Source organism: Botryllus schlosseri, chromosome 2 (assembly GCF_051294905.1).
Source record: "Botryllus schlosseri isolate E-star chromosome 2, Bs_hap1, whole genome shotgun sequence".
In the NCBI taxonomy this organism is placed as follows: domain Eukaryota; kingdom Metazoa; phylum Chordata; class Ascidiacea; order Stolidobranchia; family Styelidae; genus Botryllus; species Botryllus schlosseri.
The window spans coordinates 11,636,671-11,780,849 of record NC_137237.1 but is presented as its reverse complement, the minus strand read 5'-3'; the positions used below and the strand labels follow the sequence as shown (position 1 = coordinate 11,780,849).

Sequence of the window (144,179 nt, the reverse complement as noted above, 5' to 3'; positions counted from 1 at the left end):
TGTGACTATTATATTCTCTATGTAACCTGCCTATAAGGGTTTCGCATTGGCGTTACCGCTTCTGTGAATAACTCGTTTTTGATCAATTAGTCAAAAACTCTGATCTCAATATGCAATTTATTGCGTTCTCGTAATTGGGTGTCAATGTCAGCGACTTGTTCCCAATGCTGACTAGAAACTAGGCAGTATGGTGTTTATATAGAGTGACCTATGAATATTCTCGACATTTGCTGTCTTCAGGGAATATATAATTGAAGTATTTCTTAGTAAAAATCTCAACGTTTTTCAGACATGTGCACGCATTTTTCAATCCACTCGAAATTGCTTCGCGGGCCGGTTGAAATCATCTGGCGGGCCGTATGTTTGACATCCCTGCTATACATGATTTGGCTGTGCAAAGTGTTAATGACAAAAAATTAGGTGATAGTAACACGCATATAAATTTCGAAGCAATGTCAGGGCCAAGTAGGCAACGGTGGTAATATTACGATACAAAATAAAACGTAGCCTACATCGTCATACAGCAACTGTGCTACCAAATTCCCAATAATGGGCCCTGAATAGTCAACGGATCTCTTAGCTATGTTACGATTGGGTGGGGTAGGTTACACACTATCCTCTGACGATGATCTTGTATTATGAGAGTGAACATCTTTAACAAATATGAAAAAGTTATAAGCTGAGTTATTTGAGTTTTTCGTTGATAATTCTAGGATTATCCTTGATTGGGGGATAATCCGAGAATTATCAACGAAAAACTCGAATTACTCCGCTTCTACTAGTTGGAATTGAGACAAATTTGTTTTGCATCGTCTTTGAAGACAACTCCACAATTTCATGGGGTTGAAATTTTGTTTTTGATTTTTCCTAACAAATTAAAAATTTTAATTTGTTCTGCGACGGCTTATACTTGTTAGAATTGAACCAAATTTGGTATGCAGCGTTTTTCATGGTAACCTGACAATTTAATCAGTGAATGGCAGGAGTCCGAAAAAAAGATATTTTCGAACATGTTAAAACATGTTTTAAACAGTGTTTTATACAAATGCCTTTTTGAAAAAACAAAATTGTTGTTTTTTCAAACGTTGTATAATGTATAATTATGCCACAATTGTGTAGATAGTTTCGATGAACATGTAATATTAGGATTACCATATTTTGATCTTAAAAAGAGGACACTTTTCATAAATTCTGAAAGCTCCAGCACCGTACAAGAAAACTAGTATTTTTGAAAAATTTTCAAACAATAGTATACTGCTTTGATTAAAAAAAAAGGTAAACACTTTGACTCGATTTTTTACGATAGTGTGTGGTATTCACTAAAAATTAGGCCGACATTTAGAATCGGCTCCCGATTTACCCGATTTTTACGAAACAGTGACGTTCGCTGCGTCATTGTCACATTTTTCATGCCATTTTAATCATTTTCTGAGAAAAAGAGGACATATTCCCAAAAATGAGGATATTCAGGCGTCCTCCGAGGACACTTTCAATTTATTGAAAAAAGAGGACAAATCCTCTTATAAGAGAACGTATCGTAACCCTATCTAGTATGAACCAATGGACGATTTGCACCCAATATAGTGGACGTATATACGATATGGAGTGATGGCTGCACCCTCGAAATCGTCGTTGGTTCGACAGTTATAGCAAGTTTTATATATATATATATTATTGGTACGGAATGGATGTTCTTATGATGATGACCGCCGACCGTAAAAATGCTACTTAACGACGTAGTCCAGGTTAGAGATGTTTTTTGGTCTGTTTATGACAGTGGTAGGAAGTCCTTCTCGTCGAAGGAGTCATATTTACTAGGGATGGTGTGAACGTGAGGTTGACGTTCGCGTTCTGTGTGCGAACCTCAGAAATTTAGAGGTTCACGTTCACAAACGAACCTTGGTATAGGTTCTGCAGTGTGAACCTTTTTCATATACTACAATTTTTCACGTCATTATAAAATCTTCCGTTGAAATTAATTGCATTTCATCCGCGGGCAACAACGCTGGCAGCATAAAAAATCAACACTAGCCAAGCATGCCCCTTGACAATCTCAAAAATTTTACTTGTTTTGTTACAAAAGTTTGCTCGATTTATCCAGTCTTCCGTTTGTGAATATTTAGTGACTCTCTGCTGTGAGCTTAACCCGCAATCACACAATATCAAGTGCGAAATACGCTACACGTATGCAGGCCTGGGCAAAGTGCGGCCCGCGGGCCAAATGCGGCCCGCGAAGCTATTCTGTGCGCCCCGCGAACGGTTGCTTCGAATTCAGAACATAAATTTGCTTTTTGAATGACCAAAACCATAGGATGTATCAAATGAACAGGAAATTCGTTTACTTTGAAGCCTGTTCAGTGTTCATTCATATGCCACGATTACGCTGCCTACGTACCTGGCATGCGTATTCCAGATTCGAAATAAAGGCAATGTTGCAAAGTATGAGTAGTAATTGAAGTCAAGAAATCACTCTTTCCATATAGTTTAGTTCAAACCTACTTTGTTGCCATTGTCACAATACGCGTTATACGGTATGTGTTTTAATTTGTTACGTGATATGTTTACAAATCATTAATTCGTAAAACAAGTTAATCAGTGCTCGCGATTACTATGACTCATCATATCTATCACCCATAAAAGATTAACGGGCCTACCAAAAAAGAAAGCCGAAAACTGAAATTCAAAGACGGTTTAGGTTTAGAATTTAGAGCACTAAATATTCGCTTACTGGAGTCAGGGGTAAACCATTCCTTTCAGTTTCTGCCGAGCATGTCGCCGAGATTAAGAATTTTAATTGAAATCGGTCTTATGATAAAAACACGAAACACTCGGTCAAGAAAGGTGAATTTCAGAAAAAAACTGCAAGCTTCGCTCAACATAAAGGCTATTTAAGCTGCACACTGCTCGGAAGGCAGCGACCAAGAAAATAAGCTTTGTACTATTGCATATACATTTCAGTGCAGTGGTTCTCGAACTGGGAGACGTGAATGCATCAGAAGGGTGGCGCGAAGCCGCAGTTCAATAAAAAAAATTCGCGCCCGGCGCGATATACCAGAGCTTATGGCTGTTGCTCTGTGTATTGTCAGACTTCTATATTTCATAATTAGCTCATCAACAGCCATAATCTCCAATGCCATCAAACTATCCGTTGGGATTGCTAGCATTCTTATTGCAGTTTATAATATTTTGTGATATCATGATAAGGGGGCGCAAAATTGTTCACTATCATAAAGGGAGACGTGCCTAAAAAGTTTGAGAACCACTGCTTTAGATTATTTATGGAAGAACGTGGATAGGGGTTTAAAGAGAGCTAAAATGCATCATGTTTAACATTGTTTCGAATCATGACAGCAAATATATATTTTTTAAACCGTCACTTTCTCATTCCCTAATATCAACACATTTTAAGAGCAACATTTATTAACAATGTAATTTAGAAATAAAATTAAAATACGCTGGAGAATATAGCTAACATTTTCTATCCGGCCCGCCGGCGCATTTATTTTTCTCATTTGGCCCGCGGAGGAAAATAATTGCCCACCCCTGACGTATAGGTATAGTCAGCGAATAGCGCGTATTCAACCAATCAATGAAATTGATATTGTTGTCGAATGTAAAAAAATCTAGCAGGCGTACGGGGTCCACCTTGATTAAATATGTCTATTGTATCATAAAAACTAAAATCCGTGCGATTGGGGTGTTGGCTACTGCTATTTAACTTGTTTATGAGGTACTACCGGAAGCAAGGATAGAAATACTTTTACACTCTGCTCAATATCCAGGTATAGCAATGCTGGGACGCGGAATATATTGTCCGGTCAGGCCTATAGACCGTTAAGGCGTAAGCTTATATTCCCTTGCAAGTCCTCGTCGAAATTGTTGGCATAGTGATTGAAGATATTGATTTTACGTGATTATTATATCATTTGATTGTCCCAGTTGATACATTTGGCTACGTTGAAAAAGTCAGTGTGTACTTTAGCATTGTGGCACAATGTTGACCGAGTCGTCACTAGCTGTCGTGTCTGTACATTAATATATCACTTCACTGAAATGTAGGGTTGGTATCAGCAATATGACGTCACGTGACGTCATGAGGTTCTCGTTCGCGTTCACACAGAACCTTCAAAAAAGGTTCGCGTTCACCAGAGGTGGTCAAAATAGTCAAGAAAGCTACTCAAGTAAAAGTAGAAGTAGCGACGAAAAAATCTACTCAAGTACGAGTAGAAGTACTTCTTCCATAAGCCACCTAAAACTACTTGAAGTAGAAGTAGAATTGACTAACTTTAAATCGACTCAAGTAAGTAAGTAGTTGTGAATACGTTCGTACATCGTTCGCATGGATTGTCAAAACGTGCAAATTGAGCTATACAAAAGATGCGGAGCTTGATTCATGTTGATGCATACCAGGACGTCTTCAATTTTCGATAGCATAGGCTAAGCATTCGTCAGCATCATGGGATGAAAATGATAGTATTGATAAGGAAATGCGATACTAGTACTATGTTTAATCGAACAGCACGTTTTGGAAAATATCATGGTATCGCGCACTCCCCCATATTATAAGGCCCGTAGTTTAGTCGAAAAGCAATACGGAGAAGTTGTATTGGATACAGTGTAAACACTTTGCGCGATTAGTAAAAAATATGATGGAGTGTAAAAATGCCATATTATATAGCTTTATTTCCGGAAATTAACTACACTTGCTTTTATACTTCAACATGTATGTTATCGAGACAAAAGACTTGATATTAATTAGAACTCAGAGTATATGATACTGGCAATTGAAAGTGAAATATAAATACTACTTCTAAAAGCGGAAAATGTATTTCATGTCTTTAGTCCAGAAAGTGGTATGCTAAGCTCTAAAGCTAAAAAAAAGTTCGAATCCACTTTTCCAGATTAGGAAACGCCATGGACTGCTAGATTACGATTTGATAAGTAAATGCTAGATTGCGAAACACCAGTTTCAAACGTGATGATGAGCCATATATACTGTGAGGAAATATTTAATATGGGCGAAGGGCGACAATGCGGAGTGGACGGAACAACGCCAACCCGCTACTTAAATGATATTCACCGATACTTTCGTAAAATCATGCTGGCTACTCCGTATTCACTGAACGCGAAGCGCGACGAAAATTCTGGGCTTTCGTCAACTTTTATGAAAATTAAATGTTGATGTTGATACTCCGTTAAAACAGCCCAAAAACTCCTTGGGCTATCTTCATAAATGGAGGATTAATCTACTTCTACTTGACAAACTGAAAATAGCGAAAAGTAAGTAAGTAGATCACAAAATATTACGAAGTACAAGTAGAAGTAGCGAAAACCAGATCTACTTGAGTAAGTACCAGAAGTAGAGGAAAACTACTTGAGTACTTCGAAAAAGTAGAAGTACTTCGTTACTGACCACCTCTGGCGTTCACACGAACCTGAACCTTTCAGAGGTTCACATCATCCCTAATATTTACCCAATATTTTCAATGGTGAATGCCCATCCACTGAGACGTCACAATTGAAGATTAGTGACGTTATGACTAGAAAAACAAACAAAAACCAATAAAAAACATGTTTTAAACAAGGGCCATGTTTTAAAGATGTTTGCTTTAAATGGATTTTTGTTTTAAAGACAACCCTAGTTCTACCCATGCGTTAAAACGAACGAAGTACTGTTCATTGCGTTAAAACCTAGCAATAGGAATTTAGGAATTGCGAACGTATTAGGAATGTAGGAATTGCGAGCCTGTGTCCGATCAAGCGGGAGAATTGTCCAAATTAATGGGAGTTTTTTAAATGCAATTTTTGCTCTTTTTTTCGTTCTCAAACATTTTTACCGAAGACAGCGGTTGTTCGGGTTATCCGGTGTCCGAATTACGCGGAATCGACTGTATTTATTTTCTATTTTTTGTCGTCTTTAATAGATTTCAACGATAATAGATTTTACAACGCTTATACTCACTGTCCGCATAGAATAAATTTGGACTACAACTTTCCTCTATTTATAACATATTTCAATTTTAAACAATCGATAAACGGAGCTCAAGGCTGTGAGTGTTGAAGGTTGAGGCTCGCCATCCGATTCACATTAGCGATATCTTTAAAGAGCCTAAATCGAAAGTATTCAACTCTAGAATAATTATTCAGTATGAATATCGGCCTGGTGTAAAATGACCAATGAAAATGTTTGTTGCAACAACAACAATGTTAAACTGACTCTCAAATAAAGTAGAATAGTTTTACATCACAATTTGTTTCAGATTATATGCCAACAGCAAAATTAAACATCATATAGTCTCCTAACTGGTCTTACGTCATTAAATTTAGATTTGAAATGTTCATTTTAAATATTAATCGTGATGGTAAATCACCAATGATTTCTCAGCACGGTGAAAGGCGTAGACACTCACGGTGTCAGCTCTAAAGAATCACTGAATAAGACGTTTCCCCAATAAATCCACATTAATTTATCCGATATATATGCCCACCATGACGGGAAAAGGTGTTTTTTCTATAAAAAACTGTTGAAGTTGAAGTAAAAAAAATGCAAGCAGTGACGTCTGGAATCACCTAAGTAAGCACAGTGCAAGTGTAGGAATCCAACCTAAGATCTCCCATATCTTCAACTTGGAACAGCATATGTATCGTTGACAGAGTAAAGATCACACTGATGTTTTTCGACAGTCTTGGTTAATATTTGATCAGCCTGTAACTCCTATAGTCGGGAATGAATCATATTCTTTAGTTGCAATGAAAGAGGTAAGTATATCGTATTTTTTCTGTCTATGATTTTGAAAGTTATTGTATTTAAATGTTGCAGTCTTTTGCAATATCTTGTAAGATTAACTGAAGGTTTGCCAGAATACTGATCAATCCAGAGCAAATGTGTAACTATGCGTAATATCACTATTTAGGTAATTGCTACGTCCCAATCTTATACGCGTGTGTGGAGTCTTGCTTGTCTAGAAAAATAGGCAGTCGTCCAATTCTAAGTATAAGCTCAGGTAAACCCATTCGTGACCGAATCATCACAAGTAATTTGACAGAAACAAAAACCCTGAATAATCCGTGATTAGCTAGCTAGCTTGATTAATATCGCCTGGTACACATATGCGCGTGAAGGTGCCAAAAAGTCCGACATATTGACAGCAAAATCATATTTTCGCGTGATTTATGGTGACAGGAAGACTTTGCGGTTTCGTTTTGAACGCAAACGACGATCGTTCGACGCCTTACAATGCAGGGGAAACGTCGGGACTCTTCCTGTCGAAGGTGTCAACAGGTGAACATACTTTCATGGCGATCTGGTGTAGCAAGGGGCGCTTCCGAAAATTGGATTGAATGGCTCATGCGAACAATGTTGATCGCTGATTAATCGCGCGGTCGACACCGAATGGTAACACGCCGCTTATTCGGTGTTTGGTACGATTCAGCTCCGTCGTATTGAGTAATTTGTAACAAGCGTCAACTAACTGGTCGTCGCGTTTGATGCCGATATCGTTTGACACGAAATTGTGACACATGATTATTCCAGATCGGTAATGAATCGTAGCTCTTGAAGTAGTCGAAATTCTCAATGGCATTCACGTCAATAATCTCGTGACCTTAGCTCCAACTCACGGCAACGGTAATCGGCGAAGTTTTCATTGTAATTATGTAGTGAAAACTTCGATGTGCGTAAAGTACAGCCCTACAGTGGTTGACTACCGATAGACTGTTGGTTTACGTGTAAGTTTTAATGTACGTTTTACAACCGTATTTCGACACTGCTATTGCGTCTAGTTTCACAGTCAGACGCTCTCAATTCTGCTTCGTTTTGTGGCGATTATTTCATTTCATGATGCCGGGTGTGTACGCATATGCGCAATACACGCGCCACGCGGGTTGCCACAAAAAGATGAAGTTAAAACGCCGTGATGGCCGCTGTTAAAACATGACGTCACCTCGTTAGCGAGGTCTGTAAAGGTAGCAAAGCGAATTGCATTGTTGCGATAATTGATATTGGGAAGTCACGATGCAAGCTCGATCCGGTTCTCTGTGTGGTAGGCAATGTCAAAACAATAAACTTAGGCTACTAGTCATACATTTGTAGTTCGAGCATGACACCATGCAGTCGATCACTCGATAATTAGCTAAACTGGTTGTTTTCGTTCTTTTGATATCAGGACCGGAAAATTCCAATCCTGACGTGCAAATAGGATGTTTTGAACAGTCGGAAAGTTAGGTATGTACAAGTACCTAACAAGTATCAATAGGATAAAATAAGAAACCTCAGAAAGTTGAAAATAGGATAGGGTGCATTACATACCCACCTATACATGATATACAATTATAAACGTATGAACGATATTCGTTCGATTTAAATCATACAAGAGGGTTGGTTAAGGTGGGCGCTGGGCACTGTGAGCAGTTAATAGAACAGAGATATATTACTAGTATATTACTTTACTACTTGTTTACGACAACGTAAGCTGTAAGTTCCGGTCACTGCGTTTGCAATCAAATTATTTGTGACATAGCAATGGGGGCTTGGTAAAGCGCACAATCATTGAGTGATTGGTTGCTCTCACAGGTCACACCAGCCTGTCGTTAACAATCCGAACTTATACAAGACACAGCGATTTAGTCGACATCGATTACTTGATGACTTGAAATTGACTCGCAAATTTTGCGTCGAGTCACAAGTCAATCCGCATTTCTGAAACGTCGAGTCAAGTCTAATCATACGAAAAAGGTGACGCGAGTCATCCCAACACTGGATTTGACTCGGTGTCTCAAACACGTGCATTGACTCGTGACTCGAAGCAAACTTTTCGAGTCATCAGGTAATTGGTGTCAGCTAAGTCCCAGTGTACCTTCCAGTGTTGGGATGACTCGAGTCATGACTTGACTCGAGTCAGACTCGAGTCAACTTTTTAGTATGACTTGACTTGACTCGAGTCACTTTGTTAAAATGACTTGACTTGACTTGACTCGGCGTATCAGGAATGTGGATTGACTCGTGACTCGAGGCAGAATTCACGAGTCAATTTCAAGTCATCAAGCAACCGATGTCTATAAAAATCACTGTATCTTGCAATAGGATTGTTCGCGAAACGCTGGTGTAACCCATGAGAGCGACCAATAATTCAATGACCGTGCGTTTTACTGGGCCCCCATTGTTCTGTCACATATAAATTGACCGCTTACGAAGTGATCGAAGCTTACAGCTTACGCTGTCGTAAACTAGTATAGTAATGTAATTTATTAGAAAATTGTCATTACTGTTTTCTGTACCTGAACCAAACCTTTTGTTTTATTGAAATTGAATTAGAATATAGTTTTTATAGTCCTCGACCATTGACGCAGGCTCGAATTGAATCATCAATTTGTAAATGGGTAATGTATTGCATCATATCATTTCTCTATTCTCTATTTTGTCTGGTAACTATAAACTGAGGCTATGCAATTACTTAATAACGCAGTTTAGCATTTGTACATACATGTAAGCGATACAGCGCCTTCTTACGTGTATACTTACCTTCATATTCGTTCATCGATTCAGAATCAATGACCGGTCAATCTGTATTTCAGAGAGCTAGCAAAATGAAATGGCGTAGGTATGCCTCATACTTCGAAAAGGCAACTTGACATGAAATTTGACTCGACTCGTGACTTGACTTGACTCGACTCGACTTGACTCGAGTCACCTCCAAAAATCGAGTGACTTGACTTGACTCGAGTCACCTTCGAAAATCGATTGACTTGACTTGACTCGAGTCAAAATGTGCAATGACTCGAAATGACTCGTGACTCGAAGGTAGTGACTTGATCCCAACACTGGTACCTTCTCGACACGCTGATATTACATGCATGTCTGAGCATTGAGCAACCATAGTCATTCATCGATTCCGCAAACAAATTGACCTAAACGTAGTACGTTGTCGTTGTGTTGTCGTATACTAGTGGTATTCGATCTATAGCAGTGCCTTTCTGCTCTGTGCTAATCTTAACGACACTCATACATAATTTAAATCGGATTGATATATTAGCTTATACCTTTATATATATTACTCGTCAAAAATTGGTACAGGCTTAAATTGTATCGTATGGATGTGTCGGTGAATTGTGCGTTTATGTGAACCACACGACGCCCCGGTGAAGGTGTAACTAACTCGATAGTCGTTGCTCGAGTCATAATTATTGGTAAATCAATCTTTACTTCAATTATCTTGTAAAATGCAATGGCTTGAAGCATGCCTCGCACTTCGAAAATTCAACACGACTTTGCGACTTGACTCGTGACTCGATTGGACTAGAGTCCAAAAATCAAGTGACTTGACTTGACTCGATTCAAAATGTGCAATGACTCGATTTGACTTCTGACTCGACGGTAGTGACATGATCCCAACGCTAGCATGAATATAAGTTTGCTATCCGAGTACAAATGCTACTTGTGAGAGAGTATAGGTACGCCAAAACATTTATTTGCCCATGTAGAAGCTTGCAAAATGAATTTTCGGGAAATAGTGGAATGTAGGGTATATAAACGTTGCTGTATAGTTACAAAGAATAGTTATTGTTCCAGTGTACATCTCATTATACAGCATTGTAACGCTCTGTCGACTGAACTATATGAATCACATGAATTCCAGCGATATTTTAGGTCTTGACAGCATTTCTTGCATAATTATAGAAATGCCGACGAGGAGTTTATTTTCGAACGACCCGTATGCGATCATGAACTCTGAACAGTGCAAAGTGCGGTCAGAAGTAGGTCACGCGTTTCTCGTAGAGGTGAAACATGAGATGGGAAGCGGCCGGCGAGGCCATACGGAAACAGATTGAATCTGCGCGTCTTATAACTAAATCGTTCACGGAATATGTATACTCCTATTGTATCATATCTATCATCGTCTCACATTTCAGGACGACGCTAATTATCTAATCCAGGGGTGGCCAACCTTTTCGGCCAAAGGGCCACATGAGATTTATGAACCATTGCGCGGGCCACCTGGATATTGATGACATTTTATTAGTCATACGACAAAAGCGAACCGGATTAGGTAATGGTGGAAACAAGACTTTTCTTACTACGCATCAAAATCGATGACAATATATCGCATAGCAAGTAGGGTTGCATTTAAAACAAACGGTGTTTTAAAACAAATTTGTGTGTTTTTAAGTTGTAAAATTATGCCATAATTGTGTAAATACTTTCTAAAAAACATGTTGTATGAGCCTACGGAAAATTACCACCCGATTTAGCCGACGTATATCGATATGGGGTGGTTGGAACCATCAAAATAGTCGGATCAACAGTTATAGTGCAGATATTTCGTCAAAAGAGCTGTATTTACCCTATATTTTCAATTGTCAATGTCAATCCATTATGAGGTCACAATTGAATATTCATGACGTCATGACTCAAAACCAAAACCAAAAAAAAAACAATAAAAAACGAGGGCCTCGTTCTAAACATGTTTGTTTTAAATTGATTTTTGTTTCAAATGCATCCCTAATAGCAAGCATATATTCCGGGCTGCCTCTGTATATCGCTGGGCTGATTTGGCAGGGACAGGATTATTGGCGCTAGGACAAATCAATATCGAAGGTTTCGACGAAGATGCGTCTATTCATTTTGTGTCAAGGTATCATCGCTGACGATCTTTCTACGAGTGCACACGCAAAGTCGCATGTTGAACGACACGATCTTTCATAATTGCGAATGTAGTTAGACTCAACTCTGGAGAGGGTACCAATTAGAGCCCGACCGATATTGGAATTTTGAACCGATACCGATAAAACCGGCATCCAGTACCTTCACCGATAATCCGATATATTCAGCAGATATTCAAAAGATATAGAATCTAGCTCAAGGCGCATATGTAACATCTCAGAGTATTTATTTAAACAACTTTACAGTTATTGCTATACTTGAACATGAAATGAATGATCTGGGGGCTATAAAAATATATAAATAGCACCGGTCTAGCAGTTGCAGATTACAGTTCACGAAGCATAATTTCTCGGCCCTTTCTCCAAGAAGCGAACTTCTGTGATCTTCATAAATGATGTACTAAACACAGTGAGCAGTCCTTCACTGGATACCATAGTTAGTGGCACAGCAAGAATTGGAAATCTTCCTATATTTCGGTTCCACCACTCCGCTGCAGGGGATCTTTCCTACAATGGTTCCGCCAAATATTCATATTCTTCTGGCAGTGCACCTGGAGCCTTCAGCACATTATTAACAAATAGCTGAAGAGAATGTGCAAAACAACTTAAATTGTTCATGTCTACTACTGCTCCACCCATCCCCTTGGGCCTTGACCATGACCAGAATTTCAACAATCAATTGATCAATATTTTACGTTTTTTTGTCAGAATTGGCCCATGTCATCAGGGGATCAAAATTTTCGTATGAATTGTAGGCTCTACTTCACTTTTGCTTGATTTTCTTGCACTCTATGCTCGAACATTCCCTATCATGGTGCCCCCTCAAGCCTCAATCAGTTGACTTCATATAATACTGGTATTTTTCGCTTCACCGAGCCTTGGGTTGTAAGCTTCTTATACAGTCACCACCACCACTATCTACCAGTGTTGGGATCAAGTCACTACCTTCGAGTCACGAGTCATTTCGAGTCATTGCACATTTTGACTCTAGTGAAGTCAAGTCAATTGATTTTCTAAGGTGACTCGAGTCAAGTCAAGTCACTCGATTTTTGGAGGTGACTCGAGTCAAGTCGAGTCAAGTCAAGTCAAGTCAAGTCACGAGTCGAGTCAAAATTCAAGTCAAGTTGCCTTTTCGAAGTATGAGGCATGATTACGTCATTGCATTTTGTCAGCTGCCTGAAATACAGATTGAGTGGTCATTGATTTTGAATCGAAGAACGAATATAGAGGTACGCAAGAAGGTGCTGTATCGCTCACATATGCGTATAACTGCTAAACTTCGTAAGTAAGTAAACTTCGTAAGGTTAGATGATAATATAAAAAGAAAAAGAAAAGAGTATCAACCTACTTCGTGTCACTGTTCAGTGTTCATCCCCAGTTTCTGATTGTGCTGACTATAGATAAAATGGTCAGCAACTTCGACCAAGCCTCATCATCACTGCCCAATTACCCAAGTGATGGCCACTTTTCACCACCACGGCGGTGGATGCCTCGGTTTGATTCTTGACAGTGGCACTATACTGGAGCGTAGGAGGTTTATCGGAGACCGTCATTCCGCACTTCAATGTGCTCACAGTGTCCTTACAAAAATGACCTGACTGTGAATGCAGACCGAGGATATCTCCGTATAAGGGGTGTTCAGGTTTACTCATACTCAATACTCAATACTCAATACTCATCCATCATCGAATGTGAAGGAAATAGTTTCAACCCTCACCTGCCACAGCTGACCCATGCCTTCGCGACCTGAAACACTGGAGATTGGAAATCATTGTAAAAACATATATAGGTATATGGTTAAAAGAGATTATTGGAGGTATATAACTTTAATATACAATGGAAAAATATATATTCATATTGAAATAAATCCATTGTTTTTGGTGAACTCTCGTCAGGGCTAATCATTAGCAGCTATATAGAATATGAAAGTGCATTGAACATACAAAAAATATGACCAAATATGAAAGATAAAAATGGAACAGTGTAACATCGGGAATTAAGCTTAGAGGGATGTCATATTGTACATATAGTACATTGAACGTTCTCTCATTCGAAATTTCATGCTGGTGACGTCATATTTTGTGATACGATTGTTGATATACAATGTTCTTTCCAATTCTCTACTAGTTGCTGACGATTACCCCTGACGAGTGTCAGCCGAAAATATTCGGGTTCATTTCAATATGAATATACTATTTAATTGTATATTGAAGTTCTGTACCTCCAAGAAGCTCTTCAGATGTCATATTGAAAAACCGTATTTGGTCATTTCGACATCCTCCTATCTGTTCATTACATCGTAGGCTATGTGAATTGTGTGTCTTGAGCGGAAAAAAATAATAGAGCCGCCGATTATACGCCATACTCTGAATTTGTTCACAACATTATCTTGCGGCACACTTGGGTAGTCCAATCGCCACCCAGGGTGCCGCGGCACCCTGGTCGAGACCACCAGTATGGATAGTAGAGTGTGACAGTAGGTAATAACCATGACTCTAAAATGAGTTCAGGTCATGAACTGCATGCTTCCGTAGCAGAAGATAAAAGCAAAGAAGCACAAAACTGAGATGTCCGCGCTCGGATACAAAAGGAAATGCTCTTCTGTGAAGCGAGCAAAAAAGGGCCAGAAAACCTGAACAATTATATGCATCATTCAAAATTATTAAGCCAACATCTGTTGAGGCGAACGTGCATTTTCGGCTCGCGAATATTTTGCCAGCAAAATCAGAAACCATCTAAACGACGATACTCGCGATGCTCTCGTGTCAGTATTACAATCAATAAATGTGATTTGTGTTGCCTGCATGTGTGTATATTTTTCTGCTTTGTTAATCCAAAAGTCCCGGGATTTCAAATCTGATCGCGAACAAATTGTGACAATTGTGATGCAATTGTTGCCACAAACAAATTATGCGACCGCTGTCTGAAATAAACATCTATATTAAAACATTGAGGTATAGCATCTACCATAGCTGGTTTTGACGCTTTATGGGTTGTAGCTAGAATTGCTAAAAGATCGAATACACATTTTTTGTTACAGAAATGTCGGAAGTTTCCCCTCACTGTCCCACTAAAATTCCAATTTACGATCGCATGCATTTTGTATTGAACTTCTATTTTAATCCTATCCGCTTGCGCCGCGCAGCACACTTGCCAATTCCGTGGCGTCCGTTCATTTTTTTTCCATTTATAGGCATTTTAGGAGCAAATCAGTTTCTGTACGCCTCGTTCTAAAATTATCCTGGCGTCTATATTGTGAAGATTGGTCTCGGATGACGCACAATACGTCGTGCCATACATTTTGGCGTGGCACAGCACAAAAACCGAAATCGTACAGAAATTGCATGGTCATGGTGATCTAGTGAAGCAAAATACGTGCCGGATGAATAGCATGCATATTTATGCTCGCCTTGAACTGAAGCGTGGTTCACATCCTGTACATCTGACCCGGTGCACTTTCCTATAGGACTGTTTTTGTTTATAAACTAATCTATCATTAATTAATTACCACTTACATGCTGCGTGATAGCATAATGGATGTAAAAAGTATATTCCAGGTCATGTAGTGTGTCATTTGCGTTTAACCGATCTGACCTAAGCAACCAGCAATGCGAGAATCTGATTGAAAGTAGGCGAGGTCAATACAATATTTGGAAATAGATAATGGCGAAGGAATCGGGGAATTTCGGACTATCCAGTAATGTGACACAAATTTTATCTGGAAGTCACTATAAATAGATGAAAAAAATCGGGTCTTGCGTTCATATGATTGATATACCACACGTATATATGGGTTATATGGTTGCTCCATAGCAATTATTTTGTGTCTCAAGACATTCGATCTTAGCATGCGATAACGGCCTGTTGGCATCGCGACTCGAAATACAAATATGAATACAGAAAATAGCATGATCCTGGAAAATCATGGAGGTATCAAAGAGTATATATAGGTAGGGACCGGGCACAGTGATTCGAGTACTCCAACTACGAATTGAGTAATAATTGTCGAGCCGATTAGTAAAAAACAATTTTTTCGGGTACTGAATTTATACGCCCTATCCCAACTAACAGTTATATTATAATCAAATAGATTCATATAGTTTTTATAGTTTTTCACATCGCGGAATCCGTGAAACCTCGATTATTCGTATCACGTCATTCAAAACATGTATTAAAAAACCACGCACATCTGTGTAAATCAGTGGTCGACAACCGGCAGTCCTCGCAGCGGTTCCGGTCCACGAGTATATACTACTGCATGGTCCTCGAAAAGTTCGTATGCTGTAGCATAGTGGTCAAGATCACTGATAAAAATTAACAGAAAATCAATATAATCTCTCTAATTGACACATATGTGTTATTGGCATACTGTGCACCAGTTACTGACCTTATAATGCGTCTATGAGGCTCCATCAATTTTCCAAGTTGAGCAATCGTGTTTTACGAATACCGGCCCCTGAAAAAAAAAAAACATTTTTAACCCGATCTGCAGAGCGAAAATGGTTTCCGACCCCTTGTAAATTACATTTCTGTGAAGTCACATATTTTCTTTGTGGTCACATATTTGAATTTTCTACATCATCCATACTTTTATGATGTCACGACGGGTAATATCCGAGAATCCGACTGGACTCGAAGCTTAGTAGGGGAGATGTGGTACCGATGGATCAAAAATTGGAAAATGATCGCTGGCCCCAAAATGTTCAGCCGAAAACAGCAGATCTTTTGCTGGCTCAGCACTTTGATACAAGCTCTACCTATCGCGCACATATACATGAATATCCGTCTTTTCAAAAAATATTTATGGACGTTCAAAATTTGTTGCTCGAACGTGTCATCGGTCCCCACCCGGTGGGTCCAATGGCACACGACCCGGGACCTATGACACATATACCCTAAAAAACTCAGATGTGACAACTTTTCTTGCTCAGTATTATAATCTAAGCTACAGCAAGCCAAAGAAAAATGTTTGATCGCAACCGTCAAAACCTAGAATAAATATTAACTCAAATGTTGTCATAAAATCACGTTTCGATTTAGGCTCGGATTTATTAATTTTAGTGTACATACATATTGCCCGAAAATCGACAGTGTGACTTACAAATACCTCGTTATAGCGATAAAACATCATATGCAAATATGACATAAAGATCTTCTGTACGTAGGCATGTTTCATTTGTTTCATGATTAGTATGCTTGATTATTTTGCTTGATTTGGCTATTGTATCATCGGTCCCTACCCTACGAATTTTATACATGAATCGAAAAAAATTCCACTCAAGGAAAGTACTGAAAAAAATAGTAGGTGCCAATATATAGCCTGATACAAGCCCTACACTTCACAATAAAAATTATTGCTGGTTTGTTCGCGTTGAAAATTACAAAGAAAAATGTATATGTCGATCTAAATTTACTTTACACCCCCCAAAACAAAAAACATCTGTGAGAGACCCCATAGCTCGTGCAAGTCGAATTTTTTTGTATGTGAGGAAAGATTTTGCCAGCATGCAATTGTAGACAAGTTCACGGAGTGTAATCATGGAATTATCATAGAGAATTTTCAAAGTATTTTCGGTCCCAGTGATCCATCGGTACCACATCTCCCCTACTTGATTCGGAATCGAATCAACCAGATACTCAATTTTGCCCATCCATAATTGTAGGTCTCATATATTTTATAATAGTTTGTTGACGAAATTCCCGGAAAAGTATTTGCGATACGGGTTGTGCAATCGAAAGAAGTTGATTCAAGAAATAGTGCGACAAAAAACCGCATTAATTTTAAACCCAGCAAATAGGGCGACATAAGACTACATATAGGCATTGTAGTAATTTTGAATCTCGAAGCACACGTGTCATATTGTTTGGAAACGATTCGGAAAATTATAAATGTCTGTATGGTGAATCCCTGTTATTGAACGCGAAGCGATATTTATTCATATTTAGTTATCATTTATTTTATAACTTCGCAGTCTCAACCCCAATATAGTTTATCACGCGATTCCTAGAGGTCGCGTGATCCACGTATTTCCAAATTCAACGTATAATATATGAATCAAACTACGACGCATCACTCTCCGTAATGCACTGTTTTTGCACGTGAATTCGGCAATCGCACGAGGTATAGACTATAGTCACTATACAATATACATCTCTCCGCAGGCCCTGCATCGTCCCATCCAGTATCTCGACATTGATCAGGCTGTGAAATAATAGTCGGAGATTCTTAATATTTTCTCTTGATGGGGTCGGAGTCACAGAAATTTAGTAATACACATTGGAGTCGGGGTTGGGTGTTGAGAAAACATATACTAGCTGTAGCTGGAGCCGGAGTCACGCAGTTTGGTGATGATGCTCCGACTATATGGCCTTTTACACCAAGTCTAAAGAGTCTGTAAATTCGTGCGTGTTCGAACTTGTGTTGTGTGTTTAAAGTTTCCAGAGTATAGGAGTAAGAGTCGGAGTGCGGGTATGGTGAAAATGTCGGTGGTGAACTAAGCCGACTCTGCAGCCTTGTTACAACACATCGGACGAGTCCCGCGTTTAGTAATCACGATTTTGTGGAAAACACGCCTATGATGAGTTACGCCCATCTCTAGAAGATTCCACCGCGCACGGCAACGCACAACGCGGCGCGCGCGGGGAAGTTTTTTCCGTGATTGCGTACGCCGTCACGTGAGACTTCCCGGATCGATGGAAATTTTCATACAGCCCGCCTCTCGCGCCGCGATGCCAGCAATTGCGGCTTACGATATCAGCTACGATTTTCGAGAAATAATCTCGGTCGCGTGCGACGCCGTGAAGCGATACCGATACCGGGCCCGCTATATGGAAAACGAAATGGAAGGATCGTGACACGGCGCTTCGCGTAACTTCGTGCCTCGAAGGAACGCCCGTTAAGATACGTTTGCGGCGATAGTAAAAATAGTTTCAATACGTCATAACGCTGGCACGCATCAATCATCTTCAATAGGTTCCTGAACGATTTCTCCGTGTGCCTGCTGTGCACTGTGTGCAGTATGCACTGACGTCGTAATGAGTGCACATCTTCTGGATTTTAGTGATCTCGCGTTCACACATCGTGGCACGACACTCGTGATAATTATCACTACGACAAATTAAGCTAATAAAACAAATACAGGCGCTTAGCTCTCGGGCGCTTAGCAGTAAAAGAGAAACGTCGAACTTGATCATTATCGCGTGGATTTTGGCATCGTTCTTGTTTGGCATGTGAAATTTGAACAAGGAAACAAACAAACAAACAAACAAAAGTCTAATGACTAAGGGAAGTGTTTGAATTCGCTAAAAGACAACTTCAAATCGTAAATACATCAAATAATGCGTCCTCAGTCCAATGGCCAGATAGCGTAGGGATATACGCTTCTCGGACGAGTTCGAGTCATACGGGGTTCGAGTGTGACCTGGGACGAATCCAGATTCTCCTCGCTTTGCGATCCGTGTAAAATCTTGGAAGGAAATTGGCCCGTGCTAATACAGTAGTCAGCAGTTCGAGATTCACAATGAGGAATAGCGGACCGGTGTTAAATTACCAATCTGGTCTACAAGCGACGAAAACGAAAAACAGCAACAACTGGCAGTTCCCTACACTACAAAGTTTTGGAATGATACCCAGAAGATTTTTTGATATTGGATAATAAATGAAGAAAAATACGGCAAAATACAATTAAAGAAATATTGATTTAACAATAATAAATTAATGGAATTCAAGAGACGACTGAAAGTCCACGTGGTTCAATTTCATTGCAGCGACGTCGTTTTATGGCAGAGCACATAATTTTTTCTCAATGGCATTTTTGGCATGTGGTTTCAGTTATAAACAATAATATATGTAATTTTTAATGGCGCACATCACGATACAGATCTATGTACATTTGTAGACCCGCTCATGCATGAATTGTAGTCCCACAGATGAGAAATGGGCATTAATTTGGATTCATGCGTATAATTATACGATTCTGCATAAATGGATTCAAATGCGGTTGGAAAATGTGACATCCGCTCATGATTTGCCCGAATTACCCTACGACTGAATTTTGCAGTCGATTTTATTCTTACAATTCGAACCGAATGCTTCCATCGAGATTTCGATAAACGATAATTTATAGAATACTTGATAAACCGGCAGTCCTATCGCAGAGCAAAGTATGCAAGACGAGTCAAATTGGTAAATTTAAGCGTCCAAACCCAACTGCTTGGAAGATAGATGAGTGACTAACTTTCTGCCGCAGATGCATTAAGTCATCACAAAGGAATGTTACTTTTATGTTCGCAAGAATATAGTTTCCCGAAAACGAAGTATAAATTTGACGTAGTTCCCGTGTCACAGAATAATCTTTACATCTTCAAACGAGAGATCAGCACAGATCAACGTATAGACATATCAAAAGGGCCCCTATAAGATATACCTTGGTAGATTCAGGTGTTGTTATAAGGACTAACTCCCCTCTAAAGTCACATGGCTGCTGTTAACTGATTATCGACATGCTTACTGCCCCTAATGAATCCCATGTCTCGGTCAGAATATAATGACTATAGTAAAATCCGTATATTTAAACTGATTTGGTTGCTTGTTGTTTTATCGAGAAGTTATTTTCGAGTTAATCACCGTCATCCACCTGACTTTCCATGTCTCTAAGTCTAAATCAAAAGAATTAATGATAAATTGTATATCTAAGGACAAAAGTACGTCCGAAAATTAAAGCTTTGTCTTCCTATCCGTTTCGTCTTCTTATGGGATTAGGGTTGCATTTAAAACAAATGGTTGTTCAAAATACTTTGTGCAAAACATGTTTTAAACAGTGTTTTAAACACAGGTATTTGAAAAAATTGTGTTTTCAAGCTGTAAAATCATGCCATAATTGTGTATATACTTTCAAAAACATGTTCTATGAGCCTACAGACAATTACCAGCCGATATAGCCGACGTATACGATATGGGAGGGTTGGAAACCTCAAAATAGTCGGTTAAACAGGTAAAGTACGTAGATATTTTGTCAAAGGAGCTATAATTACCATACATTTTCAATCATCAATATCAATCCACTATGACGCAATAATTGAATATTTGTGACGCCATGGCCTAAATAAAACTATATAAAATAATAAAAAACATGCTTTAAACAAGGGCCTTGTTTTAACCATGTTTGTTTTGAATTTGATATTTGTTTTAAATGCAACCCTATAAATGGGATCTCTATCTATTCAATCCACACGTAGCTTCCACCAATTAAACACACGGTTGAAGTTTGCAACCTACTAGTCCCAGTCTCGTACAGTTAGAACCAAAGTTTTTTTTCATTGAGCCATTCACGACTATATCAATGAAGAGCAGACTGCATTACTAGAAAGGGAAATTATCCTCGATAAAAATATGTCACAGGTGATTAATTTATCAATATGTGTTCGCGTGGAATTTGCATATGTTACGTATAGAGATATTTCTAAAGCGATATACATGCGGTAAAAAAGATGGTGTCTATGTCATGGTCGAAAGCAATGTAGATATTGACCAGGGCCCATAATTCTATTAGGAGATCTAGCTCGCGGTAGCTTCTAAGGATACTTGAGTATAGTTCATCCAATTATTTGACGAAGTCAGTAAGCTAAGTAATTGCAATGATAGCTCACATAAGGAATGATTGAATAGTCATTTATCCAAGGTACCATCACCAGTAATCTCCCGCTTCGGCGATATCGAAAGTATCCCTGGACAGCGTCCAGTACTCCGTTTACGTAAACGCTGCAGTGCTGTGAAGTCGGGAAAGTTACACTGATCGCACTTCTGTGAAATCAAACGCATCCCGAATAACCTGCGCGTGATAGAAATTGATGAAAGCGTGTTGCGTTTTGGAACCGTCGTTATTGAATTACAATCAATGCATTCCCGCCGTAAATTGATAATATCATGTAGCATCGCAAACCAGAGGAAATCTACAGATATCAATAATTGCGATCAAATTTAATTAGACAGATGCGCTTTGTTTTTAGGAACACAAAATCTGCGCGTATCAAGATTTTGACTTGGTCGTAATGGTCTCTAGCGCGGGTGGCATCTTCCTGACAGGCTGGCTATTAGCAGCAGCCTTCGCCAACATTGCGGTGGAAATTATGATCGCAGCGCCGAAATATTCTCCTAATGACACTTCCTCCTGATGATGGAAGAGTGCATTTTATTGAAATACTGCATCCCATTATCGGTACGCGAGGTTTTTTAGACCTAGCGTTATCGCCAGCCAGGTGTGTACTTGTTCACGTGAGGCTTATACCCTAATGCGCCTTAGTTTGCGAAGCATCCAATTATGGATGATAATTGATATGATGAATGGAAGGTTGCTTCTTACCTGTTCATGCGGAAAGGCACCGCGTCCTGCAAATTCAGCAATTCGGCTTCATTGGCAGTATCGAGTATCGGCGGGAATTATTGCATCGCGAACTTGGATTGGAGGCATTAGTGATTGGTATGTTACATGCTTTGAAGTTTGAGCATGACTTAACGTGATGACGTACACTAATAACAAGAGATAGCCCAAAAATTTCGCAGCAGAAAATTTGGAGCATCGCGTACGTCATTGCCGCCACACAAACCATTCCTCCATACATTGCTTTGGACTGCAACTTTTATTATATGTATTATGATCGGATGCGGTTACTGTATTTAGTCCGTGATTGATTGTTTGGATGTATAACTGGGGATGGGGTTAAGATCGATAAACAAGAAAGCAAGATCGACAATTATTTACATATTGTTCAGATACGTCGAGATATAACATTGAATTTTCGTTATTTTAGGTACGACGATATCACATGAGAATTTTTGCCCTGCATGTCCCATCAGTTTCGCCAGTACACAGGCAAATTCTGTCCTTCATAACTGGAAAAAGACTTCTAATTTTCATCTGACAGCAATAATTTCCTAATGATTGGTATGTGTGTGACGAATTTCTAAGGATTCGGAAAAAGTCTTACCACCAATACTATTCCCAATTTCAACTCAATGCAGTGTATTCCTAATCTAATGGATTGGTACTAAAATCATCTCCCAATGCTAGCTATATTGTTTATGCATTATCGTGAATTATTAACCACGGCTGTATAACCGATAAATATTTCATTTTATCCGACTGCTTAAGTGTTCTGGACACGTTCACCATGCCGAATCATACACCGAGCAGAACGCCCAACAATATATTCCTTTTGTTCCTCCAGGTATTAGGAATGATCATTTACGGCGCATATGCATGGGCTCCGCGGCATATAGAGGCATTCCAGGGAATGAGGTTGCAGACGACCTCGCATACGCTCGACTGCTGCTTTCGCATTTGATAACCTAGGAACAGTTGATATTACTTGTACTGATGTTAAGAACGATGTAAACAAATGCATTCGAAGTGTATGGCAAAACGAATAACGAGAAGTGACTGTATACTGTTCACCAAACGCTACAAACGACGCTTCCATCAATGCACATTTCACATATCTGAATGAGGTGATAATATTTCGTCTGTGGTCCTGGATGAAAGGGTAGTTATTTAGAATTGGCTGCTTCGATACGGTTCGTTCGATCTATGCCACGTACCCGAGATCAGTCACTCATCGCAAGCCGAAAACACGGTAGTCATGGATCGTTTTTGATTGATTTATATTCGAACTCGAACGTACAATTTACAATATATAAACTATACTGGTGGGGCCAGAACTTTCATCACGTCTCGTTAGGTTCGTTCTCTATAGCCAGCAATGCGATAATTTAACTCATTCATGGTCAATTTAAGTGTAATACTTGGACGTAGTGCACCAGACCGATAAGGTGATAAGCACCACATTGTTTCGTTTTCAACAGTTAATAATAATAATAATATCACAGTAATATCCAAACTATTGCTCGAAAGAGCTATTTTCTCAGCCTTTCCTTTTTCGCATATCGTGTCTGACGATATATTAAATTCCTATTTTCGAATACCTTCGGCAGCGCAAGTTTTCGATATAACTTACATGGACGTTATATATTCATTTTCCCACATTCGCACATTCCGTGAAGACACAGCATAAGATAGCAGGCTGCATGGATGGCTTTGATTTATTTAATTCTATCGGATTCGACTGCTTTGCCCAAATATCCGCATACAAATAGTCGGCAGTTGTTATTTTTCTGGAGATGAAGATTCGAAATCACTCACGTAGAATTATACGCAACCTTGTCAGACGCAGAAATTAGAAATTTTACTAGATTCGCTTGGAAACGACCACAATTTGAGTATGCCACACGTAACGAATCTAATAACTCGTTTGCTGCAGTTCAAGGGAGCACAAACTTCCTTGCGAAAGGAACCCGGAATATTTGCAATATAACCGCGTGTGGCAGCTTACCGGACCATGAGCTGGATCCAACGATGACGGTAAATACAAGTGAAAGTAAACGGATAAATACTACCTGAATCCGGGCCTATCAGATTGCTCCCGAACCTGTCGACAAGTCCAGTGATCGAAGAGTTTCTTTTGTCCGATTCGCAGTCGCTTATTATAAGAAGCATGGAGGTACTTAAACAGAACCGATAGGTTAAGTAAACATGCGCTTTAGATAACTAAATTGTCCTCGGAGGTCATTCCCAAGAGCGAGACTGGAGATAAATCAGTGATCGTTCAGTTGAAATATTTTAATATTCATCGGGACTTCGAACTTATGCTGAATGAGCTCAAGCACAAGATAGCACCACCGTCAATTCCGTTATGATGCTGGAAACTTGATAATTAATATATCATGTTTACGAACGCGGGGAGTCGCGTGGAGATGCGTTCTTCAAATCAATCCGCACCAAAATTCGGTGATCTTGATGTAAAGCGTCGGATATCCGTCGTTTTGAAAAATATTCAGGTGCGCAAGTAAACGCGGCCCATAGCAAACGTGACAACTCCATCTTGGCGCCCACAATGGCAGTAGTGTTTGAGTAGGCTTACATGACAACGGGACCAACCCCCTTACAAAAGACATTATATGCTACTCGAAATATATCAGAAGGCAAACTCTTGAAACGTAGTAGTTTTTGAATTACCGTCACAGCTCAACGCACAAGCATGATGGATGACTTGTTCGAAGCGTGAACCCACACACTTTATCCCACCCTTGACTCTGCAAGGACTCGAGGGCTTGCTCTAACGCGTATATACCGTACGATTGTTTCGCTTTCATTAAGAGAATAATTTGTTGTAAGGCTTGCTTGTTTCTTGCTTGAAGATGGAACATGTAACGCGTGTGCAACTGTCACGGTGGCACTAAATTAGTGGAAATAGTTTTGACAGATCTGCTGATGCTGCACCATAACTTTCTTCGTTGCTTATTGTCTTTCCGCCACGCAATGAGAAGAACTGCATAATAGACTAAGTGCTGTTTTGTTTCAATTTACCCAATAAGTCACTGTTAGGTTAAATGCGCTATCTCGGGTTCTGTCGTTGTTGGATCGGTGAACACGCCTCCAAGTGTAATGATGATAAATGTACCGAAGCAAGGGACTGATAGTTTTGAAATGCAAGGAAGCTAGATCTCTCGTTTGGATTTTTGGACAAATCATACATCTAACTGGGGTAGCAGAGTTAGAGCGGTCGCAAAACAGAGTAAAGACACGCAGGCTACTTGCTATGGACAAAAACGAACAGTTAGCATGTTATTTTTCCTATTACACCATGTACTGTTCATCTGTGAAAACGTATGTCAGCGAAAGCCGGAATAAACTTTCAGGAAACATCGTGACAGCAAACTTGACATTCAGCGATCCGCCATTTTGATATTGAACCTGGTGATCACGCCATTCAAATCGCGTAATGTTTAATTTGACAAGCGGCATGTCGAAGTGATTAAATTTACTAGTGCTTGCTTTCCCGCAGGTAAATGCTCAGTACAACTTGTTTCAAGTCATATTTCAGCTTATGAAGCCTAAAGAGTGCGACAAACGCATATGCGTTACATATGATGGATCACCCGCTGCGTATTCCGTCATAATACTTGCGTTTTAAATGAGAAGAGTTTGTCAAAATGCAGCTAATCGATTTATTGGTTTAATTAGATATTTCATATCAGTAGTGAGGGTATGCTTCGCGATTAGCTGCAGGCCTATTCAATGTGTAGGAATCTACATTGTATATCTGATAGAGTTATAGCAGCTGGTTTCGCTGCCGCATTTGAAATTCAATAATAAGTGTACGTCATGCACAGTACATGTATGATGCAGTGTGTAAGATACCGGTGGATTTCATAGGATAAATATTCATCAAATTGAGGCATTACTCGGATACCAGGGCACACAGGTTTTTGTTGATAAAGGACCATGAGCAATAAGCATAAATACACAGCTCTCAGAACTTGAAAACTGGCAGAGAACTTTTGGAATGCCGCACAATTTCTAATGTGCCTTTCAGTGATGGGTTTAAATGCTGTTTTGCAAGCTGAAACTTTGTAAATTTCAAAAACCATGTTTCATATTGTACGCCGATATTGAGAATAACGCCGCATGGTGTGATTAATTTGAAATTTGTACGCCCCAAGCTCATAAATCAGTGAGGCTACAGTTACTTTTCGGAAATGGAATGAAATGATTTGCAATTTCTAAGGAAGCTTACAAGGCGAGCTAAATTTGTGAAGTTGAAAAACGAGTTTCCTTGACAGGTGTTAGTAAAGAAACAGGTAGCGTAATATCGCATTCAGCATTTTCCGTACATAAAGTCGGGCGAAATCCGAGCGGGGAAATGTGGCAGCCGGTATATGAATTGATTGCGAAGATAATATCTTAATGCTTACATACTTTTTTGCAACACAGGTATGCATTTAGCTGTCACAAACAGGTACTAACTTGACAGATTTAGCAATATTTCAAATTCATTTAAATAGACGTGTACACTGTAGACTCATATGCTCAATGGCCTTTGCGGCATATATGCTTCGGTCTGTTCGCATTAATCGGAATCGGAAACCGCAAATCATGAATGCTTGGTACAAGCCCTAATTGCGGTTGGCCATATCATTGTTAACATTGTAACCTGTTTCTTCCACGGGTTTCGAATTGACTTCTGCAATATTAATCAAGCGCCCTGATTACGTGCATGCAGTACGCAACATGTTTGCGGGCGCATGCCTTTTTTCCTTTTTTTATAATTACGATCATACTAAACAGGCAGCGGTGTAGCATCACTAATCAAACATTCGATATTCGCCAACAGGGCAAGTTTCTATTTCGAAGATCTCTTTCTGAAAATTCATCGATCTATAGTTTAGTTTAGTAGATTGTAACGATCGTATCGACATACGGAAGGTATAATGTTGATCATTAAAATATAATGTATTTGTAGGATTGATCATCGAGTATTACAGCCGTTATTTTTAAGCGTGAAATCTACCTGTACGAAATAATCGCTGCCTCGCACTGTACGAGATTATGAATATCTGCTAAATATGCATTGGGATGTAAGGCTTCGTCAGAATTTGTTATGAATAGGCTTGGTGATAAATTAGCGAAGAAAGAACAAATCCCGTTAACAAGACATCACAGCGTTTTGCGTAGTGATTATCTACATCAGCTCTGTCATGTTGGTAATCAATAAGCAGGACCATTCATTACAGCTGACGTTTAGATGAAAATCGTGATGCGCCAGAGCAGAATTGCTATCTCTTAACTTCAAACCGACGGATCTCGTTACTTAGTGTGGCCTATTAGCTTGGCTAACAAAATCCACGATAAAATCTCAGGACAGTGATGAAGCTTGTAGATTTACTCGAATTAACTTGAAATGTTGTCCGTTTTAGCAAATACTTTCGTCTGACAGTCAACGTGTCGATAGTGATTACTGAGTAGTCGGTAATGGCAGCTCTGCACGAAGATGTAGCCGTGACAAGTCTACCTCAGCCGTTCGGCGTTGAGATGAACGTGGCGACCGCAGTGAGCGCCGATTCCTGTCCCAACGTCGCAGAGACCCTAACACCCTTGCGTGCTCAAAACCAGAATTCGAGCAACAGTAATTACCTTCAAGGCATGCAAAACATGATGCGGTCTCACCAGGAAGACCTGTCCGGCCTCGAGAACCTGAACACCTCCGCCATGCCAGGGCCGACCGGCGATTTCTTTCAAACGGGGGACAGCGAGTTCAACGGTGTCAACGACCGACTGGTGAAAAGCGAACTTCGCAACGGCGGGACGAATATATACGGAAAGAATGGAATGGACGGCATGGTGTCAATCGGTGACCACGAAGGCAAACTCGGAAAGTGCATGAAATCGAAAGGCGAGTCACCGCCGACTGTGTACCCGTGGATGAAGCGAATACACGCAAGTCACGGTAAGTCGAAATGTACGACACGGCTTTAATTGACTTCAATACGCTCTATGTGTCACTCAATCATTTTCTGTAAACTTTCATTTCATTTCGATTAAATGCCAATTTGTTTACAAGCATCAACTCCACAGTTGTAGACATCCGGTTGATTATTTAATAAGTCGCGTTTAGAGTGAAACGCAGCTGTATATGTATCAAATTCGATGGAATCACGATTTAAATGCAACGGGCAATAGACCTGCGTTTCAGGGAGCACACGTACCTTGAAAACGTCGGAGTGTAAACTACTTCGAAATTATCATTGACCATGTATGTTGACCATGTCGTATGTTATACAATGCTGATGATATAACACGAAGTTACTTGACTTAGCCAACCAATATACATGAATGTTCGTTGCGTAAACTTCCAATCCATCCTAACATGTAATGCCATGTCTTATATTAAACAATTATTGTACGCTGTGTTACCGTCCCTGTCGTATGGCAATGAATCATGCCTAGACGCGAGAGTAAAATGATACTATTCGCTCTATTAAGTTGGGATGCGGACATGCAACCAAGCAGAGTGGTTACTTCATTTCCTAAGTTGGGTAGGGTGCGAGGGTACGTTCGATTTTAACGTTTTTTCGAGTCTTTTGCCTCAGCACGCCATGTTTCAACCCATAGGCATACCCACGGCGTTAGCGAGACTCCGTTAATATGGTAGCCCGCGCGTATGGTCTTCTGCGTTGTATTCGAATCTAATTCAAGTTCGTCGCATTAGCGACACGTATCAGCCCCGTGGCTCTTCCCGTATTTTAACTGTGTGACTGATGTATATGACCTTGTATTTTGCTTCTTCGTCTGCGGCAGAAATACCATCCTGCTCAACAACGCAAAATAACGCCGAAATAAATTTTTGCCCAATAACGCTAAATATTCATTGCAATTGATGGCAAGGTTCTAAATATATCTAAATGTGTGTTCACTGACGTACTGTCCAGCGACATCTACCATGCAAATTAGGACTGTACGGTGTACCGAAAAATCATAAACGCTTGTCACGCAAGACGTATATACAGTATACACGCACGCCAAGACTATCTCACTTTACGAGCGCTAATAATGCGCAAGTCATCACGCAATAAGCTTCCACTTTCCTTACATTTTCTGCCGACAAACCCGCTGTGCAATAGGAAACAGACAATCAATCACGGCGAGCTTCATCCAACACGATAAGATACAATGATTCGAATGGTGTGCAAGTCGGTTATAGCGTTTCTTCTGGTGTTACTCGACAAACGACCGGAATCGACATGGCGTTGAATCCTAACTGCCACTGTGGTGTGACCCCGATAAAAGAAGTGCATCATCCAGTTGACCGTTTTCCGACGCCAAATTGATACCGCATGCTTATTGATGAACAGAAAAGTAATCTACAACAAACGATGTCGTGCACTTTTTCAAGATTATCGCGACAAACATTTTGATGCAATATACGATAGTTTTGTCGTGTCGCTAAGTTCGCGTACAAGGTCGCACACCGCGATTAATATTGTCTCATGGATATATTCCATCAATCACGCTGCTATGCGAGTAGGTGGCATGCGCATGAAGGATGTCAATTCGGGGTTAAGCACAAATCCCCGATACAACTACGCCGCCGTGGATATTCGTAGCAAGAATTAGTTATGAATTTGAACACCGACTATATATCCCGCTGCGATAGAACATCCGATGAAGGTTTATCATTAAAGTATTACAGTGCATTCCTAATCCTTCCACTATGTGCCACTATTTCGATCAATAACGGGTGGATATCAGCTTACGGACAAAAGTATAAGCTGGCTGTCCAAGAGGGTCCCGAACTAAAGCATGATTAATGATGATGTAGAAACCACCAAGTAGGCCATACATTAAGCGGGTAAATGCCAGATCAACGAAAGTTCAAATTTTTAGATAGCCTACCTTCGTTAAAATTTTCAAGTAGATTGGGTGCTGCCATTTGAGCCTATAAGGAACAGCGTGCTGTGATAAAGGTCTCACTCATTGTATGCAATAGAAAGTTAATTGATTCCAGCGTATTTAGTTACATACTGACTACAAGTAACTAAGATTTGTTTATTGTCTCAATTAATCTGTGATTTGAGGCGTGGCACAAAAGGGCACCTTTGTCTACCATATGCAGAGTGCCGGTTACTCCAGATATTGGCAAACAACGTCCGAATTAGCATGTCACTCTGGCCCTACACATACTCTGTGTCATATAAAAATAGTAATGGCACACCTGGCAACATTGTAATGAGACTAATACTAATTTTCACATGTCATGTGATGTGTATCGCATGCCAATTCGCATTTCTTGATATCAGATTTGGATATGATCGGCTGTTCAATAATTATAATAATATATGCCATAGCTACTTTCTTTTGTGCGATGAATAACTAACATGATTACACGTTGGTGTCTTCAAAGTCAAAGGAGATTTACAGAATCGAACATAGCCTATAGCCTACCCATGATCAGCAATAGCACTCAATACGCATTGACTCCTAGACTCATTTTGCCCATGCCCATTGTCCAAGAACAGTAATGTTCGCGCATATAGTGATGCTTGCAAATCCGCGTCCAAAACTTCCATGGTATAGGCTGCCGGGAGCCAATGGTCTGACGCGGAGCGGAAAAGAAGCCGACAAACATCCGATTTCGTTCTTTACTTGGAATAGGAAAGGCTGTGTCAGCGTGCGTTTATCGATGAGGATGAGGATAAGTGTTAGAGTCATGTGCGAAGATGATGCGCTCTAATCAACATCCATTCCAAGCAACTATAAGCAATTTCTATCGCATGCTACTACACTTGAATAATAATCTAATTTCGCATTGCCGATGTGTAGTTCATACATTTTGTACTGCGGTCGTAATCAAAACATATGCCTTATTATGATTGCCTGCGCTCATGCCCTGGTTGTACGTTGTTGCTGTCCGCGTAGCAGGGAGGAGAACAGGGCCAAAACTCTGTGACCAGTGCTAATTGGTGTTATGACATTTATTATATCTATAAGAAATTAATTAGTTATGCAATATATATAGCCTCAAATGGATGTCGTGAAACAATATACAAACCAGCATGTAAAAATACATATTTTGAAAACGGCGTAATGCAATAGTGTCAGCGTAGAATAAGTTGTTAGCGGTTTTGCGCTGAACTCAAAATATTTACAAAATTGTCTAGCGTATAGTATATATGGAGATGGAGAGTCTTTGAAACTGCACTTCTCCTCCGAAGCTCTGAATATTGTTCAATGTCCATGCTAAAGACGCGAGTTAAACCAAATCCCAACCCCTAAGTATTTGATGAAAATGCCAGACAATACTTTCATGATCGGAGACGAAAAAACCGCAAATGCGAACAGCGCAAGCGCATCAGTTCTGAGAATCGCGTTTGATGCCGGGACTTTAATGGTCTGTGGAATATTAAACTTTGACATCGCGATGCTTTTTGTATCCGCAAAGAACCGGCTGCCAGGGTTCTGCGCGCAGATATTAGAGATCGGACTAACAATGTGAAGAGACTGCAAAGGGATCTGCTTAGGATACATAGAACGGAAATTGTAATTAGACCTTTTCAATCAACTCAAAGTTTCCTAACACGCGCTATCATCGGGTCATATACGCACTGGAATAGCTATATCGATCTTGCATGCGTACGACGCCCAGCCCTCAGCAGTGCATGTAATGGTTATTCCTTTTCGATGCAGTATTCAACAGCGGAGCGGAACAAGGGAAACGACCGCGAACAGCCTATACCCGCCATCAAGTCCTGGAACTCGAAAAAGAATTTCATTTCAATCGCTACTTGACAAGACGACGGAGAATTGAAATCGCGCATTCATTATGCCTGACCGAACGACAGGTAACGCCGCTTTAGTGTCTTATCATGATCGCATAAAACAATGGGCGGTTAAAAACTTGCTGATTGAATTACGAAACTGCATCATGGGTACTTCCTCATTCTAATTTGACTCGTATATACCGAAATTGTCGCAGTATGGGCTTGGACGGTATGGGACTATACCCCTAGAGGCCAACGCCACACCTATCTGTGGGCCATTGGCCTATACCATTCGGCATGTAAACTAAAAATATCAAGATATGAATGTGATATAATTCTTCTATTGCGCTAATAGTGAAATATTGGATACATTTTATGCATATATCGACGTACTCATCATTTTCCTGGATTTGGCTATGTATATATAATATTAGTTTTCATATCATTTTTGACAACGACCCAAAATATGCTGCTTTTCGGTATACTAAAAACATTGGCATGTAGCTTAATGTTTTGTTAGAAAACCTACGGGAATCCTTGATTCGTCTTAGTTTTAAATTGGGCTCATAGTATTTTAAATTATTGCGACTTACTATACAAAAAATATCTTCAACTCGTTTTCAAATCATGCAGCATCGGTACGATGTAGAACGCACATATGGCACAAAGACATGTATATTTGCATAGGTCATGTTTGAAGAGTGTCCAGCCTTGAATGCGATATTTTTGAGAAATGCTTAGTATTGTGACAAATGAAAAGGGTCATATCGGTGAAAACGTAACGAGTGTTGAAAATTTCACTTTGTCAAAATGGCGAACGAAACGCCAAGCAAGATGTGACGCAAATTAACTCAGTCGTATCTATCTTGACTTTACAGCGTCCGTAAAAGGTCACGTAGACGGCGTCTATTCCATATAGGCTACAGACCGCCTTAAAGACCACGCAAGAGATGAACTGTGACGTTTTATGCACTGAAAATTGATAAAGTGCGATGTTATAGATTTGCTGTAGTGTCATCATCGGCTTTGCATTGTTCGCCTTTCTGCTCTCTACAGATCACAGAGTGTACTTCGGTACAATCACGAGATCGCACCAATTAACTCAGACTGTTTTAACGTTTCAGGTCAAAATTTGGTTTCAAAATCGACGAATGAAATGGAAAAAAGACAATAAACTCCCAAATACAAAATCTCGGGTATTACAAGGAAGCGGGATGAGCGGCTCGTTTGACCAAAACATATCTCCCACGCTATCATCACCGAGCAACGACGGCATCCCGATGCATTCCCGGTCTCCAATGAACAGCATGATGCACGGGAACAGCCACTCGCCGGAACACAGAACGATAAACGGCTACGAATCGCGCGGTCCGGCGTCGAGGCCGCTGCCGGAAAACTATTTCGGTGGTTACGATGTCACAGCCGCGTCGCAGCACCAACCGCAGAGACGTACGTTCGTGAACTCTGCCGTGGAGAGAATGCTAAATGGATCGCCCGGATTTTTCTATCAGCGCCAATCGGACTTCGGATCCGGCAAACCAGACGGTGGCGCTGTTGGTCCGTTTCCAGGAAAATTCGACCCGTTGGGTAAGATTCAGAGCGTTCGCAACCGTGAGACTTTACTTAACCGATGTGATTTGGACCAGGTAGATTCCCAGAGCCCGACTTCTATGCTGCACCGAAGTCTGATGAGTTTTACGAGCCCACCGACGGCAACGGTAGGCTGGCCGGATCAGCTTACGTCACCGGGCTTTCAGCTTCGGCAGCCGGCGCTTCCGCCGGCGTACATGGGTCAAGGAGTGCCTATCAACACCCTCCCGTACCATCTATCGACATACCAATAAAGGAAACCTCGTATGACATTCTGCAGTTCGTTTCCACGCCATCGTCCGTGCATCACCACCGCCCGAACTTTGCGTCGTCGTTTTCCTGTCCGGATGGCGCTGTCGACAGCGGCTATGGCAAACTTCGAGATAAAGGTGTTGATAGTGTATGGTTCAAGCGGCCTACTAGTTTTCCGTCGCTTACCGGAAAATCGCGAGACGGTCGGAGTCCCAGGAAAACACCGTCGGAATTGATTTATTCGCGGTATTCCTCGAGCTTCCGACTGAGCGACGAAACTGACACGGCGGGCTGGGGAAGAAGCATCGGCAGTTACGCAAACTCTAGCGTAAGCCTGGCGTCTTTTCCCAGTCGACATCGCGAGGGAGTGGGCGCGAGCGGTAATTTGAGATACCAGGCGAACATTTGGGTCACGAACAAAGCGCTAGATACCTCGACAAATAGCTTTTACGCGTAGGATCGTGTCCTCTGATATGCAGCCATTTCTATTTCAGCCATTTATATCACACACCGCTGACAAATATATATGATGCAACGCTATGCAAGAGTCTTTTGTCCTGAATATAGTGTAGGCGGCTTCATTGCATTGCTTAACCACGCGACTCCATCCTCTGCGACCTTTATTTTGCTATTATATACAGCTATAAATTACGATGAGACGGCACATTTTTATTTAGTTCAATCTACGGAATGCATAGCTTTCGTTATACGTAACAACACTCGTTATATATGATGTGGTAACATGGAGGTGAATGTTTATCGGATGGATTGCCAATAAAGATTGACATTGGAATATGCGGTTGCGTCCATTTTCAGCCCTTTCTGTGAAGTCTGTTCTTGATTTGCATTCACGCACCAATATAATGAACGGAGAGGTGGCAGGGTAAAAGTATGTAGCCAGTGATGTTACTAGAATGTATATTAGAGCGGGCTTATTTATTACAGAAATCATAGGTATAAACATATCGGCCTGACGTGAACTGTCTTGAAAAGGAATTACAGTGGAAGTAGCGGTGAAAGATTCTGCTTTCGTGGAAGTAGCCAATGCTACCGCCGGCCAGAACATACCTGACGTAGAAAGTGAGTGACGATTTCAAAAAAGTAATAAAGTAGCCTAAGCAGCTTTGGAAAGTGCAGATAAATGAATAGCGTAACAGATATATTTTGTTGAAAGTCGCGACTGCTGTCAGCATTTTCAAATGGAGTACCATACGGCTGATGGAGAATGAAATATTAAAACTAGCCTCTAATGTCCCAAATAGGGCTGTGTTTAAAACATGTTTTTTAAATATTTTTCCAAGCCATGACGTCACGCATATTAAATTGTGACGTCGTAGTGGATTGATATTTACAATTGAAAATATAGGGTAAATATAGTTCCTTTGACGAAATAGGCTTCCAATCCCTGTCATATACGGACCAAAATATCTTTAACCAGGACTGCATCGTCTTGCAGCATTATTACGGTCGGCGGTCGTCATCATCAGAACATTCATTCCGTACCAATGATCTATATCTACGTACTGTAGCTGTTAAAGCGACTATTTCAAGGGTTCCAACCATCCCATTTCGTATATGTCGGCTATATTGGGCGGTAATCGTCGTCCGTAGGCTCATGCAACGTGGTTTTTGCAAGTTTTTACACAATTATACAACAACAACAACAAAAAAAACAATTTTTTTAAACAATCATTTGTTTTAAATGCAACCCTAGTCGCAAAGGGTTGAAGTTTGCTGACTCTTCTCTGTGGTCGTAATATAGATTACTTGATTGCTTTGACAATTTCATTCACGAAAATGTTGCAATTTACCCGAAATCTTGACCAAACCGATAGTCATCAATATGGATCTTTAGAAGAATACGGATAGACTTCTGCTCTTCAAGGAAGTATCTGTTTTTTTTCTTCTCATTTTTAAATGGAATTTCCAACGTCTCGGTCACTATTTTACAGCACACTAATGAAGTATGTGACGTACTACGATCGGCAATTTCGCGCAGCGTATTGGTATAGATTTGGATTCTAGATTTTGGAAGACTGACGATTTCGATTTCGTATGTGTCTTAAAGACGACAGATCAGTACTATTCGTTTCGTAATAGACATGCCAAAGACTCAAGACTCCGTCGTGCAATGATTCTGACTGGTCTTCAATAACTAACAACAAATAATCGCAACAATCGTAACTGGCATCTCCAATGTCCATATGTCGGCCCGCATCAGCATGTGGGTTTAGGAATGACTGTACTTGTACGTACACTGTACGTACGTACAAGTGTGAATGTTAATTTGGCACACGCAGTCAAAGGTGTAGTTTCGTCAAGCTTCAACGAATCGCAAGTCACACCGAAAACCCAATATGGCTGATTAGACCGCTTCCATAAAGACAGAAATTTTCCTATTATTACGTCACACATGCTGCATTATTGCACATAAACACGAAGGATCGGCTAAGTGAAAACACCTTACGCAAATCACTTCTCGGAATATAGCAGAGTAGGGCTAATTTGGACAATAACAAAGCGAAAGTATCATCGCCCTATAAATAAACCACTTGAACGGTTTGGAATCATACTCGCCACGACGCAGTCTCCTATGACGTGGACGACGGAAGTGAATTTTTGATTTTATTATAACAATCGTGCTGGCGCGTGTTTATAAAATATTTTCACTGTGCAATACGTTCACAGCTTATGCATCACCGAACCCTTCTGCAGGCCCGATTATTTGTAGGCTCATGCGTAATGTAATTTGACCCTTCGTTTTTGCATTGAGCTCTAAAGGTCTGTCTTATTCAAACAAGTAACATCTACAGGCAATAACATTCCAGTAAAATCCCATTCAAAGCGCTGTCACTTATCTCAAAGCGTGGCTGTAGTCATTACCCCATGCATAATTGTTATTCGAGACTGGTCACAGTGGTCAATGGTCTCAAAGGCCAGGTCAGTGGTCATCCTTTTAAAAAGTATAAAATTATAATAATGCTATTATCATATTGTTAGAAAATTGAGGGTATTGCTTCTATCCCTCTTGTTCACGGATAGAGTCCTTAAATTTCTGTTATTAGGTCATGATGCTGTCGCAACCTGGCCTTCATTTGGTGATGACGATTTTTGTTGACATGTCAAAACAGTCAAACTTTTGTCAAAATTGTAGCGTATGATAAAAAAATCGTCAAAACTGTTTACAAAGTAAAAAAAAAAAATTGCAACAAGCATTTCGTTTGCATCGAAGATGTTTGCAGTGTCTGTGAACTTATCATTTCACATTTTACATCTTGTAGCCTACTTTATAGGTATATCGTTGTAGTTGTATCGAAACAATTAGGTTGAACTGGTGTTATGCTCAACGTACCGCAATATCCTAACTGAAGCAAGACTGCTTGGGCATTGGTTCTTATATCAAGAAGCGCATGGTGAAAAATTGTGATGTAGGCAACATTGTCAGAATGAAGCAACACGGCGTGTCACCAGCAGTGTACACGCATTCGCACAACTTCAGTGTTGCCAGTCAACAACTATGCTGCTGTTAAACGTTCTATCTCCATTCTTGGTAAGTTACTTAGTAAGGACAGACACTTTCTACCCGAGAATGTAGGATATTATCTTTCACTGTACTACAACAAATTTTATCTATTTCTACCATAATGCGTGATGTAACTACTGGAATTCTTCATAGGTCCAGGTTTCATGAAAATGAAGTTTTTTTTATATAAAAATTGGTCAATTTTTAAGTCATTTTTTAGGCCGAACTACTTCGTAAGGACATACAGTTCCAACCAGATATGAAGATAAGTAGTAAAATTGTAACATTATGCATGCCTAATTTACATACATGAGGGCAAGATTTTGTCAAAATCAAGTTTTGGGGTCAAAATCTTCAGGTTTTTAGGTAAAAAAATCGCCCTGGTATTGACCTTTTACATATCTTGATGGTGAATTCGATCCTAATTACAATCCTGTTCGCAGTTGACACTTCTATATATCTATCACCCGGTTAACAGACCGAGGTCATGCACTTGTGTCATGGCGATATTTCGAACAAATCTCACCTGAAAAATCTGAAAATCGAACACTCAGTCATTCCACGAAGTTAGCCCTGCTAGCAAATATGTATCTTGTAACGTAATAGTCCCAACGTAATACCATCACACGATCGTTCCATTATATGAGCTAACAGAAACTGTTATTCGCCTAAAACACAAGTCAATTACGATTCACATCAGGGGTTTGTTTCTTTCAGCCAAGATTGACCTCGTGGAGAATAAATATATCTTTTGTATGATCCGCAACAATCCCATGAGAAGAATGGGATGTTTCCATTTCGGCCCCATATCACCGCATTAACAACGGTCTATCAAGACTGAAGAGACGAAGGCAGTATCTTCGTGGGTTGCTGCGAAAGTAATATTCTTCGCGAGTTTGTGATTTGTTGAGACGAATAATTTCCCTCACTGCCCGTGGTTTGATGTTAGCGTCACGGGCACAATGTAAAGTAGATACATTCAGACAGCAGTCCAGTCAGGATATTATTGCTAATTCGGCAGCTAACCCAACGGCCCACAAAGCATATTACAAAACATTCTATGCTTAGTTTGGCGAACCTAGCCGATTTTATTTGCGAAATTGCGTGCATTGAACTACAATCTTTGGAACAAACGGGCGTGGTGAAATTTAAAAGGAAACGTTACGAAATCAGATAGGCACATTTGTTTTCATGCAATTGGTTCATCAGTGCCTCGTTTGGGGCTCTATGACAATAGTTTCATGTGTCAGGTCGAAACTGCAGCATGTCGAAATCATCAAGCGCATGCATAGCATCGGACGGTCTCTATTATCATTTTATGAATCGTTACATTTCGGTTCTGCCGCGCAGATTGTCTTCCAAAATTGGACCACAGAAAAAAACATGTTTAAAAGCCCTTGCTCTGTGCACTATATATAGGTCGAAGTCTATCATAGCCTCGGTCTCATGTCATGGTTAAGTTCATTATCAACGCGAATCTTCGACATAAGAACAACACACATGTAAATTTACGTGGTATAGTCGGAATTGGGTCTTCACATTAATAAACATTTCATCATATAAACTTAATATTTTTGTAGGATTCTCCAGGCATTTTCGAATGTAAGAGCGAAAAAGTGACCTGACCACCGTTGTGTTGAATTCAAAGATAGAGACAACCAATAGACGTGACATCTAAGAGCACGAAAATGCTGAATGTAATGATCTGATGTCCTACCGGCACACTATCGCCAGTTTATGTTGCGCCGAAATACTGCAATATTTTTTGTCAGTAATCCCAAGACATGAGACACAGACATTGATTAGCCGAAAATATTCGGGTTCATTTCAACTATTCAATTGTGTGTTGAAGTTCTGTACCTCGAAGAGCTCTAAAAATTGATTAATAGCGTCACCCAGTGGAAGTGATGGGAAACTCATCGATTCCTAATTCTATTCGATTTATTAATGCCAATTTCATCATTTCAATACACCACAAGACTATACGATACAATGAAAAGATAGGAAAGGGTCGACACGACTTGAAATCAGACACCCACCTGGCCTAGGCGACCTAAAAAGGAGGCATGCACACTGAATGAAAAGTAAAAGAAGATATAGTATAAAACAGTGGTTCCCATACTTTTCAAAAAAAACACACACGCAATGTTCCCCCTGTAATTTCCAAAAATGACTCACTGTCCCTTAAAAATCAGCACAATAGCACTTTGATTTTAATGATATCAATGTGACGGGTGTAGATTAATTATTTGCGACCAGCTCGACTCTGTTTGGTTGAGGTTTTGACAACTCAACTCAAATATCGTGAATTAGCCTTCATTCAACTGCTTCAAATTCACATTCTATCCATTAAACGCTCGATCAAGCTATCCACTCTTTCCTTTATTCGAGTAAATTTGTCTCTGCCAATTTATACATCTGATGCAAAAACGATGCCACGCGAGTAACGAACGAGCCGAAACAGCTGATGTCGAACACAACAACTTATTTATTAGTTTTCATCCGCTTAGTAAGCGGCAAAATCGCGAGTTTTGTTACGAAAAATCAGATCATTTTTTTTTTAGATTTTTAGTTGTCAATATTATCGCATTGCATGAATTTTTAATCCTCTCTATACCCACGTGATCAGAGCTACCAGTAAAACTATTATATCTTCGAAAATTGACTCAAAGATCTTAAAATGCGTTAGATTCAAGGGGCCCATTGGTAATCGCTACTTTGCGGAGCCGCATGTTGGCCAAACCTTCATCTATCTTGGTGTGTCAATATTCCGATGATGTACCCGCAGGTTGCACAATTCTTGACTAAAGAATCCCGATGACCCCAAGCGATACGCTCATAATTGCGAACACAGTTACTTATTTTCATGGAATTTCGCGTATTGTGTTCTCGACTGGGTAGCCTATACCCAGTCACAAAATCTCATGTTGAATAACTCTAAATATACTCTAATTTGTGCTGATTAACGATGTAATTTTGGGCTCCTTCGAGCGTCGAGTTTGCAAATTAAGTTGCCACAAAATTCTTATCTCCCACAATTATTTTTCAGGATCGTGTCAATTTTTGGAAGGTGCTTCGCGGTATTTAATAATTGTCTAACGGATCCCAGTTTGAGAACCACTGGTACAAAGGACAGTCGGCAAAAGGGGTGGCATGTGTCGGAAGGCAAGATCGATATGCCAGGTCGTGGTTCGGTAAACTTGATGACTGAATAGTATTGATTCAGTAGAAATGCTTCGTATTTCGACTTGAATGTGGACATGCTCGACGGCTGTCGGATAGCCAGCGAGATGCTGTTCCGCACTGCAGGTCCGACGTATTTGATAGAGTGATAATCTTTTACGTCGGTCATATGGCAGTTGGACGACGTGGACGCGCGTGGCAGCACCCGGCAGATGATGTCATATTGTAACTTTGATTGGAATAATCATTGGAAGGACCCAGAGTGGCATGTAGTCTCTATGACTGTAGAACAGACCACATGTATGTGATAATGTTTTTTGCTACTGAGCGTGACTGTTCCTGGTCATGTTCGAGTCTGGTAAAACCCCCAGATTTCGCATTTTACGAGTTGGAAATAGGTTGACCAGCAATGTTAACGGTAAGGTTTTCATAGTAGTTTTTTGAGCAATGATTGAGATTTCGCGACGTTCATTTGTGATGTCCAATACTACAAATCTTATTGTCTTGTTCTCTGTTTTTCAGTGTGCAGCTTTGCGATGTACCCTTGTTGAGCGAAGCTTGCGGTTCGCATGAAATTCTTCCTCCGTTCACTGAGTGTCTGTCTTCGTGTTTTTGTCGGACCGACTTACATCATGCGCCACACAGCTACCTTCTCGTCACGAACTAAAAGGACGGGTTTACCCTAGACTCCAGTAAACAAATATTTATTGCTCCAGACCTTTACATTTCAGATTTGGGATTTCTTTAATTTTTTAGCATACTCGTTCATTCTTAACGGCTGATGCTCATAGTAATCACGTGCACTGATTGCAGGGTTGCATTTAAAACAAATGGTTGTCTAAAACGCTTTGTTCAAAACATGATTTAAACAGTGTTTTAAACAAAGGCATTTAAAACAAAATTGTGCTTTTTTAAGTTGTAAAATCATGGCATAATTGTGTAAATACTTTCTAAAAAATCATGTTGTATGAGCTTACGGACAACTACCACCCGATATAGCAGATATTTGCGATATGGAATGGTTGAGACCCTCAAAATAGTCGTCAAAGAAGTTATATTTACCCTATATACTTTCAATAGTCAATTTCGATCCACCATGACGTCACACTTGAATATTCGTGACGTCATGGCATAAAATCAAACAAAAATAACAAACCAGAAAAACATGTTTTAAACAAGGTCCTTGTTTTAAACAAGTTTGTTTTAAATTGATTTTTGTTTTAAATGTAACCCTAACATGATTGACTTGTTTTACGAATGAAAGATTTGGAAATGTATCATGCAACAATTTGAAGCACCGACCGTGTAATTCGTAATGTGACAATGGCAACAAAGAATTCTTGAAATAACTATATGGAAAGAGTGACTTCTTGTAACTTTTAATACGGAGTGCTTTGCCACATTGACTTTATTTCGAGTCTAAATTTCCCATGCGAGGTACGATATAGGCTGCGCGATGGCGGCATACTAATGAACAGGCTTCAAAGTACACGAATTTCCCCCTCAGTTTATACAGCCTATGGTTTTAGTCCATGCAGCAACATTCTAAAGTAGGTTTTATGTTTTGAATTTCAAACAACTCATCGCGGATCGCATTTGGATCATTGCAATTACCATGTAGCGGTGTGCTGCGATATGACAAATCGAGGTTTACAGCCTTCCACGGTGTAAAATAATATCGAATCGGAACCCTAATTATCGTCGAAAAATTAACTCTTAGTCGCAAGATGCGTTTGATTTCAGAACTCGGAAAATCAGCGTTCACTCACTATGATCGACATGAATCATAAAACGTAGTACTCGAATCATTTTGCCCACAGTGACTGTACCCACGAGTTCTGTGCTCGGATATTACTATACATGCCCTCATGATGTCGCCAACACACACGTCTTTTGCTAGTTACGATCGTCCATTCACCGATTCCAGTAGTTCTCACTTCTCAGACTTTTCAGAGCGCAACCCAAGTTGAAGTTCTATTAACATATCTCGCGACCCAAGTATCACACATCCAAATAAATGCATTTCTAGTGATAATATGCGATGTTTTTGTGGGTATGCATGATATTGAGATGAGGCAGACAACCAATTGTACTAGTCGGTTCTATAAAGTATGATTCATTACAAAAAATCATTGATTTAGTGACATTGATACCACTGAAATCTCTTATTTATAGTATTTTCACAACACACGACTGTATTGTATTATTCGCTACGCGTAATCAATAGTGTCCAACCTTTTTGCAGTCACGAACTCCCTGCACCAACTTTCCAAGCTGACGGACGCTTGCCTGAATTATTGAAAGTAGGGATTAACATTATAAAACCAAGAACCGCCCAACAATGTGTGATCTGACAATGCGAAATGTTCATATGATTTAGATCAGGGCTTATATATATTTTCTGCGACGCCATTTGGCAATCCATTTGCACAGTGCTTTAACAACTGTTTAACATTTAGTCTATCCAGTGGCAACTTTATCCGCGCAAGATAAGGGGTTCCAGACAGATCACAAAAATCCTACCATAACAACAAAACGACTTGTGTAATATAGGATTGTCCGACTTGTCCGTCCAACCTTTCTGCGCGTGTCACTTATTGGCCACTATACCCAACACGGTGGTCTTCTCAGAAAAAAATTTGGTTGAAAAATAAATTCAGAAAATATGCCATAAATTAAACGATAGCGGCCCATATTTTCAGTACCATTAGGCTGTTAATTCAATCATTTTATTATTTCAAAACATCAGGATACTATATTTATTACGGGGAGCTGTCCGTACGATTCGAAAAAGTATATTAATCAACCGTTTACCCCGAGCGCGCATGGCAACATTGGTAACACCTGCGACTTTTCTCAGGATGTAAGAAAGTAGGCCTATGTACCAGCTGATACTGAGCACAATCTAATCCTTTATTATTTAATGAAATGAGTTTCAATAGGTCCTCAAATTCTACCTAGAGGCTCAAAAACTGTAACGTTAGAGAAGGCGCGATGTAGCTAGGTAGCGCGGAAGTTGGCGCAGTTGGTTAAGAAAAACAAACAGAGATAGACTCGATGAAGTATGAACACAGGGAATAGAATAGAAAAAGCGAGGAAGCGCCAAAATAAATGCAGACGGAGCGTTAACATCGAACAATGTTATACCGGGCCCGGGGGCCCTAATCTTGTGAGATGAAACCGTGTATGGATAAAACTACCAGTCAAGTATGAACTATGTGCGCTTCCCAAAAGACAATACATATCATCCTTTTTCTTCAGACTAAACTCTTGACAGTGGACAGGGGGATTGTTTTGGTCCTGTTTTAAATTTGTACAGCAATCTGATAAGTTAGGCCATTCATATATGTAAGTGACTTATGACTATTGACTTGTGACTTGTGATACGAAATGCTAACCGTATGGCGCACCAAACCGATGAGGTGATAAGCGCCACATTGTCTCATTTATAGAATTAATAATAATGGCGATGCAAAATAACATTGTACCGATAGTCATTGGCGCTATACAGGAGTCGTAAGCAAAAAACTCATGAGACATATCCAACAAATTCCTGGTGACGTTCGATTCGACATGATCCAAAAGATGACGCTATTGGGTACTGTGCATATTCCTCGGAAGGCCTCGAATACACCACTGGACTAAAATTACACTTGTGAATCGCAGCATAATTTCTGTAATTTAGATTCTTTATTTTTAATCATCTCTACCTCTGCTCTGTAACCATTGCCAATTTTTCATCTACTGCAATTTTGTAATCAGACCTCTTCATGTATTGCGTAGAAATAACAATTTAAATGTATTACGGATATTTTGAAAATTTACTCCAAACTCGCCCTTTTCCTTTGGGTGCAGGTTGCTCCCCGGATTATGCGTGTATTTACCAGTTTTACTGTGAATAAAGAATATGATAATATTAATAATAAATTTGGACAGAAAGACCGAAGCTATATATATTGTTTGTAAACAATTTGGGTCTGAGATGGTGATATTTCTGCAATATTTCAATATTTTGACGATCCGTGCCTAATCCACGGAGTCTCAAGCCTCAGTATCAGTCTCAAGTTCCGGCAGGTGTGCTCCGTAAGATCATACATAGCCAAGAACCCTCAACCCTGTGTACACCAAAAATCTAACCAGAACGTGAATCTGTTACGTCCAACTGGTTACCATTGACAGCTTCTTCAGCGCTACCACTCGTAGAGAAGTCATAAAGGCCATTGCTGCGGCAACGAGCAGTGATTAGCAAATTATCAAAATATTTCAATAAATAATGAGTTTATGATTACAGTACGGAGTTTTCAAATCTGGACTTGTGTTAAATTTTAATGATGTGGTCTGTATTATTGAATTGAAACACGAATGTATTTGTATTCAAAGTATGTGCATAGTTAACATGTCATATTTAATTTCAAAATAACATTATAGTTCCTGCAAGGACCAATCTGCAATTTTGCTAGTTCGGCATGGAGGACCAACGTTATGGAGATAGCTAAAAGTAGGGTTACACTTAAACAAAAATCAATTCAAAACAAGCATGTTTATAACAGGGCCCTTCTTTAAAACATGTTTTTTATTTACTTTTTTTTTTTTTTTTAGCTTAGACGTCACAGTGGATTGCCATTGACAATTGAAAATACAGGGTAAATATGGCACCTTCGACGAAAAGGGCTTCCGCCACATTAACAGACCAAAATATCTTTAACCAGGACTACATCGTTATGCAGCATTTTTACGGTCAGCGGTCATCATCATCATCAGAACAGCTATTCCGTACCAGATCTATATATCTACATGCTATAACTGTCGAACCGACGACGATCTCGAGGGTTCCAATCACTCTATATCGTATACTTCCACTATATTGGGCGAAAATCGTCCGTAGGCTCATACTAAATGGTTTTCGAAATTATTTACACAATTATAGCATAATTATACAACGTTTGAAAAAAAGACTCAATTTTGTTTTTTGTAAAAGGCATTTGTTTCAAACATTGCCTAAAACATGTTTTGAACAAAGTGTTTTAAAACACCTTTTGTTTAAATGCACCCCAAGCTGAAAGGTAAATAATACCATGTATCGGACGGTTCTGAACTCTGTCGCCCACGAGGTTTAGAACTTTCTTTTCACATCAGCGAGACCATACCCGTGCCGCGTTTCTCCACGATTAATCACGTCCAAATCATAATTTACAATATTCAGCTCGTGTTTATCCCCAATTCCCACAAGTGACACTGCGCAACAAAACCCTGCCACTCGACACTTGCACATCCGATGGGAATAAACTAAGATATATACAAAGAATGATATTTCATCGGTAGTCTCATCATTTTGCCGCTTCCGAATGCATAGACAGGTTCAAACGTGCATATATATAGCGTGGACTTGCACATGCGGCTATGTCTAACTATATACACAGATGTGGAGACATGTGTGTACGTCGCGATGCAGTTTGAGATAGCTTCGGAGGAATTGTTTAGTAAATATTGCGTTTTTATTCATATATTTTACAGTTCTGATAGCGCTATCGAAAACATAAAATAAACAGTGTTTGTGCGGGGTGTGTTTTATTATGAAAAACTAGTCACAAAATATTGAGTATAAGGAAAAGAAGCATAATATTTTGCAACGGCACGACGGAAACAAAATGGCCGACGCGACTCAGCACCATTGGAAAACACAGCGCAGCAAAGTCTCGAAATCTGATGATCATGAAAGGCTTAAACATCTCGGATCAGCTCGGAAATAATCGACGAGGTTGACGAGGTAACATTTAAATTCGGCATTATTCATAGTGAGTGGAATACACATTGACAGTAGTAGCAATAACAACGCACAACTTGTCACTGAGTATCGATTGCGTTGTTCATATCCTATTTACAGCAGATGTTACGAAACTTATTCTTAATATCACGTATTCCCCGGGCGAAAATCCAACAAGCAGGATAATAAACATACTGAAGGCGAAATCGCAATCGTATAACTGTTGAAAATTGGTCGGCGGTTATTTGCATCCGGCAATACCTTGCGAAGACGTACACGAATTTCTGCAATATTGATATCAATGTACACAGTTGACTATACAATGTATAAATATTGAACGATAGTCTAAACATGTTTCACAATCGTATTTGTCGCAAGAATTAGTTTCTAGATTTAAGGTTATGCGTAACTACCAATAGCACGAATATAAATAAATAACGGTGCTATGGTATTTCACCGTTAGTTAATTCATATGTCTCTCTCGGTAGCAGGGGAAAATCAGTCTTGCAATAAACCAAACGCTGTGTCTGATCTCTTGAACATAACTTTTAATACCAAAAATTAACATAAATTCATGAAGAACTCCCTAAAATTTGATTGAGAATTACTTAGGAACTATACATAAGATATTCTACTCATAGAAATAAATCTAAAACAGTACAACCAGTACATTTGCCGGCTTTTTATCAACTCGTAAGAATCCATTCCAAATATAATCTTAATAAATTTCAAATATCGTTCAATCATTGACGAGCTATCGCTTTGCTCACAAGGTGCGAAAAATATGGAAACTTGTTCAGTTCTTGACGCAACTACTTTCCAATGACTGTACAGTGTACACCGAGACGACGACGATTATGCATTATGTGGTCAAATTTACGCATTGTATACAGTATACATGCACTTTTGAATTACCTCTATAGCGCTCAAGTCGTCTAGCTCTGTAACATGCGCGTATTCAGCTTTTCTGTTCCAATTAAACTGTAACCAAGCTATGTATAAGGCGGTACGTTTTCCTCCGAATTTCTTAATCGATATCTTCATCCACTTGTGAATCGTATCGCTTTCGTCAGCCTGCATGCTGTCGACACATGTTTTGATTGGAGTATTGGCTTTTACCAATTATATGGTACATTTTTACCGGCATGTATACTTTCCTTTTGATTTGTCTTCAAGTGCAGAAATGACAGGTAACGATATACAACTTAATGGTAATCTCACGAACAAAGCTTAGGTAAATTTTTTTCGAAAACAGGTCCTATTGCAGATGACCGAATCCACTTGCATGTATAGTTGTATACTTTTACACCTCTTCGAAACTACATTCCAATAGACTACCATATTGGGAGAAAATACAGGTCGATCAAATCGATCGGGCCTGCATGCTGGCCATGGGTCGTTTTAATCTCTTACTAAGTTTCTCACGTGTCAGCGGCGATACATCAAAAATTGACCTCGCGCGGTGCGGTTAAGGGATTAGATAATTGGAAAGTGTAATCTTCTTGCGGCTTCAGAGGGTGATAAGGTAGAGGTTACAGATTTCGACAATCCGGCAATTTAACGCTGACTTGTCTCGCGATCCAGGACCGGTTAAACAAATCCCCGCAAGCTGAAAAGGATAACGTTGTTGTAATTCATCATCGGAACAAACTATCGCTTGGAATGGTGGTTCAGATCACCACATCAATAGAAACACAGATCATAGTACGCCTACGACATGTGAGATAGTATACGGGTCAATAATTTATGTACTGGCCTTCTGGCCAAACTATGTAACCACAAAGTATGAAAACTATTATATCAAAGTCAATGTGCTGTGCGTGCCAATTTCGATTAAAAAAACCTGCACCGGGGCCTACGATAACTTAAGTTATCGTAGGCCCCGCCTCCACCTTGATGCATCGGTCGATGTTGACACATGTGTGATGATTCGTGTGTCTTGATCATTTCAAGCTAATATCAAATGCATTTCATATTGTAGTTTCTCCAATTTTGTGACCGTTTTCGGATTATAAAAATTCGAATTTGTGACTTCAAATCAAAAGTATTCTTTTATTTAAAGACAATCCTGGGTCGCAGGTCATTCTATAAAAATACACATTTACAGTAATAGAAACAAATATCAGGAATTTCCAAATCATACAGTTATTCTCTATTAACAATTTATTACATTATTAAAACGTTCGTACTGTATGTTCATTTGAAATGTATACACATTTATACACCATAAAATGATAAGTTCCGTGATTGATTTGCACTGCTATGTAAATCTGGATAGGGCAGGGCCACTCAGGCGCGGTCTGTGTGAGGGAGGAAAAGAACGCCGCCAGTCCCTTCTAACATAGGGTTACCATACGTCCTCTTTTAAGAGGATTTGTCCTCTTTTTTGAGTCTTTTGAAAGTGTCCTCGGAGGACGCCAAAATGTCCTCTTTTTGAGATTTTGTCCTCTTTTTTGAGAATTTTGGTCAAATGTACGTGGAAATTGGACTGAGATATAGAAAATCAGCGGCCAAGTAACAACAATCCGACGGTTTTTTTGATACTTGAACCAGGAAAATGACCTTTTTTAGTCATTCACCGAAAAATATCCTAGAAAGTCGGTAATTTGGGACTTGAGCCGGAAAGTTGACCTTTTTTTCAGGATTTTACCACAGAATTGTAAGTCTCGAAATTTTGAAAAAGTGTCCTGTTTTCAGATTCCCAACATATGGTAACCCTATGCTAACACCGTTGATATAAAATCTATACTCGTATTGCCAAAATAAGGGGTCATGAGCAGTGATTCTAAAGAGAGGCTCAGAGCAACGTTCCCTGTGGCTTTCACGAAAACTTACAAATCATTGCTGATTTACCGTCAAGAAATCTATTGACATAAGTTGTGAAATATGTCGTTTGTAGTACATTTATGAGACGTAAATGGACTGTTGGCAGGTTATCCATAATTGATTGTCGAGCATCAATATCTTACTTCATTCGAAAATCAAGCATTTGTAATTAACTTTAGATTTTACCGCGACTTTATCGATTTACCGGTCACCAGCGTTGGAACTCCTGTAATGCTTTGGCAATAGATCTTTGTAATTTTCTCAATTCAACTGTCCTTGAATGGACAGTTAACAAAGAAACGACTCGACCACACTAATTTAGCGCTAACTGCCCTTTTGTTGTAAACAATTCAATTATAATCGTCTGGCTGACTTACCTACGAACCTCACAGCTAGGGTTGCATTTAAAACAAATGATTGTTTAAAACACATTTTTTAACATGTTTTAAACACTGTTTTAAACAAAGGCCTTTTAAAAATAATTGTTTTTTTTTCAAGTTGTATAATTACGGCATAATTGTGTAAATACTTTTCAATACCCATGTTGTATGAGCCTACGGACGATTACCACCCGATATAGCCGACGTATATGATATGGGATGGTTGGAACCCTCAAAATAGTCGGTTCAACAGCTATAGTACGTAGATATTTCGTCAAAGGAGCTATATTCGTTATTCACCCTATATTTTCAATTGTCAAGGTCAATCCATAATGACGTCATAGTTGAATATCCATGACGTCGTGGCTTAAAGAAACAGAAAAAAAAACAATAAAAAATATGTTTTAAACAAGGGCCTTGTAAATTGATTTTTGTTTTAAATGCAGCCCTACTCACAGCCTTATGCTCGACATTAATGGAATTTTTTTTAAAGTTAATGAGATGAGGAATGTATCCATTGGTGGGATTCAAATTTTCCCAACCGATTCTATCACAAAAGTCATACTTCTTCAGTCTATTCTGTTACAAAAAGTCATTGACAGTATAGCCAGTATTGCTAACCGGTTCGCTAGTCTCATATAACTCCGCGTGATTGTTCTATAGAACCGCTTGCGAACAGGCTAAATCAGACCACTGCATGAATCGAAGAAGATGAGCAGGATATGCAAGCAGCATCTACAGACTGTGACGATAAGCGGTGTGGATCTTTTGTCATTCAGAATAAAACAACGCTCATTCTGCAGAATGCGACTTGTATGATCAAGCTAACATTTACGCAGGTATCCAAATTACATCAATTTGATCAGTAGGGTACTTTTCGCTGGTGTGTGTGTAGTAAACAAAGCGAAGCTTCATATCTGACAGAACACCCATCCTTTGACCCGAAGTTATTTGTTGCTCTGGCGAAACACCATCCACACGTCCTGAGGATGATGAACGATGCCCAGGTAAGTCGGCAACCATTTATAAAGATTGTAAAGCTCGTAGAAATTGCGCTTTGCCTATACTCGATGATAAACTATGGATACATATTGAGATTTCCGTAGTATAAGAAATGACATGGGGCTTTGCTTACACGTGCACAACAAAAAACAAGGACTTTTTAATGAGACGGTAGGAAAAAAGAATTATCCAAGCTAGAAATAAATTGATACCTTGTATAGAACAAAGGTATTCTAAATTGAAATGAGCTTCCCCGAGAAGCGTTCTCATGTAGACTATACCGTCTGTCTATACAAGTTGTTGGTGGCGTTTAGCACAGGGCGCGGTTTTCCAATACATATAGGCTTATTGGTGATGTTTTGAGGACCTATACAGTCTGCGAATAATAATGAAAGGTCTTAGAGTCAGAGTTCATGTAGACATTTAATCTTCATTGGCGAATATGATTTGATCGATGCGTAATCATGAAGATTAACTGGTGATGGAATGACCCAGGTTCAAGTACTTGTACGGTAGCATTAACTCATGCACAAATGGGACAGCTGCGCCGTCGCAATGAGGCAGCGATAAATGATTCTCGCGTCACTATACCGCACACAAGCACATTATTTGCATCGCCAATAGACATGTGTTAGTAGATCTTCGATAACAAAGCTTCATCTGAAACAAAATGGAGAATCTATAGGATCGAACGAAATTTACAGGTGTCTCTCTAACTAAGCCATATTTCTCTAATGACCTCGTGTAGAGAACTGAGTGAACGCTCATTCAAGGTATATATAAGTGAAATGTCTCTATGTGCATATACAGCAAGTCACAGCAAATCACCGAGAAATATCATACCTATTTTCGAGTTTTGACATCTTACCAGCATGCATTAGTCACGATTTACATGTCAACCTGATGATGTACTGCAGTTTGGCCGATACTGCTGTTTAACGAAAACTATATTACCGCAGGTAATTATTTCTCATAATTTGTTTTGGTCAGCACCTGATAAAACTGTTTGGCTAAACAGTACAACGTAAAATCCTATAACTGTACACTGCACGTTTATTGTCGCCTTTCGTGCGACGCTACGTGCATGTGGCGATCAAGCAGACAAAAGCCTGTATCGGGGCCTACGGTACTTGGTAAGTATTGTAGGCCCGCCTGTATGGTTTGAAAAATGTGAAAGGAATCATATATACCAATGTATTAGATTAACTCGGATGATTGACACGCGCTGTGGCGTTTAGAATCGCACCTGAAAACTATATACTCATTATTATATGTCAAAGGGCACATGCATTTAGTTATGGCTTGCGCTTACTTCATTCTGAGCTATGTGCTAACAATAAATTTTCCGCACAACTTAAATCCTGAAATGAGGCTGCGTTTTCGATTTATATAGTTTCACGAAAACGCTTATATTTGGAGAATACACGTCACGATGAACAGCTCCTCCCCCATCATAACTAAGTCAACAACCAGTCGAAATCTTGAATATCTATTCCGAATGATGTTGGAGTAGGCCAACATATATTCAAATGCTTCTTCGAAAGTTTTGTCCGTATGAATTGAAAAGTTATTACGTAGAAAACGCATGACTCCACCATGGAAGCTTGATTCATATCGTCTATTACAGTGGCTTTCAACCTTTTTGACCTCGCGGACCGGTAAAACTTCAAAACCTATTTTGCGGAACAGTGAACCTTCACAAATCAAAATTGACCCTCAATTCAATTAAAATGTATAAATGCAACTCAAATGTAACATTGAAAACTGCCTCTTTGATATTATCTATTTGTATGTGCCATGTGGTTCTGTTGAAGTTTCTGCAAGGCGATCTTTCCGAAGTCCTGTTACAGATAACTAGCTTGATTGTGATTGTGCGGTATGGTTTGGAAGATATGCTGCTTTGCCGTTTGCTATAGCCTCTTGTATACTGCCAAGTATCGCTTATGCTATTGAACAGTTTCGTACAACCATCGTGACGTATATATAGCTATAGCTATCTATTATGACACGATGCAGAAAAATCTGTTCCAAATCTCTAAATTAATTTATAATTCCATATCTTATTTCTCTAATTATCGGAAAAGCGTCAAACTTCTTGCATTTGGAATAGAGATATAAAATAATAATATATTTGCGGACCGGCGGCTGAGAACCACTGTTCTATTACCATGTTGCTCCTGTCGACATGTAGCCTACATGTTATGCTGTGACATGTACGATGTCAAAAACAGACCATACGGCGGTAACTGAGACGGCATGAAAAAACTGTCCACCGTACTATATTAACTATTATGCATAGCTGTCTCCAGTCTCCAGTCTCCAGTGTGGAAGGGGGTTACTATAGAGGTGACGATGATTGTGGTAAATATTGAATATTCCAGGTGAAATTAAGAACAGTTTTAACCAGTTAGCCGATATACCACAATTTCTGAATTCATACAAGTGCTTCAATGTACTGAATTCAATACGAAAAAATCCAACAAGACAAATGCTGGCAAAACGTGGCGTGACCCGACTATACCATACAGGACTGGGAATGATAGCTATGACAACGTGCCAACATTCGCCGGTATCGACACTTTGCGATACTTGGAATCCGATATCCGCCAAAGGGATTTGCTGCCGAAGTGTTGCTGGTCCTAATCCACTTAATCCCCAGCGTACTGGCTGGGAGTTCACTCAGGGGACAGGGAGTCTGACTAATGCCGAACCTATGAGAACTCTTTTACAGATGTCTTTTGTTTGATGAATGGTGCATTGTAATAAACATGTAAGCAACAACAAAGTGATTCGAACCAAGGAATTTCGGTTGATATCGATATGGGGCTAGTGAAGATATTCTTATGTGAAGTCACGTTGCGATGCTGTACATTGTACGGTACGTGCAAGGTTTGCTTTGTACTAAAGGCAACGGGCTTTTCGCTCGGATCAATAGCTATGAAATTGTGTTCATCATGTTTTAGTTTGTAAAGTGCCGGTGGTAGGCTACTATATGTTATTTACTTCCGTATAGTGGTATACTTCGATATTTGTTCACTGTATTCACCCCAGTTCTGATACTGACGGCTACACGCGATTGGTTGCATTCATAAGCTATCACAAATAAGTTAGAGCGTCTAGTTTGAGAAAAGCGTATAAAATGAAAACAACAGCCATTTTCTATTTGGCATCCATCATATGTGGAGGAGCAGTCTGTGTATGATTGATGGACCATCAACGTTAGGTAAACACACGAAATGTAACCGACATGATGTGAATAAACAATGGTGGCGTTCGACATCGTGAGATAGAACAGCTAACACAATAGCGAAATCGAGATAACAGAAAAATTGGCCTCTGCGCGACGGCGACAACCAACCATTCGAAAATTCAACTGCACGAACATAAAACCCGTACACCTCATAAACTTGAATTTGGTGACCACTGTCGATTTCATCAATCGCAAATGCATATACGAAACATGGTTATTTTAAGCGCAGATTAAATTTGTTGTTGTTAATAAGTTGTGGACGCGTATCTCGGTTGAGATTGTCTGTTCACTTCACCTTTGCGGGAGCTCTGGAAACGATGTGATTTTAAAAATATGCGCTGCTGTTGTGACAAAAGTTTGACATTTTCACATCATATTAAACTGGTGACAGAGAGGCAAATGTGTCATCAGATATATCGACCTTCATTAGATAGTTGGAGGTCATGTGTATTGTGTAGCGGCTTCGTTGGAGTTGGGAAATAATGGGAGTATGGTACTCCTGGCTATATAGACGCATGGCATTCAGTATAATTTGTAGACAAATGCGAATGCGATGCAACTTTGCGTCGGCATGGTAGTCGTGTTGACGATGGATTTACTGGCCGTGGGATAAACTATAGTCACGTCTGGAACGGGTTGGATGGCAAATGCAAATCTCAAAACTTAAAGCATGAATGATCATTTCAATGTTCGAAATGGGGGTGAAAAGTCAAAAAGTTATTTAAATACCTTGAAGATCATATACATCACGTTTTCAGTAGAGTGTGGTCTAGACATGGATTCTACCGATTGATAAGCAAGCCCTTTTTGCTAGCATATTATCAAATTGACCACAGAGGCTGGCAATCACCAACCATTCAACTGAATATCAACTATTTGTGCGTTTTGAACTTGCAGTGAGGATTCTAATTCAACTATAGAATTTTCCCGAACAACGCGCAAATATATCGTTATTCTAAAACTATCGTCCATTATATTGCTATGAAAATCCCATCTGCAATATTACATAAAGCCCGATATGGATTCAGACACCTGCGATGCACTGATAATAATTCAACTGCGCAGAGCCCAAGCTAATTTCCCCCAGACTATTGAAGAAATTGGTGCGTGGTTGTAATGATATTGTAATGTCAAGGCCATCATGGCAGAGCATAGGGTTGCATTTAAAACAAACGGTGTTTTAAAACACTTTTGTTTTAAACAGTGTTTTAAACAAAGGCTTTAAAAAAAACTTGATTTTTTTTGAGTTGTAAAATTATGCCATAATTGTGTAAATACTTTCCGAAAAACATGTTATATGATCCTACGGACAATTACCACAGGGTATAGCCGATTTATATCGATATGGGATGGTTGGAACCCTCAAAATAGCCGGTTCAACATCAAGAGTACAGATATTTCGTCAAAGGAGCTTTATGTACCCTATAGTTTCAATTGTCAATGTCAATCCACTATGACGTCACAATTGAACATGTTTTAAATTAGGGCCTTGTTTTAAATATGTTTGTTTCAAATTGATTTTTGTTTTAAATGCAACCCTATGGCAGCAAATAAGGCCATTACAAAGATGTCTGCGACACCGCTGGTAACGGAGTTATAACTACATCGAAACATAAATGCGCATGGAATCAAGTAAACAAATGATTGGTATTGTTGGCGTGGTCAGTGCAGCAGAAACAGAAGAAGAAAGACCAAAAAAGAGTCACGAGTCATTTTATATTTCTCATAAGTCGAGTCATTCGAAGTCATTCAAACAATGTGAGTCGAGTCGTGATTGCCTACATTGCATTGCGTTGCAAACATTGCTTGCAAGTCTGTTTCTAATCCATCCATTCAACACTCATGTTATAAATACATTGACATTAATTCATATAATTGCAATTCTATTTACTTCCGTCGGCCATTGTAGAGGAGAACAAAGTTCATGAAATCTCAAAGGGGCGAGTGCTAAGGAGGCTAAAAAGCATTTGTCTGATTGAAGAAGATAAAAACCGGGGCCATATAATTTACAACAAAACAAGTCATATCCTGGTAACTCTCTGACAGCATGTTTTTATAAACATACCCAAATAATACGTCGAAACATTGCATGCGTTGGTATATATAATGGAAATGGTGCGTACAACTGCGAATGGCTTTTTACACCATGCCATCTCACTTTGACCAGTTCTATTCTATACTACCTGTGCGTTAATAATTAGTTAATCATAATTAAATACCCCAACGTACTGAATGAAACGAGTACGATGCCGACAAATCAAAATACCGACCAATCAAAATAATATATTGTGTATTCGCGAGAGCATATGATGTCGAACATCAATTTCGTATGGAACAAATATATACCGTAACGGCTTTATTTACATCACAAATACGGTGCATTGATAAGCCGGCCATTTTTCCACATAAAACAAGAGCCGAAAATAGCGAATCAAAGGAATGGCTATTTTTCAGCCAAGCACTCACATTGCATATCGTTGTGCATAGAAAACAAATTACCATTTGCCGCTTTTCCAGTCTATTGGAACCGTGGAGAACTTTTGGCGTTGCGTTCAATGCTCGAAAAGAAAGGACGTGTTCTTTTAACTTGACCTCGACGATCTTCGCATTGGCCAAGATCGAATTCAATCGCACAAAAGCGAGGCGAGGATAAGTTTTACGGTGAGTAAGCCTTGTATTTAGTTCCTTGATAAGTTCTTTTACTTTGCACTGCCTTTGTAACGTGATATACTTGATGGTATCGGGTGAAGACATGCGTGAACATAATCGATGACCACGAGGTGACGGCAGGGGCAGTTAGGTTGTATCTACGAATGAATTTTGTACATCGCGAAGTAATTCAGACATGGTAGAAAAGTCAGTAGAATATCAGAAGACTATACAGAAGTCTGTCAACCAGATTGGCCAATACTTTACATTCACGCAGCAACGAACAAGCATATTTACATGTGTTCTATATGCTTCATATATACGTTATCTTATGTTATAAAGCGGATTGTTGTTTCTGGTTGGGTTTGTTGGCTGTATACAGGGATTAGTTTTATACGCCATAACCGTAACATTTATCCTGATCCAAGATACATGTGTACGTGCGATTTTGTGGCGAAAACTGATCAATTACCTGTACTCATGCTAGATCCGATATTGTTAGAATCCCAATATGACGGACTCCAAATACAAAATGGCGACACCTGATGCGTTTGGTTGGCATGGTGGTAGAACAAACGTTGGGGCCGAACAGCAGTGGTCAATCATCACCGATATGTATTGGCCTACTGTCAATTGGACTTTCCTACGTCAGTACACGAAATATATAGAAACTCACCGAAAGCCTTCTTCTCAAAATCGGCACCAAGCATTCACGTCGGATCACCCCTCGTGTACAGATAACCAGCAGTGTCTTGTGATGACTATCTTTGGTCTATGCACAATATAGATCACTCAGTGCAGATGAAATTCGAGACGCTTCTCAAAACACGCCTTGCGCGCTTGAGGTTGAGTCTTGTGGTGGCTGTTGTGGAAATTAATAATCTCAACGTAAACACGAGAAGGCCGGGCTTCGCGCGGCCGCTGAAACGGGCCGCTCTTCTTGTTCAACGATCCTTGACGGTGAAAAGGCGACGCGTTTCCGCCAAACGCACCCGCTCCAACCCGTCCCCCTCGCTTCATCCCGATCCATCACACTTTTGAGGTTTCCGCGAGATTCCAGCACTGACGTGTTGCGATTGTTAAATCGGACGCGACCGATTCAAGGGCTATACATTATACCACATTGGCCGAGATTGGTTCTTCGCTGTACGAATGGAATGGCACCCGATGCTAGATAGAGTTACTTTATGTGATATTACGAATAGAAGCAAACCTGATTAACGGGGATATGACAAATGCTCTCGCATTCCGCAATTGAATAGCAACAATCAACTTTACTGAGAACTTTATAATCCAAACGGGTATCTGTCACATGCTATGCCAATTCAACCCTTTTTATACAGAAAGATATTAGGGAATCGAGATTCCAAGTCTACGCGGTCTACACCCAACGCTACACAATTTGTCGCATACTAGTTTGAGGCAAATAATATTAACGTGTATTGCATATTTACGTGTGGATTGCCACAACAATCAGTGATCCTGCAATACTTACAATCAGATTATATTACTAATTATGACTAATTATTATGCACAGATACGTTTTCAGTACACAACGGTAGCTGCTGTGTCTAGATCAGGGGTGGGCAAACTACGGCCCGCGGGCCGCATGCGGCCCGCAACACCTTTCTGTGCGGCCCGCGAGAGTCTAAAGACACTTCTTAAAAATATTGATAAAATACGTACTAAAAATCGAATTATTGCCGGGACTTGATTAAAATTTTTCTTAGTATATGTCACCATATGATAATTCTAACCATGGCTCTCAAACTGGGGTCGCGACCCCTTGGGGTCGTTAAATCATCTGAAGGGGGGCGCGAAGCTGAGCTCAACTGAAATTTTTTTCTCGCTTCGCGCGATTCACATCCGATCCATAACTATTGCTCTGTATTTCGTCTGAATTTCATATCCACACTCGTAGCCTTCCATGCCAACAAACTATCCGTTAGGTTTGCTAGGTTTGCTAGCATCCTGGTTGCGTTTTGTGATATGACGATATGGGGTCGCGAAATCTTTCACCATCATAAGGAAGCGGGGCGTGTCTTAAAAAATTTGAGAACCACTGTTCTGAGGTAAATACTTCCTATATTACTTTTTTGTTATGTTTCACTTTCTGGCGCGACAGCCCGATCTCAAGGCCCTCGCAGTTTGAAATGTTTCAATAGCTAAACATCACAGAAATCCTAAACGACATAATTCGGATCACGAGTATACGATATCAGATTGGCCACTGCCATTTTAATTATTACAGTGAGGTACTTATAAAAACGATTCGTGCATGTCTTAGGTAGATTCGTTCTCTATATGAGTAAAATTAGGGTATTTATATTTCATCTACACATATAGAAGCGTGTTTGAAGCTAACATGGTTATGATGCTGTCAGCATTGTATGTTTTGGAACCGAACCAAAAGTGGAATTAGTAAATTTATGAACAGAGCGCAGCTCACAGATTTAAATTTCAATCCTGTTCTAGGAATCGACAGTCCTACATTCATCTCTATAGTTTTCACAAATTGGTTGTGGAGGTCGACCAGTCTATGAAATCTCCCCACAGTTTCTGACGCGTGTACGCTATCACCACGGCAATTTTTGGCTTGTTTTAAATAAGCATATATATTAGCTACATGTCCAATTCCGATATTGTGCTTTGGTTTATAATCCCAATTTTATATAGTGCGGCCCGCGAATGGATTAAGATGTTGAATGCGGCCCGCGAGCTCAAAAGTTTGCCCACCCCTGGTCTAGATAGTATACGCTGATATACGCTACCATTCATTTGACAAGACCTCGACTACACCATAAGTGACCCTGCATCTGCATTTGCACTGCGTGATTCTATCACCAATAGATTGGAATATATTTTATTGCAATAATTCACCTCTGTACATATATAGTCGTATTCCTAACAGGGTCAACGCTTTATGACCGCTTCCAATGCAAAATAATCCCTTTCTATATAACGAACAACATCGGCATAATCTAATCCTTCTCGGCTTCTCCTAACGTCACAGCCGAAATAAGTCAATGTTTTGAATCGCCGTTATGCGAGCAAGGTGATACAGCGAATTTTGCGATCACCCATTAAGAAATTGCCCGTATCGTTATTTATTCGGCAGAATAATGCGGATTTAATGTTGATAAATGATTTAAGCGCCTCTGAGACCACATTTGTTCACATAGCTGCTAAGTGAGTACGCGTATTCTTGTTTTACACTGGAGATCAACTAAGTGTTCTGACCATTAGCCACATCCATCGGTGCCGTTCATGTATCGTGGACGACAAATGGTCCTACTACATCACACTTCACCGCAACTTTTCGCCTATTAATATCCAAGCCATATCGCTTTCCTGTATATTTGCCTGTTTGTTCTGCCTCACTACGGTAGACGTCGACTACGGCTATAGGATATTGAAGGATGTAAAATGGGATATGGACGAATGTTCTTTAGAAATTCGAGTTAGCATTGTTAAGCGAGTCGGACAAGTTGCAGTAACATCAGCTTAATGTATCGTAAAGCGTTGTTAAGGACCATTTACAGCAGGGGTGGGCAAACTTTTGGGCTCGCGGGCCGCATTCAACATCTAAATCTATTCGCGGGCCGCACTATCCTAAATTGAGATTATTAGGCAAAGGCAATATTGTTATTTAATCATATAATAGTGGTTCCTAAACTTTGTTAGACAAGCCCTCCTTTATGATAGTGAAAAACGAGAGAATTGTGATACCGTATATGAAATATGGACATTGGACAATAGACAGAGCAAGAACTATGAACTGGAGGTAAATCGCGCGAAGCGCGAAAAATTTCTCAGTTTACTGCGGCATTCAGGACATGGACCGAGCATTCAACATCTAAATCCATTCGCCTGCCGCACTATATAAAATTGGGATTATAAACCAAAACGCAATGTTGGTATTTGATTATATAGTGAGGATGTGCAAGCAAGTTATATATATTTTTATTTAAAACCAACCAACCATTGATTTGAGAATATGGTACACGCATCAGAAACTCTGGCGAGATTTCATAAGGTGCTGGTCAACCTCAATATAACCTATTTTTTTTAAACTAGGGATGAAAAGTCGTTAATCTCGATTCTTAGAACAGGATGGAGATTTGAATCTGTGTGCAGTGATCTGCTTGTAGATTTACTGATTCTACTTTTGGTTCAACTCCAGGACAATCAATGCTGACAGCGTCATAACCATGTTAGCTTCAAATATGATGCATAGAGATTTTATAGATATAAATACTTCTGCACATATAGAGAACGAATCTACCTACGACACGCGCGAATCGGTTTTTACAAGTAGGCTACAGCACGAAAAGTAATACACTTGCTGGAGTAACCAATGTAAAATTACACTCGTGATGTCATAGTCATTCCCATTTTGACTTTTTTAATGTCTAGCAATTGAAACCTTTTAAAATGCATGGACCTTTAGGTCGGGCTATCGCACCAGCAATGAAATAAGAATATACTAGTAAGGATATAACTTATAATTATCCTGGTGAAATATAATGAGAAACTGTCCCTCCGAGTCCCCCCAGAAATTAGATCTTTACTGCGCATTTTTTCAATATTTTAAATATCATTCATGAGCCTTTCGCGGGCCGCGCAAAATGGTGTCGCGGGCCGCATGCGGCCCGCGGGCCGTAGTTTGCCCACCCCTGATTTACAGCATGACTTGATGCATCTTATTAGGCTACTACATATTTTAAGGACTGAGTGAAGTGTGTCCTCTTAGCGGTCTTGAGAGCAAACCTTCATGAACTTCCTAATTACTTTAATTAATGCGTGATGCTCGTTTGCTGTTGAGGTAGCCAATTACCGTTCCGTATGAAAGGTGGAGGAATGCACAGCAAGGGATAGCGATTTGTAAGTGAGTTAACTAGCCGATGCAGATTACAAACAAGCAATTACCCTCAAGCGCATGTGGAAGTTTGTAGATTTCTTTGTACCTCGAAATATCCTGAATGGAGCGTGGAGTAATCAGGGTGATGACTAGTCTGCGGTTTGTTGCTATAAGTTCCACTTGTCCTTTTAGTGACCTATGCCGAATTTGTCCGTGTGTTTGTTTGGCCAGTCCCAGCCGTGCCGACAAAGCATTGTATGTATAGCGCTACCCGTACTTGTAATGTGCTTATACCTCGTCGAAGGGTGTTGGAGCGTGCACTTTTCGAGATGCAGACGCTTTCAAGAGCCTCGCTGTAAGCGCGAACTATTTTAATCTCCAATAATCGGATCCAACGCCTAGTCTAGACTAATCTGCGAGCGTATATAGTTAATTTTACCAAACGAACACAATATAAAAAGTGATTTGACCTCTCGCTCAGTGGCTTTGACTAATATCGTCTAGGTAAAACTAATACGTCATCTGATACAGCGTATGGTATTTTACATTACGAGCTTTGGGGAATGAAATTACGCGACATGCTGATCACATCTAATCCGTTTGTTATCGACGTTTCCGTTAGAACCATTACAGACCGCGCTGCAAGCGAACTAATTGAAATTCCCCATGCAAAACACTCACCGCTAAACGTCCGAATTTCACACATCATAATCATATCTTCTTGATCTACTTGTGACTCATAACTTAAAAGTAGCAAAGCGCCGCGACCGACGGCGGTTTAGATCGCAGACGCGGGAGGTTTAAATTCTCATTCCTAGTTCTATCGCGTTTCCGACGACGGGTGATTTTACAATTTTAGCCCTCCGTCGGCACATGTCGACACTCTTCAATCGCGGTCTATGGATGTCACCGAGAAATAAAATGCCCGCATTTCATAACGAAATATATTGAAGACGACGTGAACGACAATCTAGGGTAGTCTTATGTGAAGTGTAAGCGTATAAGTTCATCTCATTTTGATTATACGCTTAACCGACAGGCATATCGTCCAGCAGGGATATATAGAGCTATATATAATATCTTCTATGTCAATGGTTCTCAACCTGTTTGAGGTTGCGGGCCGATAAAATTTCAAAACAAATTTTGTGGACCAGTGAAAATATAAATTAACCCAAAATGCAATGCGACATGGCTGCTTGTTAGCCTCTGTCATGCTACCTAATGTCGTTAAATTTCACGGTTTATTTAATTTAACGAATTTTGTTCTTGCATTTTGGAAATTAGACATGAAATTGTCGTATTCTTGATCGATCACTAGGAAACTTGTACACGTACTGATCCCGATACAGTTCACATACAAGCAGTTGAGCGGGGCCTACTATATTCGAATATCGTTGGCCCCGAGTTTAGAAGTACTCTTTTCTTATGTCCGTGATCTCAACCAACATGAGTCAAGTGGGAGGATCTGTAGATTACTTGTGCGGGGTACAAATCGGGAGATTTGTTTGTATGCGTACAATTATCAGGTTAAGTGTTGCATTATACGACATTATAAACTAGCGAAATTACAACAATTTAGAAGACGCAAATTCCAGTTCATGCATGCAAACTGCACAATGCACACAAACACACACACATACATATGCACACACAAACACACACACACACACACACACACACAAAGGCAAACACACTCACATATATCCCCCATACAGTGGGTTGATGTCTTCAACTCACGGTAACCATGCGCAATATAAAAACACAACGGATGGCGAAACCAAGCAATCTTATGGGTGAAGATGCGTTGGCATGGAAATGCACTTGGACTCTTTCGGGAATTTAATTTTGCGACTTTGTCGTGTTAATTACCTTGCACAGTAATCATGACTTGTGTTCGACCGATATCAGAATTTTCAAAAGATACCGAAATCATGAATATGACATACGTTTACCGTAACGCCAATATTTCGACCGATATCTAAATGTGACATATTTCAACTAGAACTTCTAATTAGTGGCCGTCATTTGAAAATACATTCCATAACTACTTCATTTGTTTAAAATAAAACTGCAGCATAGTAAAATAGCTAGTGTTTCACTTCCATAAGACACAATTCCCCGATGTGTGTACGAAGTTCATGAAAAAATGCTATGTACCGATATAGCTATATAGCAAGTCCGCTATTTTTCATGCACTCTGTAAATCTCAGTACTATTTTCTAGGATCTCATCATATCCCCAGATCTAAAATGTGAACCATTTTTTTTCAAATCTAAAAGGATGTCTATAGGCTATCTATTAGGGATGGTTCGTGGTCTGTGTGTGAACCTCAGAAATTTAGAGGTTCACGTTCACAAACGCACCTTGGTAGGTTCTGCACTGTGAACCTTTTTCATATATTACAATTTTTAACGTCATTATAAAATCTTTGGTTGAAATTCTTTGCATTTCAACTTCGGACCTCTCTATGGTTGGCGCTGGCAGCATAAAAAATCAACACTAAACGAGCATGCACCTAGCCAATCTCAAATATTTTACTTGCTTTGTTACAAAGGTTCGCTCGAAATATTCAGCTTTCCGTTTGTTGATATTTAGTGACTCTCTGCTGTGAGCTTGACCCGCAATAACACAACATCAAGAACGAAAATACACTACATGTGGGAAGTCAGCGAATGATGCTTATTCAAACAATCAGTGAAATTGATATAAAGCAGTGGTCGGGAACCTTTTTTGTCCGAAGAGCCATATTGGCCCTATTTTTGCCATCTCAACTCCCGAAGAGCCATACATGTCAATCAACTGTTACGTCACAATTGAAAATTCGTGACGTCATGGTAGCACTAATTCGAACTCACTACATGGGATTCCTCGTGAGCGCCATATTTTCTCTGTAAAAACTGGTATTCATTGTTCGAAAATAAAGCTCGAAACGAGAGGTAAGGCACAGACGGGCCAAGCCTCACCATTGATAACGCAATTCCTCATGAGTAGCTTAGAATTTATTACAACTGATATTAATCGAATGGGACTGTCACACTGATTCCGAAAATCGAAATACTTATCGAGTTCTCAGTTCGCAAAGTATTCGGCAGTAACATAACGTTGCGCAACACGCCTACATTTTATCGCCAGTATATTACAAGGAGCTGTACTACCAATCAAGGACGTGGATAGCTATGACGTTGCTTATAATTCGAGTTTTTATTACTCACATCCACAACAGTTCATTTCGCGCCGTAGATCAGTAAGACAATGCGTATTTGAAAGCTGCGTTTTGAAATGGACGTCGCCATGTCTGCTATGCTCTTTGATTAATCAACGTATCGCACAATTCAAGATTTCGAGCCCGGGACATAGAATTCGCGATCGATGTTGGCGAGTGACAGTAACATAAATTTGATGATTTTGAAAAGAAGGAGTCCGAGCCTATAAACCTGAAGACGACATTCTCTTTACTTCTCAAATACATGTTTATACTGCCACGAGAATATTTATTCTGGCCGTGATGAAAATTTACCAACAAGTCGCTGCAATATTGATTAATTCAGTACAATAATACATATTTGGCAAAGAGCCATATCTTATACCCAAAAGAGCCATATATGACTCGCGAGCCATAGGTTCCCGACCACTGATATAAAGAATACATCGCTGTCTAATGTAAAAAATCTAGCAGGCGTACGGGATCCATCTTGATTTGATATGTTTATTGTATCATATAAACCAAATCCATGCGATTGGGGCGTTGGCCACTGTATAACTTGTTTATGGGGTAATATCTGTAGAAAGTATAGATACCCATTTTACTCTCTGCTCAATACCAATGTAGCAATAGTTTTAATAATCTTATGTTCCCTTGTAAGTCCTCGTCGAAATTGTTGGCAAAGCGACGGAAGATATTGATTTTATTATATAGCATTTGATTGCTCCAGTTGATACAATTGGTGACGTTTAAAACAGCATCTACTTAATTAAGCATTGTGGCTTATGCTGACCGAGTCGTCGCTAGCCATGGTGTACATTAATATATCAAGTCACTGAAATGTAGGGTTTGGACGTCACGTCACGTCATAAGGTTCACGTTCGCGTTCACACAGAACCTTTTAAAAAGGCTCGCGTTCACAAGAACCTGAACCTTTTAGGGGTTCGCACCATCCTTACGTATCTATATCTCACTACGAATGCACTGCAATCACGTCTTATCAATAGGGCAAGTTTTTGCAACTTTTGCAACTTCTTTTCACAGCTTCCGACAGCTTCCTAGATCCCCAGCATCGATGTACTATGATGTTTTAAGCTGTTTGGAGGGATTTTATAGTGTAACTTTTTGCAACTTTTCTCTGTTTTTCATACCAATTTTTACTGCAACTTTTATCAGATATTGCGTAAAAATGTAAAGGAGTCATTTAAAAACATGCTATAAACTATTTCTAGTTTGGTTTTATTCTCTTTGATTTGCATAACAAACAGTTATGATGGGTTAGCTGCATCTCCCTGTTATCTATAACACGATGGCTTACAAGCAAGAAGTTCAACCACCCCTGTCAATACCGCCGAACAAATGTAAATAGATCGCTTTATTATTTCTATCGTTTAAATTTGAGATAGTTTCCCATTTCACGAACGCCCAGGCGAGACCGCCGAAAATTACATTTTCATTGGGTCACTTAATTTAGAGGCTATTGATTTTGTTAAAGTCGCCAAGAGTGAGTTTTTACGCAACGCCTTGGGTCAAGTTTGCAGACTTAGAGGGTTCGGGGTGTGTTATTTGACTGGTTTTAGGGGGAGGGGATTGTCGCTATGCTGTTTGGCTTTTTTGGGGAAAATCATTCCCGCATTGCGTGATTTTCTTGTGTACCGAGAAAAAAGTAATTTTTGGCCATCTCGCCAGAATGAGCGTGAATTGACAGCTTTACAGGAACTAAGGTTATACAGCGGAACCTTTCGAGTATCTCATACCCTACTAATCCAACAAAAATATAAACGCAACTTTTTACTGCAACTTTTGTCGAAATTAAGTTCAACTTTATCGCAATTTTAGTGCAACAAAAATTTGCCCTACTGATCAATCTTTTGAAACCATGAATATACACACCTAAATAAACAACACCCCTTGCCAATCGTTACACGAAAGCTAAGCTTTAGCCACAAAGATTTTACCATTTCCAGCGATTAACAAGTCTTGGTAAATACCTCGGGGTGGACTTGATGTTGTGCCAGATTCCAGGCACAGATATATGTTTAGTCTCATGACATCTTATGTTGAAAACGTGCTGACAGAGATAAGAAAATGGTTATCATCAGTCTCATATTATAGAACTGTGTTGACAACAGAAGAAGTGTGTTAAGCCCATTGTTTCACTTCATAGTAGCAAACATCCGTCCTTTTGTGATGATTACCTGACATTCAACGTCACCGCAGCTTATCCCAAGTCGCAACACCTGCGTGTTCGGCAGCTAATAACCGAAGCCATAAATCAAAGTGTCTGTGACGAGATTAAATCGATAACAATATTCACACGGAGAAAGATCGGGTCGCCTCTGGCCACAAGAAAGAGTTGCTGAATCAAACATATGGTAGACACCTGCTGCGAGACACGCAAACATCATGCCGCGTTCACATTTTTACGTGTTTACGCCTCCGGTCTAGAACGATGGCCACTTCGCCAGTTACAGGTATCATCGCATGTAATCTGCCGGATCAGTAAGGTACCATATATGTAGGTCGAGCCTGCACAAGACGCTCGACAAGTGACACACTGCATTGGAGGTATACCGTACGATTTCCATTTGCTCGATTATCGAAGAAAGTAATAAAATGTTGTTCCGTCGCAACTAAGGCATCCGTGTGTAAATAGGAAGAATGACAGAATTTCGGGCGTTGTATGGACATGCGTTGAATACAGCGTCCTAGAACGAATCTTAAATGTGCAATTTTGCATATGTGACAATAGGGATTGCATGGAGTACACGCAGCAACGTTCTGCCCTGAAATGCCACAACAACAAATATTACGCATGCAAAGTCTTTTATACAGAATAAATCAAGCCCATAGTACCAATACATCATGATATCGATCTGTGATTTCCATTATATAAAATGCCGAACTAGCTACGATATTTTAATCTGTTCACGTCCTAATCACGATGGAGGACGAGTTGTTGTTGTTGTCTGTGGTATTCGTAGTGCTTGTCGACTAGTATGGTCGTGGTCATTTACATCAGGTCAATTTTCTTCAGTAGCTGCCGACTTGTAGCACGGCCCACTTCTAGGTTTCTATAAGACACCGCTTACCGGATGATATGGCGAGAAGGAACCTAGATAAACCTCCAATATTTAGGTAGGAATTCCGAATTCGACCTCGGTCGGACTCAAATCCACAACCCATTGGTGTTGCAGCTGTGAATTATACCTAGGGTTGCATTTAAAACAAACGGTGTTTCAAAACACTCTGTTTAAAACATGTTTTAAACAGTGTTTTAAAAAAAAAGTCCTTTTTAAAAATACAAAATTGAAGAGCTTCTTGGAGGTACAGAACTTCAATATACAATTGAATGGTATATTCATATTGAAATAAACCCGAATATTTTCGGCTGACGCACAAAATTGTGTTTTTTTAAGCTGTAAGATTTTGCCATAATTGTCTAAATACCTTCCAAAAAACATGCTGTATGAGCCTACGGACAATTACCACCCGATATAGCCGACGTATATAGATATATAGTGAATGGTTGGAACTAGGGATGGTGTGAACGTGAGGTTCTCGTTCGCGTTCTGTATGTGAACCTCAGAAATTTAAAGGTTCGCGTTCACAAACGAGCCTTGGTAGGTTATGCACTGTGAACCTTTTTCATATAGAATATCACCAATTTCACTTCATTATAACATTTATTACATTTTAACTGCGGGTCACTCCATCAATGGCGTTGGCAGCATAAAAAAGCAACACTAAACCAGCATGCACCTTGACAGTCTCAAAAACTTTACTTGCTTTGTTACAAAGGTTTGCTCGAAATATCCAGCTTTCCATATGCGAATATTTAGTGACTCTCTGCTGTGAGAGCTTGACCCGCAATCATATAACATCAAGCGCAAAATATACTACATGTAGGTATAGTTATAGCGAATGATGCATATTCAACCGATCAATGAAATTGATATCGTTGTCTGACGTAAAAAAATGTAGCAGGCATACGGGGTCAATCTTCATTTCATATGTTTGTATCATAAAAACCAAATCCGTGCGATTGGGGTGTTGGCTACTGCTGTATAACTTGTTAATGGGGTAATATCTGTATAGCAAGTATAGAAACCCGTTTTACACTCTGTTTAATATCAACGTGGAATACTCGGACCCCGATCTGTACATTAATACAGGCTGGTATGGTTGGAATTAGCAATATGACGTCACGTGACGTCATGAGGCTCACGTTCGCGTTCACACGAGCCTGAACCTTTCAGAGGTTCACACCATCCCTAGTTGGAACCCTAAAAATAGTCGGTTCAACATTATTAGTACAGATATTTCGTCAAAAGAGCTATATTTACTCTATATTTTCAATTGTCAATGTCATTCCAATATGACGTCACAATTGAATATTCTTGACGTCATGACTTGAACAACACAAAACAACAACAATAAAAAACATGTTTTAAATTAGGGCCTTGTTTTAAACATGTCTCTTTTAAGTTGAGTTTGTTTTAAATGCAATCCTAATGATACCACTGCGTTATCTCGCCGTGGAGACGAATGCGTAAATTCGGTGGAATTATTGCGTTGCATATGTGAAACGTAGAATCATGAGCGTATACGTAATTACGTATACGTATGTGCGTTTGTGCATGAGCATGAGCAGTTTCACACATCGACTGTTACGTTTTGCATTTTCCTTTTACAATCAAAATGAAAAAGAAAACAAAGTAATCGATTTTCAACTCCTCTTGCGTTTGCTTAGTAAATTAAAGGACGGTGAAACGATTGCATCGGAAATCGAACTTATAGCCATTGGGCTCAATTTTGGAACTTAATCTACAGCAAATACCAAAAAATCAATGAAGACGATATTTTCCATGCGCATACGGAATATATGCTAACCCTGTAGTTCTTTGAATACTCATAGCTGCACTATTGGGTATAGATTTCTGATGTTTTGTAAATAGAATGCATCGCTAAAACCTTGTTTAGCTTATCAGAGATCAATTCAGTCAAGCTATATTACTCGTGAACAAATCGGTATTGGTTTACATTTTATGAGAAGTAATTCCTCAGCTTTTCACACACGTATTAAGACGGTGTCAGGATTTCCACTTGGCGTAAATACGCGAAGGGTGGAAGGTCACGAGGCGATACTAAATTACTAATGATAACATCACACGCTAATCGTCGAGGCTCAAGTATACAATTTTTCATTAAATTGGAGTGATAGGATTGCTTTCAGCAAGCTGTTTCAAACTCACATCGATTCTTGATTTTAAATTTATATTTGATGTTGTCCATTGCCTTTTGCAACGCCGAAAGGATTTCCAAATGAATGATAAATATACATATTGATTGATATCTATTTAAAACCGCGGTTATTAACCGGGATTCAAACGAACTCGGTGGAGGTTAAGAAACACATCCGACTCACACAGAGAAGTCACACTGATATGCAGTATATATGTTCATTATAATATTTTTGATTCGTGTGAAAATTGTGTATAAATGGTTTTGTTCGTTTAACACTGTTGCTGATGCTCAGATAATTCTGTTCATTAGTATTGTATAGTGGTGAATTAGAAGCGTAATGTGATAATTCTTGTTTTCGTGACTGCGCGTAGATTAGGCGTTCGCCGAAGTCTTAACAGATTATCGTATGGGTTCGCCAGTATTGTAAAGGCTAAGAACCATCACTGATATAGAATCATTGACAGGCGCAACCTGGGATACGCGAAATGTCTGATCGAACTCTAATCGCACTTTATACATGGAGACAATATAGTTCAGGGGTGGCAAACCTGCGGCCGTAGAAGGAAATTTGTGCGGCCGTGGACTGGACACGTAATTCAATTAGTGGGTGTAGGCGGACGTCGACATGCAATTTGAATTTACGAATTGACTCCCAGTTTCTTGAGAGATTTTAATTATTCTTGAAATTTTCTTTGCGCAGTGCGCAATTCAATGTGACTTAATTTTTCGATTTTTATATAGTAGCGCATTTTGCAATCAGAGCCCCACAGTACAGATGCGAGTAGCAGAGGAAAATGATGCGCCTTATACAGAAATACCAACTCGGAATCGTGTTCTCCTCCCTATACCGACAATCCTGATGGGAGGTCAAGAAATAACAGCATGCAACAAAGTGACTAATAACAATTGGCCCAGCCGAAGAGGCATCATCAACACCATTTATAACTTGCCCTAAATGCTCGAAAACACCCCTCCATCAACTATACCTGTGAATCTGATCACATGGGCTGAGAAAGCATAAATGTTTGATAGTGATATGTAAAACAACTAATATTAATGACGAAATTCATTAGTGAATCTGAACAAATTTTCGCGCTTCGCGCGACTATGAGCAACCCCATAACATGGCCAGTCACCACTCGCAATTTCGGTGCGTATAGTAAGCCTCTACTATTAAATAAATTAGTCCGGAGTGCCCCGGAAATGGACATAGACAGTTTAACATGGGTATTTGGCGTCCATCTAGTTCATTACCACTATGTCGTGGAATGCGGCCGTAGGCTACATTAGTATAGTCGAAACGCGGCCGTGAATGGGAAAAAGGTTGGCCATCCCTGATATAGTTGATGCCAGTGCTTGTATAAACAGTTTGGTGACGATTGGTTTTATTATGGATAGATGGACATTGCCGCATAGACAACCCTCTCTCGTTTGGCGCGTTCTTATCAGTTGCTGCAAGATCCTTTGGGGTCAGTACGAGTTAAAAATTACGGCTTCGCGTTCTTCCACGGCGGTCTGAAATCCGTGGTTAATTCGAAAGGTTATGCTCAACTAAATCCTGTCTTACAACTTCTCGACGGAATGAATGATTTGACACTAACTCACGGGAATGATGATGAAGCTATCGTTGTGGAGCGCAATAAATTCGGAAAGAACTTATTACGTCAATTGCACCATGATATAATATCACCATGGCGTTAGATTTCCTGTTAGTATAAATAGATCCGATACTTTCGTTGTTCGTGTCCGCTGTTCAGATACCCATGCATATTTCTGCTACTGATGTATAATGCGGGGTATGTGGTTACCATCCCATCTCACAAATTTGACCTGACTTGAGGGTATTCCGTTTAATAAATGACGTCACGTATGTACGCTCCTTCCTATCTTCGGTGACGTTATAAACGTTGCATGAATTCGACCTGGCATGCCAGGCAAATGTTACGCTAGGAGATCAACGACACACTAAAATATCTGACGGTGATGTTCGGAATTCGGATACAACCTGAACCCACATATAATAACAGTGACGGAACACCCTACCTGCTTTGTTGTGTAATCAGATTTTAGTGCAACAAACCACAAAACGAACAGATTGACAATGGCATCTCCATGTTCCACTATCTCTCGGTTCTATACCAATACCGAGAAAACCATTACCGAGAATGGACATTACCGAGAATGCCATTCCCGAGAATGGACATTACCGAGAATGGACATTACCGCGAATGGTCGTTACCGAGAATGGACATTACCGAGAATGGCCAATGTCAAGAATATAGCTTACTGGGACTGACGTTGTCGAGAAATTTAAACCTGATCATCGATACCGAATGTGGCAACGCCGTGATGCACTCACACGACCTGTGCATATTCATAACATGCCTGCATTGCATATATTGCATTCTCGGTAATGTCCATTCTTGGTGGTGTCCTTTCTCGGTAATGTCCATTCTCTGTGGTGTCCATTCTCGGCAATGTCCATTCTCGGTGGTGTCCATTCTCGGTAATGGCATTCTCGGTAATGGTTTTCTCGGTATTGACCGGACACCCTATCTCTCGCCCATGCTTTCATACCTAATTTCATGTATGCTTAGACCAATGGTGGTCAATCTTTTCGGCAAAAGGGGCACATGAGTTTTACGAATGTTGATGACGTTTTTTAGTCTACTGATAGGAGCGAACCGGATTAGGTAACGGTGAAAACAATACTTATAATATCACGCATCAAAATCAATAACGATTATGACATGAAGACCCAGTGAGCATACCGCTGGGCTCATTTGGCAATGACAGGATTATTCGTCTCTTGGACTTATAAATATCGAAGTTTTCGACTAATATGCGACATATTGTACTTTATGGTCATATACGACGAACTATACGAAAAATTTGGCTGGCTCTGGTTACGCCAATGCGTCGGAGCTGATATTTTAGTCATCACAATCTCACTTTTCTCGATCAGGCTAATCAAATTTTGGTTATTTGGTTTTGGTAGTTTATTTTTTGATAATATAACTAATTTCGAGAATTACTCAAGGGGGCCACTCAAAACCTTCTCGCGGGCCATGGGTTGACCGCCCCTGGCTTAGACTAATTGCTTGTAAGTCAGGAAGTCAGTCAGTGCAAGAATAAATAACAATAGGAACACATATTTGTCCGATGCGAAGGACCATAGAATACGAAGCACGATGAAAATATATAAATGCTAATAAATGTATTGGAATTTCCTCTAAGATGGTCGTGTCCCACCAGATCAATCTAGATGTGAACTGGCCTCTTGGGCCCCAGCCAACACAATATATTGCAAAAATGGCGTCTCATGATCCACGAATCAGTGCATTAAAATAGGAAACAAAGATAGATCCCTAGATGCGAACTTGGGTCGGATCGCTTTCGTTAAGTTATGATCATTTCTGTGGCGAGTTACGAGAATACAAAAGAGATATTTGTACGGAAATAGTAATTACGGTTAGGAAGCTATCAGCCCAGCAGAAACCTTATCGTAGCGTATCGCAACTTGTCGAGTCGTGATTACATGTGTAACAAATTGAAAGAGACAAGATTCAAGCGTGTTAGGGATTATAGGCGCCTCAAAAAACTCGCATCGCGCATTATCATCGGATCCGAGACATTCGCATTCCTCGTTTTCATCACCAGCCCCCGCGGAGTGATTTATTCAATCATCGCCGTGTTCCGTATCAAATGATGTAACCTCTCGCTGACTTTTTCTCGAATGTTTCCAAATTGCGCCGGCGCCCCTAGGGACAATCGCAACGCGATAGTAAAACATTGGCGAAAGGCGTCCGAGCCGTGTTTGTGAATAAAAGCCAATTACCTCTAGAAAGAGGATCCATCATTCAAGTCTTTCAGTCGCGAGACATAACAAAATATCGGCCCATCGAGCGGCAACTACCGTGCTCTCCCATTCAACACAAGAACCGGGTTATCGCACGCTCGGCCGGATTTTCTTTTATATTCACATGTATTGAGAGCTTAAAGCAGTTTATCCGTGTACATGTGCATATTCGGTTGCCTATATTTTACGCCACGTTGTATCCTCGTACGCTCAATACGAGAAGCTATGAAATCTAAATACAATCCTTGTCGGATAAAATGCCTAAAAACGAGTTACAGCCGCTGAATTCTGCTTTCCGTTACTTCTGATGTGGCTGGAAGTTAACTGTGGGAAAATTGTAGTGCTGCACAATCAATATTTGTTCGTTATCAAGGGAGTTGAAAGGTGTTCGTGGTTTGTCATCTAAGTCAAAACCCTTATTCTTCTGATAAGCCTGCGTCAAGGTTAGTTGTCGACAAGATGTTAAGTGCTTCTCGTGATCTCACGCCGGAGGCTTCAAGTGGCCGTTTTCCCAATTCCGAATTACAAAATGGCGTTTCGGTCAAGTTCTGGCGTTGCTTTATCTGTAAGAGACGTATAGTAAACGTCTTTCACCTCTGATATCTATCCATCATCCTTCATTCCCAAGGGACGGCCTTTAATGTATTGCAATGCATTTTTGCGGGGTATGATGTCGCAGGGTTATCGGGCAGAAGTGCATGATTATGCAGCCTTGAGATATTTCCCGCCCCGTTGAACCCGGTAAATTGCTACTAGGGTTGGTGAATTTGGGTTCAGAGATAATGGGGTAGTGCCAGTGTTAAGCTACTTGCCGCTAGAATAAATATCGGTTATCTGTCAGCAATCTTGTTATATCTGAGATGCGGCAGTCAGTATTCCGCTAATAAGCTTGGATGAAAATTAATCGGTTTTAATTGTATATCAATATATCGCGGTGCTGGACCATTTTCATGTAAAACCAGCATAATTTTATCCAATATGCAACATGCAGCCAACATTTTATGAACGATTGAGACAACAACATTAGCATTATCCACGTGCTGTCAACCATGTTAAAAAATACATTGAGCGGAATGATCAATGCGCAAGAGTGGAAGCTCTGAGTAAACATGGTATAACACGGCGCACTGTGCGTCGATTGCTAGCCATTGATGTGCTGAAATACACAGGGATTTTGAGTTCGCAGATCTAAAATGCATGGTGCCTTTTGTTCTGAAACCGTCCAATGCTTATTCGTAGCCTCGATATTGATGTCCTTTTTATATGGTATGTGTTACACCAATCGTATTGAAATGGAAAGGGGAAGGGTTCAAGCGTTTCCGACATACACACAGGACCCCGAAAAAAGGGGATAGCAAGACGATGCGGTATGTAGAATGAATAAATAATACACCGTCGCGTAACTTTTCCGCGAGCCTCATGCGTCAAAAAGTCACGAAATGACCTTGCGGTGACACTGCTACTGCAGCGAACCGTGTCCAACCTGGAGGCTTGTTAGCTTTTCTTTTCATAGTTAGCGTCACGGTATAAGAATTTTACGAATATAACAAAAGCCGGACTTCTCTTGATTATGGCAAAGCCGATTCATTCCGAAATACACTGATGAACCGTAAAACTTATCTTGCGGAAACTGGTCGTATCTTCTCCTTGTATACACGGAAAAATCGTGTCAGTAATGTAGGGAGCAATCTTCCCCAAATCATACAGGTATACAACGAGTATATGCTCAAATATGGCAGATTCGTTATGTACGTTCTTATTGAATTAGTTTGCCAGAACAATGTGATACATCGGTCAGCAGTTTGGTATATGCGCTCCATATAGTCGACGACATTACTTTTAATAAAGAAATTTTCAGTACGTCAAGGAGAGAGTTGTGAGTCATTTGTAGCGCTTGAAAGCTTCAAGTGGATTCAAAACGACATAGCCTGGTTGCATCTTATCAAAATCTACCGACAGAAGCACGAATTGTGTTCTAATCTTCGTTCTATCTTCGACCTAGCCTAGATTATTCAGTTGATGAGTTAAAGTTAAAGTTTACGATACAGCGAGTCGGTGATTCGTTCCCTCCACAAACAATGCAGCGGTTCACGGCCACGCGCCATTTTGTTCGTCTGGCTGTCTCGGATGAGACTCTATTATTTATCCCGGATATAAACGCAGTTATTTCAACTTTTTACCTCGATCTGCTATTTTGGTTGCTTTTACATTGTTAATCTGCGAATTTGTTGTGAAAATGCAAAGCACTTAGACGGTTTACATACCGCTCCAACATTACCCCGATGACGCATACTATTACCGACACAGCATTCCAGATATTACACATGGATGTTGCTTATGTGATGTTATCAAGGTTTGTATTTTATCTCCGTCTTTGTCTTGATCAAGATCAAGTTAAATTGTTGGGTATCGTGCTTTTGATGCATCAGTTTGTTAACACATGTAACGTTTATACGCGAATTACAATGATATTGTATGATTAGAGATACTCTTGTCTAAATCTTTATCATTGTCACGCCTATCTATTTTATCGCCTTTCAAATCAATTGTGATCGTTAGAGTATATTTGTTTATCAAGACAGGTATTCCACCCATAGTACGGTACGGTTTATTTTGTCATGGCTTATAATTACCTTATAAAAAAATACAAGCTATGTAAGTCAATTTCACAAGCCCACTAAGAGCCGCAATAGAGCCTATGCGTTTACGTCATTCCGTGAATTTACACGTAACTGCAAATGGCGAAAACGTGTAATCTATAATACATTTTGTAAGCGTCAATTACGATATTTTACATATTAATCCGTTCACACACGAATTTCGATGGAATAATGATATCACAGCCTCTCGAACGTGCCTCCAGTAAATTTAGATATCGGCATCTTCAAAGGGATCTAACAAATTCGCATATTTGCTGCGTATATATGAATGAAAAATAAATTTTTATGTGACTATTTGTATACAGCAATGTCAATTGGATTGAATAAGGCTTCCGAATTACTGCAAATCTCGCGATCAGTCTTTCACCATCACAACTTACCGTATTTGCAAAAGCGAGGTGCTCTGTTATTGGCACAGACTATTCAGTTGTAATTATTTTTCATAGAGTCAACTGTGGTATTCAATTCCGTCAACTTGAACGTGTAAGTTTGATTAGATTAATAGTTTATCCATGCTCTTCAATGTAAAGTTCCTATTCCGAAGATAGGAAAAGTAACCTTCGAAATTTGTGACTATACTCACTAACAGAGTCGATGCACTGCACACTTTGCAAACCCGATCAGACCTCAAATAGCTAGTGTCAACGTCGGAACTTTAATGAATGCAAACAGATTTCATGTGCAACATTAAGTATAAAATAAAGAAGGTGTTTGTTATTTTGGATCCGGTTAAGGCAAATATCTGAATCTGGCGGTTTCCACCAAGTTTTGTTGCCACCTCATTCTGTCTGATATCAACAAACACACTCGGTCCGTTTACATCAATCGTCCAAATTGATGTCTAGGGAATTGATATATAATGCATTTATCATACATATCAGCGGATAACCAGAGATCATTCAGGGGCCTCACGCTGATCTGTTTATGCCTGGCGCCGCACTGCCCTGAGACTTCGCAGAATAATTTGATAAATGGTAAAACAACCTTTTTCGGACTCAATTCAACTAAAACATGATCTAATGCAATTATGCAAATTTATTTACGTCGTATTTTCAAACTACAACGGCATGTGGCATAATCCTATTCTGTCCCGCGGAGCATCTAACAATATGGACCGCCCGTTGGCATTAATAGTGTCGTTCCGAGCGGTGTACATTGATTCCTATCTTTCTATTTGATTATACTGTTGAATAGCGTGGAACAGAATGAAACAAGTAAAAATTCGTCCCGTCCCTAATGGAACAAATGCCATGAAAGGCGCTTTCGTGCCCGACGAAAAATGCAATTCGTTCACACGGTATCGATAAAACGTCTGCGTTCGTGATTAAAAATTCAGGGTTACCATTACACAAAAAAATCTCTCAGAAAGGATATTAATCGCGACCCGACATGCAGCGATCACCAATCGCAATCAATCTTGCTTGAGCTAGACGTGGGCTAAGTGGGCCGGTTGTGATTCGCTGTCAGGGAATAAGAAAAATTTGGTTTCGGTGCAAGTCAGGTGTAGCTCAAACGGGACATCATCTCTCATCGTTTAGGTCGGTCGCGACTGGACTTCTTGCAAGCGGCACCGATTGACAAGTGCGTGTTAGTATTTCGTGTTACTCTGGCGCTCCGTATCAATTGCGAATTTTCTGTTTCCCATCAATTTAAATTGTTTATGCTTGAGGCGAACGCAGAGATTGACAACTTGTAATAGTCGGTAGAAAGTCGTTTTATGCGACCCAGCTGCTAAGTTGTCGACGCCATAAGGGGCTTGTTCCTTGTTAAACCAAATCTAAACCCGGTTGTGTTTAACAGGTGCGCATTATCGGCGGGAAATTGGCGGAAAAAGCCGAAACGCAAGATCCAGCATGAGCTTTCCAGCCATTCAACCGCTGGAAAGCGGCTCTTTCGATTTAAACCACGACTTGGATAGTGGCGCTAACATACAGAGTGCATTTTCGGGTCGGGACTTTTATTGTCGGAGACACGGCGCGTTACGCAATGAAATCTCTGATGACGAAGTAGCGTTTGCGCGCAGATGCAATGAAATTAAGTTCGAATCAACCGGAAACGGCAATTTCTCAAATGGCTTGTCTCCGCTTTATAGCGACGTCACTGACACTTCGGGGGAACTAATAGAAAACAACAATGGTCCTGGCAATGGCGCCAAAAACGACAAAGTCATCGATTTCTCATGTTATGGAATGTCACAAAGCAACAGCCTTTTCGCGGACGATATGTCCAGTCAAAGTACCGCTCTCAACTCAGTTGAAAAGTCATTGCACGGAAATCTAGAGTCTTCAATCCCGATAAGTCTCAGATCGGACGAGCCAGACAGACATTTCATCGAGAAGTATCTCGGAGATCTACGCAACGTAACCGGGAAAGAGAACGTGGTGACGTCGAGGCAAAACAAACCGTTATCGGCTATCGCTAATGATCTGAAATGTCGAGACGATAATGACCATTACGTTCGTCAAAACGAAACGCAAACACTGTTCGAGCGGCCATACCTCGGCGAGCAGCTATCTCGCAACCCCGACCAAACAACCCACTCGTCAGAGTCACGTGACCGTGTTGAGAATGATGAGGTCAAGGGAAAGAAAAATGGCGGTGAGACGCGTCCGCGTACGTCCGAGGCAAGCCGCTTAGTCGAGCAAGCTGAATTCCGACACCCGCAGGCTAATTTTCAGCAGAGGTTTCTCAATCATAAGCTTCGACGCAGTGAGCATGCAGCTAAGTCAAACGTGGAGCAGAGAGGTAGCATGTTGATTGTAGCGGACGCGCAAAACGGTGATTCAGCCGAGGACTCATTTCTAGCCTGCGACGACTTGCAAGCGAGCTGTGGCGGTAAAGTAATCAGCGCGAAATCGTCACCTACCGCGCAACGTGCCTCGGAATACATGTCCCCCGACTCGCACACTGACATTTCTCAGAGATCCAGTGAACGGAGTCACTACCGAGGAGAAATGCAGTCGCACCGTGAAGCGAAAGATAATATGGTCGAAGGATACTCGCCTACGAGAGGCCGATTGATTAATGGACATACCGGCGTTGCCGTCAATGATAAATCGAAAGTCAGTCAGGCTGCGAATCTATTTCCAACGGGTACAGGGTCTGGCGAAAAGCACGGCCACGAGCGCCGCGACTCGCAGGATTCGGGGTCTTCGAAGTCCGCTGAAAAGGATACTATGGTGGAGTGCCATCAAAATGGCGACACTCCAGAAATGGGGGAAGATTTGGATGAGAATTCGCCTGTAAGCAAACACATCTACCCTTGGATGAAAGAAACAAGACAGAATGCTAAGAGAAAACAAAGCACATCGAGCAATTCATCAAGTAAGTTATCATTTTCCATGTTATCAGCTGGCCTATACATTCAAGTCACGTTAGTGATAAATTTGATGGAGTAAAAGATGGAATTGGAGTAGGCTGTCATTCGACATGAATAATAACCAAAATAGTCGAATTTCTCTTCAAATATCAATTTATAAGGGATTACAGCTCATAACGTTTAACGTGACGATTGCGTTCATGCTTTGAGTGTGTAAGCGGATGCAGACACTTGACAAGCCATTTGGTAAAGCCTCATCATTGCAAATTTACAGTGCAGTAAAACTTTATTAACACAACATGGGAGAAGAGTGCTTATGATAATTGTCCAAATGAGAAAGTGCGTGATCTAACGCTGACGTAACCATAATAAAGAGTGTGTCTTTAGTAAGCTGTGACTGGTTACTAATGTTGAAGAAGTGACGAATGCTTGATTACATAAATAAAGTCCATTCGGTGACGGAGTCAGGCTTGTAAATGGGTGTGATAGGAACTTTTTGTATTACAAAATCTTCCGTAGTGTTTCTAGTGCCCCTGGAAGTAGCGGTAAGTTCATACGCAAATCAGTATCTATCTGTTTGGTGCTCTTTTGAAAACTATAAACTTGATAATTCAAGTTCCCCGTTATGCCTTCTATTGCGATGTACATAATATCGATTTCCTGAGTTATCTCATTCGTATGAAACGCTAAATATAGCGGGACAAGCAGTGTATTTCAAAAGATTAAATGTTGATAGTCCTATAAGTCGGATGCGTAGGCATCTGGAAATTTCCCTCGCTGTTCTAGTTTCAATGAATTGAACAGTCGAAACACAAGGAACATCTAGGCCAGGATATTTAACAAACAAAGCTACTTTTCTCGAATAGTAATGGTATTTCCTACGTTTATTAAAAAAATCATCATGGATATGTAACTGTACAATGGGCGATTATCCGATTAAGTAAGAGATTAAGCTGTTTCGTCTTTTAACTTTGGCAAAATGTGCCACGTTTTGGGACTGTCATTTCTACAGGCATTTTTTTGTTGGTAGACAAAATATAATATTCGGTACATTAATCGAGCTCTCTTGCTGAGGAACAATTTTAATAGTCGAAACGTGGCATCAGTGCATATTCAATAATGGTACATTTGTTGTCTATGGTATTAGGCTGTATATCTAAAGTTAGCCAAAGTTGATGCTAGACCAATTGCATTTGGTAATCAAGAGAAACAGTGACTGCTAGTACTAGAGTTCGGGAACGTTTTGATATTGCAATTTCTAGGTGAACAACTGCTCCTATTTATACTTGGAATAAAAATTGCTTGCTTGCAATTCGTGATATCACGCTGTAAGTAGACGTTCTCACGCCACTCAATGAGTCTTATATCAACTCATTAATTTTTTGCAATAGTTTGCATGACAAGCTAATTTAATATACTATCCAATTTTTCTCCGCAATACCTAAACTCTGTATATAGGAAGATCTAAACTAAGTCGTTCTATTACATTTGGCCAAATGTAAAGATGATCATAGTTTGGCTCACGATGAAAGCGAGAGGCCCACCTCATATTTCCGGTATAACCAATATTGCGCAAACAAAATCTACTTTTTTGTTTATACACTGCTCGCAACACCACAAACAGGTTGAAATGCGCGATTCGCGGAAAACGTGAACATGTCACAATGTGCACCAGCTGCGCTTCGAAATAATGTCACGATTTTCCAATGCAACGTGCCTAATGACGGAAACGTCCTTTGCGGGCGCTGAGCGGTTCGCGTCTCTGTCCGTAATGGCAGCAACATCTGCTCGTTCGTGTCGCGAAGACATTATCATGTTTAGTCGACGGCCTCCTGTTTTGCTTTAGAATCGAACGCAACATCATCAGAATTCGTCGAGATCGTTGATCGGTATTTATCCGAGATAAATCCTTGCGCTTTTTCTTCCGAATTTCGCGTCGCGCGCTCGGATTTGATTATCTGTGCACAAGTACCGTCAACGTAAACACACCAACACCGTCGGCCTATAGTAATACGCGGAGCTGTCGTAGATGATGATTAATGACCTGCGCTACAGGTGTCTAAGCTTTTAGGATGCAAGCATACAACGTGATCGCTGTACTATTTGGTATCTAGAAATCGTGCGGGACTACTCACCTTACGAATGAAATTGAAAAAATCGTCATATCGGTGAAGGTGTAGTTCCATAAACTCAGCGGAGCGCCCCAGGGATGAATACGATGCATCTTGCTACGTTCTATGGAGGTTTAGATCCAGTTATGGTATACATGCGGAATGCGGATGGAAAGCTACATTGTTGTCAACAAATATTTCCCATAAGAGGGAAATATGGAGTATCCTTGCACGATTGCATATCACGTTACGCGTAGGGACTTCAGTATTGAGCAATCCCGTAGAAAATGTGTGTACCTTCTCTGAAAAGATGTATTTATTCTTGGCATCCAAATTGTAGAATGACTTCTAGTTGAAACATCATTTGAAATCAATGGTGTGTGAGATATCGGTCTACTGCAAAGAATACAATAAATTAACAGGGAACCAGCTTTGCCTGCATGCAATTATGTTGACTAATATTAATTGTATTAATATTATCTCAATCATGCACAAGGTACCGTCTAGAATTTTTGAAGGCTTAATTGCAAGTGTCAAAATTGGATGCTCCTGCTCAAGTTACTAATATTATAAAGACTCCATCGTATGATTTTTGTTTTCTCTCCCCTCTCTATCTCTTTCTCTCTCCCACTAACACTGACTCTCTGTCTCATTTTTGAGGCATTTCGTAATATTATAATTAAACTAGGTTTCGGGCCTTTACTTGCGGTCGGATGTGCATTTTTATTTTTTTCTGAAATATTACTGTTTACAATATCCAATTAAATTGAATAGATTCCAATTAATGTTCAATTAAACCTCCGTTCATGGAGTATCTACGACATCAGGCACTGTAGCACCTCAAACGTCAATATTTAATCCCGTAGTCCGGAGCTCAAGAGAAGTACCAATTTATATTTTCCTTGTATCCAAACTACCAAACAAACATGTGCCATCTGTCGAGAGCTTAATCAAAGATATGTTAATCCATAATTGTAGAAATGCACTTAATGCGGTGTGGATTATTTTCGTCATTTGTTTCACAATTCTACTCATCACTGTGTTAATAGCGTTGTCGTTTTTCAGATAATTGTAATGGCTCACCACCAAGGAGCACAGGTTCTTTGAAATATACTGCTGTCTATCGTGCACGCGATTAATTCATTTCTTTGTTGTAGGACAACCATGCCTTCGTATATAATACTCATTCGCGTTCCTTTCATTTTGTTTTGAACATTTCCATTGTATAATAGATGGTGGCGACAAATCATCAAAGCGTGAACGGACGGCCTATACAAACGCGCAGCTCGTCGAACTTGAGAAGGAATTCCATTTCAATAGATACCTCTGCCGACCGCGCCGAATCGAAATGGCTCAGATGCTGAATCTTACAGAAAGGTTAGCTCCCTGGTGGAAGCTTTCCAGCCGGAAGATGCCTATGTAGCGACTTTCCGACTGAATGGTGGGAGTGTATGTCATTGTCACTCCTCAAATAATTTCATGTATTTAATTTTCAAGGACTTATAATTTATACTTCAATGGTAGCATACCCTACAGATAGACCTACCCGAAATATTTATTTCGAAATAAAGTTCCTCGCTGTGAAGATTGATATCAAAATCCTGTTGATTCCCGGCGATCTGAACGGTCCTGTGGTGCTTGGATTATTTTTGTCGTGCTTTTGAGAACTGATTGCATCTCACAACATTTATCCGGGACTGCCTGGTTAACACAAAAGCGTGGGATTTGGTTGTAAGGTTTAAATAAATTATAGCGTTGGTAATTTCCAAACAGCAACTTGCCTCATCACTATCCACTCTCGAGGTGCGAACCACAAAATAGGCGGTGGCAATAAAGTTCAGGTTCTTGTCAATCATCCAGCAGGTTGTCATTAGTGGTTGGGAAAACCTATACATCAAATATGCGCAACTCCGAAGCGTTTCCATTTTGTCGCTTACTCAACGGACAATTTCGAAAATTCTTTCAGAAGGCGCATTTGTTCGCGATTGATAAACATTTTTCCTTGAAATAATTGATGAGCAAGTAATGTATCAAACGATTTTTTTTCATCTGCGTATTCGCCGCGGTTTGGCACACGACCCCTCATCTGTAGTGCGCCGCCGATAAAACCCGGTAGGTGACATGTATAGTTTCGTATTTCTAAATAAAAATGAAAAGACTGCTGAGATTGTAATTTATTTTGGAAAAACTGAACAGGTGAAGATCTTCGGCGTTGTATCACAATTTTTTGAACAATTTTCTTAAACTTGAGAAGGGACACCACATATATAAATCTCATTGTCGCTATGGGACATTTTGATTTCTTGTAACATGTGTACGTCCGTGTGATGTGTTCATAAGAAAATGTATCTTAAATAATGGCCTATAACCTTCAATGCGAACTGCCGAGCTTGGCTCCCTATTCTCAAAACGCCCCGTTTTCAAAAAAATTCCACGTGTGTCCAACCGTACGCGACCGCGGAGGCTACGCCCACGGTCGTTACAATGCCACGGGTGACCCGAATTGGAGTATATGTAGGGGAGATGTGGTACCGATGGATCACTGGGACCGAAAATACTTTGAAAATTCTCTATGATAATTCCATGATTACACTCCGTGAACTTGTCTACAATTGCGTGCTGGCAAAATCTTTCCTCACATACAAAAAAAATTCGACGTACGCGAGCTATGGGGTCTCTCACAGATGATTTTTTTTTTGGGGGGGGGGGGTAAACTAAATTTAGATCGACATATACATTTTTATTTGTAACCTTCAACACGAGCAAACCAGCAATCATTTTTATTGTGAAGGGTAGGGCTTGTATCAGGCTATATAATGGCACCTATTATTATTTTTTCAGTACTTTCCTTGAGTAGACTTTTTCGATTCATGTATAAAATTCGTAGGGTGGGGACCGATGATACAATAGCCAAATCAAGCAAAGTAATCAAGCATACTAATTATGAAACAAATGAAACATGCCTACGTACAGAAAATCTTTATGTAATAATTGCATATGATGTTTTATCGCCATAACGAGGTATTTGGAAGTCACACTGTCGATTTTCGGGTAATATGTATGTACCCTCAAATTTATAAGTCCGAGCCTAAATCGAAACGTGATTTTATGACAACATTTGAGGTAATATTTATTCTATTTTTAGACAGTTGCGACCAAACATTCTTCTTTGGCTTGCTGTAGCTTGGATTATAATACTGAGCAAGAAAAGTAGTCACATTTGAGTTTTTTAGGGTATCTGTGTCATAGGTCCCGGGGTCGTGTGCCATTGAACCCACCGGGTGGGGACCGATGACACGTTCGAGCAACAAATTTTGAACGTCCATAAATATTTTTTGAAAAGACGGATATTCATGTAGATGTGAGCGATAGGTAGAGCTTGTATCGAAGTGCTGAGCCGGCAAAAGATCTGCTGTTTTCGGCTGAACATTTCGGGGACAGCGATCATTTTCCAATTTTTGATCCATCGGTACCACATCTCCCCTACTATGTATACAGTATACATGAAAGAATATTTTCAAGTTTACCATCAACATTCAAGCTGATAGTCCTCGCGGCGGAAAAAGTCACTATGCCAATAAGGGGGTTCTTTCGATGGTGCGTTTTTGCAAAATAATTTTTTATGCATTCGTATAAACGATTTGATATTACGATGTTACTTCAAAGTTTACGTGCCAGTTTCCGAATGGATGGTAGGGGTAGCATATGAATCAGATTTGCGTGCGAAATTGGTCATATCGAAACGGTTTACTTCACTGCGATACTATGGCCCACGTTTTTTCACACTCTCTGACAGAAATCAATTCTACGTAATTTTACATTCAACCAAATTTCGACACGATTCAATCGGGCATTATTAGGGTACCTCTCCTTGGACGTAGGCGCGAAACGTTTCGTACGTTTATTTTAGTCATCCTATGTATGACAAGAGAGTTTATTATTCTGAAATCTGAATAAACGGATCTCTCAATTCTATTCTGATAGTCACCAATCCAGCGTTTTCCACCCTTCTATCATGTTACTAGTTAGGGTTGCATTTAAAACAAACAGTGTTTCAAAACACTTTGTTCAAAACATATTTTAAACAGTGTTTTAAAAAAAGGCCTTTAATAAAAAAAATTGTTTTTGTAAGTGGTAAAATTATGTCATAATTGTGTAAATACTTTACAAAAAACATGTAGTACGAGCCTATGGGCAATTACCACCCGATATAGCCGACGTATATCGATATGGGATGGTTGCAACCCTCAAAATAGTCTGTTCAACAGCAATAGTACATATATTTCATCAAAAGGAGCTATTTTTACCCTATATTGTCAATTGTCAATGTCAATCCACTATGTCGTCACAATTGAATATTCGTGACGTCATGGATTTAAAAAATAACAACATGAAAAACAATTAAAAACAAGTTTTAAATTAGGGCCTTGTTTTAAACATGTTTGTTTTAAATTGATTTTTGTTTTAAATGCAACCCTATTAATAGTCATTTTGAAATATTTCTGATCTCGATGCGAGCTATCCGTGATATTCTAAAACGTCCTGAAAATACTTTCACAGGCAAATCAAGATATGGTTTCAGAATCGCAGAATGAAATACAAGAAGGATCAGAAACTGAAGGTAGTGCCCATGGCGAGGGACGATGGCTTTTTCCACCAGCATCATCACAATCCGAACATGGCAACGGACCCGTTGATATCAAGGAATAACGACCACCGGCATTATGTTGGCGGAGGTCATTTTCATCCTGGAGGTATGGGATTATATTCGTATTTCCATTGCCCTCTTCGTGTCTTTATTTTGTGACTTTTATTTGCAGTGAGTCTCGAGCTTTTTGGTGTGAATTGAGATAAAGGCTCACAAATTTGCTTGGGTCATTGTTTCAGCGCCTCGGCGTATTACGATGCAATGCCATAGCATCTAAGACAGGGGTTCTCAACGTTTTTTTGGCCGTGGACCATTTTCCGATTTGAAAATGTTCTGTGGCCCACATCTTATCCTAGAGTCATAGTCCTCTTCAGTGCGTGGTAATCACCGCCTATATGCCTTTTTCTCTAAAATATGCGCAATTTTCTCTTACTAATCACTCATAAATCTAGACCTCTAGAGCAGTGCTCTTCAACCTTTTTCGAAGTGGTACACCCTTTTAAGGTTTGCTCAAAACTCGTACACCCCTGTTCATTAGGGGTCTTCAAACATGACTATTTTTCTCAAATCGTACTGGCTACTTGATAAAATTGTTAGGTTACCTAATTTAAGCCTACACACCAAATTTGGTTCAATTTCAACTAGTAGCCGCCTTGCTACGGGAGAGGAAAGTTTCTATTTACTATACAAAAATAATTAACGAAAAATTTGAAATTTTTCTGTTCACCCCATGAAAGTATTAGGTTGTCTATAAAAACTATGTTATTCAAATTTGGTTCAATTCCGACCAGTAGAAGCGGAGGTATTGCCGTCAAAAAAAATGGATTTGAATAAAATAGTATTTGGTCACAGAGTCTATTAGCAGCCAGTTAGGCAGCCCGCCGCGCAAATTTAGGCTTACCATATTTTGGAAATCTAAAAAGAGGACACTTTTTCAGAAATTTGAGACTTGCAAAACCGGAGAAGAATTCTAAAAAACCGGTGAATTATTTCCACTTGGTGATCAATTGACTAAAAATAAAGGTCATCTTTCCGCTCAGAGCTCAAAATATCGTTTTTCTCTCCGCATTGCTAGGTGGATGACTAAAAAAAGGTCAACTTTTCACTCAGAGCTAAAATCACAGTTTTTCACTCCGAAATACCCGCCGGAGCGTCACTTCTGTGCTGATTTACGGCATATCAATTTGCTCTAAATCTGACCTAAATTTTCAAAAAAGAGGACAAAATCTCAAAAAAAGAAGACAAAAGGGCGTCCTCCGAGGACACTTTCAAAAAAGTCAAAAAAGAGGACAAATCCTCTTAAAAGAGGACGTATGGTAACCCTACGCAAATTGGAATTTATTTCGTGTCAGAGCAAAAACAGCATGATATAACGAACGATAATCAACCTAAATGTAACAGTATTGGGGGGAGAGTAGGTAAAGCTACTGCTGCAGAAGCGGTAATTCAGATCAGCGATGATAGCAGGCGCACCAGCCTACTGCACATCAGGCCTGCCACACACCACACACAGTCGATAGTAGCACATGGGCTGCAAGAGATGTCAGTAACCTCAGATCGTATGGCGCTTTCACAGTCTGTTGTCGCTAATTTACATCACTTATAACAAAATACTAGATTGCAAATGTATGGCGAAAGATTGGACATACAATCGGCATTTTAAAACAAAAGGGTTTCGATTTCAATATGGAAGCTGTTTCGACCCTGGCTAGCTACGTCACTTCATTTATGTGCATTGCGGTATTTATTAGCGTCGGGTAGGAAGCACGGATTCAAAAAGTCTGAGCTATCGCGGCGGTTTCCTCACAAATCAATAAAATACTAATGACTAGCTGAACACATGTTTGTTAACTGCATACTTTACAACACCAAACGGAACCATTGGTCTATTGCCGACGGCTAAATGAATAGAAGAAATATTTGCTTATGACATCACAATCAAGCGGTGTACAGTATTACACTTGAGATAACATTGTACCATATTGCTCGTTAACCTGTGCGTCAACCTGTCTGTACTGACCTATAAACCGGCATTTGTGATAGCTAGCCATCGGCTCATTGTTACTCGGATCTGGTACACCCCTGTACACCCCATCCGAGTGGTACACCCTTTGCGAATTCTGGTACACCCTAGGGTGTACGACCACCCCGGTTGAAGAGCACTGCTCTAGAGCAGTGGTTCTCAACCTGGGATCCACGAAACCTTCAATTTTGTAAAATGGTTAGTAACCTAATATGTATTTTGTCTTAATTTAGAGAAATCACGAAGCACATTCGCTTCATAACTGCTAAAACTTCAGGACTCACATAAACAGATAGGAAAATTTTTTGGCAGAAATCAATTTTCTCCGGTGATATATAGATACATAACCGCTATCCCAGAACAACTTCAACATGAGCTGCTATAGATATAGGAATGACTAGGCTAGGCATTATATCGGTGCCATATATATTGAGATCACACCCAAAGGCGTCGTCGGAAGCGCTACGTGTATTCGCCATCACCTAATGGATTGTCGGCACTTGTTCATATCAAATTGACGCCGCAGATTTGCAGGACAAGGCCGCGTATTTCAAGAAATGCAGATACAGAATTCACTTTGATACAATATTTGCACAAGAGAGATGGCGGCTGTACGATATATACGAACTAAAGCTGTGTTTGTTGAGGGGTCCGCGGGGGTCCGTGACAGTCCAAAGGGGGTCCGCGTAGACAAAAAGGTTGAGAACTACTGTTCTAGAGACATGAGACCGCGCGATGCGCGACGACAATTTTCAAGTTGAAGAAATCTGCTCCAACAAACGACCAACGAGATAAATTTGGACATCTTAGAGCTCCGCCTAATTGGGGGTAAGGGGTACGGCCCTCTTAGATTGTATAACTCTTGTGTACATTATGGTCCCCCGCTGTTCCAGTCACTTTGCGAAACCTAATGATCTAAACCCGCATACAATGCGTGATTGGGGTTTTAGTTCCACTACGATGGGAATAATATAACCAGTGGGCCAGCTTCAAACAATTCTTTGGTGAATGGGATACTACGGAGAAGTTGAGAAAGAATTTTTTTTCAATGCAAGCTGTACAATTAACATAATTAAATTGCGATGTCAGAACATTCAATTCAATGATACAATTAATTCATGTGACTCTTACATTATATAGAATGATTTCAAGGAAGGACATTTTAAACCGACTCCAAATCGAAATGTGTTGCGCTGCACCCTCAATCCATTACGATTCGTTGCGGTGGTGTCGTATACTTCCACAGGAAGTTGATTATGGATAATAAATCACAATTATAGCTATTTTAATGTTACAATAATATCACCTGCGAATCTACATCAAATGCACTTCAGTCCGAGCGTTGTACATCTTTTTAACGGCATACGACATATAACCCTGCCGGAATACTTGGTTATTTCAGCATTAACTTACAGTTATTATATAATCGAAATTGTTTTCATTGCTGTTAGGTTAGCCGTAGGTTATCATGACCGAGGAAAAAAACGGCGTCTTTTGTCCCCCGGCCATGACGCCATAGTGCCCCTACGTCTCATCACATTTATGTATCCTACGTGTGATTCGATAATATGAATATATTTTTGATCGAGTAACATAACAAATATAACTAAACTTTCACTAATTCTACAATTTTCCAAATAGCTCTGTGGCCCACTCCAAACTTCTCCTGTGGCGTACCCTCACAGCGTGGTGTCATTGGTCGAGCTCCCTATAGAAAGTACGCGATACATGCCAGGGATATCTAAAGTTTTAGATATTAATGGATACATGCGAATACATAGTATTTGAATTTGAAGGGGCCGTCATGATAGTTCTGTGTCAGTCAACAAGCAACACTATAAGGTAGGTAAGGGCGAATGGGGTTACAGTTTGGAATTTTTTATTCACTACTTGATCTGTATTTGATCCAAAGTCATAAACTGTAAATAGTATGGTGGGAAATAGGTGTTTTACCAGATTTCCACGAAAGATCGGGGCGGAAATCAAGCAGTTGGCGCTTTCTGCTACCGAATATTGCTTTGACACCTGTTCCAATGGCTTCAAACGAGTTAAAAGCACCTGTTCTTATGGAGATATATGGGTTGTTACGTGTATCATACAATCATATTCCAAACACCATAGGGAATTGTATTTCACTCGTTGTTACCTATTGTAATGGTTGTTACAGCCACATTTATGTACCAGAAAATGCAGTTTGCCTGACTTGCATCCTACGCTATGGTGTAAACCGGGAAAATATATTATTTTCGTATACATTGTGCGTTTGGGAGATCGAAGCCGTTCTTGTATCTCCTCATACTGTCAACATACCGGAGCTCGCTGTTAACCAAAATCGGCTTCATGGAACTGGTACGCCCCACTTTTTGTCCCGTTCGTTTCTAGAAAAAAGAGTGTCTCATGCATGAATCCATGCCTGGTTTCGTCACACTTGATGACAAAGGCATTCAACATATACTAGACCGCAACAATGAAGGTCTCGTCAATACGTTGCGAGCGCTATTCACCTATAAAATACCTGCTAGCACTCGCTGCGTTTCAACACCATATCGCGAATAGGCCTATTTATGTTTCCACATTTTCGGATTGCTAATATCCGCCATTCCTACCTGCAGACGGATCTTACAGGCCGCTGCCGACGGAAGGTCCCGGTTCGACCCCGGGATGCTCTTCGGGATCCCGTTGCTACCACTCGCACCGGCAGCATGGGTCACACGTCAGTCAAGGTAAGCCGATCACCCGGCCATGAATGGCAGATCGTATCAATGGACGTGTTGTTGAAATGAGTCAGTGTTTTCAAAAGTATCCGATGCTTCTTTACATTCCTGGAACTGACCGGCGGTTGAACTCTCGGTGTGAATGAATTTCTATATTCCGTTACCTAGTGTCACTCAGCACCTGCGTTTGATCTGATGTTATGCTGAAGTCACGAAGTGAACCATGCCGGTTGCGATCCTATACTGTTTCGGAACGTGTGTTTGTCGATGTCGGAAATTCTCATTTCAAAACACGGCTTCTGTCGGTGTACCTATAGATTAAATCTGTGCAATGAAAGGAGATCGCGCCATCTCTTAGTTTTCATCTGGTCTCTTGCATGGTACTTAACCTATAGGAGCGATATTGGACCAACAGATTTTGGCTCTGCGTAAATCGCATGATCTCGGCGATGAGTAGGTGTAGCCTGTCAGGTCGGATCTCAATTTGAGTCGCGACTTGAATCGATATCATCACTCCAATTTGACGTCACCGAGGAACGTGTTATGTTCGTGGATGTGATGTGAACCACAAGAATTTGAAGCGCGCGTGTGAACCACAAGAACTTGAAACGCCCGTTAACTACTCATTATCCAAAAAATCCAGTGCAGGTACCATTCGATTAGGGCTCGTCGAAATCGAGTATCCGGGGATGCGAACCCATCGATATTGCATATCGACTATTAAGCTTGGAGGCGAGTCTATAACTATCACTCATCATGGTGTCAAGGACGAAATATCCTAATAATTATGTACCTTTCATTGTTCCACAAATGAATATTGTCAGTTGAACTTCACATGATATAATTGCGCGCTTTTGTACCATAAATGTGACATGCCACACTGTGACAACGCCAAGGGTGGGCCAATACTTCAGGCGATTGTCGCCACAAACATATACGTATCCCTTTACCGCATTATTGAGTGTTGTGATGTGAAGGAAATATCGACAAGATAATTCTACTTCGGTAAACAATTCTTAGTCGCATAAGAGCGTATTAATTCAGTACTCGAAAAATCGACTCGTATAGTTCTCGAGTCAAATCGCCGAAATCAATACTCGATTATAGTCGAAGAATCATTGTGCCTACATTCGATATTCTCTTTGTGATAACATAGGTGAATGCGAAGGACCTGAACGTCCGCTATTGAGACCGCCGTTGGTATCGTAATGAGAATTTATTCGCCCGACCGGTACCATTTTGTTTTGATGCCGCCACCGCATAGATGAAACCTTTTATGTGCCTTAGGTCCTGTGGTACTTCTACTTTTTCCGAATACTCAAGGAGTTTTTCCCCACTTGCACTACTTACTCAAGTGGTGATGTTTGTCGACTTCTTCTGATTCACAATTTTCAAAAACTAGGCCTAGATCAGATACTTTTTACTTACTGAGAAATCCCTACTCCTACTTGTACCTCAGTAGAAATTTACGTTGCTTATACTTCTATTTGACCGTTTTAAATTTTTGTACGCAAAACTAGGGCTATAACACTTACTTTATACTTGCTTGGAAATCGCTACTTCTACTTGTCCTTGAGCTGAAATTTACGCCTTTTCTTCCACTTCGACTTGATTGCAAACCATTAACACTTTGACCACGTACGCTTATGTCCCTTCCGTTACTTTCAGACACCGGCTTGCCGAACACGCATATGATGCCACACGGTGCCCCAAACTCATTCGAATCCATGCCGAAAAGCTACCCTGGGCCCACCCACAAAGGCCGCCTCACATCCCCGTCATCCGTCTCGTCAAACGGGACGCTGTCGCCGGGCAACGGACAGTCCTCGAACTTCACTCCCGACATTGGCGCGCGCTCAGCTTCCAGCAGCGGCAACGAAGCGCAAAACATGGGACAGTCCACTCGGGGCGGTTACATGCCCAGCAGCATATCTCCTCATCAGACTCCAGTCGAAGACGATGCTGGCCTGCTGCGAGAGAAAACAGCGCGAGCGCAAACGCAAGCGTTGATGCGCGTCGCGTCACGCCCGAGCGGTTATGACTCTCTCTTTCACGGCAACGGTTTCCCTGCGTTTCAAAATCAAATCGACGACCTCGCGGCGCGCAAGCCGCAAGGTAACGCCGCGCAAATTACAGCGCCTCGCGCGCCCGCTCATGGGAATTTCTCTTCGGTGTACGATAGGGCAAAAGAACTGGCGGCCGCGTCTAACTTTAACACCGGACGCTACGGGCAGTTTCACAACCCTCTCGAATCGCTGTCCGACTGCGTGCAGCGCTCGCCAGGGGAGTTTCAGGAACGGGCGCGGCATTTTGCGGGTCACGGCCACCCGCCCGCGGACGTTTTCGCCGGTTCTTTCGCGCCCGGCCACTGCGGACCGGCTAGGTTTGAGAGGCGTGTGGAACGCACGCCCCTTGACTTTTCCAGGTCTAAATCGAGCAGCCCGCGAATGCAGATGAACGATGTTTACATGAATAACCGTTTAACTCACTTGTAGTGGAGATATCTTCTACGGGCAGGTCGCAAGTTTTTCTTTCAATCGAGCATAGTCATTTTATGCGGTGCTAGTCCATTCCATACAGATTTGGTATAAACGCTATATATAATATATTTATGCTGAGGGATTGCTCCGTGGAACGGATGTTTAACTTGTCGCGGGCGCAGCACACGATACAGGGGTGCTCGTGGAGAGAGTTGTGTTCTTTGTAACCGAGCCATGGTGATGACGCATCTCGTCTCTTTGCTTGACCTGTCGGGATCTGGCTTGGTCCGTATATATGCGTGTCGTTTGGTTTTTTGTAAGCGCCTGAGGTACTTGTGGATGTTAGAGCCGATTCTCCCTCGCACTGCTTATTTTACTGTTGTGTTGCCGGACGGCCTTTGATCAGAATATTTGAGCAGGTCTGATATAAAAATATCACTTTCCCCTTACCGAATTGAATATGTTATATGTTCTATCCGATCATAGGTAAAACATGTTTGCTCTTTCATCCGACGTCTATAAGATATTAGCGATCCGAATTTGACTGGTATAGGTGAGTGTAACAGATGGGATAGTTCATTCTGGTGTTCATGTTCACGCTAGACGGAGTTATATGCAAAAACTGTCCTTGCGCAGTGTGCATGCTAGTTGGAACCGATACAATTAATGAAAATCGCCAGCAAACCTTTTCAATGCAACGTATAGTTCACGATTCCGTTGTATCGGTATATCTAATACCGTGTCCGTAGTGTCGAGGGCTGAATTACCCTTTGTGTATCCCAGCATTGACTGACTATTTTAGCTAGAAGAGGTGAGTCAAATGACGCTCTAAATCAGCTAAATGCATGTCGTTTCGGCGCTGTGAATTCACATTCGTGTATTGCGTCACATTGTATATGACACGTCACCTGATCGTTGAAATTTTCTGACCATAATCAAATTTCCATTCTGGTTTCGCCTCAGATTACTGTGGTGCGATAACAAACAATGTCATTGAAAGAATAGGCACATCTCACATTGTACATCCCTCAATATTGCAAAATATTGTTTTGTGTTCTCCGTTGTTATCGAATTTTAGACAGCTAGTTTCACATGTCAAATAAATACCAAGGTCGTGATTTGTGCATATATATATTTGTCGATTCTGGCATCGACCTCGTTTGCATACTTCTTAGAACTTTTTAATAGTAATCGACTTTCTCTTTTCTTATTGCCTGTCTTCCTCTCAGTAAAATTGTGGTTTGTGAAATGGTTGAAATGCTCTGGAAAATATAGAAAAGTGCCATTGACAAGCGGTGCTTCGTATTGGAATGAATTATTCCATAATCAGTTTCGAGCATTGGTTCTCAAATAGGGGGCGTGAAACCATCTGAGGGGAGGCGCGAAGCCGCCTGCTGTCGTTGCATGCTGTTATTTCTTGACCTCCCATCAGGATTGTCGGTACAGTAGAAAGATATTTGATTCTCCCAAACGTAGGCCTACCAGAAACAAATTTCCTTCGTGATGAGGGAACACGATTACAAATTGGTATTTCTTTATAATCTGGCGCATCATTTTCCTCTACCGTTTGCATATATGTACTGTGGGGCTCAGATTACAAAGGACACTACTATATTAAAATCGAAAATCATCTAGCATTGAACCGCGCATAACGCGAAGAAAATCTAAAGAATAATTCAAACATCTCATTAATTGGAGAGTCAATTTGTAAATTCAATTTGCATATTGACGGCCGCCAACACATACTAGTCGAATTAGTGTCGACGGCCGCATAATTTTCCTTCTACCGCCGCATATTGGCCACCCCTGGACCTTGTCCTGGACCTTCTTAATCTAAGCCTGGACCGAAGAATCGATGTTGTGGTTAGCTGGACTCGGTACTTGCTGGAAAACTGTATCCTCGTAATGATTGGTCGTTTGAGGAGCCCGAAGTCGTTTTCTAAGCGTCTCGGTCTTGGCAGTATGGTGGATTATTGTACGTCAAGGCAATATGCCCATTCCTATAAGCAAATTATTCCTCCGTGAAATGATATTACCATCGCCGAAGCCGTATCTACAAGTGAGGAAAAGTGATATTGGGTACAGGAGAATAGCTTACTTTGAACAACAACAACAATACGTTTAAACTGAAATCAATTTTAGCATTTCATATTGCTTTACTAAACGTTCTTCTGAAATTACAACAGCAGGTTTTTCTGGTAGGTGGCAGGTTGGTGATGTCAGAGTGGGGACAAGTTCCGGACGCCGTCCCACCCAAGCTGACAGCTTATGCGTATGGTAGCATGGCCCAACTCAGCGAAATTAGTCATATCACAACTTCACGATACTCGGCGCATTAGCGCGAGTAGAAATATCGGTATTGTAGCAACATAGGGCCATTTAGCAGTTATATCGGATAGACCACCTACTCATAAATTCCTTTCTGCAAAATTAGGTTATAGTTGATGCCACAGAATCAGCTTACATTGAACAACCATGCAAACTCAATTCTCGCGAAGTAACCGCTTGCTTACTACTGCGGTAACATCGCATTTCATTCACATTCTCGGTGCATCATACAAGATACTTTAATATTAATCCATGATGTGCAGCATGTACCGCTGGCCATATTTGGATTGGTTTGGTTAAGAATGACTTCAGTTTCAAAACTGCGCAATCAGGCTGCGCGACAAAGCCTAAACATTGTCGCGACTTGCGTCGGCGATTATCTGTTCTTATATCCTCACGTAGTGAAATAACGATACCCGGATTGATGGAGCGAAATTAATGGCATATACCACCCGGCGTGTACGGAGGTAAATTTTAAGGTACGGGTGCAAATCGTGAAATTGATATAGCATTTTTCATCAACTGGGTATCCGAAAATAATACCACATACACACGATCATTTCATCGAGTCAAGTGACCATGATATTGGCTGACAACAGGGATGTCGTTCCAGAAATATTCGTAACCTTGTGCTGAAAAATATGTGCCGCCCACAAAAGAAATCCACCTGTGGTTCGAAGAAATTATCACTATATCTATCTTTCACAGAAGACACTGCTAATCATCAGACTAAATTGACAACCATTTCAGGTGCACAAATATACATCACTAATTTGTAATCAGTAATTCGCAATCAGACGAAGCGACACCATCACTTTTTGTAGAAAATGTATTAAAATGCAATAACAAAATCGAGTCCATTGCAGCGAACGTCAGAGTCTCGCAAAATTCGGGAGTAGAGCCGAAGTGATGACCCTTTTTTAGTCAACACCCCACATTACCGGAGAAATGCGGGTAAATCGAGAGTCCAGCCATGGCAACCCTGTGTTACGCACTCTTGTCCAAAGGACCGCGCAGTGAGTTGGTGAGTTCGCGCAGACTCGTGAAAAATTAGAGGGAACATTGGTCAAGAGCGTAGGCTGTTAGTTCGTTATCCGAAGAAACGACTGTTACTATTCGACTCGAATCATTATAATTAATTTGTAGTAGGTATTAATAGTAGGCCAACTCGAATCGTTGTACTATAGTTGTACTCAATGTTTAGTCTAAGCTGCCACGTGCGCATTGCGCAGTACTGACACGGTCTCTGCGCACAGAAAAACTAAGCTGCGCACAAAAAATCCGAAGTGATCACCTTCTTTTTAGTCGTTACGCACTGTTATTCAGGGGACGGCGCAGTAAGTTGGCGAGTGCGCGCAGACTCGTCAAAAATTAGAGGGAACATTGGTTGTACTCTAGGTATTAATAGTAGGCTACCACAGTTACTAAGCAGCTCTAAAAATGATTCGCCACTAACGAGCTGGCACTTTTATGAAAATACCGACCGAAATTGTGCAGCTCAATGCTGCCAACTTATGGGTGCATCGAATCGGATAGTTATAGCTGATCACTAGGGCAATTTTTTTTTGACATGTCAAAAAAAGTCAAAATTAGGTCAAAATTGTAGCGTTAGGTCAAAATTTGTCAAAATTGTTTACAAAGTCAAACATTTTTTGACCTCTGCATTTCGTTTGTATGGTAGATTTTACGCTGTCGGTGAACTTATCATTTGATATTTTACAACTTGTAGCCTACTTTATAGGCCTACCGTTGTAAACGGACCATCGTCTGCTCATTGTGAATCATAAATGGTCAAATGAAACAAATAATGACATGGTTTTATGGTCAACGTAACGCAATATCCTAGCTGAAGCAAGACTGCTTGGACATTGCATGGTTATTATATCAAGAAGCGCAAGCTGAAAAATTGTGATATAGACAACACTTTCAGAATGAAGCAACACGGTTTGTCACCAGCAGTGTGAACACAACTTGAGTGTTGTCAGCCAACAAATGCTGCTGTTGAACGTTATTTCTCCGTTCTTGGCAAGCTACGTAGATAAGGACAGACACTTTCTACCCGAGAATGCAGGAAAGGATCTTTCGTTGTACTACAACAAATTTTAATTATTTCCACCAGAATACGTAATGTAACTACTGGAATTCTTCATAGGGCCAGATTTCGTTAAAATACTAGTTTTTCATGTAACAATCTGTCAGTTTTTTAGCCAAAAACTTTTTTTCAGGCGAATCTACTTTGTAAGGACAGACAGTTCCAACCAGAAATGAAGATAAGTAGTACAATTTTAACATCATATGCGAAAACACCTAATTTGCATACGTGAGGTCAAAATTTGGTCAAATTTCAGTTTTTTTAGGTCAAAAAAGGTCAAAATTTAGATTTTGAGGTCAAAATCTTCCGTTTTTTAGGTCAAAAAAAATTGCCCTACTGATCACTTGTCCACAAATTTCGAAAAAAAAAATTGGGTCAAAAATTTTAATGATTGATTCAGCTGGCTAATCTAAGGAATCCGATTCTGTGCTCAGAATTTGTCTTTCACGTCAGATTTTTTCCGTATGCCTTTTTATCATTTTCATACATTAATGAAATTTCGGCTTTCGTTAGTGAAATCAAGATAAGCATACTATATAGGGATGGTGTGGACCTCTGAAAGGTTCAGGTTCGTGTGAACGCGAACCTTTTTGAAAGGTTCTGTGTGAACACGAACGTGAACCTCGTGACGTCACGTGACGTCATATTGCTAAATCCAACCCTATCTTTCAATGACGTGATAGCCTATATTAATGTACAGTACAGTATACAGTGTACACGATACCTAGCGAAGACTCGGGCCACATAATGCTACAATGTTGAAGTACATATTGGCATTCTAAACGTCGCCAAATCTATCAACCGCGGTAATCAATAATCGGTAATCATAAAATCAATACATTCCGTCGCTTTGCCAACAATTTCGACGAGGCCTTATCAGGGAATATAAGCCTACGCCTTAACGGTCTAGCCAGACCGGACAATGTGTTCGGAGTCTGAGTATTGCTACATTGATATTGAGCAGAGTGTAAAACGGGTTTCTATGCTCGCTACCGATACCACAAACAACAAGTTATTCAGCGGTAGCCAACACCTTAATCGCACGGATTCGGTTTCAATGATACAGTAAAGATATGAGTGAAATATGATGAAATCAAGATTGACCCCGTACGCCCGCTCGATTTTTTACATTAGAAAACGATATCAATGTCATTGATTGGTTGAATAAGCATCATTCGCTGACTACGAATATCGCTTGTGATGTTGTGTGATTGCGGGTCAAGCTCACAGCAGAAAATCACTAAATATTCACAAACGGAAAGCTGGATATTTCGAGAAAATTTTTGTAACAAAAAAGCAAGAAAAAGTTTTAAGGTTGTCAAGGTGCATTCTCATTTAGTGTTGATTTTTTATGCTGCCAGCGCCATGCATAGAGTGACCCGCAGTTGAAATGCAATAAATTTGAAACAAAGATCTTATAATGAAGTGAAAATTACAATTTACCAAAAAGGTTCACAGTGCAGAACCTACCAAGGTTCTGTTGTAAACACGAACTTATAAATTTCCGAGGTTCACACACAGAACGCGAACGTGAACCTCACGTTCACACCATCCCTATTACTATAGCAATAGATCAAATAGTGTTATTGAAATCATCTATCATGAAAGCTGGGTTGTTGTAGTAAATATTGTTTTCGGTGAACTTGAATCCAGAGATTCTCTATCTTCGTTCTATTGGAAGCTCTTTTCGACCCATAAAATTACACTGGTCAACAAATTTCAAAAATATTTTGCCCCAGAATTTTCAATGATTGATTTAGGTTAATATTAGGCTGTTGAATCCGATTCTGTGCCCAGATTTTCTCTATCATGTCAGATTTTTTCGGTATGTATTTTTCTCATTTTCATAAATTAATCAAGTTTCGGATTTCGTTAGTGACATTACGGTGAGCGTACAACAGTACCAGATCAAATATTATTAATGAAATAATCTATAATGATGAAACCTGGGTTGTTGTAGAACAGAATATCTGAGTTTTCGATGAACTTGAATCCAGTGGTTCTCTAGCTCTTTTCGACCCATAAATTTATATGTGGATGCAACTATTTCTAGTCGGTAGCATTTATCATCTTTATATACCAGTCTTCGTTTAAAGATTGTGATTAGTAGCTACGTACCTAATTTAGTTCCCTACGTTATCTATCTTTATACATCGGTCCTGCAAACTTAATCGGCCAATACATTTTGTGACAGCACACTGCTCTTTCGTAAAACGTAAAAGTTTGCAAACAATAAACATTGTATTGTTGGTATATTATGTAGAAGAGAATTGCTCACTCCGGTACATGATCCAAATCTGTAGTATTTTGTTTTGAATCATTGATAGAGACGGAATGTCTGCTTTTCCAAGGAAAAGTGCTTATCATGATAACTACTCAAGTAGAAGTAGTAATTTTCAAGGCATGTGAAAACTATTTCAAGTGGAAGACGAAATGAAAAGGTCTGATAATTACTAGAAGTCAGTAAATGTCTAAGCATATTTGGTAGGGGGGAGAGTAGTCGCATACTTTTAACAGTTAGTCGGAGGTGGCTACATACGAAATCGTCGCAGCTAACGCAAAATGACTATTGACACCACCCATGGGTAGAATATTCGAAAAAAGATATTCAGTTACCATGATTCAGAGGCTATTTTACGCGTTTCTTATGGCAACTTAACTCACGATAGTGGTGCAATATTATCCCTGAACTACTTTCTACTTCACAAAAACCAAATTGCAAACGTGGTTGGTTCATCCAGAATTCTGTTCAGTTAGATGTTGAAGTACTTGTAAAACATTACCACTTCCGTAAGTACTGCAAGTAGCCAAAATCTACTTGAGTACCTCGAAAAAGTAGAAATATTCAGCAATATAATATCTCAAAAACGTGATGTGATAGAGCAAAAATAATGTCGGATTCGTATTCAGCGCGCCCGAATTAGGTATAATTGACCGAAAGAAGTCCCGGCGCAAAAATCTTTTAGACCAGTGTAATCGTAATATTCGTAGGCTTCTATATTTTGATCCGCTAAAGATACACATACAACGTCCAATGCTATTCACAGGACACGGTGGCATGTAACGAACCGGTAAGAGAATATCTAAACGATCAATTACGATCTCTTAATGAATCTTACATCCTCCAAGACCTAGTGTCCAATGTCAATGTGTTCGATCTCCATGTTTCGCTTGCAATTTATATCTTAGACGTTTTCCTGGGTATTTCAATTCTCTTCCTTGCATGTGCCCTTCATCTGGTCTTTCTCTGGGATCCGATAGTTCGTTGTGGTTCGAGTCTCGGCTCTACCATTTTTCTATGTGTCGGAGGTTTATCAGGGCTCCTCATCGCCGACCCAACTGTTAACGCAGCGTCTTGAAAATCCCGAAGGAAGAGTGAGCCGAGCTCCAAAGTCAGCAGCAGATACCCGAATGTAGACGCATGAAAGCGAAAGAGAATGAAGAGTGGGAGTTCGCGTGCAAGAAAAAGTCGTCCTCGATGCCCACAGCAAAGACACTGAACTTTAACAAATTCACTGTCGTAGCTAGGGTTGCATTTAAAATAAACGGTGCTTTAAATCACTTTATTCAAAACATGTTTTTAACAGTGTTTTAAACAACGGCCTTTTAAGAAAAAAAATTTCAAGTTGTAAAATTATGCAATAATTGTGTGAATACTTTCCCAAAAAGCATTTTGTATGAGCCTACTGACAATAATCACCCGATTTATCCGACATACATCGATATGGGATTGTTAGAACAGTCAATATAGTCCAGAGGTCACCAACGTGGTGCCCGCGTTCACCAGGTAGCCCGCGAGCCTCTTCTAAAATTTATCCAATTTCAGCACTTACCAGTGCGATATTATATATTTATAGATTGATTGATTGATTTAGCTATTCTTGTTAAAATCGCACTAACATGTAACTTACAAATGACAATACATATATATATAAACACTTTAGACACAGCTTGATTCTCTTACACTCAACGCAGTTTGGTACGATGTTTCTAACTTTCTGTAATCGTTGCTGCTGTCCGGAATATTGAAATCTATTGAGCCTGGAGGCTGCATAGTTCTAGATTGAAACTGTAAAATTGCAAAATGACCTCCACTTTAAAGTCCACCAGGCTGCAACAAACGTTTGGTACCTTTGTTTGTTTGTGGTATTCGTGGTGTTTGTCGACTACCATGGTAAGTTTGTCGTTTACCCCAAGCCAATTTTCTTCATTTTTATTTCGTAGCTGCCGGCTTGTAGCACGTCCCCCTTCTAGGCTTTAATAAGACACCGCTTACTTACACCTTACACAGATGATATGGCGAGGAGGAGCCTAGATAATCCTAAAACACTTAGGCAGGATTATGGAGTCGACCTCGGTGGGACTCGATCTCACAACCAGAGGTGATCAGAGTAATCAAGAAAGCTACTCAAGTAGAAGTAGAAGTAGCGACGTAAAATCTACTCAAGTAAGAGTAGAAGTACTTCTTCCATAACCAACCTAAAACTACTTGAAGTAGAAGTACAACTGAACAACTTTAAATCTACTCGAGTAAGTAAGTAGTTGTTAGAACGGTCGTAATTCGTTCGCATGGATTGTCAAGAGGTGCAAATTGAGCTATGCGAAAGGTGTCGAGCTTGATTCATATTGATGAATACCCGGAGGTATGCAATTTTCGACAGCATAAGCATTCGTCCGCATCATGGGATGAAAATGATAGTATTGATATGGAAATGCGACACTAATCCTCTGTTTAATCGAACAGCATGTTTTAGAAAATATCATGGTAAGGCGCACTCCCACATATTATCAGTTCCGTGGTTCAGTCGAAGAGCAATACGGGGAAGTTGTACAGGATACGATGTAAACACTTTGCCCGATTATTAAACGTTAATAAAAAATATGGTAGATCGCAAAAATGTCATTTTGTGTAGCTTTATTTCCGGAAATTAAAGGCATTACTACACTTTCTTTTATACTTCAACATGTATGGTATCGAGACAAAAGAACTGATATTAATTAGAACTCGAAGTATATGATTCTGGGAATTGAAAGTGAAATATAAATACTACTACTATTAAAAGCGGAAAATATATTTCATGTTTTTAGTCCAGAATGTTTCAAAGGTGGAATGCTAAAACAGCTCTAAAACTAAAAAAAGTCAAAGTCCACTTTTCCAGGTTAGCACACGCCATGGACCGCTAAATTACGATATGATAAGTAAATGCTAGATTGCGAAACATAAGTTTAAAACGTTATGATGAGCCATATATACTGTGATGAAATATTCCATATGGGCGAAGGGCGACAATGCGGTGTGACCGGATCCACGCCTACCCGCTACCTAAATTATATTCACCGATACTTTAGTGAAATCATACTGGTTAGTCCGTATCCACTGAGCGCGAAGCTCGACGAAAATTCTGCGCTTTACTCGACTTTTATGAAAATTATATGTTGATATTCCGTGAAAACAGCCCCGAAATTCCTCTGGCTATCTTCCTGATTGGAGGATTAAACTACTTCGACTTGACAAACTGAAAATAGCGAAAAGTAAGTAAGTACATCACAAAATATTACGAATTAGAAGTAGAAGTAGAAAAAGCAGATGTACTTGAGTAAGTACCAGAAGTAGAGAAACACTACTTGAGTACTTCGAAAAAGTAAAAGTACTTCGTTACTGACCACCTCTGCTCACAACCCATTGGTGTTGCAGCTGTGGATTATACCACTACGCTATCTCGCCACCATTTGGTGCCCTGTTGACACGGAAAAGTACAGTGGTGTATATGCGCACATTGAGCAGCAGCTATGAAGGTTGCAAGCATGTTCTGTTCTATTTATCGTTGTGAATCAGCCTTTTCGTACGTGAACTTCATCAAAAACAACCACAGAACACTGATGCGTATCTGGAAGACCCACTCAGAGTTGCAGTGTCAAGTTCAGTGGTTCTCATACTTTTTTAGACGCGCCTCCCTTGATGACAGTGAAAAATGTTGCGCCCATCTTTATCGTAATATCAAAAATATTTTTAAAAACTGAATGTATGCAATCTCAACGTATAGTGAGACGGCATGGTGGATTTTTACTGTTGCGGGAATTCTAAAATATGAAATTCGGACTATACATGGAGCAATAACCATAAGTTAGAGGTAAAAAGCGGCGTAGCGCGAAAAAAATTGCGACGGGGGAAAAGATTTCCAACTTCGCGCTCCATACACTTCTCGCTACGTACCGATGTACGCCACACCCGAGCATACAAGAGATACTAACTGCAACTACCAGAAGAAAGTATCGATTACTCATTAACAAAATCATAAATTTGGTAGTCGAAAATATTTGCTTTTACTACTACACCCGAAGAATTATACATGATATCCGTCTTGGCTTTGAGTAGTTGAGCCGCTGTGCCCACACATTACGATCGTATTACGTTGGTCTTCAACTCGTGCGCTCGCCACTATAGTGGGACATATTTGATCATTTTGATGTGAACCATAGAACTCCTTTAATAAAATATGAAGTTGGTGAAAATTTAGTTTATCAGATTATTCTACTTTCACATTCACTCTCATCAAGAGCGAGAAAATGGGTAAAGGAAGGTAAGAAATTCGGTACATTATTGGTACAAATACTATCACCGTGAACCTGTCATGTTTCTCGTGTCCCTCAGTCAGTGAGCGTCACCGACTCCTGTTCAGGCTTAGGTTTTAGAGAAGTGCTTTCCAACCTTTTTAAGCACTATTTGTACTTTTTGGCAAAAATAAAATCATTCGCACAAACCAAGGGAAAATTGCTATACAAAAAGCAAATGAAGATACTTATCAATAGTTTGTTTGGAAGTTCAACAAGTACGCTATTCAATAGTTTGTTCGGAAGTTCAACAAGTAGGCCATAGGCTTATACCGGTATAGGCCATCTGTTTAGGCTAGGGTTCGGCAAACCTCGGCACGCGTGCCATTTGTGGCACGCGAGGTGATTTTTCATGGCACGCCAAATGATTTGATGCAAACGACATTATAACTATGTTTTAGTAAAGAGTGAAACAGAAGTCTTTGAAATGTATAAAGCTCGTAGGCGACCCAAGAATATTTCCTAAATCAACAACAAATAAAGTCTTTTGAGGCAGATTTTAATAATTTTGAATTTTTTTCCGCGCTTTGCGCGATTTATTGGTACCTGATTTCTTGGTTATAATGTGGGAACGCCCCACAAATATGAATAACGTACAGAAATGAGTCCAACCGTATTAGTAATTATGAAAGAAAGACAACTTAGCATCGTATGAAACCGTTTGGATGCTTTAGTTTAGGAGTTTTCACTGTGCAGCCTGCGAGAACGCGACTATTACATGAACCGGAATTTCGACGCTGTACATTTTCACGCTGTACGTTTTCACGCTGTAGAAGACACGACATAGACGTTATGTTTCGGGAAACATGCAACCATGCGACTCCCGGCGGTGTATGCGCTTTCAAAATGATTGGCAGCGATAAAACCCTGAAAAAATAACCACCGCATGTTGGCCAAAACGTTCGACATCGGTATGTCCACTGTCCGAAATGACCAGCGCCATCAGCTTGAGCCGCTTGTATCAAATGAGACCAACCGAGCAAAATAATGACCCCCATCCGTGTCTAATTCCAATATATCTGGAGTAACGACAACCTTTACCGCTTTACCGCGACCTTTGGAGCTTAGCAGACCAATCGAGTGCCAGACCAACCTTAATGTGACATCAAACCGAATAGTATGATACACTGGTACTACAGAGGTGGGCACATTTTCATCATTAGGACACATCATCGTAACAACATTTACTGGCCTGTCACTGATTGGGTATGCGGTAGCGAACAAAGCTGGCTTAAAAACGATCAAAGCAACCATCGAAGATCTACCATTGAGCAACTAGAAGTAAATGGTGCAAACATTGCGTACAGCGATATGTCTAGTGCGGAAGCGTTCTGTAACACTGGTCAACACATATTTTTAGGCAGACAATGGAAGATTGCTTTTGGGGGTTCTGAAGGGCGCTGGTTCCGATTATGACCTTACTTTTCTCAAGTTGGCTCTTGTTGTGGAGATAGCTCATTGGGCTATTTTGACCAAAATCTCCCCCATTTTCACGGTAATGACTAAACATAAAATCGACTCAGTCGTACTATAAAGTTTAGTAATTCAATCTACTTGTTATTTTTACACACAAAAGACTCTTTTAAATCAGTTTAAAGTAACAGCACAATATTTAGGAGTATAATAGATTTATCATAGTTACAGACTTTCACCGATATCATGTACATAAATGAACCCCAGTCATGTATATAAGTATTTACCTAGATAATCAAATAACGTGGCATTAATTCAATCAGTTTTACGTCAACCACCTATTGTAAATTTGAAATGATCAGTTGGAATATAATATTATTGATGTGTTTCAAATCACAATTGTTTTTGTACGATTTTCGCCCGTAAGCTATTAAGTGCAGTTTGTTGAAAGGTTCCGGCAATGGTCTGACATAATATGTTCAATTGTTCATCTCATCTCCCCTGATATCTTTCTTTTGTCGTTCTGATGTCTTGGTAGAACTTCTACCCTTGCTAATCCACAACATGATCAGGAAATATATCAAGATGACTGGACGATATGCAGATACGAATTTTCGGACCAACTGTTTGTAGTTGAGTGCTTTGTGATCATCTAAAAAGTTTTATTTACTACATCTTTGGAGAAATTACATGCAGTGAACTTCTTGCTAATGTGAAATTGGAATCCTTCATCGGTAGTCGAATAGACCAGATACCAGATTTCAGCTTCTCGTTTGGGTTACTAGGTATACCCACTTTGTTGACTCAGCGGAAAATTATCCATTTACCAGTCAAAAGAAATGAGACGCATATGAGTATTGTGGTTGAGCCTTTCAAGGACAAATTTTACAGCTTTATACTCTTTAATCTTGGTAGAATGACCAATTGATACAAGAGAATATGTATTTCGGTTGTGCCAAAGTACTATTTTTAGGCTTGACAAACTGCTTTTTGACAAACAAATATTTCACATCTTGTCATGTTGATATTGATAGAATGACTGAGAATGACATGAGGGTTCTTCATAGTCAATTAGCTATTTATGTGCAGTATAAAATTGGAAAAACTACGATTTTCTTCCTACCAAGTGAAATATTTAAGGGTAAATACATAAATTTTGGTCTTTTTTAGGGGTATAAATATCTTCTGACAAAGAGCCAATCTGACAAAACTAATGTAATACTCGTAATCAGCAACCTCAAAAACACCAGAAACAGCTCTCGGATGGTCTGCCAATTTTTTTTTCATTTTGTTGGCCAGTGTAATTTAAGAATCACTGTCGTAACTGAGGCCGTTACCAGCTGCAGATAACCGGTCGGTGGGATTCCTTGCTTGAAACGCTAAATATGACAAAATTAAAAATGTTTGGCACGCCAGTTGGTAATAGTTTCACACTTTTTGACATTTTGGCACGCTGCATACAAAAGGTTGCCGGCCCCTGGTTTAGGCCATCAAGTTTCTCTTAAAAAATTCAATTCTATTTCGTCCTTTTGATTTCAACTATATTGCACTAAAACCTTTTACGGCAGGGGCGGGCAACTTCTCCAGTCGGCGGGCCGGATATAGAAAAATTAGGTACTTGACGGGCCGGATTGCTGAATCGATACATTATTCGCCCATTTATCCACATATACAAAGAATAAATCGTATTTAATGAATGTATTTTAACGACAGCAATGTTACTTCGAATCGAAGCCATTTCAATTTGAGAATGGCATTGTCATACAAGCGCCGCCATGTCTCCTTCTCTCTGATCAATCAACGCACGGCGCCATCCCTAATTATGATTTCAAGGCGTTCGAGAAGACCGGTAACCCTAATTTACCAAGAATATTAGTTATTATTGAGTATTGAGATTCATTAGGATTGAGTAGGTGACGAGATAGCGTCGTTGTTCAACTGTGTGGCCTAATTAATCTCGATATTGAATTCATGCGGCCCGCGTCCTCTACGAAATTATAAAGTGGCCTGCGACCCGTTTTGAGTTGGCGATCCCTGGCATAAGCGGTGCCTTACAAGAGCCTTGAAGTGTGCCGTGCTACAAGTCAGCGGTTACGGAATCAAAAATAAGAAATATCAGCCTGGTGTAAATGACCATTGTAGTCGACAAAAATCATGATTACCACAGACGAAATTAGGGTTGAGTGCTTCGTAAATGCCGATAATGCAAGTCTTCTCGCTTCGACGAACTTACGCGTAAGCTCCACTCTCGCAACGCTGCGCATCCCATACACGTATACACTAATATACAGCACGGCGTACTAAAGCTTTGGTGTACAGACATTTGCCGTACTCATGCTCGAGATAATCAACTCTGGCTTGGTACGAACTGAACTTGATGATTCAATTTCCAAGTTTTCACGAATTCAATAATTCTAATTCTACTCTAATTTGAAAAAAAAAACTGTGTAGTTATAATAATACATAATCTTATAGTCAGTGGGCTTGTTGCGTTATCGCTTTTTCGTTGTCACTGACGTACTCACAACGGCCTCACAGAACAGCGTAACGGTCGCGGCGTATAAATTAGGTAATTATAGGTTAACTTCTTGCGTTTTGATGGCCGCGTAAAAACGCAGCGTTACGACGTCGTTTTGCGCCAGTCGTTACTTCTGAAAATGTCGCGAGCGGCATTGTCGTCCAATGCTACGTGTGTTAAATCAGTGCATCCCCATCTTTTTCAGTTAGCGACCCACTTAGAATGCAAGTTTTATTGCGCGACCCACCATGAAATATAACGAAACGAATAAAAACAGATTAATGAGAAAAGAAACAATGTGTGTTATACATAATACACTGAATTTACTATTAGTGCTAAAATTGAGCTTGCCTATTCGATAATATCACGTCTAGGATTGGCTGGATCATGGCCTACTAAAAACTATGTATACAGCAGTATGTATGCAGTATGTATACAGTCACCATGTATACGGTCACTAAAATTTGACGTAGTAGCAAGTAGTGGGGAATCTCGGTAGACTATAGGGCCGCGAGCTACATTATCATGTAAGACGGAAAACTGTCCGCGGGCCGGAAAAAAATCCCTTCACGGGCCGGATCCGGCCCGCGGGCCGTATGTTGCTCGCCCCTGCTTTACGGTCAAGTAAGTTGTTGGGTTTTGTACAAGAACTTCTAGTGCTTGGATTACCAGGTCTCTTTAAGAATCATCAAACACTTCTATCCAAAATACACCGTATTTTCGGTGAGTGGCAAATGCTTTCAGACAGAAACAATGGTTTTAGTGGCATCACGCGACCCAAGCCTCACACATCAAAAAGGATGCATTTTAAACATTAGTATGCTACGATTGTACCCTTTGCGACCAATACTTTAAAAAAAACCTCTCGACCCGGGTATAAATTTGAGTCTCGACCGCACTATAAAGCGATCATTTAACATTCATGTAATATTTTTTGAATTTCTTGCAACGCACAAATTTATTCGCGCTTATAGCGTTCCACTGTGAATATGTTATGTTAATACATGTCCAAGTTCATTGTGTTGGGTACTAGGTATTAGCCATCAGCCAAAAACGAGTCGGAGAAAAGCGGTTACGATGATAAGGCTTGATGATGAAAATGTGCCGAACTTGTATTATACAAATTTGTTTGCTGTTATGATTAGATTTGCCCGACATTTTTTCTCTGGAAAGCTGTAACTGCCTCGGCTATTATTCGGACAAGGTAGATGAAGAGAAAGAGCGGGGCCATTTATGGCACAATTATAAAACTTTTAAAAAACACAATTTGTTTTAAACAAAGTGCTTTAAACAGCCATTGGTTTCAAATGCAACCCTAGTTCCAACACAACTTGGAAAGGTGGACGACGGGATATTTTCAAACCGGAAAGTGGTCCGCGGCTATAACAAGGTTGCAAACCTTGAAACGGAAAGCATTGGCATGGGTGTTAGAAACCGCGTTAGCAATGCGGTCACAGCCAATGAAGTAATTATCCTGCTTATGTATGGCAAATTTGAAACTTTTGACTTATCCACAACTTCCCGCCGACGGAACGACTGCCTTTCGCCTGTCCAACGCATGGTAAAACTCGCAGCTGTAGTAACCTGACGCAGAGTAAGAGGTAAATAGCAGGAGAACAATAAGCGCAGTTTTTATTCGCCAACTTGCAATAAATGAAAACCCAAAATTGTTACTGCTAAACGATCAATACGTCGACATGTCATGCATCTTATTTATCCTTGGTATCTGAAAAAGAATTACAATGGGCAGTAAACCAAGATATCTATATCATATTTTTTGATATAGGCTACTGCTATTTCTACTACAACTAGGCGATATTACAGTTTTTAGAATTATTTTACGAAAAACTTAGACTTGGATCGTTAGCTTAATATGTAATATATGACAATAGTCCTAATTCTATATACCTGGAGTTATTTGGATTCATTTGATTAGCGTGGTTGTCGAGATCGGCTTGTGTTCCATCACCGCCATATCCAGACGTATATCCGTCATATCTGTGAAAGAATTGGGCTATTCGTAAAGGTGTAATAGTGAGTAAACGATATAGCACTGCAGTATCATTATACATTAATGCCATAGCAATAATGCATCCAATTCCAAATGTCTCTGCAGGCAACGACGGTCCGAGATGGTTCGGATGGACACATAATTTCCTATTTTTCAGCGCCCTTAATACTTTTCATTTTCCATTTAAGTGTAGGCTAGTTGTTTTCCTCGCGCTGATAGTGGCAGTGCAGGTTGACTGGCATTTAATAATGTTCTTTCTACGTCAGATTCAACATCCCTGACTAGCAACTGGTAGCGGCAAAACGTGATCTCTATACACAGTATTATACACATATAGTCAGGGTCAAATACCTTATAAATTCCTAGACTGCACAACAGTACACAACCTCATAACCATGTCGAAAGCTGATAGGCTGAAGTATTATTTTCGATCTTGCTCTTCCGTGTTAATATAATGATTACAATTGTTGCTACTTGATGGATTATGATCGGCACTTTATCTTCGAATTGCTGATTCACAGATGTCATTGGGGCTGATGACATCACAACATCTCTTACCTGTCGTTGTTGGGGTTGCATTGGTTTGCGTGATTGTCATTATCTGCTTGTTGCTGTGGGTCCATCGTATCGTCCTCGTGAAAACTTCAAATGATTTCTAGGGATGGTGTGAACGCGAGGTTCACGTTCGCGTTCTGTGTGTGAACCTCGGAAATTTAGAGGTTCGCGTTCACAACAGAACCTTGGTAGGTTCTGCACTGTGAACCTTTTTGGTAAATAGTAATTTGGACTTCACTATAAGATCTTTGGTTAAAATATATTGCATTTCAACTACGGGTCACTCTCTGCATGACGCTGGCAGCATAAAAAATCAACACTAAACGAGCATGCACCTTGACAACATTAAAAGTTTTACTTGCTTTTTTGTTGCAAAAATTTCTCGAAATATCCAGCTTTCCGTTTGTGAATATTTAGTGACTCTCTGCTGTGAGCTTAACCCGCAACCACACAACATCACGAGCGATATACGTAGTCAGCGAATGATGCTTATTCAACCAATCAATGACATTGATATCGTTTTCTGATGTAAAAAATCGAGCGGGCGTACTGGGTCAATCTTGACTTCATATCCTTACTGTATCATTAAAACCAAATCCGTGCGATTAAGGTGCTGGCTATAACTTGTTGTTTATGGTATCGGTAGCGAGTATAGAAACCCGTTTTACACTCTGCTCAATATCAATGTAGCAATACCCAGACTCCGAACATATTGTCCGGTCTGTCAAAGACCGTTAAGGCATAAGCTTATATTCCCTAGTAAGTCCTCGTCGAAATTGTTGGCAAAGCGACGGAATGTATTGATTTTATGAGATTATTATATGCCTTCATAACCGCGGTTGATACATTTAGCGACGTTTAAAACGCCAATATGTACTTCAGCAATGTGACATTATGTGGCCCGAGTCTTCGCTAGGTATCATAGGCTATCACTTCATTGAAAGATAGGGTTGGAATTAGCAATATGACGTCACGAGGTTCACGTTCGTGTTCACACAGAACCTTTCAAAAAGGTTCGCGTTCACACGAACCCGAACCTTTCAGAGGTTCACACAATCCCTAATGATTTCTCAGTATTTCGAACAGCTTGCGTATCGATTCGACGTTACTATCACATGTGCAGAGAAGCAATAGGTTGGACGAGTTTATGTGTAGCTGTCACAGTCACGAGAGCGAAGAAGGAAGAATCGTGCACGGTAATTCCCCGACATAGCGGACAACCGTTGCGATTTCGAACCCATCGACATTCTTGACTAACCATGGTTGACTTTGGGCAAGGCTATGTGTATATGGCCATTATTTATCCAAAATGCTGCCTTATTGTGTCGCGTCTGGTACTTCCCCGTTACCGAGTATCCAATATTGATTTTATAATTTAAGATCAGCATTTTGACAATCGAGTAGGTGTATGTTTTGTAGGCCCGTACGGACTGGGATATTCATGAACGATGCGATCCCGGCACTCTGTGCATGGGTTCGGTTGATGGAAAATTACGGCTCGATTCCAATATTCCAATGAAGATATTGGTTTCCTGGATACGTTGACATCGATACCGAACTTTTAATGTCACTAATCAGGATAATTTCAAATTTATTTCATGAAACCAAAATGGTTTTGTATACACTGCATTGAAAATATACAGCTCTACATGTCCTCCAGCGCTTCATAGTCTAGTACGGTCGTTCCCAACATGGGCAATTTTGAGAAAGAGGGCTAAAATACCAACAAGGCGACATGGCAGGGGGGCTAAAATGTTAGAACGTCGAATGAGATATATTTAATTAACACGACTAAAAATGCACGTGAAGACGGATTATTCTGCATATGACGCATAAAAAAGGTCAACTCAAGGAAAAGTAGAAGCGGAACCCGATTTTCTTCTCGGAAAACTCTACACCTACTCGGAAAATGACCTTGTTACAGTCAATTCACCAGGGATCAGAGTAAAGTGTATAAATTTCCCGTCTATAGGTCCTCTTTTTCGGGTCCATAAATATAGGGGGGTGGGTGAAAATCTGTGTCGGGCTTGATAAGGGGGCGATGAGTGATTGGGAACTACAGGTCTAATGATTTGCTTTTGACTATGCAGAACAACCATATGCCTTATTCGATTATAGAGACTGATCTTGTTGGATCTGATACGCAATTTGAAAAATCATGCCAAGAATGCGAGAATTACCGTGCGCTGAGAATGGAAGAATGCAAAGTAGCGTATCTATCCTACAATAATTCCTGCGCGTGTGGGATCTCCGAAGGCATCGACGCAGTGCTCAGTTTGCCGCATTATGATTTAGCTCCAGTTCCATCTCTTATGCTCTTTCTTACACGAGCCTGCCCACTTATCCGGCCTTGCGGTTGCCACCGGTGTTGCTCGCTTGGAACAGCCTGCAGGAATCGAACCTGTGATTTCTGGTGGGCTATCCAGCGGTGTAACCACTGCGCCACTGTTGCTGGGTCCTACATTATGGCATCTAAATCACCACTTCGGCTGTTTGGCAGTATTCATCTCTTCCATGGCTTATATATACAGGGGCAGGCAGATATTGATAGGAGTCCTAATAATACAGAAATATTCAATATACAGGTCCTAACTTAGGATATCTGTGGTTAATGGGGTTATCCATTTCGATACTGGAAATGTAGTTGTTCCAATGATTTCTTGTGTATTGTTCGACTAACATTGGAGAGAAAATTTATCCTTCCTTCGGATTCTCGCCGAAATTTTTAATTATAATTTCGGTGAAATATGTTTAATTAATGCTTCGCTTCGATATCTTGACCTGACCAGTAGGGATGGTGTGAACATGAGGTTTACGTTCGCGTTCAGTGTGTGAAGTGTGAACCTCAGAAATTTAGAGGTTCACTTTCACAGACGAACCTTGGTAGGTTCTGCACTGTGAACGTTTTTCATATACTACAATTTTCACTTCATCATAGCATCTTTGCTTGAAATTTATTGCATTTCAATTGCAGGCCACTATATGCATGGCGCTGGCAGCATAAAAAATCAACACTGAACATGAACAATCGTGCACCTTGACAATCTCAAAAATTTTACTTGCTTTATTACAAAGGCTTGCTCGAATATTTTTTGACCCTCTGCTGTGAGCTTTACCCCCAATCACACAACATCAAGAACGAAATACACTACATGTTGTTATAGTCAGCGAATGATGCTTATTCAACCAATGAAAGAATTGATCTCGTTGTCTGATGTAAAAAATCTAGCAGGCGTACGTGGTCAATCTTGATTTCATATGTTTATTGTATCATAGAAACCAAATCCGTGCGATTGGGGTGTTGGCTACTGCTGTATAGCTTGCTAATGGCGTATAGTATCGGTAGCAAGTATACAAACCGTTTTATACTCTGCTCCATATCAACGTAGCAATACTTAGGCGCCGAATGCATTGTCTGGTCTGGCCTAGACTTTTAGGGCGTAACCCAGCGTAACCTCATATTCCCTGGCAAGTCCTCGTCGAAGTTGTTGGCAAAGCGACGGAAGATATTGATTTTATGGGATTATTATATCATTTGATTGGCCCAGTTGATACACTTAGCGACGTTTAAAACGTCATTATATACTTCAGTATTGTCACATTATGTGGCCCGAGTCATCGCTGGGTACCGTGTACAAGTATATTAATATAGGCTATGACTTCACTGAAATGTAGGGTCGGAATTAGCAATACGACGTCACGTGACGTCATGAGATTCACGTTCGGGTTCGCGCAGAACCTTTCAAAGTGGCTCGCGTTCACACGAACCTGAACCTTTCAGAGGTTCACACCATCCCTATTAACCAGTGCAATGCCCGAGTTTCATCGTCGTCCAACTGCGCGGTACCAGTGAGAGATAGAATCTATTTTATAAGTTACTAATTTGATACTTCTTTCTCGGTATGCACATTTATGCGATTCTGCAACGTTTTTTTATTGCTATTGTTGGCAGAGGTGAGCAACTCTTTCTTTATTTAGATAAGTCTCTCCGACGCCTTCCTCTCTTTGCATATAGTGTAGGATGTTAGGATGTGGATGGTATAGGATATAGAATGCTTCGAAATGGTGAAATTATTAAACGTGCGAATGATCGAACTCTAATGCCGTATGTAGTAGGTAAATATGTACCGATAGTATATTCCAATTTCGACCAATAGGACTCGTTGCTAGTGAATCAAATCTCGTTACACGCAAGCCGTGCGAAGCGGCAGCTATTCGGATATTTTCAAACATGCTGCACGGAACTTTTGAAATTATACGATTGCGTATGGTTAATTACTTTGCTAACAAATCCATTCATTCGTTATCGGTGGGTATAGGAGTGGCTTCCAAATCTCTATAATAGATCCGGTTACTAGAGTAATATATTATGCCATTAGCCTCCCGTTCTATACTAATTTCCGGAAAACGCCTGGAAATTAGCGTTATGCACTGTTCTGTTTTTTTAAGTAAGTATTATCTTGTGAAGGTCAGATTGTAGCAAAGAAAAAGAACTCCGTCTCCGTCATAATAATTCCAAATATTTACAGTAGACAGCTCCAAGGAAAAGGACTATATCGGTCACTTCGATAAGAGTTACCACCGTTGTTGGATATAATACAACTTTAGTTATTTCGGTATTTCAAACTCGATTATTTTTACAGTTGACCCGCCTAAAATAGTATGCAATCCAAAATCCATGCGGCCCACAGTACCAAGTATGTTCCCGCGCCACGGACAGACGTTAATCGAAGATTTTATTCACAAATATATAAACCATATAATTAAGAAATGCCCAAATTATCACAGTTCAATCCACCAACGCTCATTACGCCAACAGCCACACGTATTCATTTCTTCGGTTGATGTCTAAAAATATATAAATAATGATCAGCGAACGAACGGTACCATGCCACGCTGCAATCTGAAATAAGTATTGGTCCAACTAAAATATACTGGGGTGCATTCTGAGACATCCCGATATCCGCTGGTTTAATTGTCGATCATAGCGGTGGTTCTTAATCCGTGGATCATAGAGCTATTTGGAATATAAGGAAGTTGCTGAAACGTTTTGTTGTATTCGTCTTCTCATGCTATCAATAACATATATAGTATTATATTTTACTCTACTTCGCGCAGACCTTTATCAGGGGGAAATGTCAGAATCTGTGATATGTCGAATTAAAAATTAAAATACTTTTGTCGGTATGTCGTAATCATAACAGCTAAAAAGGCTCATCAATAGGATATCAGGGATGAAATTCGATTGCAATATAACCGGAAACTAACTCAACAGTACTGGAGTAATCCTAGGAACGTATGTCATATTCAGATTAAATGTATGTTTAGTTGTTACCACTCAAAACGACAGATTCATTCTATATTTCGAGCATGACATTAAGAAGTGAACCAAGAAATATTTATAATCTGAAAGTGTACCATGACTCTACAAAGGTTCAGAACGCGTGCCGTATTGTCTTGACGTGATACAAGCGAACACCTCGTGACGTTGGGGCAATTCAGGACTTCGGCCTTAGGATGCAAAGGCGATGGACCCGGGCATGACCTATATACTATTTTCAAAGTGTTAAGACATATAGTATGCAGAATTCCCATACCTTCGTTATATAATAGTTCTAATTGCATATACCTGGGGTTATTTGGATTCCCTTGATTGGCATGGTTATCGCGGTCGGGCTGCGTCCCGTCACCTCCATATCCAGGCGTATGCCCACCATATCTACGAACAATAAGCATGCGCAATGAATTTCGCCAACTGGAAGATTAGCAGCAACTGTCCAATATAGGAACTGTTGTCCGTCGTAAAAGCAATATCAATGGTACATATAAAATAGCATCATAGCATCTATTACCTTTTGTTGTTAGGGTTGTCTTGGTTCGAGCGATTATCATTAGCCGCTTTCTTTTGTGCATCCATGGTATCGTCTTTTAGTATCTTGAAAAATCCGTCTCTGCTTTAGATTGCTAGTGTCGCCGTAAAGTCGCTATCACATATGTGCAAATGGCAAGTCTGCTACGTTTAAGTATGGTGCTATCCGGCATGAGATTCAATATTGATCTTGTAACCTGACGTCAATTTTGTACACCAGTCTCTCCAGCAGCTTAAAGTAATTTTGGAAATTATAATTCTCGTTGATAAAATATTATGTGGCATTCCAGAAAAAGCGGTACGTCAGTAGAAACTGACTAGGTTTCCATATATATTCTCAAATTATTATAATTATTGAACGGAGCTTAGTCAGACTAGATTGCTTGTTACTCACGCCATTACATTGCGGGGTGAGAATAATTCCTAGGATCGAACTGGGTTAACCAATTAACCATAGGTGTCCTAAACAATATATATTTCTGTATGTCACCGTGTGTAGGCCTATAAACCCTGGCGAAGAGATGGTGAACCCGGTTAAACTGCTGTGAGGTTATTCAGCTATATAGTAGGATGCAGTATTTCAGTGGTCACACCGCTGGATCGTATACCCGAGATCACAGATTCAATCCCTGGTGTTTCCAGAACTCAACTTGAGGCCAGCAAAATCAGTGCTAGTCGTCAGGCACGAACACCTGCAGAGTTGTACACTGTACAGTCGTTTTAATTTTCATTAAATGAACTTGCAAATGTAACATTACTGTATCGCGATGAGTGGAATATACATTTGGATATAAATGTTAACGTGTCTCGGCTAGGAAGCGCATTGGTTCACCGGGACATTGGATTGGAATCGTGTTGTAATTTTCCATCAAACGGGATCGCAATGGTTCAGTGGTGGAAAACCACAGTACCATTTCAACTATGGCGAATACCAAAGCTGTGCGTGCGGGAATATATATACGTACTAGATTGTCATTGTCAATAATGATGATGTCACGTTTCAAATTCAAAAATGGGTATTGGAAAAGTAGTAGCCTATAACAGCCTGAAATTATAGAGACGGTAACAGTCTCTATACTGACAGACAATAGAAACACCTCGTAGCCTTTACCCAACAAGAACCACATATAGTTGGTCACGGCTCAAGGACATTGATTGGTTAGAGACCGCAACCATAGTGTCCTATATGGTGTCGACACAAGCAAATCGCACGGTTCAATGAAATTGTATCACGTCACAGTTTCCATTTGGCTACAGGCAATTTGACGGTGATTTTTGACCGGCTTGCCGAGCATTAAATTTGATGAATCGGGTATCAATCGAAAGCTGACTCTGCATTGATTACGAAAATATAAATTTTATTCCGCTCGCGGCCCTGGAACCCCCACAATCAGCCCCCAATTATTCATTGTCGAGTAGATTGGCAGTGTGACGCAACAAAGCTGTCTGGCGAAACGTGAGACTAGCTCAAGAGCAAGGATGCGGCCGAGCGGCGAGAGTGGGATCAGCTGACGTGACGGCAATAGCGATGTGCAAACGCGCCACAGAGAAACGCTGCGCTGGTGATACTTTTTCTATGCGTTTCGGTACAACCGAGCACACACCAGCCTTTCCTTGACTTGTAAGGGTAGAACTGGGTCCACAGAATGTATTAGGGCCCTACCAATTTTCGCGCAATATCCTTCAGCTGATAAAGATATGTAGGCTACGTCTAAGTAGTCTACATTGGATATGTCAGATTATTATGATATCGATTGCCTTAGCCCGCTTGTTGCGTAGGGCTGTTGATACTTTTTCTATGCGCTTCGCTAAAAGCGAGCACAAACCAGCCTTTCCTTGACTTGTAATGGTAGAACTAGGTCCACAGAATGTATTTGCGGTCCCTACCAATTTTCGCGCAATCCTTCAGCTGTTAGAGATATTTCTAGTAAGAAAAATATACTTTCAAGTAATAAGATTCACTCAAGACAGCAAATTTAGATAATGTAAATATATCATATTGTAGTTATTATTGCTACTGATGAGAGTTAGTCGAAAAGCTTTTAGCGAATAAATTAACAATATGAAGTTATTGTTTCGCGTCATATTGTAGTAATACAACTACAGTGTTGAGTTTTCACTCTAGTCCCCATAAGCACCACGTCGGTGACCTTGCCAAATTCCGAGAAGGCGAAAAAGTGCAAACTCTGTTGGGCCGAATGGACAATGGAAATTCAGTTATTCACAGATGCGAAAAAATACTGCAAATCCGTTTTACGTAAGTTACATTAGGAATATATATACAGGCTACAGGATGAATATAATTCAAATATCTGCGATACCACTGTATTACTTTTGACGCAAAAGGTCCCCGGCATTCAAAAACGCTATTTGGTGATTGAAAAATGCTAAACCAAATTCCAACGTCAACGTTTATAGTGATATCAGATATATTCCAGTGAAAAACAAAGGTATGAATTTGGTGGTAACATTTTGGAATCATTTGGCAGGTATGGCCCGCAAGCTTTCTAGTAACGGATTGAATCGCGACAGCGATACCAGTTTAATTCGACACTCCTGCTGTTAAACTTTATTCAACAATCAACATTTTACCTGCTGCATTCGCGGACCAAGTCCTACCCATACGGATCAAATAAAAGCTTGTAATGTATGCTCATGGTCAATGATCCTTGCTCACACTTAACCATAAAAGCGACTATAGAAAGTATCGACACCCGCCATCAACAGCGCGACGTGTCTCTGGAGCCCTACGCAACAAGCGGGCTAAGGCAATCGATATCATAATAATCTGACATATCCAATGTAGACTACTTAGACGTAGCCTACATATCTTTATCAGCTGAGGGATATTGCGCGAAAATTGGTAGGGCCCTAATACATTCTGTGGACCCAGTTCTACCCTTACAAGTCAAGGAAAGGCTGGTGTGTGCTCGGTTGTACCGAAACGCATAGAAAAAGTATCACCAGCGCAGCGTTTCTCTGTGGCGCGTTTGCACATCGCTATTGCCGTCACGTCAGCTGATCCCACTCTCGCCGCTCGGCCGCATCCTTGCTCTTGAGCTAGTCTCACGTTTCGCCAGACAGCTTTGTTGCGTCACACTGCCAATCTACTCGACAATGAATAATTGGGGGCTGATTGTGGGGGTTCCAGGGCCGCGAGCGGAATAAAATTTATATTTTCGTAATCAATGCAGAGTCAGCTTTCGATTGAAACCCGATTCATCAAATTTAATGCTCGGCAAGCCGGTCAAAAATCACCGTCAAATTGCCTGTAGCCAAATGGAAACTGTGACGTGATACAATTTCATTGAACCGTGCGATTTGCTTGTGTCGACACCATATAGGACACTATGCCGCAACGGTTGTCTCCTATGTCGGGGAATTACCCTGCACGCTACCACTCTCTTGACATTTGTGGAGGAATATAAACGCGTCCAAACTGATGCTTGTCCCGCATAGCCTATGTGATACTCACGTTGAATCGATACGCTAGCGATCTGAAATACTGAGCATTTTTTTCACGAGGAGGTTACGATGGACCCACAACAACAAGCAGATAATGACAATCACGCAAACCAATGCAACCCCAACAACGACAGGTAAGAGATTTGGCAATGCAATGCAATGTTAGCTGCCCTAATGTAGGGTTAGCATATTTTGGAATCGGGAAAGGAGGACACTTACCAAATCAGAAAAGTTAGTTGATCAAAACTGAAAACAGCAGCTTTCTCTATTTTCTGCTGTAAAATTTGGTGGGTTGACTATAAAAAGTTCGTCTCTTTAGTTCGACTCCCGATTTACACACGTTTTACTTAAAATTAGTGGGGTTGACTAAAAAACGTCGTCGCTTTGGATCGAACCCCGAATTTCCTATTTAGCGTCATTTGTGCCCATTTTCACTCGAATCTCTCCATTATCATAGTAGTAAAAGCTGTAAAGGAGGACGAATTGCCAAAAAGGAAGACACTGAGCTTAGGCGTAATCGGAGGACATATTCAAAAACCTGAAAAAAGAGGACGTATGGTAACCCTACCCGAATGACATCTGTGTATCAGCTAATTTGAAGATGACGTGCTGCGAATTTACAAGTTCGTCAACTATAGAAACATTGATTAGATTGATATGCACTGGCGTAGCAGCAAGTGCTGCCGCCCCTGGCTCTCGCTTAAAATGCCGCCCCCCCCCCCCCTCTAAGTAGACCGCAGCAAATTTCGACATAGATTCATGTTCAAGCAATTTTTTCAATAACAATTACTACAAATAATATGCCGCGTCTCAGCCAAAAATAATGAAGACAAGAAATAGCGAACGAATGTATTTCATTTTCGAGTCTTAATTAACATTTGTATAAATTTAAGCACAATCTGTCAATCAGACAATTATTACCGACTTGAACAGTTCCTACGACCGGTTTACCTTCACAGCTATCTCGGTCTGCTGTACCAATTCGTAACCCAGAGCATTTATCAGTAACCTACGGACAAATAGGCACTTAGTTGTCACACTTGAATTCCCAGACAAGCCTCCTGCTGAGACATCTACAAGCAGCATAATTGGTCAATGGTCAATGGATCAAGGATAATCCGAGAATTATCAACGAAAAACTCGAATAACTCCGCTTCTACTAGTCGGAATTGACTCAAATTTGTTTTGCATCGTCTTTGAAGACAGCTCAACAATTTCATGGGGTTGACAGAAAAATTTGAAATTTTTTTTTAATTTTTAATAATAAATTAAAAAATTCAATTCAAGATTGCACGGCCTCTACTCGTTGGAATTGAGTCAAATTTGGTGTGCATCGTATTCTTCGACAACCTGACGATTTAGTCATTAGGCGAGTGAGATTTGGAAAAAAAAGTTTTTTTTGAACAACCATTGGTCATTGGTCATCCTATAGTTGGCCAGACCCTACGAGCGCTCAAATTTAACAATACTGATCTTAATCGAAAGCTATCGTTGCCCTGATTCCGGAAATACAATTTAAATGCTGGTCTGAAAATCGGCATTGTTCCGAACAATCGATCGATATAATTTCCATTATCATGGTCAATTGGTCATCGTGTTGCAACGCTCTGAATGTTAGGAACAATCGGTCTTGACGGCTATTTTGGAGTGGTTCAATTGGTTAACATATTCGGAATCAGCGCGACACTAGCTTTCGATTGAGACCAGTTTGATTCAATTTTAGCTCACGGCATGCCAACTATAGTACTGCCAATTACGCTGCTTTTAGCCGGCCGTGTACACTGTGTAGCCTCATTTTGCCGCCCCTGGCGCAGAGCCAGAATCGCCAAGTGGCTGCTACGCCACTGTTGATATGGACAGGCAATATCGAATAGAAATACTTGAGCAGCTGGTTAAATGGCTATAACCTAGTTTTCAGAGCCGCGGTTGAATTTTGAATGTATTATTCTGGCTGTAGCGTGTATTTTCATGACGTTTTGCCTATATCGGTTTCTAATCAAGACTTGACGAAGCTAAAGCAGAAACAACCCTAAAATACTATTTAGTTACATGCAGTGATTATTTCCAAAACATGAAAAATTGACGAAACAACTTCACTTAAATAGAAAATGAACGGTTATAAAAAACATTGAAAACATAGTAAGTTATGTTTTCGTCCGAAACATTGGCACGTTGCAGAGAAATTTATAATTTAATGCATCATTGTGACTGACTAATAATGGACAATGGTCCTGCAGTGCTGTATCAAATTATTGTGGTCATTTGAAATGATGACATTATTTATAAACTGAACTGGGTTGATGCGCGTATATTATTGCGAAACCTTGCCAGGTGATCTGGGATTATAGGGGCTATACTATGATGGTTAGAACGATGTCCCGGATAAAAGTAATGCAAACCCACTTAAATTCTCCTTTCAACTTGGCAGTATTTAAAAAAGTAAAAGTACCAAATAAGCTATTTGACTTCGGAAACTGCGGCAGTAGAAATGAAATGATAGTCCAAATACGAACCACGTGATTCATGTAGTATAGGTAATACAGCACCGTAAATTTCACAGATATGACGGATATTCATCTGGATATGGCGGTGACGGAACACAGGCCGACCGCGACAACCACTCTAATCAGATGAATCCGAATAACTCCAAGTATATGGGATTATACGACCGTTGCATCTTCGTTTACTCACTATTGTAATTATTTTCCAGCTACCAAGGGAAATAAAGAGGAATGACGTCGTGAGCGTTTAACAGTAACAATGTTGGGTTTTCATCTCTTAAAAGTTCGTGAATAAAGACTGCGCTCAATGTCCGCCTGCTCTTGTAGTTTTATTGTGTATGAGATTGCTCCAGCTGTGATATTCGTTTTAATACTCACAATGCAAACGAGAATCTATTGTGGTGTAGGCAGGACATGGTATGGTATGGTATGGAACGAGAATTTTCCATACTCCATACTTGCCTTACTCTCTCCATACCATACTTGCAATTTTCCATACCATACCAACATTGTTCCATACCATACTTGATACATATTCCATACTTCAATATCATAAGTATAGTACCTTTTATAACACACATATTATTGATACTTCGGATGTCGTTATTGCTTAAACTAGCCATGATGCGAATCTAATTCCTGGTAATAGTTTTACAGAGTCAGTTTTGGTGAGGTTTAGTTCAGTGGGGAGGTGCCGTGTACGTCTACTCTACAACTTCCACGAACAAAATGAGATAGTCAGTTGATTGTTATCTAGGACCGTCCATAAAGGGGAGTGGCAACATACGGCCCGCGGGCCGGATGCGACCCGCAACAAGATTTTGTCCGGCCAGCGGACAGTTTTCCGTCTTACATGATAATGTGGCCCGTGGCCCCAGTCCGCCGAGATCCCCCATCACTTGCCTAAACGTCAAATTTTAGTGACTGTATGTTATTATATAGGTGTGCGCACTGCGCAGTGTGCGAGAGTGGAGCTTACGCGTAGATTAGTCGAAGCGAGAAGATTTGCATTATCGGCATTTACGATGCACTCAACTCTAATGAATTGATATCTTGGTAAATTTTGGGTGCCGGGCTTATCAAACGCTTTGAAATCTTAATTAAGGATTGCATCGTGAGTTAGTTGATCAGAGAGGAGCAGACATTGCGGCGCCTGTATAACGCTGTTCTCAAATCCACATTGTATTGTCATTATCGGCAAGAAATGACTTTGAAGTGACATTGCTGTCGATAAAATACATTCATTAAATACGATTTATTCCCTGAAAATATGGGCGAATAATTTACCCATTCAGTAATCCGGCCCGCCAAGTTCCTAATTTTCCTAGATCCGTTCCGCCAACTTGAGAAGTTGCCCGCCCCTGCTCCATAAGAATATCATCACATTTCCGGTACATTGGCATGACGCACATGCAAGTTTGAAGTAACTATTCGCACAATAATTTATAATAGAGGCGTACCCATAAAATATCCCAGCTGCAGGCGATCAATACTGCAGCGATCTGCGTGATCATTAGTACAGTACTTGGTTGGGGTTAGCGTGATTTCAAACTATATCTACCCCACTCCCTGATCTATATAATCCTAATGCGAGAGCGTTTGAAATATGACCAATAAGATATCTCGGTATGTAAATAGTATAAATGTGCGGACAATGTTTCAGAAGAAATGTAAATATCAATCACATTGAGCATTTAGTATAGGGTTGCCATACGTCCGGAATTTCCCGGACATGTCCGGAATTTCACTGTTAGAACTGCGTCCGGGAGGAATTTCTAAAATATGCCTAAATGTCCGGAATTTTGAAGGCTTGAAGTATAAGCTCATATTTTTTTTCTGTAAATCAACCTAAACAAGACTATTTTTGGCAGATTTTTGCTACATGAAATTTTTCTTCGCGCTGCGCGCGATTTAGTATCATGTATATTGGTTTTAATATGGGGACTACCGCCCTCGCAAAAACTGTGATCAAAAAATATAGAAAAAATAACATTCATTTACAAAAAGAAGTCTAATTGTAATCGCAATTACAAGATAACGGTATTCATGGAGTAGTCGTTTTAGGTCGTTTGGATGCTTTATTCAAATATGGTGGCTCTAAACCTGGGGGTAGTTTGCCTTTATTCTGGGGCTCGCGAAGATGTTGTACGTAATTAGCTTCCAAAATAGGCTGTGAGTAAGTCTGGGCAAATGTGCCGACCTTTAATTAGTAATCAGCTCATCAAATTTTGAGCTGGGTCACGGCACATTTTCAAATTAAAAATGGATTCGCGACCATAAAAGGTTGGAAACCACCGGATGTGCGGTGTTTATAGATCTCAGTGGTGAAGTGCACACACGCATTAGGCTGATAAATAATCTTATCGGCGTGACATGAACATGACTTAACGATGTACAATTACGCCCCTTGCATTTTCGAAGTCACCATCCTACAGCAGCTCCATTCTACCGCTGACTCTGATTATGTGGGCGGAGAGAGGATTAAAATTACACAGTAATATATGGAAGATCCAACATTATTGACACAATTGATTCAAATCATTTAACGACCAGATGCATATAGTAAGCCCCCAGAAGTTGCATCGACTACCCTACGATGGGCCCAAGATCAGTGTTTATTTTGGCGGGAATGGGCTGAAATTACGTGGCTTCGGCCCATGTTACAACATACAATACACAACCACATACTCCTGAACCGGATCGCGACCACCTCTAGTCGATAGACAAAGCGTTGCTGGCGTGACGTCATATTGATCGACAATGCGCTCACACCTCATTTTTGAAATCCGCTAGTGGGCGCTGAAGAGCGTCCGGAATTCGTAAAACAAAAATATGGTACCCCAAATTTAGTACGTTGTTTCATGATTGCTTGTAAGCTGTCGTCACTCAAGGAATGAGGTAGTTGGAGTAGCCTACATTACCAATTATTGCGTCACATGATAGACTATGCTCGGTCACGTCGTGTCTAGACCAGTGCTCTTCAACCGGGGTTGTCGTACACCCTAGGCCCTAGGGTGTACCAGAATTTGCAAAGGGTGTACCACTCGGATGGGGTGTACAGGGGTGTACCAGAGCCGAATTACAATGAGCCGATGGCTAGCTGTCACAAAGACAGGTTTATGGGTCAGTACAGGTCGACGCACAGGTTAATGAGCAATATGGTACGGTGTTATCTCAAGTGCAATACTGTACACCGCTTGATTGTGATGTCATAAGCAAATATTTCTATTCATTTAGCCGTCGGCAATAGACCAATGGTTCCGTTTGGTGTTGGAAAGTATGCAGTTAACAAACATGTGTACAGGTAGTCATTTGTCTTTTAGTGATTTTTGAGGAAACCGCCGCGATAGCTCAGACTTCATGAATCGGTACTTCCTACCCGACGTTAATAAATACCGCAATGCACATAAATGAAGTGACGTAGCCAGCCAGGGTCGAAACAGCTTCCATGTTGAAATCGAAACCCTTTTGTTTTAAAATGCCGATTTTATGTCCAATATTTCGCCATACATTTGTAATTTAGTATTTTGTTATTAGTGATGCAAATTAGCGACAATAGACTGTGTATAGCGGCATACGATCTGAGGTTACTGACATCTCTTGCAGCCCATGTGCTACTATCGACTGTGTGTGGTGTGGGGCAAGCCTGATACGCAGTAGGCTGGTGCGCCTGCTATCATCGCTGATCTGAATTACCGCTTCTGCAGCAGTAGCTTTACCTACTCTCTCCCCAATACTGTTACATTTAGGTTGATTATCGTTCGTAATGTCATGCTGTTTTGGGGCTGACACGAAATAAATTCCAATTTGCGTGGCGGGCGGCCTAACTGGCTGTGAATAGACTCTGTGACCAAATACTATTTTATTCAAATCCAAATTTTTTGACGGCAATAACTCCGCTTCTACTGGTTGGAATTGAACCAAATTTGAAGAGCATCATTTTCATAGACAACCTAATACTTTCATGGGGTGAACAGAAAAATTTCACATTTTTCGGTATTTATTTTTATGTTATAAGTAGAAACTTTCTTCTTCCGTAGCCATGCGGCTACTGGTTGGAATTGAACGAAATCTGGTGTGTAGGCTTAAGTTAGGTAACCTAACAATTTTATCAAGTAGCCAGTACGATTTGAGGAAAAAAGTCATTTTTGAAGACCCCTAATGAACAGGGGTGTACGAGTTTTGAGCAAACGTTAAAAGGGTGTACCACGTCGAAAAAGGTTGAAGAGCACTGGTCTAGACTCAATAGAATATAGGATCAACATTACTGTTGTCATTATTACATCACAATATCATGTCATTCCATGTGCTCCTAAAACCGTTGCACAAGCGTGTATTCGTTCCTACACAGCGTTCAATAGTTCACGTTCACACATAACAAAAGCGATCGCATTCCGTGAACAGCGAACAACGTACGCTTAATGAAGCTTGCACAGTTCACGATAAAATGTATAAAACATCAAAGTATGGAAGTATGGAAATGTCGTTCCATACCATAGATTGAGATCTTCCATTCCATACCATACTTGCATTGTTCCATATTCCATACCAAAATATCGATCCATACCATACCATACCTCCATACCATGCCATACCATACCATGCCCTGGGTGTAGGCCCGTCGCCGGCAATTCTATAGAGAAGCGAAACATTTCACAGTGACACGACATGTACGCCACCGATTGTGTCCGCAACACCACTGGGTTGCGGGTTCGAGGTCGACTCCAGAATTCCTACCTAATGTTGGAGGTTTATCTACGCTCCTCCTCGCCATCTCATCCGTGTTAGCGGTATCTTGTAAAAAGCCTAGAAGTGGGCCTTGCTACAAGTTGGCAGCAACAGAGGAAAAATGAAGAAAATTGCCCTGCTGTAAATGACCATAGTAGTAGAAAACATCATGAATACAACAAACAACAACAACCGACGGTTTCAATCAATTATTTCCTTTCCGATGAGGATGCGGATAAATATGTGTTGTGTACAGTACACATCATATATTGTCATTGTGCGTAGGTGCTAAACTGTAATAGGGTTACCACTTACCATACATCCTCATTTGAGAAGATTTGTTCTGTTTTTTTCAGGAAATCAAAAACGTCCACCGAGGACGCCCAAATGTCCTCGTTGTTACAACAATTATAAACACAATGTAGGACACTCAAGACTAGAGCCCGACCGATACCGGATTTTTCTGCTGATACCAGTAAAACCTATATCCATCGCCTTTGCCAATAACGCCGGTATATTCAGGCGATATTCAAGTGACACGGCACCTAATTGCTTAAGGTCCATTTCCAACACTTCAGAAAAGACTTAGACAACTTTACAGTCATTGCGATACAAAACTTAAAAGGCTATAACCAATAAGTTATAAGCAATATATCAATATTCCCAGTCGCGGATCATTCTCTGACTGCCTATTAGGGATGGTGTGAACGTGAGGTTCACGTTCGCGTTCTGTGTGTGAACCTCACAAATTTAGAGGTTCACGTTCATAAACGAACCTTGGTAGGTTCTGCACTGTGAACCTTTTTCATATATTATAATTTTCACTTCATCATAACATCTTTGTATGAAATTTATTGCATTTCAACCGCGGGCCACTCTGCATGGTGCTGGCAGCATAAAAAATCAACACCAAACAAGCATGCACCTTGACAATCCAAAGATTTTACTTTATTTGTTGCAAAAGTTTGCTCGAAATATCCAGATTTCCGCTTGTGAATATTTAGTTACTCTCTGCTGTGAGATGGACTTGTAATTACGCATAATCCAAAGCGAAATACATCACATGTAGTCAGAGAATTATGCTAATTCAATCAATCAATTAAATTGATATCGTTTTCTGATGTAACAAAAATCTAGCCAGCGTACGGGGTCAAGCTTGACTTCATAGGTTTACTGTATCATAATAAGTAAATCCGTGCGATTTAAGTATTGGCTACTGCTGTATAACTTGTTAATGGTACAATCAGTGGTGGCCCTACGAACGGGGGGGGGGGGCTGGGCGAGACTAACCGGGGGGATTCTTTAAGTATCCAACCGAAACTTCTGGGGGGATTCACCCCTCAGACCCCCCTTTCGCATCTCTCATTATTATCTATCTTCCACCCCGGTCAGGTTTGGCCAGGTGCTGGATTCGGCCATGTCTGTTATTGCATGTGTGCGAGGGTAGACGACATCAAAACTAAGTAATTCTACCGCATGCAGAGATGTGATGATTATCGGGATACGAGACTTTTCTAACAAATGCAGAGATTGGATGATGATTGACACATCTGCGCGGAATCATATTCTTGCTTGGTACGCGTATTTCCATGTTTATTGAAAAAAGCGCATAATCGAAATAGGGGGGCCCTGGGCGACCGCCCACCTCGCCCACCCCCAAAGCCACCACTGGGCATAATATAGGCAGCAAGTATAGAAAGATGTTTTACACTCTGCTCAATATCAACGTAGCAATACTCAGACGCCGAATACATTGTCCTGTCTGGCCTAAACCGTTTATGCGTGAGCTTATATTCTCTTGCAAGTCGTCGTCGAAATTGTTGGCAAAGCGGCGGAAGATATTGATTTTATGGGATTATTATATCATTTGATTGCCCCAGTTGATAAATTTAGCGATGGTTAAAACGTCAATATGTACTTCAGCATTGTGGCAATATGTGGCCAGAGACTTCGCTAGATATAGTGTACTGTACGTTGATATAGGCCATCACTTCACTGAAATGTAGGGTTGGAATTAGCAATATGACGTAACCGGACGTCATGAGGTTCACGTTCGCGTTCACACAGAACCTTTAAACAAGGTTCGCGATCACACGAACCTGAACCTTTCAAACGTTCACGCCATCCCTAGATTCCCTACTGCCTATACTACCATGCTGTGATGTCACGAAAATGGCCAATAGTTTTTTTCTCGATTGGCTCATACCGATAATTTTTTCAAAGAGTTATATCGACTCGATATTATCGGTGAAATGTTAATTATAGGTTCGGCTCTACTAGCTTGAGTGTATTTTTGGTTTGTACAGGCTCGTTAGATGTCGCTGCGCGTTCATCTTTGCTCGCTAACTAGTGCGGGGCGGACCGACAAATTCCCTAAATACCTAGTCCGACTCCGTTCCTGTTTCTTCAAAATGGAATCCCCCTCCAACGTATCGGAAAACGTATGAATCCGGCTTTGGCAAGAAAATAAAAATCCTGCCAATATCCACCCCGGATCAGGTTAAATCCTGCAAAATACTACCTACGCCAGGTTTGGGCAATTATTTTTCCAGACGGGCCACATGAGAGGCAAAGAATGGGTTGACGGGCCGAGCCAACAGTTTAAACCATATTCCGTGGCGCCCAAATATATTTGCGATGTTGAAAAGCAGGTCTTGGTCCCGAACTGTGTGTAGCTTGGTATTTACCCTTCTTGATTTGAGAGTTTCGCCGTCGACTGTCAGTATTTCACTGCGGATTTCTCATAATGCAGATTCAAAATGTATCTCTAAACACGACAACCTGCTCACCCCTAACTGAAATGACGGGTTTCCCTACGACTCAAATAAACAAATATTTAGTGCTCCAAATCTTCTTGAAATGTTAGCCTTCACCTCTATTTTTAACATGCCAGTTCAGTGCTCATCGATTTTGGGTGACCGCTACTCACGAGAACTGATTGACTTGTTCTACGGATTATGGATTGAAACGTATGACATAACAATTTGAACCACAAACCGAGTAATTCGCAATATAACAATGGCAGCAAACATGTATTGAACTATCTGGAAGCCGTGATATTCGACTCTAATTGTTACGGCATAGTGTGCTACATTTACTTTCTTTTAAGCGTGCGGCCCACGTAGGCTAATAGGCTATTCACTGTACAATTGTACATAAATAAACAAGACGGCTTCAAAGTACACGCGTTTCCGGTTCAGTCTACGTGGCCTATGGTTTTTATGCACATATTATATTCAAAAGTACGTTTTATGTTCTAACTCCCAGACTACTTTCGGCTGGCCAGTCCGAATCACGGTCGCAGTTTACCCGGGCCTGACCTACGCAGTTCTCCGACCGTATCAGAAAAAGAAGGAATGAATGAATCAAGTACCAGTGTAAATTGTATCCTAAAGAGTTTGATCTAAAGCGGTGGTTCTTAACCATGGGTCCATGGAAATCTTGGGGTACCGAAGTAGGGAGGTACGAAACGCAGTGTGGGATTATACACCATTCAAGGGCCAAAATGTTTTCGCACATCAATAAAAATTTCTTAACTTGGCAATTTTCTTCCCAGTTTGGGTACCACACCCCCTACATGAAGATATCTCCCTAAAAAGCGAGGCTCTTTAGATCGAATACTAGATTTTACACCACTGTGTCAATTCGCCTCAATAATATAGATAATGCTAATAAACAGCAGTGGTTCTGAAACTGCGATACGCGTACCACTTGTGGTACACGAGAGCATAAGTGGTAAGTGTAAATATCCGATGTAAGAATTTCTTGGGTTCTGCAACGATTTTACAACGAAGAAGACCAAGCAACTAGGGAAATTGGCTAACTAGTCTACAAGGCAAACAGACTGATTCATAGGTATACCCAGCGGGATGAACTGTAAGCATGTTGAAACGAAATTAGGCTATAATCCAGATTCCAGAATACATGAAGTATTGATTCATCGCAATCGAATACGGAGGATAATGTTTGTGTCGTTGTGCGGTCTGCATGAAAACCCTTTCTAACGCGACCACGAAGCCCGGTCACCGTGATTGGAACCATGTAAAAAGAAAACTTGAGATACCTGCCTCGACATGGGAGTGTCAGTATTGAGCAAGGGTTCTCGACCTTGCTTATGAAGTCTAAGAGATGGAACCGCCTAATTGAGCCTGAATATGTTCTGCGATGTCCTGTCAGTAATGTTATGCTCTCGGACAGACAAACTTGTGAAGACGAAACCGATGCATCGTATTATCCTGCCATTTATTGGCGATATGTTATAGTAATTACGAATAAAGACCGGTACATCTGATTATAATACGTTATTCAGGTAGCGGGTGGTATAACACGCAGTGTAGCAAAATGCAAATTAGCTGTACACGATTCAAAAAAAATTGTGAGAAACACTGATATACAGGAATTCTAACGCGTATGCATTAGGGCTCTTCAAAAATGACTTTTTTTCTCAAATCGTACTGGCTACTTGATAAAATTGTTAGGTTACTTAATTTAAGCCTACACACAAAATTTGGTTCAATTCCAGCCAGTAACCGCTTTGCTACAGGAGAAGAAAGTTTCTATTTATTATATAAAAATAAATAATAAAAAATTTGAAAATTTTCTGTTCACCCCATGAAAGTGTTAGGCTGTCTATAGAAACGATGCTCACCAAATGTGGTTCAATTCCAACCAGTGGAAACGGAGTTATTGCCGTCGAAAAATTTGGATTTGAGTAAAATAGTATTTACGGTGAGCAGAACTATAATAAATAAACAAAGAATCGGTCACCGTAAATACTATTTTATTCAAATCCAAATTTTTCGACGGCAATAACTCCGCTTCCACTGGTTGGAATTCAACCACAGTTGGTGAGCATAGTTTCTATAGACAGCCTAACACTTTCATGGGGTGAACAGAAAATTTCCAAATTTTTTATTATTTATTTTTATATAATAAATAGAAACTTTCTTCTCCTGTAGCAAAGCGGTTACTGGCTGGAATTGAACCAAATTTTGTGTGTAGGCTTAAATTAGGTAACCTAACAATTTTATCAAGTAGCCAGTACGATTTGAGAAAAAAAGTGATTTTTGAAGAGCCCTAGTATGCATACCATCGATAAACACTTTTGTTATTTTGCTCGTGTACCTTTTCCACAACGCTCTGATATTCGCGTCCACGTTCAACATTTACGTCATTTCCCTCGTAAATCACAATTCAAATCATATTTCGATCTGATTACGCAGCACCTTGGCTTATAAGCAAAGTCAATATATATTTGCTTCTAATTCCTGGTAATAGAACGAAAAATCGGGCATAAACGATTTTTTATGAAAGCTATATAGATCTCGTTACGGTACCATTAGCATGTCCTATACTCTCAGAAACGACGATAAATTTTCTCAAAGCCTTCTGTTATATTGAAAACATCCATATGCATTGCAAACCATCCACAATGATAAAAATATGTACGGAGTGACTGGTCTCCCCATATCCGATCGATTATCGGTTCTTTTCATGTCGCGCCGTACCCTAGCTCAGAGCTACATACGGTTTTATGTGGTGGCTTATGCTTATCCTATCAATATGGAGTTCATTACCATAACGCCTGTGACATAATAAAGCTTAGAGAAGTGAAAGGATGTTGATGACATATCTCCAAATATATATGAAATAACCATGGGTTTGCTTCGCGGGCGATCAACTATACATATGGTGTTACATGGTGTGGGAAGCTGTAGCTGTTGCAACGGTACCGTGCTCGACTCTGTAGTCCAGGGGTGTCAAATTCAAATTGGGTCGCAGGCCGGATACAAACATTTTGATCGCTCGCGGGCCAGACAAGTTCAATAATTCCATGTAATATCACTTCCAAATCCACACCTTTTTGATTCACTGTAATGCTTTATTATCAAGGCTATATGCATAATATAGTGCGACAGTGCCCTATGGCACGTCAGTGGCTCCAATAACGATATAATTTGTCATATTTATATACTCTCTTTGCTTTAGTCGTGATGGGGCGTTGGCCCTGCGACTGCGAGTAGCGTATATGAGGTACCTTTCGTTTTGAGGAATACAAGAGATTTAACCCTAAACGCAGACATTGAAATTTTGTTCCTTATTTTTAAATCACCTTTCGGATTTCTCTGGATTTCTTTGGGTCAGATAAGGTATACAACGGCGCGGCAAACGATATTTGAATTCTATTCCTACAATTAACTCGGTATCCGTTACACAATTCAGAATTAATACCGACTCAATCTGTACTTCAATCCTATATTACGAAATAGAATGACATGAATCATTCCTCGTTCTTTGAAAATTCGACATGACTTTGTGATTTGACTCGACTCGAGTCACTACTGCAGCCACTGCATCATGATAACCGAATATATTAGTCGCTGAGATGCACCTTGAAACGCTGACAGTAGGCACCTCGGATTGAATGCCAAAAGTATGTGAGCCCCAGACCAAATGTTCTTTTTGGAGTTACTTGGTACTTTTTTACCATTCACGTACTTCCACTTGAAATAGTTTTGAAATATCTTCAATTCGCTCCTTTTACTTAATTGTAATTGCGTAGAAATTTATGGCCGTATACTTCTCATTGCACTTCAGTAGCAACGCCGACCACTTTGAAGACCTATATATGTAGGGGCTATATCGCCTAGCCTACATTTCGAAGTATGGAAGTGGATTTATAGTTATGAAAGACCATGACGACTGAAAACTGAACAGTGATCACTAGGGCAAGTTTTTGCAACTTTTGTTTACAGCTTCCGGCAGCTTCCTAAATGCTCTGAAGCTATGAAGTATGGTGTTTTAAGCTGTTTGAAGGAATCGTATGTTGCAACTTTTTTCGATTTTTCATGACACTTTATGCAAGTTTATTCGATTTTTCAAGCAACTAACTTTTTACTGGAAATATTTGGCACTATTTGTAAATAGATCACTTGATCATTTCACGGTCGTTTGAATTTGAGGTCCTTTCTGATTTGACGTACATTCAGGCTAGACAGCCGAAATTTATATTTTCACTGGGCCAATTTTTTCAGGCTCTTGAATTGAGTTTTGCTACAGTGCCTTGGATACAGATCGATTCGAGTATTTCGTACCCTAATAATTTCAAGGAGCTTGTCCAAAAAGGCAAATGTTCAGTGGAACTTTTGTGAAAAATAGATGCAACTTTCCACGGATTTGACTGTAACAAAAACTTGCCCTAGTGATCGCTAGCACCAGACACTAGCTAATTTCGATCGTGTCACAGTTTTTAGACACCAGTCAACGGTATTAGTCACACCCATTCATTTCAGTCATAAACGGAATAAGTATAAGTAAAGTAAAAATGAGAAAAATGAACCCATGGAGCTGAAGGGAATGAAAATGGACTGGGAGCTTTTTATCCAAGGAGGATTGAAGATGTGATCAGCAGGTTGCACTGATGCTGGAATAATATAATAGTCTCGTCGTAAAGTAGAATAGATCCATCTGAGAGAACAACCCCGACAAAACGAAAAACACTGCCGACTTGATTATAATAAACACACATCGGTCTAATTTGTACAATGCACACGGATTATCTAAATTGTTGGGTCGGTGCTGAGGTGTGTCTTGAGTCGAATATTTAGCATTCCCGGGGCCATTCAGTGGCTACTGGCGAATATTGCCCGCCCATTCATTCATGGTGTTCGCTCATGGCCAGAAACGAAATTACAGTGTCACCGTATCCCCGTAGGTACATTTTGGTATTGTTTTACTGAGCCGATCGAAAGGTTTGGATCCGTCCATTCTGACCGTACAATGTGCGGAGAGTCGTGTCTGAGCAGTATGGACTATACTACAGAGGATTTTAAGCCAGGCATTGACGTAGCCAGGAAGGGGTCAAAGGGGCCCTGGCGCCTTCTATATTTTTCGTTAATTAATATAAGGCTGAGTATTTTTTAGCAGATGTAATCAACTTGAAATTTTTCTTCGCGCTTCGCGAAAAAAAAACAGGCCTGAAAACAGGCCTAAATAAAAACTCGCCTGATGTACAGAAGTGAATCTAACTGCTGCCTGCTGTTGCGGAACCATTAGGCACCAGCTTTTCGGTGCCAAAAAGACACTTAATGCAAATATGTTTTAGCTAACGCGAAGTATAATCCCCAAAACATCGCCGGCGATAGAACCTCGGTCGAAGATCGCGCGGGATGGCCCTGTCTTCGCAACGAATGCGACGAGCAGAGGAAAAAGATATTGCGCCCCGTGATTAAATGCAAATTGGGAATCGTGCGAATCCCACCATTTCTCTTTTAATTGGTTGTGTTACGTGTGAGCCATCTTTTAAGCGACGACAACTTTCTCCAGAGGTCACGAAATAACAGTATGCTTCAACTAAATAAGAAATTACATGTGACCCGCTGACGCTCACCCTCCAGTAACTCGTGAATAATCTTATCGTGTGGTATGAACCGCATAGCTCAATATGAATAATTGCGCACCTTCTAAATATTTGAAGACACCGCTTCTATCAGCCCTACCGATAAATCTTGTATTGATGACGTGTATACTATATAAATGTATATGCAGTACCGTAACTGAGTCGCACCCCAAAACCCCCAAATGAGGGGCGAGCTCAAATAGGGGCTCAAAATTATTTTGTGAATAAAAATTAATAATATAATCATTAAAACTGAAATTTTTCTTCGCGCGATTTAATGTCATGCAACATGTCTTGATTTAAATATGAGTAGGCTATCTCATCCCGCCAGAAAAAATAATTAAGTTTAATATATAGAAATAGGCTTTTTGACGCCCCATGTTCGATTGTCAGTTGTTTATACGTTCCCAAATGGTCGGCACCGAATAGTCCTGTCTTGGCAATCGGAGAAAATGCCGCACCCGTGATGAAATGTCAACTTGGAATCGCGTGTGTCTCGCTAAAGACGTTCTTCTTTTTGTTCAGTCTCTGGTACATTTGTGCTATTCCAATGGTCAAGCCGGGGGTCACGAAATAAGAACATGCAACAGAATAATTACTTACAACGCCCATCTCTTCGTAATTGTATAATAAATTAATTTTATATCATTAATGTGTCCTAAAATTTCGAAGGCACCACCTCCCCTCAGCTCTACCGGTAAAACTGACCACATGGGCAATTATATGATATGTAATTACTAATATTATCGACAAAATTCGGGCCTCGCGCTATATCTAAGATTTACACGGTCTGCCTTCATGACGCGCGGAAGTAGAGGCACACTATAATCTTTCGTAACATTATGTCTCTGAGTGAAAGATCACCCTAAAATTGTGTTAATCACCCAATACGGGTACAAGACCACAAGTTTTTTACTTTTTTCACATCTTTAACCCTAGAATGCATTACAGAGATCAAATGACCCAAACGGTGCTATTCATCATAACTGCTTAGCACAGGGGTTCTCAGCCCGCGGCTCGCAGACGATTAGTTTGCTGCACGCGACATCGTTCATTATAAACGCAATTACTGTACTGCCACAATATTGGTATGGTAAACCGATGTGCCATATTTGTCGAAGAACAGTTGTTTTAACGAAGCGTAGAGGCTTAAAATGATACCCCGGCAGTTTCTTCTAGAGTTATACATATCGTCTGATCTTGTAAAAACGCTGCCAGCTAGGTGTCAAGCCCAGCAATCCGTACTTCGAGGCACTGTTAAAATTAGCGACGACGTTACAGACAAATTCTTCAAAATTGCTTGGAACATCGCTAAGCCAATAAATCTGCTAGAGAATGTGTGACTTCAATAGAACTTTAACGTACTGTGCGAATATTCGCTGTTTCCGGAACTTAGCAGCAAGGACAATACCACATGATAAATTTCGAAGATACAGTTGTCTGATTGAACCATGACCACAAGAGTAAGAGCAGTCGTCAGTTGATCTTTTATCGCATTTTCTGAAACATATCGTCGCGTAAAGTACTTCAGCCTAGCCTTGGACGAATTCACTGACTCCACAGTCCACACACATCGCATAGTAAAGTATCTAGGTGCAATTTATCAGACTGGACATATTTCCAGAGGAAGTGCTGACAGCCTGACATGGCAAACGCGGGGCGGGGACCAGTGAAAAACATCCACTTGACAAAGCTGACTTCTGTAACTATTGGTACAGGGCTCTAGCAAGGGAAGGAAATGAGAAAGGTTGATTGGTTTGCTCAGAAATTACTCTTCTCGTCCTCTCTTCTCATATCACTGAGGGCTCAGAGTGAAAATGACTTCTGTAACGAAAAAGATAGCGTCATTTTATTCTTGCTCGCTCACGCATTGAAAGAGAGCCTCGGTTCTCTGGTGGAAGGGTTTGAAGGTGCATATACCGACTTGGCAACGAATGCAATGCACGCTAAATGAATAGATTTACTTGCGCCGTTGGATATCCTCACAAAAAACGGCAACTGCAAACTTAAGAACGCTGTCTATTAATGAGTTAGAATGCATACATACACTAAATACCCGTATATGACTGGAAAATATAGGCTACAGTAGCCTAAATTTTACTAGTAGCCCAAAAATACATGGTGATAATGTTGTGCGGCCCGCTGCGTCTTTTGCAGTTAAATTGCGGCCCGTTATACAAAGGAAGTTGAGAACCCCTGCCTTAGCACATAGTGCGAATTAACTGTTGGATTTTCTTGACTTTGTCAACCTTTTATACTCATGCCTGATGTGAAAACAGTTCTTATGTAAAATTTTCCGTTTGACAAGAAAAATGCATTTTATTAAAATGCCCCGAGAATGCATAACAGTGGTCATTTTGACCAGCAGCAAATTGATAAGAAAATACGTTGCTTCTTCCTTGTTAACAGTTTCTCTGGCAATAACAAGACAAAGATCGGTGTTTACTTGGTTGGCCAAATGGCTCAAACATATAGGCTACTTGAAAACGACAAACCAGCTGTCGGCCTCTGGTTCTTTTTCTGCGATCTGTTTGACATCGCAGTTCAAAATGCATATAACCAAAAACCATATTCAGACAACTGAGACAAGTATATTCTCATATCAAAGTGGACAAAGTTCAAAGCGACGAGGTTTAATACCAGATCTTGCTAACTGCCTCATTTTGCGTCACATGATCAGAAGACAGAAAATTCCTCAACTCCACAGAGCCACGAGAGAGGCTTTGGAAAGACGTGGCTAAGCTTTTTGAAGTAAATCCCTGCACATAGCAAACACGTTGCAGAAGATGAAGCGGTGATCCTTATGTTATGACCACACGCAAAGGATAAGAAAGTTGCAAAATGTTGCTCAAGATATTGCAGACCCGTGTGTCCAGAACTCAGCGTGACCATGATCACATGCAACAAATGCAGTTAATCAATCAGGTTATGCGTTGTAATGGGAGCTGTTCTGGACTTTTCTATCATTTTTTCATTTACTTCCTTATACTGTTCTTCGTCGGCTGTTTCATTAAAATGCAGTAAATTCTCCAGATATGTCATCATACATACAGGCAATGTAATAGACAAGGATAGAACAAGAAGAAAAATATTCAATGTCTTTAAAATGCAATTGTGGGTAACAACAATGCGGGTCAAAATGACCCCTGTTATGCATTAGCGTAAGTTTTTTCGTGTATGCATTCTAGGGTTAAAAGGGGGGCGTCTTTTACCTCATCAAATTGTTGGACCGTTCAATTTTTTTCTGGCTACACCCTTGAAACATAGGCTGTATTCTCAAAAGGGACAGAAATATACTCAGGAGGCGATGTGACAGAATGGGGAAGATGGTGCAGCAGTATTCCAGCGTAAGTTCTGATTGCGTATTCCTGTTTCTCAAAATGATCACATTACTGTGATTTTCGTCTCGCTTCACGTGAAATACATCGACTATAAGTAATCTGCCATACCTTTAAGCAACACTCAATTTAACGGTGCGTCTCACAACCCCGTAACATTTTATGGGTTGTTTTGTTTGGAGTATATGCATGTGAAGTTAGGAAATGGGTGCGATATTTCCTTTTTTTCGAAACTGAATTCGATGTGAGTATATTTCTGAGGTCTATATCACATTTTCAGTTGATATACTAATCCACAAAGCAATAAAAGAAGTCCTAATCCAACATATTTCACCGTATCGCCAGTCGCAGAGTAGGAATCGGGCTGTGTACGTTGGGTGCGAACCCGATAAGTCTGAGCCCGTAAGCGAATATTGATTTTACCACCAAGCATAGTAGACACATGTCTGATATTATGTATTAGTCTTGTGGTAATTCGGCATGATTCAAACCCACAATATTTTCTTAGTGTAGTGACTCTATTCCGAGCCCGAAGGGCCCGAAGCTATTAAAACCTCTGTTTCATCGTCTTCAGTACCGCCCTTAAAATATGCGGGCGCCAAACGATGAAAATTTTTGAAAATGGCTGGCACAGGGGGAAGGACCACTGGACTACTGCGAGTAGAGACGCGCCCTGATTTCGAACAACATTGTTTGAGAAAAAATGCCGCAATGTATTCGTCAACTTACGATTATTTCGAAAAAATGAGTACAGGTTCTGTGAACTTTCGTACTATTGTTTGGCAATCGCAGTCAAGTCAATCGGTCACGTTCGCGACTAATATTACATAAAGTGGAAATAACAGACGATTTTATCTTGCATTGATAGTTCGCAATGGGCATTGATAAGATCACATTGTTGGTAAGTGTTTGGAATACGTCATTAGGACAGACGCTGTGCTGATAAAGTGTAGACACTTTTATTATTTTTTCTTACGCAATAAAACTCAGAATCCAGTGGTCAACGATATACCCTTTTTTCAGCCAAGGTTCCAGCATAACGAGGCAAATGCAGGCTATATAGTAGACCGCCACAAATCGTTGTAACTGCGGTCCTTGCCATTTTTAAAGTACAGGATGCCAGCGTTCTAACGGTGACGTCACGGCTGAAGTCACCAGAATTACCTGCCCGCTCTCTGCAACATGGAATTAAGCACCCTTTTACGGTGCAACATCTCAGAGATTTTTTCAGTGATGGTTTAAAAGTATAGGATTAAACTACGCTGAGATTCCTGCCTTTGGGAATACACCAGAATGTATACACCCACACGTGTTGCGTTCCTTTGCGCAAATCACTAAGGTTGTTCCTGCCGTGGCTATAAGTTGGAGGATGTTCGAGAGAAATGTTCAGTAGTTGTTCTGTATGTACACCACCGTATGGCCTACTTTCGATCACCGGAGATAAATATTTGTCCGGTATCATGCAATTTTTAGCGGGTAACCAGTAATGATCAGTTGCATATGTTACATATCGTACTCATCTGGCATAGGCCCCGCCCTGTGGAAAATAAGTCACGTCGTATGTATCCAGTTGGGATTTGGTAAAGTGGTGTGAGCCCTGATGTTGCTGTTCGGTGTCGCATAACTTTTGAAATATTCGTTAATGGGATGGCAATGCGGGTTCTTATGCTTCAGGCACAAGGCGGTTTTTAGGCGTCGTCTTCCTGGGCGTGGTGCAGTGCGTTTCGGCGTCAAGACGTACCTATAGCGAACTACCGAAACCCTCTATCTCTATAATGTTTTAACCCCGAATAGTACTATATCCTTGATAAATCATGTTCGGCATATATAGGTGTGTGCCATGTGCCGACCCAACATGCAAAAAGGCATTTGTTTCAGATGCAACCCTAGCAATACGACTCGTGACATCCTCTCGGAGCACTTCAGGTGCGCTGGCGGAAACACCGCCGACATGACTCACGACAAATTTCGATTATATAGCGCATAGTTCGGAGTTTGTTCTCGCATATGCTTCAAATGGCAAATAGTGACACTTTCGTTTCATAACCAGAACGTTGTCACACTCCTATTGAAAAGAGTGGGGGTTTCCATCCTTATACCACCTCTGGTATACGGGTGCGAATATACACTCAGGGCACACGGAACCAGAATCTACCTTAGACTTATGCCACGGTATAAATCGAGTACAACATTTTAATGCAAATTATGCGTGCACGTAGGAACGTAGGAAGGTCTACACGTATAGTCAGGTAGGCACCACGACCCAATGATTACGAATATCTGACCTAGGTAATCTTTTTCAAGATGACATAGCCTCGGACAAGCTCCAGCTAATAGAATCAATCACAGATCCCATTGAAACTGGATTAAAATACGAATATCACAGGCATCCGTTTTCTACACTGCTATTACGTGTCGTCAGTAGTTATCCTATTGGTTTATTATTTGCGACAATGAAACATTCTCCATAGATATTTTTAAAATCTATCGCGGTGTTAACGAGTCAGCGCTTTACCGCTATCCACCGATCCTGTCACAACGATATTATCTAATTCGTATGATGATTTATGGAGGTATAATAGACACAAAGGATTGCATCACGTGTGCTATGTGACATATCGTAATTCTTATCTAGGTACCGAATATGGAATTACACAAGTTCCGTACACTCCACCAATAGGGAATTTTCATTTGTATGTGAATATTTAGACCAGGGGTTCTCGGCCTCTTTTTGGCCGTGCCCTACGAATTCATTTTGGACCCCCGTCGGGGGAGGGTTACGGTAGTTACGGTTCTGGTAGCCCGTATAACTCTTGTACTAAGTGCATTATGGCCGTGCGGCGGTTGCACGCACGTTGGGAAACACAATGATCTAATCCCAGAATCCACGAACTCAGTTCGCGGGATTGGGATTTTCGTTCCACTGGTGGGGAATAAATAGATCTGTGATAGCGGAACAATTCTGGGCCGGCTTCAAAATGTTCTTAACGTGATTTTGGTGAATGGGATACTAAAGAGAAGTGGAGAAAGAATTTTATTTGCCAGCTGCGCGTATATGTCTTACGTACGGAAGTTGACATGTCAGAACATTCAATATAATGATACAATCAATTCATGCAACTCTTAAATTATGTTCAACGATTTCAAAGCCGGACATTTTAGACCAGGGGCGGCCAACGCGTGGCCCGCGAGAAGGTTTTGAATGGTCCGTGATGTAATTCTCGAAATTAGTTATTGTGAACTTGCAAGACCAACGAAAAATTTGATTAGCTTGACCGCGAACTTTGGGATGTTGATGACTAAAATATCGGTTCTGACGCACTGGCGTAGCAAGGGGCCACTCACATTTTCGTAGATCACCACTCACATTTTCGTGTATGACCGTGAAGTAGAATATTTCGTGGCATATTTATTTGACTTTATATTTTTCTTAGCACTTCGCGCGATTTATTGTCACTCGAATTCTTGGTTTTGGTATTGGTGCCCCTCCTGAAAATTAAAATTAAAAATACGCCCAATTTACGGAATTGAGTGAGCCGTGAAGGTCATCTAGTCTGATCACACCAGCATTAAACAGGTACACTTGACTCTAAACAGTCTGGCTGTAAAAAATGTTACGGTAGTTAAAAAAAGTAAACAATGGTAGCAAATGACCGTTCCTATCGGACGACTAAAAACGGACATCAACATTCAAGTGGCCCGCTCAATGGTTAGTAGATCTCATCTGGCCCTGTTGGCGAAAAGGTTGGCCACCTCTGTTTTATACCAACTCGTAACATTATTGAGCTGTTCTAAATCCCCAATCCCTTACTATTCGTTGCGGTGGTGGCCTATACTTCCACAGAAATTGTGAAGTTCACACACAGAAAGCGAACGTGAACCCCATCACCATCACCATCCCTAACAAGAAATATAACTAAACTTTCACTAGTTCTACAATTTTCCAAATAACTCTGTGGCCCACATCCGAATGCTCCTGTGGCCCATCACTGGGCCATGGCCCACTGGTGGAGAACCCCTGATTTAGACGATCAGTCTAAATTGGTAAAACAAATTAAGCATCGAATACAGATACGAATAAAGTCTTAGAAAATCACTCAAAGCAGACATGATGTGATTCAGGTACGAGCAGGGAAGCAATGCTTCTCCAGTGAGTTCACTACACTACTGACTTATGTCACTCATGATAACATGTGATAGGTTAAAAAGTAGGGGAGATGTGGTACCGATGGATCAAAAATTTCAAAATGATCTCTGGCCCTCAAATCTTCAGCCGAGAATAGCAGATATTTTGCGGTCTCAACACTTCGATACAAGCTCTACCTATCGAGGACATTTACATGAATATCCGCCTTTTCAAAAAATATTTATAAGAGTTTGAAATTTGTTGCTCGAACGTGTCATCGGTCCCCACCCGGTGGGTCCAAAGGCACACGACCGTGGGACCTATGAGACATACGCTCAAAAACTCAAATTTGTTAACTTGTTTAGTTGTGTACTATAATCTAAGCTACAGCAAGCCAATGAAGAATGTTTCGTCACGACCTGCAAGAATAAAATGGATTATATCAACTCAAATGTTGGCATAAAATCATGTTTTGATTTACGCTCAAACTTACAAAATTAATGCCACATACATATTATCCGCAAATCGACATTTTGACTTTCAAATACCTCGTAATAGCGATAAAACACCACAGGTAACTATGATTTATGGCTTATATATATGTAGGCGAGTTTCTGCTGTTAAGTGATTAGTTGGTCCATCTATTTTGCTTGATTTCGCTATGGTACCATAGGTCCCCCACCCCATAAATATTGAAATTTACTTGAAAATAGTCCATCGAGGATGGTATTGATTCAAAAAATATGTGCCATTATATACCCTGATACAAGCCCTATACTTCACATCAAAAATTATGGCGGGTTTGTTAGTCTGAAAGGTGTTATAGAAAAATGAAAATGTCGATCCAAATTTACTTTACACCCCCTAAAACT

General features: G+C 40.3%; 2 protein-coding genes and 4 long non-coding RNA genes across 8 annotated transcripts; 3 read left to right on the top strand and 3 right to left on the bottom strand.

Moving 5' to 3' along the window:
* The first annotated feature begins 26,032 nt into the window (after positions 1-26,032).
* On the top strand, positions 26,033-34,445 carry LOC145433544 (uncharacterized). Its single transcript, XM_080310661.1, has 4 exons — positions 26,033-27,999; positions 31,737-31,891; positions 32,935-33,397; positions 33,457-34,445. Exons 1-4 carry the CDS (start codon positions 27,525-27,527, stop codon positions 34,107-34,109), a joined length of 1,746 nt encoding a protein of 581 aa, XP_080166787.1. The 5' UTR covers positions 26,033-27,524; the 3' UTR covers positions 34,110-34,445.
* An 11,464-nt stretch (positions 34,446-45,909) lies between these two features.
* On the bottom strand, positions 45,910-57,800 carry LOC145433543 (uncharacterized). Its single transcript, XR_013913128.1, has 2 exons — positions 56,906-57,800; positions 45,910-47,731 (listed from the first exon to the last, which is right to left on the bottom strand). It is a non-coding gene; the product is annotated as an uncharacterized LOC145433543 (long non-coding RNA).
* Positions 55,668-94,645, top strand: LOC145433541 (uncharacterized). Of its 3 annotated transcripts, none has more exons than XM_080310660.1 (6): positions 55,668-56,241; positions 77,859-79,382; positions 82,721-82,865; positions 86,049-86,242; positions 90,772-90,882; positions 92,542-94,645. In XM_080310660.1, exons 2-6 carry the CDS (start codon positions 77,912-77,914, stop codon positions 93,366-93,368), a joined length of 2,748 nt encoding a protein of 915 aa, XP_080166786.1. In that variant the 5' UTR covers positions 55,668-56,241; positions 77,859-77,911; the 3' UTR covers positions 93,369-94,645. The 3 variants fall into 3 exon arrangements, with proteins under 3 accessions (XP_080166786.1, XP_080166784.1, XP_080166785.1); XM_080310658.1 differs by lacking the exon at positions 55,668-56,241 and adding an exon at positions 75,147-75,751; XM_080310659.1 differs by lacking the exon at positions 55,668-56,241 and adding an exon at positions 75,801-77,639.
* Positions 94,646-109,931: 15,286 nt separating this feature from the next.
* On the bottom strand, positions 109,932-111,009 carry LOC145433548 (uncharacterized). The gene is made up of 3 exons (XR_013913132.1): positions 110,886-111,009; positions 110,225-110,314; positions 109,932-110,042 (listed from the first exon to the last, which is right to left on the bottom strand). It is a non-coding gene; the product is annotated as an uncharacterized LOC145433548 (long non-coding RNA).
* A 4,592-nt stretch (positions 111,010-115,601) lies between these two features.
* Positions 115,602-116,898, bottom strand: LOC145433545 (uncharacterized). The gene is made up of 3 exons (XR_013913129.1): positions 116,735-116,898; positions 116,512-116,601; positions 115,602-115,730 (listed from the first exon to the last, which is right to left on the bottom strand). It is a non-coding gene; the product is annotated as an uncharacterized LOC145433545 (long non-coding RNA).
* A 3,289-nt stretch (positions 116,899-120,187) lies between these two features.
* Positions 120,188-123,029, top strand: LOC145433546 (uncharacterized). Its single transcript, XR_013913131.1, has 3 exons — positions 120,188-120,350; positions 122,777-122,866; positions 122,927-123,029. It is a non-coding gene; the product is annotated as an uncharacterized LOC145433546 (long non-coding RNA).
* Positions 123,030-144,179: the final 21,150 nt, after the last annotated feature.

Excerpts from the sequence above, each read along its gene's own strand:
- LOC145433544 (XM_080310661.1), top strand. The coding sequence starts at position 27,525 with ATGGCAGCTCTGCACGAAGATGTAGCCGTGACAAGTCTACCTCAGCCG. Across the intron at positions 28,000-31,736 it reads GCGAATACACGCAAGTCACG|TATTCAACAGCGGAGCGGAA; the intron begins GTAAGTCGAAAT and ends TTTTCGATGCAG. Across the intron at positions 31,892-32,934 it reads TATGCCTGACCGAACGACAG|GTCAAAATTTGGTTTCAAAA; the intron begins GTAACGCCGCTT and ends TTAACGTTTCAG.
- LOC145433541 (XM_080310660.1), top strand. The coding sequence starts at position 77,912 with ATGAGCTTTCCAGCCATTCAACCGCTGGAAAGCGGCTCTTTCGATTTA. Across the intron at positions 82,866-86,048 it reads ATGCTGAATCTTACAGAAAG|GCAAATCAAGATATGGTTTC; the intron begins GTTAGCTCCCTG and ends ATACTTTCACAG. Across the intron at positions 90,883-92,541 it reads TGGGTCACACGTCAGTCAAG|ACACCGGCTTGCCGAACACG; the intron begins GTAAGCCGATCA and ends CGTTACTTTCAG.